At 42.8% G+C, this 138,680-nt stretch overlaps 2 protein-coding genes across 3 annotated transcripts; both read left to right on the forward strand.

Annotated features, from left to right (window-relative positions):
- The first annotated feature begins 305 nt into the window (after positions 1–305).
- On the forward strand, positions 306–17,779 carry RAB29 (RAB29, member RAS oncogene family). The gene is made up of 6 exons (XM_060231304.1): positions 306–379; positions 765–1,115; positions 6,726–6,797; positions 9,857–10,038; positions 13,166–13,287; positions 14,504–17,779. The coding sequence occupies exons 2-6, from the start codon at positions 992–994 to the stop codon at positions 14,619–14,621; spliced, it is 618 nt and encodes a 205-aa protein (XP_060087287.1). The 5' UTR covers positions 306–379; positions 765–991; the 3' UTR covers positions 14,622–17,779.
- A 1,996-nt stretch (positions 17,780–19,775) lies between these two features.
- On the forward strand, positions 19,776–66,648 carry NUCKS1 (nuclear casein kinase and cyclin dependent kinase substrate 1). 2 transcript variants are annotated; one of them, XM_060231305.1, is made up of 8 exons: positions 19,776–20,072; positions 28,507–28,556; positions 30,395–30,500; positions 52,182–52,234; positions 52,512–52,661; positions 59,172–59,324; positions 60,388–60,537; positions 61,602–66,648. In XM_060231305.1, the coding sequence occupies exons 1-8, from the start codon at positions 20,056–20,058 to the stop codon at positions 61,799–61,801; spliced, it is 879 nt and encodes a 292-aa protein (XP_060087288.1). In that variant the 5' UTR covers positions 19,776–20,055; the 3' UTR covers positions 61,802–66,648. The 2 variants fall into 2 exon arrangements, with proteins under 2 accessions (XP_060087288.1, XP_060087289.1); XM_060231306.1 differs by lacking the exon at positions 60,388–60,537.
- Positions 66,649–138,680: the final 72,032 nt, after the last annotated feature.

Genomic DNA, 138,680 nt, shown 5'->3' on the forward strand with positions numbered 1-138,680 from the left:
CCAGGGGTCTCAAAGAATCGGACTTGACTGTGCGACTGAACAACAACTATCTAAGCTGTGATCATTGCTACTAAGAATATTCCTGACCTTCCAACCCCAAAAGAGAGCATTTTCATCAGTTTTTTTTAATACAGAGTCCAAAAGAGGACATCTGTTAACTCTAGTAACAAATCATACAGTAAAAGCACACGCTTTCCTGAGTAAAACACTACATTTCCCATAAAACAGAGCGATCCTTATTTAAAATCACCATATGCATGCCGGGTAATGTAGTTTATTTAATAGGCACTGAAGCGCAAGACCTCACATGATAGTCTGGAGAATGCGGAAAGGAGTGGCAGGCAGCAAAAGTGGCTGAAAGAAACATGCTTTGGGAAGGGTAGTGCGTTTCCCATTCTAAAAAAAAAAGGAACCGGCGGTTAAAATTTCACTTCACCTAGTGGTCTATAAGGGTGTTCCTCTCTAGCTACAGGATTCGTTTGGCAGGGCTCGGTACATTTCTTCCACGGCACAGCTGTGTGAAAGTTGGTTGCTTCCCAGCAAAACTTATTCATCGGGTATAGAACGCTTGGGATGCATTTATATGGAGTTTTTTGGGGGAGGGGGAGGTTTTGAGAAGTATGATGGTATGGTCATATCTTCTCCCGGTTAACAGTAGTTTTAAAAGCTGCAGCGTGCCGGCTCTCTGAATTCCCGGCAAGAACTTTGTAATAGGAAGTTAAACGCGGAAGCTGCATACCACTTTTTGTCCCCCTTCCTCTAAGAGCTTCGGGGCACACGGAAGAAAGATGTCCTTTTCTCTGTGGGAAATGATGCTTGCAGACGGAAAGAGTTGTTAAAGGCTGGCTTGCTTGTGGTTCGAAGGCTACGTTGAATGCACGGATCTTGCTTCTCTGTAGAGGAAAGTTAAGTGCTCGTTTTCACACGTGGCGGAGTGTTCTGAAGAAGAGGCAGAGCGTGTTTCTGTCAGTCTCCTTAAGTGTATCAGAACATGGGGCATCACGACCATATGTTTAAAGTCCTAATTATTGGGGATGCCACAGTTGGGAAGACCTCGCTGGTTCAGCGGTATGCAAACGATAGTTTCAACAAGCATTATAAATCCACTGTGGGAGGTGAGTGATTTTTCTGCTTACACACTAAAAGACATATTTGCAATGAATGAGGTGTTCTAATGAACTATTTAAAATACTGATTGACTCTAAAAGTGTGCTGCCTTTTGACTAATAGCTGTGTGTTTGTGTGCCTTTTGTTTCCATACACCAAGCACTGTATTGGGGTTGACTGACTTCAGCCTTGCATTGGCTACTTTCATGCTATCCTGGTGGTCTGTGCCATGTATTAAATTTATCAAGTGAAGTGCACTTTTAGGCTATCTGAGCAATTAAGGTAGAGCTAATTGCATAGAGTGACTTGGGCCTGCTGTTATGCCTAAGTGTTCCAAGAGAAATTGATCAGTGGTCCACTAACAGTTCTAATCTATTTTATGTACACTTTTGTTCTATTTGCAGGTTAAAGTAATGGTTGCAGTCCTGCAACCACATCCTGAGGAGTTTCCTTTCTCCTTAAAATGTTTTTTTCATAGCTTCCAGACAAATTGAGGGTTCTAGTGCACTTGAAATCTGGCACACAGTTACATGTCATTTGGCTGGTCCCTACTAAAGGCTATATAGGCAAATTAATATGAGAGTGAAAGAGAGAAGGTTTAGTGGGGAATGATACTTTCTCGTTTCTACATTTAATCAGTCGAGTCTATTGGTTAGCTACCAACATGTGTGTGATGTAATAAAGACAGGGTGTGAGTGAGAGAGCGCAAGCAAGTTTCACAAGGGCAATGATTTCTTAAGTTACTTCCTACATCTTGATGATATCAGTATTGGTGTTTCTCCTTGCTACAAGAACACACAGCATGTGCAGTGTTCTAGCCCAACAGTGTGGCTTTAGTGATGTGTCCATCCTCTGTGAACAGTCATGCAGGTTTTGTATTCAGACTGTTCCTCACACACACACACCCCTTCTTGTGTGTGAAGTCCATGGTGAAACGACAACCTCTCTATGTTTGCTTTGCTTGGACCACCACCCTTTCCAAGGCACTTCTTTATAATTTTGTCGTAGCCTGAATCTCATAATCAGTAATCACAATTATTCTATGTTTATCTTTCACTAGGAAAATTACACTTAATAAGTGCTTTACTGAATTAGACCAGTGGTCCATAGTTTAAGTATTCTTTTTTGGACAGTGGCCAGAGAAAAACATTTCCAGAATAAATATTCTTCAGAGAGTGAACCTTCAAGTCACTGTCAGTCATTTACAGTTTCCTTATAATCAACTTAGATTTGCTGTGAATTTCTGGCCTAGTATCCACAACTGCCTCTTACTTAGCATTTATTTATTTATTTGCTTCATTTATACCCCACTTTTCTCCCCTATGGGATCCCAAAGCAGCTTACACCTTTCTAATTCACTCAATTTTATCTTCACAACCCTGTGAGGTAGGTTACACTAAGAGTAAGGGACTGGCCCAGCATCACCCAGCAAGCTTCCATGGTACAAGTTGGGATTTGAACCTGGATCTCCCAGAGTCTGACACTCTACCCACTATACCACACTGTCTCCAAGTGTGTGCTCTATTTATGTAGAGTTTATATCCTGCTTCTCTCCAGTGGGGACCCAAAGTAACCTTACAGCATTGTTCTTGCTCTGTTCTATCATCACAACGTCCCTCTGAGGTAGGCTAGGCTGAAAAGAATAACTAAGATCACCCAGTGAGATTGTGTGGCAAAGTGGGGATTGGAACTTGGTTTTCTTGGCTCCTAGCTTGTTTAATCTGCCTTGAATCCAAGTGATAAAAGCACCCTATAAATAATGTAAATAAATAAATAAACTCTGCCCACAAATAAATAAAAGTCTGCTCACTGGCTCTACCTACAATGTTTTATTTTAAATCTCATTTATAATATTGATCTTTGGCTCTTGGAGGTTTTCATATGTGATTTGATTTTGGGAATACTCCTTTTTGTTTCAAACTGGGCATAAATATTTTGCTGTTGTTGAAGAATAGATAGCCATGTTGTGAGAGATGGTGCAGTTGTAGATCAGTCAGGCTGACATCTATTGATCAGGAGATATACCAGAAAGGCATACCTTGCTATGCTGAGACTGCAGATGGTTTGCTAACAGAAAAGAGTGTTAGCAAGTTTGATGGTACAATCTTGATGTAGTGTATTCTTTTTTTATTTCAGAAAAAAATTGACTGCCCCTATTGCTTATTGGGTCTTAAGTTATTACTCTGTTTACAGTGATGTTCAGTGACTCTAAGCGCTCATTTGCCAAATGAGGAAAGATTATAAAAATGAATGTTCATAGCAGGGTGCTTTGGTGATGATGGCTTCTTTGCTTCCTTAGGTTGAAATCCTAAACATTCCAATGTGGAAGTAATTCCATTTGAAGCACTGGAACTCTTCCAACACAAATATTTGGCTTAATAGATGTATTTTTAAAAAATGTTTATGCTCCCTGAATGTATGTAACTGTTATTCCCAGGGGGAATGCCTGAGTTATCAAACAACTCTGAAGGCTTGAGTTGTCTTTACCTGCCCTTAGTTGGTGCCGAAAACAATACATCTGGTTGAAGGGAAGGGCTAGCCATACTTTTAACCTCAAATTAAAGAGGAAGGGGTAGGAAGGAAGACTTAAGAGGATGAGTTCAGTTGGCAGGCAGATACACATATGGAAACAAGCAGTCCTCTGTACCTTGTTCCCAAACCCAGTTTCTCTGGACTTTGATGTGAAGTGTCAGTATAGTGAGCCTGTCTCCTTTTGCTATAAAAATTGTGAGTTTTCTTAACTGTTTCTGTTATGAATAGGTGTTTTGGCATATTGAATTAAAACATCAACGAGCATTATAAATGTTGAAGTTACGGTATGAACAGTGAAAGTAACACCTCTTCCCATTCTGCTTCTAAACTCTTGAAAACAAACAAATGCTGGAGAGTTCTAACTGTGAAGGCCTGGATATTTATTTGTTTATTTATTTTTATCCTGTCCTCCTTCCAGTGAGACCAAGGTGGCATACATCATTCTCCACTCCTCCAGTTAATCTTCAGAATCACCCTGCCTGATAGTTTAGGCTGAGAGGCAGAGACTGACCTAGATTGCTAACCTGCCTCATGAGGTTATTGTGCAGATCAAGAGGAGAGGAGAATGATGTAAAGCTGCTTTGGTCCCCACTGCGGAGAAAGACTGTACTTTTCCTATGTAGAGGCTGCAGAGAGGGGGGAGGAGTTGAAAGCAATCTACCTCATCTATTTTGCCCCCCCATCCCTTCTTTCTCAATCAATGCCCCTCCTCTAATAACCTACCCCACATTCCCACATTTTCTCCATTTCTCTTCCCAAAAGCTTCCTTCTCAACATACCTTCCCTCTATCTTTCCTGTCCCTCCTCAGCCCCACCCCCTGACAATGCCATGACACTCACCCACAGCAAATTTCTAGTGCCCATTGTATTTCTCCTCACAACAGGCCTTACTACTAGTAAATATACTAATTCGCCTAAACTAGAGCTTGTAAAGCAGCCACTGTCATTTATAGTACATTGGTAGAGATGGAAGATAAGTAATTTGCAAGTAATTTAATGGCAGATCCGACAGTTGCTTGTTCATAATATAGTGTGTGTTGTGTGTCGTCACTTCTAACTTATGGTGACCCCATGAATTAATGACTTCCAAAATGTTCTATCATTAACAGTCTTACTCAGGTCTTTCAAACTGAGGGCCATGGCATTCTTGATTGAGTCAATCCATCTCATATCGTGTCTTCCTCTTTTTTTTCTTCTTTAAACATTTCCTAGCATTTTTTTAAAATTTAGAGTGCTGAGTTGCAGTACTGCAGTCCAAGCTCTGCTCACAATCTGAGTTTGATCCCAGCGGAAACTGGGCTCAGGTAGCTGGCTCAAGGTTGACTCAGCCTTCCATCCTTCCAAGGTCGGTAAAATGAGTACCTAGCTTGCTGGGGGTAAAGTGTAGATTACTGGGGAAGGCAATGGCACACCACCCCCTAAAAAGTCTGCCAGGAAAACGTCATGATGTGATGTCACCGCATGGGTCAGTAACGACTCGGTGCTTGCGCAGAGGGCTACCTTTACCTTTTTTTACGTTACATACATATCACCCCACAAAAAAAAATGGAAATTTACTGGGATGTGGAGTAAAATTTAAAAGTAAGGATTGTAAGAACAGGGATGTATACAATCAAGAGAAAGATCAACACACAATGAGGGCAAGAAAGGTCAGGTGTGCTCAGAAAATGGCCCCCACCAAATGGTTTGGAATCCATCCCATACCACATGAGAGGGACCTCTTCCACACCCTCCTTCCCTGAAATACCTGGGACCTGCCAGCAAGAGTAAAAAACCTCAAAATTAACAGATAAACTAAGGGAGGAAAAGGAAGATGCCAAAGCTGTGGGCTCACCATCCCAAATTCATATACAGACTTGGGGGGGGGAGGGGGAGGAAAAAGCCAAGGCAAAGGGCTTACCTTCCCAAAGACACTTCACATATTAAAATGACAGTTTTATTGCTAACTATATAATAACATTTCTATTGCTAACTATATAATATCATTTCTGTTAACTGACTGTATTCATGGCTGGCACCTTTTTGATTTGATTTTTTCCCCTTAACAACCACAAATCTGGATACAGAGCTTGAATATTTCCACTAAAACATTACTATCTACTCTTATCTTCTGTGTCTTTGTATTCCCGAGTCAATTTCTGCTTTGTTTAGTTCTTAATATGTTCCAATTCCTATTCTTCTAATGCTTCCCCAGAAGGGTTATGCTGGATTTTATTGTTTCTTACCCATTCTTCCTGCCATGCTATAATCTTCATAGCCTCCCTGCACCTCTCAGCCTTCAATTTTCTCTTCATTGTGTCATGACTTTCCAGACTAAGCTGTTGTTCAAGAACCACAGGTATCTCTTCTGAGATCTGTGTCGGCCCCTTAGCTTCCAGATTCTCTTGCAGTTCGTCCACCTCTGAAGATATTGCAGGAGTCACCAAACTCCCATCAGGTTGCTCCTTCAGCTCCTCTTCCATGCTAGATTCTTCCTTGTTCTGAGCTATGGCCCTAGCCATTGTCTGCTCATCTGAGGCTCTACCAGACCTGCCTGGAGAAATCACCAACTCAGAAAAATGGAGTGGTTTTGAGGATCTTTTTTAGCATTAGAGGACGAATACTCCAATATTGTAAATATTCTGTGAGCTGTAATTCCAAAAAGTCAAGGCAACTTTCCATTCTCAATAGCATCAAGGGAACTGTTGGGCAAGCAACTTTGCCCTTTCATCACACCCTCTCCAGCCTAGAAACAGCAGCTCTCCAGCAGCCCTGGCCCCACTCAATGCACAGCAGCCAAGAAGGTCAGAGCGCCTGCTCCGGCTGCAACACCACTGAGGATGTTCTCCGCAGCTGAGAACGAAACGTCTGGAAGGAAAACTTTCTCCAGTAGAACACGGCACTTGAACCTGAAAGATTCTACAAACCCTAATGATGTTACCAGCCGTGAAAACCTGAAATCTTTGATTACTTAGGATAGCAGGAGAAAATGATTTTTAGGCTTAGATCTACTGGAGTGGGAACTAAATTTGGACAGTGATTTTTGGCAAACTCCTATTCAGCCGTTTCCTCAGCCCTTTTCTTTCTTCCCTTCCATGGCTCCCCAGTGGACTTTGCTCTGAAGGTGGTACAGTGGTCAGAGTCTGAGACCGTGAGGCTACAGCTATGGGATATTGCAGGTGAGCTGCATGAAATTTCCTGGATCTTTATAGCATTGTACTGTAATGTACTATAATTATACTGCTTATTTGTCTTTTCCCTTCAGAAAAGCATAACTCTCAAGTGCTATTTCTATTGCTTTAAAAAAAGTCTGACATATTTAGCATTTACTCCTGCAAAAATAGGAGCTTTGGAAACCAAAGATTTGGTTAGAACATAATTTAGCATTTTGGTTAGCAGTAAAGATACATCAGCTAAAAGATCAGAGCTTATTTATGATTTTTAGTGACCTGTTGTGTTGTCTACTTTTATTTCTATCTGTCTGTCACACCCACGGAACAAACTGGTGAATTTTGGCCAGACAGCAGTTGAAGCTTCTGGCATTCCCTATTTACAGTTTCATCTATTACTAACTGGAAGTGGCTTGTCTCTAGTATAATTGATAGCATGACTAATGCATTGGTGATTTTGGTTGTCTTCCTGCCACCTTCACTAACAAGGACACAAGCCTGTCTCACAGGGTTTTCACAGTCCTGCCTCTGAGACTGACCATGTGAGAAGGGATAGGAATAGGTAATTATTGCTGAAGGATGAACTCCTCTAGTCTTGAATTGCAAACAGTTTTGTCACCCTTATGCATTTCTTCCAGCATATTTGATTTAAAGAAGGGGATGTACTAGTGCTCATCTATGATAATAAAAGCATTAGGGTTTGTAGAATCTTTCAGGATCAAGTGCCGTGTTCTACCGTGTTCCAGTAGAACACGGCACTTGATCCCGAAAGATTCTACAAACCCTAATGATGTTACCAGCTGTGAAAACCTGAAATCTTTGATAATAAAAGCATTGTTAAAATTGCTTCATTTTGATGAAAAAATTGCCATTTCTTTACGCTTTTCCAATACAAATAAGTGCAATTTAAAAACTGCTCATAATATATTTGATATAAATTATGAGATGATTTTTACCAGCAAAGGAGCTCACTGAGCCAAGTGTCAAAACTTGCATATTGAGCCCAATGTTCAAATTTTGATCCCATCACTCACAGTCACTTTGGTAACTGTTTGGTGTAGTAGATAAGAGTGCAGACTCTAATCTGGGAGAGCTGGGTTTGATTCCCCTTCCTCTACATGCATCTGTTGAGTGACCTTGAAAGAGCTGTTTCTCAAGAGCAGTTTTAAAAAGAGCTCTCTCAGCCCTACCTACCTCACAGAGTGTCTGTTGTGGAGAGAGGGAGGGAGACTCCAAGTGAAGAGCAGGGTATAAATCCAATCTCTTATTCTTTTCTGTAATCCTGACCATCTGGACTTGCAAAAGGGAAGCAGAGGAAATCAGTCCCTCTGTCTGATAGATTCTGTCTGCTGCTTCTTGATGGCTGGATGAGTCATATTGAATTGGAGCACTCCAGAACACATTGCCAGTGCCTTGTTGACATGATCTGAAGCAACAAAAGATACACTCACTCTACCTATTTGCAAGGCATGCTGTTCCCATTTTAGCCAGGTAACGTAGGTAAAATTTTGCCTTGCCATTTATGTCTGCTCGTGTTCTCTTAAATAAACTGGCTTGTTCACCCAAAAGGAAAACCTTTTTTCCACATATGCCATTAAGAAAGATCTTAAAATGGCATGCAAGTTACAGTTATGTACAATAATAAAACCGTTGTGTATAAAAACTTTTTTTAGGGAGATCATCTTACTTTCAGGGTTGTCTCCCTGTTAGGTAAATGCAGTACCTTAAGCAGTGGTGATTTAGATCTCATGTTGGGACAGGTAGGTGTGGAGCCTGGGTCTTAAAATAGTTAATTCCATCGTTGTGTTTATTTTGGTGTGTCTTCATTGTCCCTAACAAGTTTGGTGATGGCAGTTGTTAAATATAAGTCCTTGGTGTGAGTATTTTAGTGCTGGGAAATGAAAAGAAGGGAAAGGGGGAGAGGAAACACTCATCTCTATGACATAATTTTTGTGAACTTACTTTGTCCTACCTGTAGTGCATTTTATGCAATCTCTGGTGTAAATCCTGGAAAAGAACATTCCTGGAACACCCTGAAGATTGCTGCTGGTAATGGGTGTTGCAGTTAATGCTTATTAAGGGGTGTATGTGTGTTCTCTCATTGCACAGCCAAACCTTTGTTTGCTGGTTAAACCTTAACGATTTTTAATGCCAAAGAGAGAATCTGCTTGACTTGTTTCTTCAGCAGTTGGGAGTCAGAGGTGAAAACAGCAAGTGAAAACTTTGGCTACATGGGGATTTCTCTTCCTCTCATCCACATCTCTCTTGCTTCTCAGTGAGAATGACTGATACTCAAAGCCCTGTATTCAACGTGACTTTCAGACTATGAGTCTGGCTTCCCTAGCAAAAGCACCAATAGTGTCCAGGGAGGCATATGCAGCTTTCTGAATCAGATGGACCAGTTCAGAAAATCTCCAACCTGTGTGGGTTAACTTTTGTGTTTGGAGTGAGCAGGGCAATGTTAGTGACAAGATTTATTTCTGCTTTATTTCACCTTTGATTATTTATTAAGGTATCCATACCCTGCATTTCTCTCACATGTGACACAAAGCAATTTCCAACATTATTATCCCTGCCTCCATTTTATCCTCATAACAGACCTGTGAGGTTGTTCGTGTTCTCTTTTGTAACTGCCAGTGACTATACACAATAAATTTTTGACTGACTGACCTGTGAGGTAGGCTAGGCTGAGAGTGTGTGGCTGGCCCAAAGTCACCCAGCAAGCTTCTGTGACAGAGTTAAGGTTTCAACCTGGGACTCCCAGAGCCTGGTTTGTCACTCGAACCACCATTGTATGCTGGCTCTATCACAGGCACTTCAAATGTTAAGGCTTGAAGCATACCATAAGGCCATTTTAAGCCACCCTTTTTCCTCCTTTTTCTTCATTTTCCTTGCCACCAAGCAGCAAATAGGAATGAAGCCACTGGCATTATAAGGCTGTGTATGTTTTGTCTTGTCTTGGTTCTCATTTTTGTATTTGTGGAGGCTATGAAGACTACCTGAATTATATGGGCCACTAGGGATGGAGTTTGAGAAGATAACAATAAACCTCCACTTTCCACTTCCAGGTCAAGAGCGCTTCACGTCCATGACTCGGCTGTACTACAGAGAGGCATCAGCCTGCATTATCATGTTTGACGTCACCAGCATTAACACCTTCACCAGCTGCCAGAAATGGAAGCAGGATTTGGACAGCAAGCTGAAGCTGCCAGATGGAAACCCTGTCCCTTGCTTGCTACTGGCTAATAAAGTGAGGGAGTGCAGACTGGGTAGCTCCATCCTTTCTGCTAGGCAACTATAAGTGGCTAACAAGGGCAACTGAGGGTGGAGGGCAGGGGAAAATGCCACAATGCTTTTGTTCCAGCAGCAAATGTAAGGGATTTAATTTTCGTAGTGACTTTTTTGTGCATTTATTTTTTGCTGCTCAGAAACAGAAAACAGACAAAGAGGTGATGGTGGCCCCATTTAACTAAACAAGCAGTGAGTTTCCATGGCCAAGAAACTTGGTTTGTTGTTTTGTGAGAAACAACAGCATCTTCTAGGGCTTATCGGGAAATGCAGAGTTTGTTGGCAGGGGTGGTCTGTAGGAAAAGGTGGGGGGTGAGCAAAACAGAGTCTGCTGCAAAGGCAAGGATGAACTTATAAAAGATGGCTTACAATTGCCTAGTCTAGTTCCTCCATTTTAGCCCACTGGTGTTAGGGTGAATATTTGCTCTATACAGTCTTCTCTTCCTTTCCCCATCTTGTCCTGGAGCATCAAGTAGTACCATACCTAGAGGTAAAATGTTGAGAAGATGGATTTACATCTTGGTCCAAAGTAATTTCTTTACTGTAACCTTTTGGGAAGGCTTGATAAACAGGCTTTCCCTATGCTGAAGGTTTCACTGCCACATTAGGTTGAAAAGGAGCTTTCCTGCTTGACCTGACTGGTTGACAACCTGGAGCAAAAGTGGCTTTTCCCTGGCTCGCTGGCTTGACTCACTGGCTTAGGTGGTATTTGTGCGAAAGGGGCATGCTGCAGCAGTTATTGTATCTCCACCTAGATGCTAGCTCCTCTTTCCTATGTGTGGGCAATCAGTGACAGCAAAGAGCCCCAGCTTCTGGATGATGGGTGAACATTTGTTCCCCCCTCCCATCCAGGACACCTCCTTTTCCTGAGGGGTGGAACTGTTGCTCCCCATTCCAGTGGCAGTAAGAATGGACAAGCACTGATGGCATGCTCACTTGTCTAGGTGAGCAAGGTAGTGATTGGCGGCAGCAGCCTGCTCCTGACCTGAGGGAGAAGGGAGGTAACCAGTTGCTTACTTTTCCCCTGTGGGTGGCAGGATAATTATCACCACTACATATTTGAGCTTACAGGGTCATGGACATCACGTGGTCCTAACAGGGCCAATCCCTCCACTGCTGTACAATAAAAAGGGGCAGATACCCATGGTGCCACAGAAGGCCAATAGGCTGGCAGGGGCTCTTGGGCTTTGAGGCTGCCTGTCAGTGCTAACCCCAGTTACCAGTGGGGGTGTCCCTGGTATTTTGCAGCCCTTGAACTAGTTTGACTGGAGGTAAGATCTGTTCTTTTTGTAACTATTGCTTGCTGTTCCTTCCCTGTGATTTGTGGCTGAGATGTGTGCTGGGGGATCCCTAGCTCATTGCTTATATGCATAGCCAGCATGGTACTGCTGCAGATTTGAAAAGGGGATTATGATTCCCACTCCTTAATCTAGTGGAGATAAATGGGGCTCAACTCCACTAGTTGGGTCTGGAATGCTGAGCAAATTCACTTCATATCAAAGGTTTTTTTTTTTTTTTAAGGCTGCCTTCATACTCCTGGATTTCCTGCAGGGCACTGCAGCAGTATGAAGTGTCCTACAAATCTTTTCTTAGTTTATTTAGAAACAAAGAAAGAAATGAGCTCCAGAAAACAGGTTTCTTTTAATGGTTTACATTGCGTGATGCAAATGTATGCTATTTTGAAGTTCCGCTTGATTAGGGTTATCTGTCTGCTTCAACATAATTGGCTCTTATTAGGAGAATGGCAAAGGAGGGAGAGGGAATGATACCCCTTCCATTTCCTTTTCAGAATGCGGGGGAAGCACTTTATAGCGGCATTTAACAAAATTACACCAAGAAAATTGGATCAGAATGTAAGCAGCAAGTCCCTGTATATTGCTATTGCAAGGTGGTGTTTTAGGAAGTAAATTTCTATATGATATGATGATGCAGACAGCAAAGGATGACAAAACATCTAGTGAAATAAGTTTTTATCAACAAACATGGCTTAAAAGCACCAAAAAATTAATTAAAGATTGTTAAATGTCTACAGCTACATTGATTTTAGTTTCCCTCATGAAACCACCTCTCTTTGACATGTGTGGTAATATTCTTCCCTGTTGTTTATTCTGCCATACTTTTTTGCTAAGCCAAACCAGTCTATTTAGTTCTGTTTTGGCTTTTGTTATTATGGGGAAAAGTTTTGTACTTTTATTAGTATTCTTCAAAATTTAATCTTTTTTGTTTGTTCAAACCTGTAAAGTAATAACTGCTCAGATTGTGAGCTGTGCAAAATCCTCAAAAGGCTGGTTGTACTTTAAAATCCCCAGGGAATTGTGCAGTACCCAGACTAGTTCCAGAAGCTCCCAAGGCCTGGGAGTAAGAAAGCTACATAGTCCTGGAGTTTGCCTGATCAATAATGAGGAATCAGTTGATCTAAAACTAAAGGAACATCCTTTCTAAGACCTCTCCCTCAAGCCATGTGACTGCAGGGAAGGGTGGGCTAGTGCCATCACCCCCAAGATTCTTCCTGAAAACATGGCATTCTCTGATGTCATGGAGGAAATAGAGATCTCCAGATGGGTGCAGGCACTTGTACTATCCCCAAAGGACTAAAATTGAGACACTGAATTGGCAATGAAGCACATTATCCAAATCTGTCTTGACCTCAGTGAAATTCCTTTTGAACTGTGAAAACTTGACTGTAGACTGCGGCAGTGATATGTTCTGACCAGTGTTCCCTCTAAACTTAGTTAGTTTGAGCTAGCTCACAAATTTTTAGCCTCCGGCTCACACATTTTTGTCTTAGCTCAGGAAGAATGACCCCAGAGCACACTAATTTATGCAGTAACTCACAACTTTCATGCCAGTACCTCACAAAGTAGAATTTTTGCTCACAAGACTTTGCAGCTTTGAGGAAACATTGGTTCTGACCCACCACTTACCTTGCCAGTTTAAGCTGCAGCTGCCTTGTTTTATAATCAGAATGCGAGGGGTTGATGCCTTGCTGTATGTAGCCTTGTGACTATGACTATGACAGGAAAAAGACATATTGTTGCTTGTTAGCAGTTTTAAAGATAAGTTGAGTGTTCCTGAATTTTCTTTTCCAGTGTGACCTTTCTCCATGGGGTGTGTCAAGAGAAGAAATTGATCGCTTCAGTAAAGAGAATGCTTTTACCGGGTGGACTGAAACATCTGTCAAGGAAAACAAAAATGTAAATGAATCTATGAGGTAGGAAAAGGAGATTTTAAAGAGTATTCTTTAAGCCACTGAGAAGCTACTTCTTATGCGTAACAAAGCCTGTACTTATTTGACAAGGGATATTTTCACTCTAATGTGATGATGGCCTGGGGTTAGAGCAAGACTGATAATTGTATTATCAGAGTGATGCTTTGTAATGAGATGGCTGTCTTTGAGGTAATGGCCATGGTTTAGGGTGTAACAGTGGCTCTAGAAATTTGAGCTGTGGTGAGTAGTGACTGTAGATGAAGTCTGGAACAAACCTTCATCCCTTGTAGGCCCGAGAATGCAAGTGTGATTTTTGTTCAGTTTGCTATGGGTGCCATGTTAGCTTTGTGAGAACAGCTATCTTTAGATTTTTGTTTGGGACTTGATATGAGGAGCAAATTTCAGTTAATTGAGGCAGATGACCTCTCAGATCTTTGCTGCTTAAATATTTAGTAGGTCATACCAGGCATTTAAAGCAAAATCCATTGAGCATTTGTGGAAAATTAGTGTGAGACTTAAAAGGAAACTAGTTAGTAGCAGGGAGGATTGAGAAGGTGAAGCTGCAAAGCCAATGACAATTTTCAAGGTATAAACTATACCCACCAGCAGGATGCTCCTGGTTTTAAACTTGCAAAGGTGCAGCATAAATAGTGCTGGAGTTCCATAATTACACAGTTATAGGTCTAAAGATATTCCTCTCCATTATGGAGAGGTTAAAGTGGCTTTGATGGTGCCAAGCCTCAGATTCAGCAGGCACTCACAGGAGCACAGCTCCTGAACCTCCCTCCCTACCTTTTCCAGCTGCATAACAATCCCTGGATTAGGAAAGCAGGCAGCCAGCCAACCCCCAGGGGCTTTGCCAACTCCCAGCAGCCCTCATTAACCCCTGGAGAAGCCCATGCCATCCTTTCTCCACTTATGTGATTTTGGGCAGTAGGTGGCTTGCTGGCCTTTTGACCTGGGGGGGGCAGCCCAGGAGAGCCCCAGGCAAGCGAGGCCTGCTTGGGCTGGCTGGATCTCTAGCCAGCACAAGCAGGTCTTGCTTGCCTGGGGTGCTTCTTTCTTGCATTGGGTTGCTTTTGGCTGGTGGGGGGGCGGTACATGCTAATGAGTTATGCTAATGAGCTCTGCTACCTATTTTTCTACAAAACAACCCCTAGTTGGTGCCAAATGAATGCTGTCAATTCTTGCTCTGTAACTGAATTCTGTTGCTTCCTAGAGTTCTTATTGAGAAGATGATGACTATGTCATTGAATGATGGAGACTCCTCTGTTCCTGGCCATGGAGACTACATTAACCTGAAGGATGCATCCACACCCAACTGGGGATGCTGCTAATTGCACATTTAACAGCAACAGATCAGAAGACAATACTGTCTTTCAACACATATTGACTTGTTAAGAATGGTAGTGAATAATCTTCCTCTTCCAGCATTGCTGTAAGCAAAAGCAGGGAAGGGAGTCATTCAACCCAGCAGGGTGACACACTTTTTTTAATGCTGGGAGCCACATGGTGTTGATTTTTGCCATTCCATTGATCGTTGAAGCTTGGATTCACTCTGGAATGAAGACTCTTCTACCCACTGCAGGTCAGGGGAAATCCTCACCTTAGCTGAACAAAGATGCTTGTCTAGGAAAAGTGGCAATAGAGCCTTAGCTAGGAAAGGGAAACTAAAGCAACCTAGTTGTGTCTATCTCATATGTATGGTCTGTCTGGCTTTGCTCTCCCTTTGGAACAGATTGTCTCATTTATAGAAACATACTTTGGACTGTGATTATCCTTCTGACACAGCTGTAGAATGGTCTTCTTACAGCAGCTCTTGTGGCACATTGTTTGTCTTGAGAAGCTCATTGCTGCTTTTGTGTAATTTGGCCAACAGCAGCATTTAAGTAGAAGAAAAATTACAGTGAACTCAGTGGCCTTTTTTGTCCCTGTTTTTATGTGGGACAGAATTGTTAAAGTCCTTTAGTGACCTGATGTCATTTTATTAGAGCAGCTAGCAATGAATTGAGGCTGAAGCTGTAAATGGTTCCGCATTGATGCCTTATTAGTGTACCAGCAGTATTCTTTGTTTTTATTGTCCTTTCCCTTCCAGGATCTCACTTGCCTTTTCAGATTCTGATGAATTACTTCCCCCTAGCCATCCTACTTTGGGGGGGTATAGACAGCTACAGCTTTCTGAAAGCCCACCTACCGTTCTTGGGTTTTGTGATCTGAGGAGACAAAAGCAACAGAACAAGAAAGAGTTAAATCTTCACTGTGCCTTTTTGGCACCTGATAATTCCCTCACCTTTTAAAATAATTATAGGTGATATTTATTGTATAAAATTATAACTTTAAAGCTTTTTTATTGGCCAATTTGATCATTTAGGAAGGTTGAGGTTTAAAAAAAAAGTTAAAATACATTGAAATATGTGTGAGTGAATGTTTAGTCTTGCCACCTGGTACTTTTTGGTTTTTAAAGGTTGTTAGAGCTGTCAGTAGGTTGCTGGGCAGGATCTGCAAAATGTTGTAAAAGTGCTAAGTGAAACAGTGTTCCAGAGCTTTGTTGTTGTTCAATGCATTCCAATGTGTGCTTATCAGGAGCACAGCAGAACTAGCCTCAGCCGGGTATAATATGTATTGCAAGGATTTTGGATTTTTTTATAATTTTCTACGGGTTATATGAAGGAAGGTGGTAGAATATGAATGTCTTGAAAGTGTCACTTGGTCAAACAATGCAGTTTTGAATGACTGCTAGCATACCTTTTACCTGGTTTATTCCATTAATTCTTTTCTGCTATACTAGCTATGAAAGGCAGTAGATTAAGCATAATTTAATATAAAGGAAAAGTTACAGTGTGGGAAAACAAAGCATGTTTTTTGCATAAATAGGAGTGACAGTTGAATGAATAAATTATTCTGGCAAGTAACTGGTACAGATATCCTGTGAAGAACTTACCCAATTTTGGTTCAGACAGCATTTCTGACATCACTGATCCATATTGGAGGAACAAGAATGATTGACCATATTGCATAATCTGGTTGTGCTCACAGTCTAAGCTGTATTTTTAATTGCCTATATTAATACATTTGGGGAAAACTATCTAAAAAGATGCTTGATTTGATATTATAGTACTTGGGGTTGTTCAAGTCACCACAACATAGATTTTCTAGAGCTGGTACCTGAGAATGTGTTCACAAAACGTAGCACTTGATAATATGTGTTTTACATCAGATCCTCTTTTGTGTCTGTTGGATTTCTAATGAATGAGCTTCAAACAAAAACAGCCACTACCAGCTCAAATCAGTATCATGTGAAGCCTGCTGTCTTGGCTTGCACAGACTGAATAGACTAGGAGAATAGCTGGTTCCAAGTAGTTTTTTTTTTTTTTAAGGGTCTCTTGGAATGAAACACAAGCCCAAAACCTCAGAATTTTCTGTCTTGGAAAGAATACTTTTTAAAACAAATGGTGGCTCATTGTCTAAATCTAGTATCAGTCAATGCTGTTTTACAAAACAGTTTCTGCTACTGCACTTTTCATATTTTGAGGGTTCTTAAATACACGTTTCTTAAAAATGCATGTGCACACACACAGCTGTTTACAAGTTATGCCACACTGCCTCTGATATAAAACTTTTATTCTATTTTCCTGTGTTTTATAAGTAAATTGCAAATGATTACAGAAATGGAATCAAGGTGCAGCTGCTGTTTTCTTTTCTATTAGGAAGATCTGCATTTCTTCTTGGAGATTGTTTTAAACTTTCCATTCGTTTGCAAGAAAAGGGTGCCTGGTGTCCAATAAAGTAGGGTTTTTAAAGATACTATTCTGAGCTCATACATTTATTGTGCTTTATATATGTTTAAATGAACAACACATTTATATGCTCAAAACAGTTTCTTTTGGAATTTGCACTTTTTCCTGCTGTCAGATTCCTTGTAAGCCAGACATGGCAGGGTTTTCGTTATGCCTACATGGTATCCTCCTGCCCACGTAGTCTAAATAGGAAATGCAATAGGTCTAAAAAGGAAATGCAATAGACACCCCCCCCCATTTTATAGTATAGGATTTCCACAATGACATCTTTCATTCTTTCAGCACAATACCCTTGCATCTCTGCAGCAACACTCAGTTGGATCACATTAAGTGAAATGTAGCCAATAAAATTTTAGAGGTCTTATGTAGCCAATAAAATTTTAGAGGTCTTGGATGTGGCTAATATCCAATTGATAAAATGGTCTTTAATACACAGCTCTTCAGTTAGATATATTTTCTCTTGTGTAGTAATGACACTTAAACAACTAGAACCTTTACTGCATGTGTCTTATTGATTGAAAATTTCCCCTAAGCAACTAGTGGTATTTCAGCTCAGTAATTCTCATATTAATAGTATTTTTGAATGTGAAAGTATTTGTTTTAATGTCTCTGACAACAGAGCTTTTAGTTGTATCAATCAACAACCAATACAGTATTGAAAAAACTGAATTAAATCTTAAATAAAATGTATGACATTGGTTTCTTGTTTCAATCATTTTAACAGCAACTAGACTAAGAGCTGGATTTTTGGGTTTTTTAAAAATAATGATTTGCTCTCCTCGTAACTTATGATGCAATCGTAAGAACACTTAACCTGCTTATAATTGCTCCTTTAGAGTAGATTCAGGTGAGTAGCCATATTTGTCTTAAGCAGCAGAACAAAGCTTGAGTCCAGTGATACCTTTAAGACCTACAAAAGTTTATTCAAGGTATAAGCTTTCTTATGCATACACGCTTCAGATACTTCCATTAGAGTGTTTGAGTGATTGCAACTGTTTGCAGTAGCTTATTCCATGTAATAAGGGACACTGATCTGTACTTCCACATATGTAGCTAAAGCATATTTGCATCCGTGTTTCTACTGAAATATCTATCTGGATGTCACTGAACTGGCTGGAACTACCCTTTCACAGAGAGATCAATATAAATGCTGATATGCTTCTCATGGTTGGTTACACCATGCTCAGGCTAGCAGGATGAATTTGGGCAGGTATTTGTTGTGTTGTTCCTCACTGACTGTGTTGAGCTCAGGTTCACACAGGGTGAAACTGGAACCAATTCTGCACTTAGCACTTTCCTCTTCTGTGCAGGGCTCCTCCCAGATTCTGCATTGGTATCTTTGGAGCAGAATTGTATGTCCCCTGCTTGCTCCCTGCCCCACACAAACCTCAAGAGCCAAGAACAAGACTAGGACAAAGACTAATCTGGAATGTGTCTGGGTGTAGCTGTACTCCTTATTGATCCCACTGTAGGAGTGGATGGGGCTCATAGCAGCAGACCACCCAGTAAAGTTAATTGTCAATCAGAACAAAGCTGGGAACAGCAGGATTAAAATGAAAACAAATAAGGTTTAAACCCTTCCTGCTATTGAAGTTAGCATATATATGCTGAACACACCCACAATATACTACTTTAATATACCTTAAAATGGCTGTATGATTTTTGCAAGATGCGTTCAAGGACACTGTTGAAAGTTTAGAGTAAACTTGTACTATAAATCTGCTGCTGGAAAGTGCTGTCAATTACTTGCTGTTGAGTTATAGCAACCCCATAGGGTTTTCAATGCAAGAGACCTTCACCATAGCCTCAACCTGCCATCCCGCCTTTTGTCGGAACAAGGTATCAGACCTGATGTACTAAAACAAATGCCCATAGAAAACAACGAGAGGCCTATAATGAATGCTATAATGCTCATTAACTTGCATGGGCCCCGAAATTACGGAACACAAAAGCTGCAATGAAAAATCACAGATTTGAAGAAACCTGCCATGGGCCTGGCAGCCCCCCCAAGAGAGAGACGTTCCCTCGCTGGGCCTGGAATCAGGGCTTTGGGACCAGAATGACAGGAGTGGGGAGCTCTGTGAGATAGCGGTAGGGTACGACTCTGCGAGGAAACTCCAGTTAGCAACGAGTAGGAGCAGTGGGTCGTGGAAGGGAAGATTGCTGACAGAATCTTGCGAAAAAGGAGAGCTGTTTCATCTATATATTTTCTGCGACCTGGCAGACGCTCGCCAGCAAATACAGGTCTGACCAAAACGACAGACGCAGAAACATGAAATATCGCGATATGTGTCACAGACGCGTGGGGTGGGGTTGAACCTGATTCTCTTTTCCCTCCAAAAACCTAGTCTGGACGTTGTTGTCGAATCTGCTGTTTGAAGGGGAAACTATTAGTTCATTTAAAATCAACAGCAAATATCTCGGCTAATTCTCTCGGGCAAAAAACGATCGGTTATTGAGTGGTAGGACATAAATACTAAACCAAACAAGCAAGTATATAGCGAATCTGCCATTGTCAAATCTTGCCAGTTTTTTCTGGCTGTTGTTGGCTGTCCCCTCTCATAGTAGCTTTAGTGAGCGGGCTCCCCTCCATCTCCTTCACTCCTCCCGCTCGCAGGAAAAGAGGCGGGGCATCGCTTCCGTGATGGTTCGAACAAGCCAATGGGCAATTGCAATGTCGCGAGCTAGCCAATGAGAAGAAGGGATAGGAGATGCCAGCTGAGTAGGTTGCACCGCCCTCTCAGCACGGCGCATCCCTTCTGCTGGACGAAGTGCGACCATTTTGCAGGGGGGAGAGGCGAGTGGTGGCGATTGACGGTGTAAGAAGGCCTGGTCTGTTGCGCGGGGCGGCCGCCTGAGTCGCTGGACCCGGGGACCAACGGCCCCGCGGGAAGTCGAGCGAGGCCTGCTCAGACTGATCTCGGCTATTTCCTCTTCTTAGTTGTTAGCGCCCGCCTCGATTTAATCAACCAAGATGTCTAGGCCCGTCAGGTGAGCCTTTCGCAAATGGAGAAGGGCCTCGGGCCACCCGCGTCCGTTCAGACGAGGAGTCAGGGATCCGGGCCCTGTCCCATGCAGGGAAGAAAAGGGAGGCCAGAAGTGCGATATGGCGGGAGATGAGAGGGGAGGGGCGTGTGTAGGCATGCAGCATGCTTCTTGGAGGTGGGGGGGGGATTTCACGCCCTCCGCCCTGCAGGTTCTTTTCCACTGGATGCAGTGCTGCTTTGGCACAGACAAAGGTCCACGTTTGTTTGAGGGAAGAAGGAACGGTCTGAGGGTTTCACTGTGCGTATGTCGACTGTAGGGAGAGAAGGAAGGCATGCCACATGCGCATTGTGCGGATGTGTCGCATGCATTTATTGTTCCTGAGAAATAGGAGAAGCATTGTTAGCTTGGACCCGTGTTTCGAATTTTGTCGCCGAGAGGCGATATGCATTTAATTGGGACTTTTCCTAAGGAGTTGTTCTATATCTGCGTGGGGAGGTTCTTGCTTGCGAAAAGGAAGAGTTCGTAGCAGAAGAGTGCACCCTGGTGGGAAAGAGCGCATGCACATTTACAATGCACGTTGTGGGGAACTGCGCTTTTTGCAGCAGTGTAGATTTAATCAGAGTTTCATGCATTAAGGAGGGGGATCTCGTGTTGTTGCGATCTCATTGGGCGGTAGGAAGCAATCAGAGAATCCAGAAAACATTAGTCGACTGGGTTCAACTAGCGATGGTTTATTGGGGGAGGGGATCTAAAGGATACTTAAGGAATATTTACTGTACCATTTTAGTCTTGGGTGACATCTTTGATCACTTGCTCAACTTTTACACTGTTCTGTAAGTTTGTGGCTGAGGGCCAGATGAACTAGACAGTGACCTGGAATGATCTGATCTTTTTAAATTATATTGCCACAAGTTTGTATCCTTATGTGGCCATGGATTCAGTCAGCACAAAAAACAGAGTCGAGATACTGTGCATTTTAGTTATTTCTAACTTGCATTCAAGTGAATGTTGTCACATTTATATCCCTGCTCCAAGGAACTAAGTGGTTTATTTGTTTGTTTATATTATTTATAATGCACCATTCTCACTTGGACTCAAGGCGGATTACACAAAGTCAGTGTAATTAATAGGAAAGGGCATTCAGTAAGCAGTACATTAGGGCATGGGTTGTAGAACCAATGAGAAATCTAAAAACAGAACTAAAGCATAAGTATTAACATTACACATTAATAATATTAAGATTACACTGTAGTTTCAGGAAGCTAAACGGGGGGAGAGGTGGTTTTGCAGATGTGAGGATCCAGAGTCCTAAAGGGCTTTGTGTGTGATAGTCAGTAACTTAAATAGAGCCCAATAACTGATGGGCAGCTAGTGGAATGACTGTAGCATGGGAGTAGTATGCGTGGCTCCACCTTGCTTCTGATAATAACTAAACTAGCTTTCTGCACCAGCTGTAGTTTTCAGGTTGACTTTGCAGTGAGACCAATGTACAGTGCATTAAATTAGTCTAGTCTCAGTGTTACTGTGGATTAAGGTGGCCAGAACAGCTGTATCAAGGTAAGAGGCCATATTTTGAGCTATGCTGAGTTGGAATAAAGCGTTTTTTGCATCTGCATTAGCTTGTTTTCCCAGCAGCAGCATTGGGTCCTGTATAATCCAAAGGCTCTTAACCATGTCAGTAAGGGTCAGCTAAACACCATCAGAAGTGGGGAACATAATGTCCTTCAAGATCTCCACCTTTCCAACTAGCGTTATTTCCATCTTGTCAGAGCTTGGTTTCAATTTATTCACTCAGCCAATTTACCACATCAGCAGGGCAGCAATTCAGGACCTCTGCTGCATCACCAGGAACCTTGGATAAGATTATGTAGAACTCACATTGTATACGTATTGATGACAGTCAACCCCAAAGCTATGAATGATTTGTCATATGAGCATTACGTAGAGACTGAAAAGAAAGCATGGGAGATAGAATTGGGTCCTGTGGAACTCGACAGTTAGGTCCCATGGTGATGTTAGATCCATTTCCTTTTTCCTGAGGACTGCATAAGAGTGTGAACTTCATGTCTGATAGATTATTTGAATTTAAAATGCTCCAGTCAAAGTCTAGCTCTCCATTCTATATCTCATAGGTGGGAGCCAATATAGGTGTAATCAGAGCTTTTTTTTGAGCAGGAATGCAGTTCCGGCTGGCTCAGTGTCAGGGGGTGTGGCCTAATATGCAAATAGATTCCTGCTGGGCTTTTTCTACAAAAAGCCCTATGTGAAACAATGGTGACATCAGGGGGTGTGGCCTAATATGCAAATGAGTTCCTGCTGGGCTCTTCATACCAAAAAAGCTTGGGTGTAATGGTTAGAAGCTGGACTAGACCTGTCCTTCCTTGTCTTGAAATGTTGGGACAGTTATGCTCTCTTAGAATAGCCACAGAGTTGTTGTGAGAGTACAACAGAGAAAAACTATGCATGGTGAAGTGGGACTGTGGGCCACCAGAAAAATAAAAATGTGTTCATTGTTACACTTATAAACACTAAAATATGAGCTTTTTTCAGATTAACTAATAACTGCTAACATTAAGGGATCATTCTGCTAGAGACAATCCACTTTGCAAAGGACTTATGGTGTCTAAAGCTGCTGAAGTTTAAATGTCCAATATGAAATAAATGTCTTCTCCCACTTAAATTTTTAGTTAATATGTACACTTTAATCAACATCCAAACTGGAAGGCAAATGTATGTGTATGAATACCAAAAAATTGTTTTTGAGGGAATCACGTGTTAATTGGATTTATACTTAAATACTTAAACTCAATGAATTATGATCTGACAGGAGGTGAGACTATGTGTCCCTACTGGGAGTTCAGCTTCCCTGATTATCACTTAAGTGTTTTGCTTTTGGGTACAACTGGGCAGAGTTGCTTTTCATCATTTGTATTTAATGTCATGACCTAGTAGCTCTGGATGAGTAGTTACAGTGAGCTTCAAATTTACAATAGTTTTGCTGTTAGTTATGAGGATAGGATGTTGTATATAAACTTAAAATTGAATTTGGGAGCTAACCAGGCTTGCCTGTAACTTCTAAATCTCTTAAGGCGAAATTCCACAAGTAATTATTCCATTCAAGAACAATAATTTTTTTTAAATTTTACTATAAAATCATGCCTGAATCATCCAAAAATTTTCTAAACATAGCAGACTTTATTTTGTAAAGTCATAACACTTGCTATTAGTCTAAATCTGATTATCTGCAGAGGAGGAATCTGCCTCACCACAGAGTAGAACTGTTGTGGCCCAGAGCTGCCTTGCATGTTTGGCCTGTTAATTCTTTTGAGTCCAGCTGGACAGGATATTGACAGACTATGGATGGGCACAAACGGGGAAAATGCAGGTTCGTGTTTTGATTTGTACCCATTCCTATGACAGACTCATCCTGTGCCCTTTCCACATTTTAAAAAAGTGTATTGTAACCATATACAACTTCAGTTTGGATCAAGAGCACACAAAGAAGTGGAGTATATTGCAGTTTCAGAACCTCTCATGCTGTTAGTAGCCTTGGAAGGAAAAACGTGTCATCTTTTTTTCTGTTCCAGATTTGCTTAATAGCTGTGGTCATGGGGAAGCAGTTTTGATTTGTAGTCTGATACAGGTGCATAGACCATAATGGTATATTCCTTTGGTTTATTCTGGTTTAGAAACAGATAAAACCTTGAATTGTATTTTAAAATCTGAATATGTATTCAAGTGGGAGTCTCCAATTATGCTGTACCTGTAAGGAGAGGAGGGATGGAGCATGCCAAAATCAGATTTGTGCTTATCCTGCTCAGACCTCTGTTTGTTCATGATTTTAATGGGAAGACTATAGATAGTAGCCTACCTCAGGGGTGACCAACGGTAGCTCTCCAGATGTTTTTTTTTGCCTACAACTCCCATCAGCCCCAACCAGCATGGCTAATGGCTGGGGCTGATGGAAGATGTAGGCAAAAAACATCTGGAGAGCTACCGTTGGCCACCCCTGGCCTACTTTTTTATTTTGTTAGGGTGTTCTTTAATTTCATTGGTATGGGCTCCTTGCCCACTAGTCAAGCAGAATTTTTCCTCACCCCATAACTTCAGACATCTTCACTTTATGTTAAATTGTTTCACAGTTCATTTGTGCACTCAACATAAGTATTAAACAGGTTGCTGATTAAAATATCTTTCATTCTAATAAAGTTTTAAAATGCATGACTGTTACTTGGCAGTTTTTGACTGTTGAAGCTGTGAAAGGGCAGTGTCTCAAACAGGATCCTAGAACTATGAAATTAGAGTCAGGGAATATGTTTCCACCCCATCAGCTCTATCTTACAGCCAGAGAACAAAATTGGAGTCCAGTGGTACCTTTAAGATGAACAAAGTTTTATTCAATGTGTAAGCTTTTGTGTGCACACACACTTTTTCTGATATATTGAAATGAAGTTACCAGCCCATGCATATAGGTAGAGGGTAAGCAGCAAATTAGCATAAAGCATAATGAAGATGCCAGAATCAAACAGGAATAACAAGCTTAGTTTATATGGTCACCATTTGTTTGGATTTCGGGCGAAACATAGTGCAGCAAATAAATATATCAAAATTGAAGAGTGATGGGCAGATGTACCCTTCTTAATTGTGGAATGTTGAGACTAATTAACTGAGACCCTGTTATTATACTCCATCCATCTCCTCTCAAACATGGAGGTAACTAACAGCATCCTTTTCTTTAACGTGGTGTGATTGGTTGTGCAGTGTTATGTCTCTTCTGTTACCAAATCAGAGGATCCAATCTATTATTCCAAATTAGAAATGCAATAAAATAATGAGGACGTATGGCCTTTCTCAGTGAGATTACATATGTAAGGACTGAATGAGATTAGCATATGTAGTGACATAAGAAACCAATATCCCTGTTAATTCCCGGGATTTTTTGTTCAAGGGGTTGTAAAGCAATTTCCCTTTCCAGTCTGTTCCTGAAGTTCCTTTGCAATAAAATAGCTGCTTTGAGGTCACCCACTGAATGTCCTGGAAGGCTTAAGTGTTCTCCTACAGGTTTCTCAGTCTTGTGATTCTTAATGTCAGATTTGTGTCCATTTATCTTTTGGTGTAGGGTTTGACCTGTTTGCCCTGTGTAGAGAACAGACGGGCATTGTTGGCATTGAATAGAATATACAGTGTTAGAAGATAAGTGAATGAGCCTGAGATGGCATATTTCATGTTGTTAGGTCCAGTGATTGCACTGCCTGGGTGTGTGTGACAGCAAAGTTGGCATCTGGGTTTATTGCAAGCTCTGGTACCAGTGTCCATGTTCAAGCTATATGTTGTATTATTTTGTGTTTGATGTTGTATTATTTTTACAGCCAGAGAGTTGGATTTGAGGCTAGATGAGCAGCTTTCTGCTCAGTAGTTAGAATTACAGAGCATGTATTCAGTGCCATTTTATCTCACTCTTCCTCCAAGGAGTTTAAGTTCTTTCTATTTTATCCTCACAGCACCCATTTGAGATAGGTTAGACTGGGGAAATGATTGGCCGAAAGTCATGCATTAAGCTTCATTGCAAACAGGGATTTGAACTTGGATGTCCCTGGTTCTAATTTAACACTACATCACAGGGTAGCCATGACACTTCCAGTCATGGAGCTTGGCAGTCTCATGCTATTCAACAGAGGAAAAATTCTGAACAGTTATTACTTTTGCTTATCCTAGCAAGTTCTTTAGAAATCTAGAACTCATTCTGAACTTTTAAAAAATGCTTCCATAGAATGGAAACTTATATCCTTGGTTGCTTATTAATCCTTCTCACATTAGATGGCAAACTGTTCTTTATTCTGCTGTACAAATTTACTTGAAGGAGTGCCGTGCTGATACTTAAGGATCAATGTTCCTTTTCTCAAGTGAAAGGAGAAATAGTAGATGTTGGACAATGATGATTGAGTTATTTGGGGATTGACATTTACTAGAGAAGAGGGTGATAGTAAGTATACAGTTTGAAGAGTAGGTAGGACAACTCTGTGCCCCCTTATCTCCAGTATTTGTTTTTGTAGGTAGAATAAGAAGAAAAGATTGACCTCTGAGTGTGCTGCTGGGTGAATGTTGCTCAAGATATGAATAGGAAGTCAGGGAAGTTTAAATCTTTTGTTGCGGAAACTGTTGTCCTTGCCACCAGATTAACTAAGAGCCACTGTAGTGGTTAGAGTGCTGAATAAGAATGCAGGAGCCCCAGGTTCAGACACATAGTCTGCTTTGGAAGCTGACTGGGTGATATTGGACCAGTCAGACACTCTAAGCCTCTGCTACTACACAGGTTAGTTATTAGGGTAAAATGGAAGAAGCCTAATACATTACCTTGGACCAGTCATTTCCCCAGCCTAACCTACCTGAAATGGGTGCTGTGAGGATAAAACGACTCCTTAGTATTAGAAAAGCATTGGATGCAGCTTGAGTGGGAAACTTGTGGAAATTATGGACTCTCCTTGTATGAACAGACGTGCCTTCCATTCTCACAAGGGTACCCTTGGATCCAACCCAGGGGTCTTACAGTGTACAGTAGGTGGGCAAGGAGAGAGTTAGACTCGATTAGTGAGTAGCAGGACTGGGGATATGGGAAGGTTAGAACAGGTCCAGAACAACATTTGAAAATATTCAGCATGCAGAATTGGGATGCCTGGTAATCTTTAATAATCACAAAGTTGCAAAAATCAATACATTTGTTTGAACTCCATCAAATCCCACAGGGCATAGATATTAGTTGTTTGGAGGGAGTTTTACCAGATTCAAGTCGGCAGAAATCACCCTGACCCTCGTCAAAGACATTTGGATATCCTTCAGGCTGGGAACCACTAGTAAGTTCTGATCTACAGAGCACAATGCTCGTCTGGGAGTATACTGGGAGAGGTGGTCCCGAAGATATGTGAGTCCCTGACTGTTAAGGGCCTTAAAAGATCAACACCAGAACCTTGAACTTCAGTCTGGTATTCCACCAGAAGCCTGTGCAGCTTTTGCCGCACAGGATGGATGTGTGCTGTATGTGGGGAGCACGTAAGGATATGTGCCACTGCATTCTGTACCAGTTTGTGTTTCTGGTTAGGCCCACATAGAGCAAGTTACAGTAGTCTAATCTGGAGGTGACCATTGGGTGGATTACTGTGGCTAGAACAGGACGAGACAGGTAGGAAGCCAGTTGCCTAACCTGGTGCAGTTGGAAAGATGCCAGTTTGGCAATATTTCTGACCTAAGCCTCCTAACAGTATAAATTACGGTAACTCTCTTTCACTGAAGGCCAGTTCTCATTTAGTATCTTACTCCCACCCTATGAGCTGTCCCTGGAAATTACTACCATGAAAATCTGTCAGCAGTTCATTTTCAGAGGGGAGGGTTGCTCCTGTTCTGGCCTGCAGATGTAAGCACAGCTCTGCAGCAACTCAAAGCAACAGAAGGGATGATGCTAGAAGGAAAGAGGTGAGATGAACACAGTTTTTACCACACCCCAAGAATTCAGGCTACTAGTAATGGGTCTTAAAACCACCAATGGCCCACTGGCAGTAAAACCTCTTCCCCAGAAGCGGCTGTCAGGAGAAACAGAGGATATAGTAAATAGGAATACTTGGAGTCACAGGTCTTACTTGTTGCCCCTGGCTGTTGTCTTCTTCCTCTCTGCAGTGGGATATATGTACATGTATGCATAATGGCTGTGACCCAGATCTTTGTGGGACTTTGAGTTGAGTTCTTCAGTACCGGAGATTCCTATACATGTTGCACTCAAAAGAATGGAGGCATGTCTTCCTTGTGTCTAGTTAAGGGTGTATACTGGAATTTCTGGGCATTACTTGTTTTGTATTTACAAATGCTACCTTTCTGTGCTTCCACTCATGGGTCATTCAAGATATAAAACAATAAAACAACAGCATTAACTAGCAGCTTTTAAAACCAGGGTTAGTTAGTGAAACAAAACAAAGGAGCATGCACAGAGACACAAAGACTTTATTGGCTAACTAAAGATTGGGAAGGATTTTTTAAAAAAAAATTCAGGGTGCATTCACTGAAATGCCCCCATTTCTAGTATACATCTGCTTTAGTTCCAAAGGCGGAAGCACCCAGGAAAGAGCTTTTAGGGACTATTTTACCTGCCTTTAGTTACCTTGGTCACAAATCTTGAATTATACCTGGAAACAACTGGGAGTGAAGATGTTTAAGCACTGGATGTTGTGTTAATTGTCACAGGTCCCTGTTAACAGCTTGGCTGCTATGTTTAGGACCAGTTGAAGTTTCCAAAGAGCTTTGAAATGCAGCCCATTATATTTTAAAGGGTACTGCATAAGGGCAGTTATATTTAAAATATCTAATTAAATTATATACTTGGTTAGTAAAACTCACCACAGCCATCAAAATTTCATTCAGATTTAACTACTATGCTTTTTTGCTTTTTCAGGAACAGAAAGGTGGTGGACTATTCACAGTTTCAGGAATCAGATGATGCAGGTAACTATTGATCTTGATGGGAAAATATTGAGACTCTTTGTAGCTATTCAGTATAGTTTTGAAATACTCTTCTTTGTTGTGCTGCTCCTTGCAGATTTTTTTGTTGGAAAACAGACATGGTGCTGTCTAGTAGATGAAGTTGTGATAATTAGTGAAAACAAAATATGGTGCAGTCTTGTGTGCAATTTGAATGCAGGCTTATTAGCCAAGTTGTTTGTTTATAATGCATGCAAGGCAAATGCCAATTTGTTAGAAACAAAAGAACTTGGTGGGACATCTAAAGCTAATTAGCTACAACTAGTAGTTAACGTTATGAATTACCATATTTATGTTTTAAAAAATAGACAAAGTATAGCAAAACAGCCTTTTTGACAGGAAAGATATTGCAGAGAGAAGGCTTTTGAAATGGAGGGATACAAATCACTAGGTATGTGCTGCCCAGTAGGAAGAACTGGAAGTTGGTTGCCCTGTTCATGCATATATTCTTCTGTGAAACTGATCTTAATGACTATGTCTGCCCAGCTTTGTCTGACTCCTCAAAGACCATCTCTTTGTTCATTCATAAGCAAAGGTTGGCTTTCAGGCTAAATATGGCGTGACACAAACCCCCCACCTCCACAGCACTGCCAAGTGGGCTAAACTCCAGAAGAGTGGTTGGTTTGGCAGGGGCAAACAAACAGTAGGTTGAAATGTGAGTCCATGCACCTCAGGATATCACTGCCACCAGCCCTTTTTAAAAGCTACCTGGAAAGCCAGAGACCAAAAGATAAATCTTCTAGCCCTTATCAGGTCTAAACAAGAAACAAATCCTTTAAGATTGTACACTTACAAAGTGAGTCCCCAAAACAAATCATTTTAGCAGCTGTTAGCCAGTTTGGGCCAAAATACTGGATTTAGATTGAGGCCTCCTGAGTTCATGAATAAACCAAAATGTTATTAAGGTGATTTACTAAAAAGATGTACAAGAATATACAACAAAAATCTGGGAATAATACAATGAAGTTAGATAGCCAACCTAGATACTTAAAAACAAAGGTCCTCTAATCTATAGGTTACATAGCAGAAGTCCAAAATCAGCAAGTGTCCAGCCATCATGGCCTGCCCCAATCAAAAATATCCCAAGCAAGGAAGTAAAACTAGAATGAATAATCTTTCCTTTATGCCTCATGGCACACACTGGTATTATTTAGGCTAACCAATCAGACGTAGGATTACCCAGTGATGTAATCCAACTGAACATTTGTCTTATTGATCAGGCGATGCGACCAATCAGGTAAGCTGCCAATTAGTATCTGGTGTTCTGCAGTTACATCAGATCCAATTAACAAGCTCCCATAAATCATTGAGTTAAGAAGATGGAGTTTGTAGGCCTGCTTAGGGCAGCAGAGATAACCTGCACCTATGAATGCCTCCTATCCTCCCTCTGAGTCACTGTGAGCTTGGCCCTGGTGCTCAGAGAGCAAAATATTTCCATGTTCTGTACGCCTTTGTGCCTGAACCAAAGTTTAGTTTGAGCAAGAGACTATGAAAACATCTATCTCTTATGAAACCCATCTCAAGCATTAATTTCCCCCTTTCATTTGCTTCTTTGCAAAGTTCTCCAAAACAATTTAGAAAATTTTAAAACATTTTACAGAGGGCAGTTAAAATCAATAAAGTAAACTAGTTCATCAAATCCTATGAAAGTGTTTTATGTATTTCCAACATTTCAGCTACAAGAAGTACTTCATGAAGGTCGGATGCCATTGGTGCTAATTTTTAAAGGTTGCGCAACTTAATGTTACTGACTGGCACAGTTGTAATTGTCCAATTAAGTCTGCCTTATCATTACTATATAGATGAAGAATATGGAAGAGATTCAGCTCCTCCAACCAAAAAAATCCGCTCATCACCGCGGGAAGCAAAAAATAAGAGGCGGCCTGGAAAGAATTCTCAGGAGGACAGGTGAGTTGTGGTTAAGTTATCTTTTAGTGAAGTATGCCAGCTTTCAGAGATGATTAAAATAATTGTTTAAAATCAGAAATTTTTAAATTGGGTGTTTAAATGTTAAATTTCTCATTTTAAAGATTAAACTTGATCACTAGCATGTGAAATCTAGAATTAAGAAATATTAACAACGAATCAGTGGCTGGCTCTGTTACACACTCAGGCTGCTTTTCTGCATAAAGAACGAATTTACTTAGTTCTTAAAGTATTTACTCTTTACCTATCAATCAGGCATGAACATTTCCTTTTTCATATCATAAAAATCAAACCACTTATGATTAATAGATCTGATTATTAATAGATATATGATTAATTCCAGATCTATTAATAAGACTCATACTCTACATGATTACATCATAGAGCAACAGATTGATCTGGCATGTGTGACCAAGACCTGGGTGCGAGAGGGCAAAACTTGTCCTAAATAAGCTTACCCCATGTGGATTCTCAGTCCTCCACCAATCTCGGATGACTGGGATTGGGGAGGGGGGGGAGGGTTGCAGTGTTCATTCATGATTTTTCTTTCAGGGCACTCCGTACTCCAAATATACCCGGCATTGAGTGTGTTGGCCTGGTGTGGGAGGCTGAGGAGAGTTTGGCTATTTGAGCAGTATACTGACCGCCCAGTACCACTCCCAGAGAGCCTGCCTGCTCCTGGATGCGCTATCGGCCTGGGCATTGGACTGTTGGTCCATTGGACTGTTGGTCCTGCGGGATTTCAGTGTCTGCATTGATGATGCACCATCCTCACAGGCCCAGGACCTAGTGTCATCCATGGAGACACTAGGACTCATCCAGATTGTTATAGCCACCACTCACCAGGCTGGTCACATGCTGGATTTGGCCTTTGGGGTTGGGACAACATCGGATCTGATAGCTGTTGATACAGTTCCATGGTTAGATCACTATGCCCTGAAAGTCTGATTGGATCTGCAGCCCTCCCCCTGTTTGGGCGGCAAGCGAATTTATGCTCACCTGTGGAGCCAACTGGACCCTGAGTGGCTTCAGGAAGCTCTGCAGGATCCAATGCCCCCTGGCGGGTCGCTAGATGAGCAAGTGGAGGACTAATATTCCTAGTTCTCTACAGCCATCAATGACATCGCCCCCTGACACCCTCTTCAGCCCTGTGCCAAAGCAGCTCCATAGTATACCCTGGAGCTGCAGAGGATGAAGTGGAAACTTAGACAAGTGTGGCGACGTTCTTTTGACAAGTCAAGAACTTCTAATAGAATGTTTATGAAGGTCTATGAGAAGGCAGTGAAATTTGCTAAGAGGGAATTCTATGCGGCCTCCATTGCATCTGCGAAATTGCACCCAGCCCAATTATTTAGGACAATATGATTATTAACTACAGTGCCGACAGGCAACCAAAAGGTTAGGGATTTGGACATTGGCTGCAAGGCTTTTGCAACTTATTTCGCAGATAAAGTCCTGACTCTCTGCCAGGATCTCCCAGCCACAGTTGTCTTATCTTCTGGCCCTTTCTCTGTCAGCTTTCTCTGGAAGATGTGGACAAGATCTTGGCTGCAGTGAAGCCTACCACCTGTCCTCTGGACCCGTGCCCATCCTGGCTTCTTAAAGCAGGTGGTGCTGATGTCTGGAGTCCTCTGGTTCAGGGGTCCCCAAGCCCCGGGCTGTAGTCTGTTAGCAACTGGGCTGCCACTCCCTGTTCTCTGCCCCCCCCCCCCACTTGCCAGTTGCGGCGCCACTTTGCTCCCTCCCCTGCGCACAACGAGGCACCACAGCCCTCCCCCTCCATTCCTTGAGCAGAGGAGTGAGGAGGCTTGGAGTCAGCCCTACCCACTTTGGCAGGAACCGGGCTGATTGTAAGTCGTTTGAAGAGGAGACTGGAGGAGCAGTTTCACCCCCTCCCTCACTTCTGGAAGTGAGAGGGGGAGAAGCCTCCTTCAGGATGCTATTGAAATAGCTTAGAAAGAGCCTGGGCCCTGCCGAAGCTGCCCAAGTCTCATCGCAGCATTGTTCGGTGGCGGGGTGGGGGGACACGAGGCTCGGCTCTACTGCTTCGGCAGGGTCCAGGCTAATTCTAAGTTATTTCAATAGCATGCTGAAGGAGGCTTCTCCCTCCTTCCTGAAGGAGGCTTCTCAGCCTAAAGCATGGAGTGAAACTCCTCCTCCAGCCTCCTCTTCAAATGACTTACAGTCAGCCCAGTTCCTGCCAAAGTGGGTAGGGCTGACTCCTCGCTCCTCTGCTCACAGGAGATGGGGGGGACACAGCGTGGCATTGGGGAGGGGAGGGAGCGGGCTAGGGTTGCCAACCCCCAGGTGGAGGCAGGGAATCCCCTGGATTGGAAGCCCTCCCCTGCTTCAGGGTCATCAGAAAGGGGGGGAGGGAAATGTCTGCTGGGAAATATTATTTCCTATGGAGACTTATTCCCATAGGGATTAATGGAGAATTGATCCGTGGGTATCTGGAGCTCTGGAGGGGCTGAATTTTGAGGTAGAGGCACCACAATAGCAGCATAGCATGCAGTACCTCTTCCCAAAATACCCCCCAAGTTTCAAAATGATAATAATAATAAATTTTTTATTTGGACCAGGGGGTCGAATTCTATGAGCCGCAAAAGAAGGTGCCCCTATCCTTCATTATTTTCCTATGGAAAGAAGGCATTTAAAATGGTGTGCGGTCCCTTTAAATGTGTCCGGAACTCCCTTTGGAGTTTAATTATGCTTGTCACACCCTTGCTCCTGGCTCCGCCCCCAAAGTCCCCAGATACTTCTTGAATTGGACTTGGCAGCCCTGGGACTGTGATGGCACCTGTGGTGGCAAAACTGGTCCCTGGTGCCAAAAAGGTTGGGGACCACTGCTCTGGTTGACATTATTAATCTGTCCCTGGGATGTTCCCAATTAGGCTCAGAGGCAGTGGTGCATCCGCTTTTAAAGAAGCCATCTTTGGACCATGTGGTTCTGGCCAATTACTGCCCAGTCTCGAATTTTCAATTTCTGGGCAAGGTAATTGAGAAAGCAGTGGCAGAGCAGTTTCAAGTTTTCCTGGAGGATACTTCTATCCTCGATCCTTTCTAGTCCAGCTTTTGCCCTGGTCATGGGATGGAAACTGTTTTGGTTGCTCTCACAGATTACCTCAGAAGGCATCTGGATCAAGGCAGGTCAGCGCTGCTGTTACTGTTAGATCTTTCAGCATCATTTGACACAGTTGATTATGATCTAATGACCCACCACTTTGCGGACATTGGAGTTCAGGGGCCTTACACTGGTTTTCCTCCTGTCTCTATGATCGGGGACAAAGGGTGGCTCTTAGCAAGCAGACAGGGTGGATAAAAATCAATGCTTTTAAAAAAAATTTAAAAATCGGATTTTTTAAATTTAAATCAGATTTTTTAAAATTTAAATTGGATTTTTAAAAAATAAAATGCTTTTTGAGGAAAATATATTATCATCCAAAGGTTATTCCATCATGAAATAAGGATTAGTTTTTAATTCTGAAGCATAAGGCTGTATATTCATGCAATGTTTACATTTTTTGGTAATAAATTCTTTTAATCCATTCACAGTGTCATGTTCTTCCAGAGGTTTCTGTAAGATTACTGGGCAGTTTCTCTGTCTACAAGATATTATCACAGATCACAGGTGCTTGGTTTTGCAGTTTTCAAAACTGTAATTTGTGTCTGCAGAGATCACATGCCTCGTCTACACATCAAAAATGTTATAAAATGAACAGAGTTGAGAAAAAGACCTTAATCTCATTGTTCTACAAACCTATGTACACAGAATCAGCCCCTTAAGTGCTAAGTTTCAAAAAGTTCAATGAATAGAAAAAGATTGCTTGGAGTGGAATAGATCTGCACTAGAAGAAACTTAAGTGTGAGGAGGGAGGGGCAAGTAGTAAAAATGAAAGTGAGACTTTTTGAGCAGGATACTCCACAAGATTTCGGATCTTCTGTGTGTATAACCCAAGGTTTATCATTATTCTTTCCCTGGAGGAGAAAACCTATAATGGCAGCAGGCCGTAAAAAAGAGACCCAGTTTGAGAATATTTTAATGAAGTTCCTCTACCTATTGGTAAGGCAGGCATGCGTGCAGAATACAAACACTGCAACAAAGAAATAGGCCTGGTGGTCCGAATGAGGCAACATCATGAGAAGTGCTATGATGAAGATGGCAGCAGAAACATGTTTGAACAGGCAGGATCTTCAGGTTGGTAAACATTTTTATTTAATCATATTTCTTAAAGAGTGCCTTGAATTGTCATGTTGGAGCAAAATTATATTTCTTATTATTACTGCATGTTACTGTCATTTTGATACAGTTATGAAGAAAAGCAGATATTCCTTTTTGGGGAGTGCTGCATGGCAATGAATACAATAAGCAGAAATTGTATAAATAATAAAATAACAGCATTGATTTTTTTTGTTTGTTTAGGGGAATTCATCATCAACACTAAGGATTCTGGAAACTCCACCTTCAAGATCACCATCCTCCTGTTCTACAGTTTCAGAGCTATCTATCCAGGATAGTGTTTCAGTTGCACTATATACATCATCATCAGACACCCGTAGTATATCACCTAAAAGAAAGAAAAAACCCTTCCCTCCTGGAACCACCATAGATAAGTTTTTGATAAAACCCAGCAGATTAGAAAAAGAGTTAATTGACAAAAAAAATGCCCAGTTTGTTTATGCAACAAACTCTTCTTTCCGTCTGACTGAGAACCCACACTTCATTAATATGGTTCAATCACTGAGACCAGGATACAGTCCACCCAGCAGAGCAGATGTTGCAGGGAAACTGCTGGATAAATTGTATGATAGAGAAATGGAGCAATGTGCAACAGCTCTGGAGGGTAAAATTGTTAACCTAAGTCTTGATGGGTGGAGTGATGTCCACAATGATCCAGTTGTATGTGCTTGTATAACAACAGAAGAAGGGAAAGTCTTCCTTGCACAAACAATTGATACGTCAGGAAATGCACAACCAGCAGAATACTTAGAAGAAGTGGCAGCAAAAGCTATGATAACTTGAACAAAAATTCAAATGTCTAGTATGCAGTTTGATCACAGACAATGCTGCAAATGTATCCAAAGTGAGCAGAAATTTAGAAGTGCAGGAAGGGAATACAAAACTAATAACATATTGTTACAGTGCTCATTTGCTGCACCTCCTAGCCAAAGACTTGAGTGCTCCAGAAATAAAGACTTACCGTATGTTGTTGATATTGCTAAATACTTCCATAACAATCATTTTGCTGTAGCAGCTCTGAAAAAGAACGGATGGAACCAAGCTAATGCTCCCACAAGATGTTAGATTGAACTCTGTGGTGGACTGTTTTGAGACAGTTATTGAGAACTGGCCTATTCTGATGACAATTTGTGAACAAAATCGAGATAAAATAGATGACACTGTCATGGCCAAAATCCTCAATGTTGGGCTTAAGAGAAATGTTGAACATAATGCTGAGCATCCTGAAACCCATTTCTGAAGCTTTGAACAAAATACAGAAAAATAGGTGTTTTATTGCTGATGCTGTTGACATTTGGAAGGAACTGAGTGAGCATTTAAAAACAGAACTACACTTTGACAGAATTAAATTACAGACTTTAAAAAAATGAATTGGACAAGCACTGTCTCCCCAGCTCATTTTCTGGCAGATATTTTCAATATCCTTTACCAGGGTCAAAACTTAAGTGCTGCAGAAGAGAAGTTAGCTATGACATGGGTATCCAGCAATCATCCATCTGTAATGCCAACTTTAATAAACTTCAGTGCTAAAGGGGAACCATTGAAGAAATATATGTTTGCTGAAGATGTTTTAAAGAAAGTCACACCAGTGAACTAGTGGAAGTCACTTAAGCACTTGGGTTTAGAGACTATTCAAATAATGATTTCACTTTAAACAGCAGTAGCTTCTTCTGCAGGTGTAGAAAGAATATTCTCTTCTTTTGGACTCATTCATTCTAAATTGAGAAATTGTTTGGAACCCGACAAAGCAGGAAAGCTTGTTTTTCTTTTCCAGATTATGAACAAAGAAGATGAAGATGACGAGTGAGCTAAAGAGGACAGTATTTAAGTTTTTCATGTGTAGGCTGGACTAACAGTTTAAGTTTTTTAATAGTTTAACCACATCAGTTAACAAACATGGATGTTTAAGCAAACATATGCTGTAATGTTATTTTTTAGTTGAATAAAACTATTTGAATTATTATTATTAAGGTAATGATTATTTTTCTCCTTCCAATACAGCAGAAAAGTTGTGCAAATATGAATTATTAATCTATTAAACTGGAGATAATTCACCTCACAATAATTTCATAATTACCTTTCTATAATGTGTTTCTAATAGTATTAAAAATCAGTATTGTAAAACTAATATGAACAGTTGTTATTCTAAAAATGAAATCTTCATCTGTGAATATTAAGGTTATACCAGCAAAAATGAGTCTTTATGTAGAAAACTATGATTTAAATCAAGTCTTACTGACTAGTGATTTAATTAAATCCACCCTGCAAGCAGACCTCCATGCGTCACCAGCTTGAATGTGGTGTACTGCAGGGAGCAGTTCTCTCGCCAATGATGTTTAATATCTATATGTGCTCCCTTGCCCAGATTACTTGAGGTTTTGGCTGAGTTGTCACCAATATGTGGGTAACACCCAGCCCAAATCATCTGCCTATGGCTCTAGACGCTGTGGCTGGATGGTTGCAACAAAGCTGACTGAAGCTCAATCTAGCTAAGATGGAGGTCATGTACCTGAACCAAGGGGGATTGGAGTTAGGCCCCCACCTCCCAACCTTGAACGGTGCATCTCTTGTGCCAGCTCAGAAGGTGAAGAGTCTGGGAGTGATACTGTATGCCTCACTTACCATGGAGGCCCAGGTCACAGCAGTTGCACGATCTGCCGTCTGTCATCTTCAGCAGGTCAGGCAGCTGGTGCCCTATCTGTCCCCCCAGGATTTAGCTACAGTGATCCATGCAACAGTCACTTCCAGGCTGGATTACTGTAATTCGCTCTACGCATACTTGCCCTTGGGGCTGATACAGAAACTTTAGCTGGCAGAATGGCTATTAACTGCATTGCCTTTACAGGCAAGCATTCGGCCGGTGCTGCGCCAATTGAACTGGTTACCGATTGAATACCGGATCTGCTTCAAGGTTTTGGTACTTGAGGAACCACCTTTCCCTATATATGCCCTGGAGGTCGTTGTAGTCTGTTACATAACACCTCCTGACCACCCCTGGCCCAAAGGACGTCTATTTTGCCTTGACCAGAGACAGGGTTTTCTTGGCTCTGGCCCCTGCCTGGTGGAATCAGCTCCCTATGGAGATCCAGGCCCTACCTGAATTACTATAATTTCATGGGGCCTGTAAGACGGAGCTATTCCACCGGGCCTTTGGTTGAGGCAGCGAGTGCCCTATTCCAGCATATTCCATCAGTTGGCCTCCCTTGTTGGGACCTCACGCTTTACAGAAGGGGTGGCCAACGGTAGCTCTCCAGATGTTTTTTCCCCCTACAACTCCCATCAACCCCAGCCAGCATGGCCAATGGCTGGGGCTGATGGGAGTTGTAGGCAAAAAACATCTGGAGAGCTACCGTTAGCCACCCCTGTTTTATAAACTTTGGTGTTATCCTATTTATTATCACCATCAATTCGTCTTGAGCTGGAAACTGCTGTATTCTGTGAAATGTGTCTTTCCCACCTGATGATGCACCTTATTTGTTTTATTCTGTTGCTTTGATTTGCTAATTTTATTGTATTGTTTTTAAATTTAAATGGTAGGTTTTTTTATAGTTGTTCAATTCATATTGTGATCTGCCCTGAGCCCATTATGGGAAAGGGTGGAATATAAGCCAAATAAACGGCTTTTTAGTCTACCTGGTAACTATCTGCTCTTGTTTCAGGAAAATTTCAGACCATTAGTAGCTCATTCTAGGTTTATATATAAAGATACAGAGCTTTAATGAGCAAAAATGTTGGTTTCTGTGTTTGTAAGATGTGGGTAGGTAGACTAAAGCAGACAAGTTAATTTCTACAGTATAGGAAAGGATCAGAAAAGCACACTGGAAGGAAATTTAGTACACAATTTCCTGTATTCCTCTTCTTTGCCACTAAAAATTGTTAGGCTTCTGGGTGCAAGAAAGATCCCATTGGGGAATATCTTGCAAAAAATCTTTTCTCTGGGTAAAAAACTAAGCCAAATATCAGCTATGCAACAAAAAATGCAGAGCATTGGAAGAAAGTGAATTGGAAGACAAGTGGCTTTATGGTTAGATTCATTGAACAGTCTGGTTAGTTTACTTCATTTTTTCTATATCTGTAGAGATATTACAAGCTATTTGCTATGTTGGTAGAAAAAAGGACCCAATCTTTATAATTCGTTTTTCCTTCTAAAACCATGTTTAGAACTCGCATCACAAAAGTACAGAAAACTGCAGTAAGAGAACTAAGGTTGCCACTTAGTGTCTGTGATGGATGGGCAAAGGTCCTGTCCTTTTCTGTCACTTATCAGATTTTTCTGCCTGATCGGTGTGTGTGCAGAATGGCCAATAGCCAAATAGAATCCATGGAATGCTTGAGGAGCCAGGGGGAATAGAGATAGAAATGGGTAAACTTCCAGTTCTAGTCAGATAGGAGTTGAGTTGGGGAGGTGGGGGATGGAGATATTATTTCTCAGGAGAGTGTGCCTGGTTTGTGGTGAAAACAGATATAGTGAATGCTTTAGAAGATAGACTCTGAGCTTCCAAAGGGTGAGCTTAAATAAATCCTTTCTCAGTAGACTTTGTATGTTTCAGATCCTAGCTTTTGAAGAAAGCTGGCTTAAGAGTTGGAAGTTGCTAGGAGGTCACCTATGGGTTTTTGTAAGGCTGAGTACATGTCAGTGGTTTATCTAAAACTTTTAAAAGCTTAGCTGTTAACTGCTCTGTGCCCTAAGAAAGTGTTTGTAACTGTATTACTGAGTGAACTGAGCTAATGCCGTGCATTTTAAATTCAAATAGTTTCAAGATACTGAACATCCTTGTTCCCACTAAACCAGGAAATAAATAATAGTTAATTCAATGAAATTGCTGAGCAGTCGGGTTAAAATGGATAAAAGGAAGTACTTCTTCACCCAAAGGGTGATTAACACGTGACATTCACTGCCACGGGAGGTGGCGGCGGCTACAAGCATAGCCAGCTTCAAGAGGGGGTTAGATAAAAATATGGAGCAGAGGTCCATCAGTGGCTGTTAGCCACAGTTTGCGTGTATGTATGTATATATATATATAGGCCACTGTGTGACACAGAGTGTTGGACTGGATGGGCCATTGGCCTGATCCAACATGGCTTCTCTTACGTTCTTATGTTTATCCTGTTTCTCTCCATGTCTCCTATGAAGTTCAGGTGGGGCAGAGGGGCATGGCATTTCTCAAACATAACACAAGCAGTAAAGCAGAGAAGAACTTGGAATAGCATCAAAACTGTAATTGTCTATAGCAACATTAATTTCAGCTGTGGTAAATTTCCTCATATGTACTGAAATGACTAAAGTTAGGAGATACTGGGCATCTGTTTATCAGGTGGAGGTTGGGAAAGAGACCACACAGGAAAGACTTCACATCATGCTACTTATACTCTGATGTTATCTAAAACTGTGAACTCCATGTTGTCATTCTATATGCTGTTATTTTGGAACATAATGTGCCTATATTTGTAGATACTTTATTTTTTAATAATTTCTATCCTGGTTTTCTTCTAGCTGGTGAGTCTGATATCCCAACTCACTCATGGCCATGGGCTTTGGCTGTGTCCAGACTTAAATATCCCACATGTCATTCAGCTAGCAGAGATGTTCCCAAGATTCTATTTCCCTGCTAAAAGAGCTTCTGGTCACACCCAGACAAAATACCTGAGAAGGGGGAGAGAAGTTAAGCCTTGATCTCATATTCCCCTCCCCTGTTAGTACACTTGTGTAGCCATTAAGTTGTTTCATATTTTTAACGTGTATCTCATTCTTGTAGAACAAACGCATGCAGCCCCATGCTAGGCTTATTCTAAGTAAATAATTCACTTCTAATTGGTATTGAGTTCAGTGGGACTTACTTCAAGTAAGTATGCATAAGAATGTAGTCTTGAATTTAGCATCCTTATTGTTTTGCTGTTAATGAAAAGAGTTCATTGGATAACAGAGTGAGAATGTACTTCACACAATAAATTATCAGTAGAAAACAGGTATGTGGGTTTTTAGAAAATTCATCCAGTAGAACTTATGTAGATGGGTTTGTTCTAAGTGCCAGCATGTACCAGCACGGTATCATAGATGAAAAGATCGCTTGATTCATTTCTACCACAAATTTTCTTTTCATATTGTTAAAGATAAACACATTGACATGGTTGAATCATTATGGCTAGGTTACATTATACCTGCTAAAAGATTGATATATGAGAAGGAACTTGGACAGCAATTAAGAAAAAGTAGCAGGAAGTTCGCCAACGCTTGGAGCAGTACACACACATTGATCTACTAATATGTAGTTATGTGACAACAGAAGGTGGAGTTGTATATCTTTCAGAAATGTTAGATTCATCAGGGAATGTCTGCACATCAGTGGCTATAAAAACCAATGAACTGTGAACAAAAAATTAAGTCACACGTGCAAACAAAATAACTGCCATAATAGGTGATTTTAACTACCCACACATTGATTGAGTCAAGTGTGTCAGGAGAAAAAGATTGGGTTTGTAGACACTTAGCCATGAAGCAGATGGTCACAGAACTTACTAGGGGGGAAACAATCCTGGACTTGGTCCTAAGTAATGCTCAAGAACTGATGTGAGATGTAAACATGATAGCACCAATTGGGAACAGTGACCATAATACTGTTAAGTTTAACATTTATGTAAATAGGGAGTTGTCCCAAATCTACAATATTGGAAGCTCAGATAAAATGTTTACAGATAGGTATAAAAGATAGAAATAGGTATAAAAAGTGTCTGCATGGTTAACGAACAAAGTAATTGAAGCAATAAAAGGTAAGGATTCCTTTCATCAGTGGAAGGCTGAATAAATAAAAAGGAGTGCAGGCAGCGGCAAATAAAATGTAGGTCGGTGATCAGACGGGAAAAAAGGACTATGAGCAACTTACTGCAAAAAAAAAAAGTCAAAATTTCTTCAAGTACGTTAGTAGCAGAAAACCAAGGAAATGGCAGAGAAGCTGAATGCTCCCCCCCCCCCCTCTGTCTTCACTGTGGGAGATGGGAGGTGTTTTGTCAACACCAAAACTGTTGATTTCAGGAGGAGTGTTGGTAGACCTGAGTCAACTGAGGTGTTGAGAGAAGGTACTATAACAGATGGACAAATCCAGGGCATTTTTTGAGCAAGAACACAGTTCTGGGTGGCTTGGTTCAGGGTGTATGATCTAATATGCAAATGAATTCCTGCTGGGCTTTTTCTACAAAAACCCTTGACAAATCAATGCCTGACAACTTGCCAGGCCTAGATGGCATACATCCAAGAGTCTAAAAGAACTCCAATGTGAACTTGAAGGTCTCCTGACAAAAATACGCTATCTATCACTAAAATTTGTCTCCTGTTTATAGTACTTATCCCTTTATTAAACTATCTATCTGAACCATTTGGTTATTGTAAAGCTCTATTACCTGTGTAAAAATGTCCACCTGCATAGTTCAGTTTGCAGAATAGAAGGAGAGTTGGGAGCTATGACAATCTTGGCCTCTTCTCTCCTTCACATGCAGGATTTTCCCTCCGTTTTCTCTTCCTTTCTGACTGAGCAGCTGCTTTTATCTGTTTTCTTCTTAGGTGAAGGTTTATTATATTTTGATGCTAGTTCAGCCTAGGGACTTGAGAGAAGAGACAAGATCTTTTTAAACTTCCGAAAATGGCACCCAAGAGGCTTTGGAAAGTTCAAAAATAAATTAAATATTTTATTCAACATAGAGGGGAAAAGGTCAGATGGAATCAGGGGTAAAAGGTCTGAGGTGAATTAGTAAGTCAGAGGCAACTTAGTAATTTCACAAACTTGTTAATATGTTTCCAACAACTAAAAGTTTTAAACTTTTCACAAGGTCTTAGAGTCTTTTAAATAAGAGGCTTTAGTTTCAGTGCCTGTTAGACACTCCAGTATAAGTTCTTGCATTTAACTGACTCTTCAAGGTTCAGAAGACTCTTCAAGGTTCACTTCAAAGTACCTAAAATCCTTCTCTCTAAACAAATCAGAGATCACTCAACTTTTTAGAGCTATTTCCCTTTTCAACTAGGCAGGAAATTACTTCTCTAAACTAGAAGCTCTGCCCCTTTTTCAGGGCTGAATGAGGGTTATTCAGCAATCATCCCACTGCTCCTTGCCACCTTCCCAGTCTTCAATCAGTGCTAAACTGAGTTCTCTTAACGAGTCAGATCTTCTTCATGGTCTCTGTGCTTCACACTCATGGGATAGAGCGCATGCGTGATCCCTGAATCGGTATCTGAAAAGCCTGGGATTTTTCCGCGCTCGGTGCCAATGGGCATAAGAACATAAGAGAAGAGGACCAGGCCAATGGCCCATCCAGTCCAACACTCTGTGTCACACAGTGGCAAAAAATTTTATATATACACACACACTGTGGCTAATAGCCACCGATGGACATGTGCTCCATATTTTTATCTAAACCCCTCTTGAAGGTGGCTATACTTGTGGCTGCCACCACCTCCTGTGGCAGTTAATTCCACATGTTAATCACCCTTTGGGTGAAGGAAGTACTTCCTTTTATCCGTTTTAACCAGTCTGCTCAGCAATTTCATCGAATGCCCACGAGTTCTTGTATCGTGAGAAAGGGAGAAAAGTACCTCTTTCTCTACTTTCTCCATCCCATGCATTATCTTGTAAACCTCTATCATGTCACCCCGCAGTCGACGTTTCTTCAAGCTAAAGAGTCCCAAGCGTTTCAACCTTTCTTCATAGGGAAAGTGCTCCAGCCCTTTAATCATTCTAGTTGCCCTTCTCTGGACTTTCTCCAATGCTATAATATCCTTTTTGAGGTGTGGCGACCAGAACTGCACACAGTACTCCAAATGAGACCGCACCATCGATTTATACAGGGGCATTATGATACTGGCTGATTTGTTTTCAATTCCCTTCCTAATAATTCCCAGCATGGCGTTGGCCTTTTTTATTGCAAACGCACACTGTCTTGACATTTTCAGTGAGTTATCTACCACGACCCCAAGATCTCTCTCTTGGTCAGTCTCTGCCAGTTCACACCCCATCAACTTGTATTTGTAGCTGGGATTCTTGGCCCCAATGTGCATTACTTTGCACTTGGCCACATTGAACCGCATCTGCCACGTTGACGCCCACTCACCCAGCCTCAACAGATCCCTTTGGAGTTCCTCACAATCCTCTCTGGTTCTCACCACCCTGAACAATTTAGTGTCATCCGCAAACTTGGCCACTTCACTGCTCACTCCCAACTCTAAATCATTTATGAACAAGTTAAAGAGCATGGGACCCAGTACCGAGCCCTGCGGCACCCCACTGCTTACCGTCCTCCACTGCGAAGACTGCCCATTTATACTCACTCTCTGCTTCCTATTACTCAGCCAGTTTTTGATCCACAAGAGGACCTGTCCTTTTACTCCATGACTCTCAAGCTTTCTAAGGAGCCTTTGATGAGGAACTTTATCAAAAGCTTTCTGGAAGTCAAGGTAAACAACATCTATCGGGTCTCCTTTGTCCACATGTTTGTTCACCCCCTCAAAGAAATGTAACAGGTTAGTGAGGCAAGATCTTCCCTTGCAGAACCCATGCTGAGTCTTCCTCAATAACCCGTGTTCATCAATGTGCCTACTCATTCTGTCCTTCATAATGGTTTCTACCAACTTTCCCAGTATTGAAGTCAGACTGACTGGCCTGTAATTTCCCAGATCTCCTCTGGAACCCTTTTTAAAGATGGCGATGACATTTGCTACCTTCCAGTCTTCAGGAACGGAGGCAGATTTCAATGAAAGATTACAGATTTTTGTTAGAAGATCCACAAGTTCAACTTTGAGTTCTTTCAGAACTCTCGGATGTATGCCATCCGGACCCAGTGACTTATTAGTTTTTAATTTGTCTATCAGTTGTAGGACCTCCTCTCTTGTCACCATAATCTGACTCAGGTCTTTCAACACCCCTTCCAAAATTAGTGGACATGCACAGGCGTCCCATTGTGCATGCTCACCGGCGCCAACGCGGGGATCCCGCCAGTACCTTTCTGCCCGCTGCGCGGAGAGGATTCCCTTTCGTGTCCCCAGTCGGTAAGGTAGTTGGTGGATTACCTTTATTGTTGTAAATAGCCTGTTTGTTGTTTTTCTTAGTGTAGATAGTTATTAGTTTTAAAAAAATATTGTTGTTGTTGGACTTGCCCCTCGGGGCCCTCCCCCCGTTTCCCCCCTCCCCAATTTTTCCCCCTCAGAGGACTGAGTGGGTTTTTTTGTGTATGGAAAGACGTTGGGGGTTTTTTCAAACGCTGCTGCACTTGTGGGAAGATTGCCCCCCCCAGACGGCCATTCCCTGTGCCTTCTCTGCTTGGGTGAAGCGCATCGTGTAGATTCGTGGTCGCATTGCCTCCGCTTCTCCAAGCAAACCAGGAAGAATCGGGCAGTGCGGCTTTCGGCTGCTTTGACTGAGTCGGCACTTCGACCTTAAAAATCGGCATCGGGCCTGTCGGTACGACGATGGCAGACACTGCGGCCCTGACGGTCACATCGGCCAATGTGGCGCCTCCACAAAACGATCCCACAAAGGATCAGTGGATACGCCTGCCAAGAAGCGTTGGGATGACTCGGGGATCCGAGCATCCGTACCGAAGAAGGTGAAGTGCAAGGAGAAGCGGAAGAGGTCATCCTGCACTCCTTCACCCTCACACGCTTCGGCACCGATTACTTCTGCTCTGCCGAGGAAGATCCTGGCATCCCTGTGTCGTAGCCCGTCGGCATTGAGAGGCAGCGTTCCTCAATCCTGTCTCTCGACGTCCGAACACGAGATCAACCTCACTCAACGATCCTCTTCCGGGTCGAGGCGACGTAGTGGGAGTGATTGATCTCCAAAATAGAGGCATCGGCGCCGATGGAACCGTCGACCCCGATGGAGCCTAGAAGCAGACGAGACCTGGAGCCTTCCATGGTACCGCGTCGCTTCCCACCATTACCACCGTGGGAGCAGCGTCAGTGGCCGCCCACTTATCCGTACCCTTATCCACCGTATCAGTGGTTTCCACCTAAGGAGTGTGCAGAGTGGGATCAGCAATCGGAGGCATCCTACATGTCGAGGCTCTCTCATTCCAGAAAGGCATCGGCATCGATCCCACCAGAGAGGCGTACTGCGCTAGCGGCAGAGACCCATCGGCGTGCATCGGCATCGACCCGCTCACCCATCCGGGAGTCGACACCAATACTTTCAGAGCATTCGATCCATAGAGAATCTTCGTCGTCGGACTCTGAAAGCAGTGCCGACAATCAAGAAAGAGCCTTGGAACCTTCCCCAGTGTCCCATACGGCCGAGGATCTTCCCATCTCGCCATCGGGAGATCTGGTCGTATGGCGAGCTGGTGAAGAGGATGGCAACCTCTCTCTCTCTTCCTGTGACACAGCAGTAACCCATTGTGGATGACAATGTTTTTGACATTATGCAGTGGGATACATCTACTGCGGTCACCCTGCCTGTTACCAAAGTGATTCTTCAGGCAGTTAAGGAGCCCTGGAAGAAGCCATCATTGACGCCGGTGTCCTCACGGAGGTTGGATCATATGTATAGGGTCCAAGAGGCGGGCGCTGAGTTCCTCTTCGCTCACCCAAAGTCGAACTCCGTGGTCGTCTCATCTTCCTCCAAGGCGCGTAAGGTTCATTCTTCTGCACCTGACAAGGAGGGGAAGAAACTGGACAACATGGGAAGAAAGGTTTACTCCGCAGGGGCTCTGGGAGTAAAGGCATCTAACTATGCTGCGTGCATGGCTAGATACCAATACTCGGTATGGGAACAGCTTACCCCCCTCCTCTCTTCCCTGAGTGAAGATAAAGCTGCTGCAAGGAAGCTGCAAAAAGAAGGCTTTGCTGTGGCCAAGCAACAATTGGCTGCAGCAAAGCATATGGTGGATGTGTTTGCAAAGACAATCACGTTGTAGCAGGAAACGCCTGCTCTGTCAATTAAAGCAGGTGCTATGACAAAGAGGCTTGAGGCGAAATCAGGAAAACAGCCAAGCTTTATTTGATACACACGTGCGGGCCCATTTGATACACACGTGCGGTCCCAGACCAGGATGGGCATCTGAGCAAGCAACATTGGGGCACGCAGGCCCTATATACTTTCTACATTTGCATAGGCATTATATTTTAAGGAACTGAGGAAATTGATGACATTAAAATAGAACTCTGCTGATATTACATTATTGAAGACCTTCAATACATCCTTCAGTGTGCAACCCTAACCACAAACCAGCACCATCTGTGCTTCACCCGCGTTTCACTGCAACCCGTTGCTGGTTTCGTTTGTATTAACTTCCCTGTTCCTGTTGATTCTTCTTTTGCATTAAGATTATTTTTGCACCTATTTCCCAGCTTCTGCCTAAAGCCCAAGCTGAAATATTTCATTATAGCAAGCTATAATGAGCCAATAACTAGGCAAATCCAGACATGTCTTTATAGGCCTATCTTCATTGATCCTTGATTCCTAATACCTTCTTTTCCATACATCTAAATACTCTTCCCAATATTTCCTTCTTGGCTCCTGCCTCAACGTCAGCCGTGTGCCTCCGTGGTAATTCTTGGCTTAGGTCAACAGCTCTTCATCAGGATACTAGAGCTTTTGTGGAGGACTTGCCCTTTGAGGGAGACAGCCTCTTCAGCACCACCACAGACAGTGCCTTTCAGGAGATCAACAAAAGCATAAAGACTTGGAGGAACTTGGGCGTTCAAGCCACCTCTACAGCTCCCAAGGCAAAACAGTGGCACAAACCTTTGGCCAAAAAGACCTACCAGAAGTTCTCACCTGAGCAACAATGGAGGCCTCGCTCTGCCAAACCGAACAGCAGGTCCCCATATTCAGGGAATAACAGGAACCGTTAAGGCTCCCAGACCACTAGCAAGCCTAAGGGCACTTGCCCTCAAAAGCAGGGCCTTTGACTTTCTCGTAGCACGCGTCGTCATCCCCACTTGCTCTGTGTCTACCCGCCTCCGCCCTTTCCTACCTGCCTGGGAGTTGATCTCTACAGACAGGTGGGTGCTGTCCATCATAGAAGAGGGCTACAAAATAGAGTTTGTTCAGATTCCGAACCAGTCCGTGGTAATCACCACTCCCCCTTCCCCACCTCTGCTGGCAGAGGTGAACAACCTCCTACAGAAACAAGCCATAGAGAGAGTTCTGATGGAGGCCAGGACGGGAGGTTTCTACTCTCGGTACTTCCTGATCCCCAAGCGGGACGGGGGTTTAAGACCAATTATGGATCTTCTGAATCTGAACAAATTTATTCTGTACCTGAAGTTCAGAATGTCCACTCTGCAAACAATCCTACTCCTCATCAACCAAGGGGACTGGATGGCGACCTTGGACCTCAAAGATGCCTACTTCCTTGTCAGCATCCATCTGGCATTCAGGTGTTTCCTTCGGTTTGCAGTGGTTTCTCAACACTTCCAGTTCAAGGCTCCTCCGTTCGGCCTGTCCACTGCACCTCGGGTGTTTACGAAGATGATGAGCGTTGTGGCTGCCCATCTCCATCTTCAAGAGGTAGTCGTTTTCCCATACATCGATGACTGGCTCCTTGTGGTGGAGTCGAAGGAAAGTTTGTCAGCCCATATTGCCATCACTCTATGTCTTCTCGACACCTTGGGGTTGCAGGTCAATTTGGAGAAATCACACCTTACTCCGTCAAGGACAGTGCAGTTCATAGGGGCCTTGCTGGATACAAACCTGCATCGTGCATACCTGCCTCAGTAGAGAGCGAGGGACATCATCAGCCTTGTGCAACTTCTGCAAAGGCGAAAGTGGGGCGCAGCAACTGCAGTGGATGCTGGGGCTGATGGCGGCGACGACAAGCGTGCAACTTTTTGCGAAGCTGAGGATGAGAGACCTGCAACTTTGGTTTCTTCGCCACATAAATGATCTAGAACTGCTGGCAGTCCATTTTGCCCTGCGCTCTTTCCGCCCCTTGGTGGCAGGGAAGATCGTCGCACTACTAACGGACAATACTACTGCTGTGTGCTACATTAACAGGCAGGGAGGGACAGTCTCTCGTCGGCTCTGTGCCTTGGCGATGGATCTCTGGTCGGAGTGTCTGCAATACATTTTTGTGAAGGCTGCGCATCTTCCAAGGGTCCTCAACATGCAGGTAGACTCCCTCAGCAGGGGTGCAGCTTCTCCACACGAGTGGGAACTGCAGTGGCGCTTTCTCAAGCCTGTATTCCAGCTGTGGGGGTACCCGCAGCTGGATGTCTTCGTCATGGCTGAGAACAAGAAGTGTCCTCTGTTCTGCTCAAGAGGGGGAGCGGATCCAGAGTCATTGGGAGACGGTCTTCTGTTTCCTTGGGAAGGTTGGTTTCTCTACATGTTCCCACCACTGCCGTTGTTGACGAAGGTGGCCAACAAGATAGCAAAAGAGAGACCATGCTGGATCCTGGTGACTCCCTGATGGCCTCGCCAGAACTGGTTCTCGATCCTGCTCCAACTGTCAAGGGGGATCTTCTACCAGTTTCCGGCAGAACCGGACCTCCTGTCAGCCCAGGGGGGTCATGTACTCCATCACAACGTGCCCCACTTGAAGCTGACAGCGTGGCTCATCGACCCTTGGGGTTTTCTAACAAGAGTCCAGCAAGTCCTCTTGAACAGTAGGAAACCTTCCCCCAATCTCAATCTCTCCATCACTGCAAACATAAAGTCCCAATGCACATTATCAAATGCTTTCTCTGCATCTGCAAAAAAACAGTGCTACTTCTTTTTCAGGATGCTTCTCATAATATTCAATAATATTTATCACCGTTCTGATATTATCTCTAATTTGCCTCCTGGGAAGAAATCCTGCTTGCTCTTCTTTGATAAGATTATTCAAATGCTGCTTCAGGCATTCTGTTAATATTCTAGCATATATTTTGTAATCATTGTTAAGTAATGAAATTGGTCTGTAATTTTTTACATTCTTGGCGTCTCTATCTTCTTTCAGTATCAACGAAATTACTACTTCTTTCCAAGTGTTAGGTATTTTCCCATCTTTTCTTATAGTATTCATCAACTTCTGAAGTTTTGGTAGTAGAGCCCCCATGAGGACTTTATAAAATTTTGCTGTGAAACTATCAGGTTCGGGTGCTTTCCCTACTTTCATTGATATAATTGCCGCCTCAACTTCCTCCTTTCCAATTGGTTCATTTAATACCTTCTCCATATTTTCAGTTATGGGATTTACCTTAGTTTTCTGCAAGTATGTTTCAATCTCTTCCTTCACCACATGACCTTTAAACAACTTGGCATAATATTTTTAAAATTCTCTTTTGATTCCTTCCTGGTCAACAATTTCCTTGCCTCCCGAAATAATTTTATTAATAATTTTATTCTCCCTTTTTCTTTTCATTTGCCAGGCCAGGTATTTTCCAGGCTTATTCGCTCCTTCAAAAGATTTTTGTTGAAGCCTTTTTAAATTCCATTCCACTTCTTTATTTAACAAATGTCTTAATTGACCTTGTAGTATTGTAATCTCCCTTATAATTTCCTTTTCCCCAGGCCTCTTTTTAAGCTCCTTCTCCTTCTTTCCAATCTCTTTTTGTAAGTCTATCATTTGTTTCTCTTTGGCTTTTTTATCTTTATTGTTCAGTGTAATTAGGATGCCCCTCATTACTGCTTTATATTTACCGTTTGAAATTGAATGTCCTCATTTACATTTATTTGAAAGAAAGCTTTAGTCTCCTTTTCCAGAGACTCTACTACTACCTTTTTCTGCAGCAAATCTTCATTTATCTGCCATCTTAATGTCTTTTTTATGGATTTTGCAGACCACATTAATGGATTGTGGTCTGCCCCTATTTTAGGAAGAATCTCTATTTTTTTCGTTATAAATCCCAAATTTTGTGTAGTCCATAACATCAATTCTTGAGAAAGAATTACGTCTTGCTGAAAAGAAAGTGTAATCCCGTTCTTTAGGGTTGAATTTCCTCCATACGTCCTCCAGACTTTCTTGTTTAACTAGTTAAAAAACCACTTTGGAAGTTTCCCTTCATTATTTTTTCCCCCAGATCTATCCAAAATATTCTTAACCGTTCCATTAAAATCTCCCATTAACATAATTTGCTCATATGTCACTTGATCTAATTGTTGCATAATGTCCTTTAAAAAAAGAATCTTTTGCTCCATTTGGGGCATACAATCCTAATAACAGAGTTCTTTTGTAATTCAACATCACTTCCACTGCAATAAATCTGCCATCATCATCTTTAAAAATCAACTTTGGGTCTAGTTCTTGCTTCACATAAAAAACCATACTCCTTTTTTTCTCCTTAGCCAATGAGCAGAATTCCACAACAAGTTGTTTATTCCATAAAAATTCATCATCCATTTGTTTGATGTGTACTTCTTGTAGGCAGATTATATTACATTTTTGCTTCCCAATCCAATGAAAAATTGCCCTTTTTTACGGTGAATTAAGTCTGTTTACATTCCAAGATATTTGTAATCCATCATATTTTTCTGATTTTAATCTGTACCCCCAAATTCTTTATGCTCCTCCAAAAACCTTGTCTTGTTTCGCGTACTTGTTATGGTAAATCTCTTCCCTTTGTGTTCAAAACCCAAGCCCTCTAGAAGTATCCATCTGTATCTCATTTCACTTTCTCTCAACTTGTCAGTCAGTTTTTTATACAGTCACAATTTACTCACATCCTTATAGCTTCCATGTTTGACTTTTTAAAATGTATTTATGTGAAAAGATTCAAAATACATTTCTTAGGCTGTTAATTGGAGCAGGCTGGTTGAGCATATTATTCTAGTTTTGAACAATTACAAGGTTCTTGTTTATTTTCTGGGCCCAGTTCAAGGTGCCACATTAGAAATTTAAAGCCCAAAATTGTCTGGAATCAAGGGGCATTAAAACACCATCCTGAGTCTTTTTTTTTCTATGACCTTCCTATGGATGCTTCCACCATTTGAGATTTGGTGAATGGTAATATAAGACAGTTGGTTAAATCCAGTTGTCCATAAGTGAAGACCAGTGTTCATGAAACTTTCCTGCCTCCCAGCAGTCCTTTGTGGCCCTGGGAAAGCTTAGTCTTGGGATCATGAGAACTGCATTGTGACCTCTGTTGACTAATACATGCTTTTTTGGAATTGGAAAGGATTGCTAGGATGACAGGAATGCGAGGAAAATTCTTGCATCCATGGATCATTGGATCCAAGCATTGTTTTTTCAGTGGTGGTGCCAAAGCTGTGGAATACCCTCCAAAGGGAAACCAGCATGGTCTTTTTTCACTAACGTAACAAGTAAGAACTGTTCTGCTTCCGTGGATGTTTAGATTTCATTGAAATTGTGTTTTTACCAGATAACAGTTTTTTGTGTGTCTTGGTGCAATTTTTGTGTTTTATGATTTGCATTTAGATTTTATATGATTTTTGTATATTTGCCATGAAAATAGTCTTTCTGTTGGTACTTAGAAGTCAAAACTGTTTTCCTTTTTACAGTGAGGACTCTGAAAAAGACATGAAGACAAAGAGAGACGATTCACATTCAGCAGGTAGCTATGCTTTTGTTATAGCATAGATAACCAACAAAAAGGGGGATTGGTGATGTCTAGAATATCATCTGTGATATTGTTCTATGATTGCTGTTCTCTAAAAACCTAATGTGTCCAGCCCTAAATAATTTATAACTGTACCACATTCATTTTTCTTGTGTTCATGATTTGCCCATTAGTCCGGACTATTGAAGGCTGAAACAGCTTACTTTTTCTTATTGTGCTTCTCTGCAGAAGAGAATTATGTTAAGTATCATTTATCACTGTTTTCTCTCAGATGAAGATTTTGGCAGTGAAGATGATTTAGGAGCAGATGATGGCAAAGCTGATAGCGATTATGAGAGTTCTCAAAAGAACAAAAAAGGGAAAAAAGCCAAACCTGACAAGAACAAACGAGCAACTTCCAAATCCAGGAAAAGAGCTGCAGGTAAAAATTGTGTATCAAAGCTACTGTTGCAATAATTTCAGTATTTTACTGCTGTGTATACACAGTTCAATTAACACATATTAATTATTCAGGGGTGTCAAATATATGGCCTGGGTGTCGGAACCGCCCATCCAGGTCAATTATCTGGCCCTTGAGCAAGGAAGAGGAGAGTGGTGGTGGCGGCAGCAGCAAGTGCAGTGAAAAGACCCACATCACATTGACTGGTTGGAGGGTCCATCCCCTGCCCCTTCCTCTCTCACTTGGTTGGACCAGGCTATGTAGCGCATCTACTTGCCCCTTCTCCTCCTGTCAGAGGCAGGGGTCAGTGTCTTCCCATCAGTGTGCAAGCGTGCAGAAGCCACTTCCTTTATCACTGTTGCTTCCATCTTCTCCTCCCCTGCCTGCCTTTCTCGCTCTTTCTCTGCTGAAATGCTGGAGAAGTGGCATTTTGGGAGAAGAGAACATGGAAAAAAGAAGGTGGCGGTGGTTGAGCTGCTGATGGAAACAGCGCTCAAGGAATGAAGTTCAGGGAATGCTGGGGTGTATCTGGGGGGAGGGGTATAAGGGACTGGAGGGAAAGGCAAGGAAGGGAAAGATTGCAGTGCTTGCAGTGAGGTATGTGGTGGGAAGTCTACTTGAAAAGCCATGGGAGGGAGGAAAATCAGTTGTTGGGGTGAGGGAAGGTGATGAGTATTTGTGTTGGAGGGGGTGGCCTGCAAGAGCAGGGAAGTAGTTGGAGGCTAAGATAAAAACAGGAATCTTGAGCCACCTTAAAAACTTAATGTTATGTTGTTGCATCATTCTTACTTTCTGGGCATCTGTACCTAGCTTTTCTCCTCAAATGGGAACCCAAAGCAATTTACAAGTATCATTCTCCCTATCTGTGTCTTTGTTCTCACAACAACTGTGCAGGGTGTGCTGGTGTGCTAGACTGTGAGAGTGACTGGCCCAAAGTCACCCAGCAACTTCCATGGAATGAGGTGGCTTATGAACCTGAGTCTCCCAGATGTTATTCCCCATGCTTGTACCTCCCCACCTTGGGGTATATGTGTGTCTTTGTGGAAGGTCAGGTCTCTTAAGTAGGACTTGAAGCACAAGAAAGGAGTGGTCAGTGGGAGCAGACTTGGGATTTGGAGAAGAGTGGATTGGTGTGGATGAATCACACAAGTGATGGGGGAAAAGGGGCTGATTTTGGAGTTTGGGTCATTGACAGGTGGCTGGTGAATCTGTGGAGGGGTCATGATTTTTGCAGTGCATTGAGCAAGTTTTGAGGGTGGTGACTTCAGTTCCTTGCAGAGTTTATATGTGTATGTTTTGGGGTGGACCTCTCTTAGTGTGTGTGGGGGGGAGATACCCTGTTTCACACACACAAATGCTTTGAGGTCCCTGACCTAGATAGCCCAGGCAAGCCTGATCTCATCAGCTCTTGGAAGCTAAGCAGGGTCAGCTCTGGCAATTATTTGGATGGGAGACTTCCTTGAAATACCAGCAGTCAGGAGGACAGGGTTAGGTTTTATTCAGACATTTCTCTGAATATCTTCCTTACCCCCATTAGTGATCAGTCGCCAGAGGTTGGCATTACTTCCAGGGTCCAGACACACACACACACACACACACACACAGAAAATGCTTCCAGGATTGCATTAAAAATGTGCTGATCTAGTGTAGTGGGGGGGTGTATTTTTAGGGAGGGAAGAGAACCCCTGGAATTACTTGTGCCGGAATTTGGGGGTGGGGGGAAGTTTCTCTAAGGTGGGAGGCATACTCATGGTGGTTCACACATAGTGTGCCAGTATAATTGACAAAATGGGACATTCACACTGCTCCGCACCTATCAATAAAAGGATGCCAAAAATTGCAGATAAGTAGGGAAGCAGTGTGGGAGGATGGTGGCTCAGTGGTAGAGCATCTGCTTGGTAAGCAGAAAGTCCTAGGTTCAATCCCCGGCATCTCCAACTAAAAAGGGTCCAGACAAATAGGTGTGAAAAACCTCAGCTTGAGACCCTGGAGAGCCATTGCCAGTCTGAGTAGGCAATACTGACTTTGATGGACCGAGGGTCTGATTCAGTAAAAGGCAGCTTCATATGCTGTATTGAAGGATAAGCAGCAAATTTTATCAGTTTCTAGGTCTAAATTACTTCAGCTTAAAACTTCTGCTCCTAAAATTCTGTCTATGTGTGGGACAATGTACATCTGTGAACAGCTCTTTTCTGTAATAAATGTCAATAAATCAAAAGTACATTCTCAGTTTACTGAGTATGCTAAGCAGCACACTCAAATTTCCTACAGCAGGGGTCCTCAACCCCTGGGTTGTGGACAGGTACCAGGCCATGACCTGTTAGTATTCGGGCTGCCAAGCCTCGCCTTTCCCCCATGGCAACTCCTCCTCCTGCCTCCGTTTTTACAATGTTAAGGTTGGGGAAGGGGCCTTAAAGTGCCTTCCAGGTTCTGTAAAGGCTGACCCCACCCCCCTGCCAATCAGCTGATTGGCTGGGAAACTGCAGCGGCAGCCAGTGGCCTGCTGAAAAAGCAGCGCTGCCCTCGCCTCCTTTCCTCTTCCTTCCTGGGCAGGGGAAGGAAGTGAGAAGGAGGCAAGGGCAGTGTGGCTCTTTCAGCGGGCCACTGGCTGCTGCTGCCGCAGTTTCACCGAGGTTTCCCAGCCAATCAGCAGGGGGCGGGTCAGCCTTTACAGAGCCCGGAAGGCACTTTACGGTCCCTTCCCCAGCCTTAACATTGTAAAAATGGAGGGAGGAGGCACCAAGTGGGGGGGGGGGGCAGCAAGGTTTTGTAGCACTGCAGGGGACAGGCAGGGCGGCCAAATTCTGTTCCCCCACCCTGCCGGCCCTGAGGCCGTGGTGGGCTGGCCAGCCCTGGGGCTAGTACCTGTTGCCAAAAATATTGGGGACCACTGTCCTACAGCACAGACGTTGACTCCAGATTTTGATGCAGTAATTCAAAGCAAGTGATGTCAATTATCAAAGACTTTGAAATATTATGCATGTTTGTGTTCTGAATAAAGAAATAATATTGTTGATTGGGCTTGTCTGTATCCTTTATAACATTTATCTCCCTGATATCTGGCATTACATTTTATGGCACACAGCCCAGCCTGACAAAGTAACATTTATATCAAATCTAGCACTTGTAATGAGTTCAACACTTCTGATCAAGATAAAATGCTTTGTCACAGGACCGTAGCCAGAAAATATTGATCGGAGGGGCCCAAGCAATAAAAGTTCAGGTGAGGGGGCTGCTGAAGCGGGGAGGGAAGGAGGGACCACCGCAAGAAATACTCAGACGTTATTTGTGGCCACCCACCTCCAGCCGGCTCCCCTGCTGCTCCTTCTTGTCTCTTGCCTTGAAAACCCAAGGGGGGGGGCTCCTCTGCAACTGCAGCCCTTTCTACCCTGAATGCCCTTTTACGCCACTGTCGAGGTGTGCGGAGCTGCTGGAAGCTGTCTGGCTTGGAGAGGCGGAGCTGGGGAGGCAGGAATGTGTGGGACATGAAGGAGGCCCTCGCAGCGCCACTGCTACCAGGTAGCTCGGCCAGGGCTGAGCTGGGCACGCTGCTTGCCATCAAGGGTTCCAGAGCCTCCCCAGCACCATATGCTGCCCAACCCAGCCAGGCGCACCTCCTCGCCTGCGCCGCTGCGCCTGTCCACCCTGTCAAGGCCCATGATTCAAGGGAGGAAAAGCAGAGGTGAGGGGCTGCTGCAGCCAGCAGGCAGAGGAAGGGGCACTGCGAGGGAAAGGCACTGCTGCTGCTGCAGGCGGAGGGATGACCCAGCCCGTCAGAGAGGAGAGGGCTCGCCTTGGTGGGGCTGCACACCAGCATTGCCCTCAGGAAAGCGCTTCCAGGAAGCGGCTTCCTTGGCACAGGCAGGCCAACTTGCGTCCCCGCAGCCCTCTACAGCCTGCTTTTTCCTGCGGGTCCTGGAGGCCCTCCAATGGAGGGGCCCTACATAGGGAAGGGTTTTTTTAATAGAGCGGCTAGCCCCCCTGACCCTGCTCCCCGTAGGTACAGGCCTGCTTTGCCAATACTTTCAGATAATATATTTCCAGGAAAACTGACAAGTTCCATATCTCTTAATTATCCAGGTTTCTACCTACTCACTACATACTGTATGTGTGAATGGAAGACAAGTAAAAATCAAAGGTTCAGCTAGTTGAATAACAGATTGTCTCAGTGCTTGAGATGCTTTGAGCTTAAATAAATTTACTTGTGTGATTTCTGTTGAATTGACAATTGAAACTTTTTTGTGTCCTTTTCTGTTTCCCTCTCTCCTTATCCTGATTCTGTGTTGAAACATCTAATAGAGAGTATTCTAACGTTTCTATGACAACTAGTACATAATATCTGGTTTTGTTCAGATATTCTCTTCTGAAAACAAAGAATTAAGTTTTCTCAAAAACCTTTGCTTAGGTCAGGGGTGGCCAAGCTTGCTTAACGTAAGAGCCACATGGAATAAATATGAGATGCTTGAGAGCCGCAAGACGTGAACATCACATGTTTGAGAGCAGGGTCGGAGGAAGGAAAGCAAATAGATGAGTGGAGGGAACAGTCAAAAGAAAGCAGCTTTAACTTTAAGTGCATTGTCCTAGCCACATGCTGGCTTGGCTTGGAGAACTAATTTAAAGAGACAAATGCTTTCTCCAGTCTGGCTGATGTGGTGGTGGAGGCTCTGAGAGCCATGCAATACGTGTGAAAAAGCCACTTGTGGCTCCTGAGCCACAATTTGGCCACCCCGGCTTAAGTAAATGAAACAGAAAGAATGGAAATTGCACTCTGCAAAAGCAGGGAACATTAGTTAGCCCTTCTTTTGACTTGCAGCAGTGTCCAAACAGCAGCACTCTGTTCCACTATCAACCATAACTCAAGCACAAACACTATAGTATGAAAAAATCCCTTTGGTAATTGCTTCAGTTACCTATTGATATATTCTAGTGCAGGTGGATCCTGACCTCTGGTCTCATGAACTGGCTGAAGTATTACCAGATATGCCCAACTGACTACTGGAAAAGAAAAAGAAATGCCTGGGAATAACAATTGAGATGATTAAGAATACCAAAACTAAAGACATTATATGACAAAAAGTGTGTAAGGAACGTGAATGTTATAAATATGTCTTTTAGGGTGTGCAGTGTATGTTCATCACTCCATTTGAGAATTGCCTTCCCGATGCAACTGCCAAAATATTTTTATGAATTGATGGTCCCAAATCTAAGAATAGCTTTTATTTTGGCAAGAATTAACACTCTTAGTCCTTCAGTGGTTTTGGACGCCAGATATATAGAGTCTCATATTCTAATAGAACATGCAGATGCTCACATGATAAAATTGAAACTATCGAACATATGATTATGGAGTGCCCTATATTTAACAAGTTGAGGGCTAATTTGGCCACCCTTTTACTTAAAAATATGGAATTGCTGAGTGTGCAAGCCATGGCTGTCATGGCTGCTGTCGGATACAAATGATTGTGTCCCCTTTCAGTGGCAAAATTCATAGCTGCAATAATCAAATACAAAAGAAATAATACTGAGTATGGCCTTTTAAAATAATTTTTGATTCTAACTTCTGCTTAAGGCAATAGCAGTATAAGGATGGGTGGATAGATACCAGATAGATCCTCATCTTTTTGGTACACTTTCCTATTTATTATTCTCTTTTAACATTTTCTCTGATCCTTAAAAAATATTTTATTTAAAAACGTTCTAGTGGGCAAAACTTCATAATGAACCAGTAAAGCCATTTGGATATGTACATTGTAATAGGCAAATTGTTGATCAAATAAAGATGGTAAAATTGTTTATTAAATATTTTTATAAATTTGAAATGTGACTGTGTCATATATTTGTGCAATGGCTTGACTGATATTCAGTAAATTTTGGCACATCAGACAAAAGCAAGTGACTCTTCCATGCTTTCCCTCAGCAGCAGCTTGTGCGTTCCCAGAAGCCATTGCTAAACAAAATTCCATGTGACATGGAGATGTGGGAAAAAGGGATAGCTGGGAGATATCTCCCCCCTTTCCCCCAAAAAAATCCCCCTACCATGCTTTTGTATGGGCAGAACAAGTGAAAAACATTGCCCTATACCATCTTTTCCTGTCCCAGGTTCTGTAGCTGAGGCTTTCAGGAGAAAAGCGCAGGAAGCTGTTATAGGAAGGAGAAACTGTTAAGAAACTGCTTTCATAAATTCCTTCTGTTTGCAGGATGAATAACTTTTTTAAAAAAGGCCAATCACATAACAGCAACTAGAGAATAAAACATTGTAAAATATTGTAGCAGCAACATTTGAAAGACTACAAGGTTGGGCAATCAGAGCTAAGATTATGAAGGTTAGATGGATATTGTGCACTGAGATGTCTCTAGAATGACTGTCAATCTGATATGTTTGGTGTCCAGCAAATCTCACTATTATTAGAGAAACATTTTGTTGCAGCTCAGTCTTTTTTCCTACCCCAAATTAGTATTGTCCTTCAGTGGTCTTTGGTGATTTTTTTACAGATGACAGTGAAGATGAAAAAGAAGACCACAAAAACGTGCGTCAGCAGCGACAGGCAGCATCCAAAGCTGCTTCCAAGCAACGGGAAATGCTCATGGATGATGTGGGCAGTGAAGAGGAAGATGAAGAGGAGGAGGAGGCAGCATTCCAGGAAAGTAAGTGGGGCTGACTGGCACACAAGCACACTGAGTATAGGAATGGTATCGACAAACTGTTGCTGTATTTGATGTGGTGTCCAGGGTAAGCTAGACAAACATGTTACTTTAATTCTTGAGTACTAAATGCAGGTTATTGGCAGTTGGCAACAGAGAGGAAAAATCTGAACCCTCCGTTCAGGGCACCATATCTTTTCAGGCATGTCAAAAAACTTTTAAAAAATTTTTGTGACAGTATTTCCATTAGTAAATTCACAATGAAGTCAAGGTTGCCATATTCATCACTGTTTTACCTTCAGCACTGGACAACTAACTGAACAGGCCATTTGATTATAAATACCATCCTGTTTGGCTTCATGATTCTCCAAAGGGTAAAATCCCCTCTTGCGTTCATCATTAGAATTTACTGGCGATTTCAAAAACAGAATGTTAAAGTACTTAACTTTTGCTTTCTAATTTGTCTGTTGTGAATTAACAGACATCTGCTCTAAAAGGAGAAAGTTTGGGGCCAACTATGAAATTTGCAGTGAATGTGTACTAATAAACACAGAAACCCAGTGAATCAGTGAACTGATGAACTGGATGAATTATGGACACCTGGAATCAAAACATGGAAGCTGTATAGTACTCCTGTGTATCCATATGTAATAAGATACTGGTATTGGCTTCAGAGGGCACTTCTGCAACTTGCTACAAGATGGAAGATCATATTGAACAAGAAAACAGGCTGGTAAGGGCATTGATGTAAAATCTACAGCAGCTAGTACAGGAAATGTTCTCTGAATCTACATGTAGTTCTTGAGGAATGGAGAAATTTACTTCTGCCACTAATTAAAGTAAGTGCTGCATAGCACTAGTCATAAAGCAGATTTACATGAGAAAAAAATGAGGCAAAGAAGTCGTGATTTCTCCAAGTTCTAGCAAGTATATTACAGGATATAGAAGCCAAGAATACTGACTCCTATCCCTTGATCAATCTACCAGATTCTCTCCCTCATTCTGTCTCCCAAGTGATCAAGGACAGCCCTTCTTAGAGACATTTCATTCCTCTCTCTCTGCACAGAAGATTCTGGCAGCGATGAAGACTTCCTTGTAGAAGATGATGATGATAGTGACTATGGCAGTTCAAAAAAGAAGAACAAAAAAGTGGCTAAGAAATCCAAACCAGAAAGGAAAGAAAAGAAAATGCCTAGGCCCAGGCTAAAGGCTACAGGTGAGCTCAGCTTGCTTCAAGTTCTTATTTTGCCCTGTTGGCAATCACATAATGGAGTTTTGCTTGCGAGGTCAGTCTCAAATACTTGTTCTACTAGCATTCTGTTCAGGTGAACATACCTGGCAATCTCTGTAATAAGACAGAACTGATGTACAGTAAAGTCCATGTGTGGATTACTCCTATTTTCAGAGATTCAAAAGACTTAGTGGCTGAATCAGGATGGGATTCTTAGACTTCCTAGCTGCCAATATTGTGTTCAGACCATTTGCCAGTGCTGATTAAAACAGGTGATGTTTTGAGTTTACCAATCCCAGTGATTGTCTCCTTTTATTCTAATAGGAATGAAAATGATGGTCTCATTTTCATTAAGTATTGCCTTTAGAAGTATGCAATGATCTCCTTCATTTGGTGTCTTGGATTAAATGATGTCTTAAATAGGTAGTTGGATCACTGTTATGCCAACTGTACATTTATGCTTGTGGGACAAACAAGGGTGATAGTATTCTTCTCTCACATGGTCAAGGTGAATTCAAGAACCAGTGTCTGTAAAGCAGCTGTGTTCAGGGAGCCTAAAATAAAATAAGATTTGAAAAACTAAACTGCTCATTATAAAGGTGTGCAGGGCCTCATTCCGTCTCCAGAGAGGCTGTGTGGCCTTCATTTTTTGGTGGGTCAATCTGTATTGGGACTCCTGCTTTCATCACTGTAAGCTCTTGGAACTGATGCTTGACTTGCAGCTTTTCCCAGAAATGATTATTGCTTCAGTGCCTATTCCATGGAGCAGAGCAGAAATGCTGATGTTTCTTTGAATCTAAAGTTAGAGGGAAAGCCTGCTTTGAATCTAAAATGCGAGGGGAAAGCCTAGTTTAAAATGGCATATTTTGCAGCTGAAACAAGATATCAGAGTCTCATATTAATTATAGACTTTGGATTTAAAAATAATAGTTCTTACTCGATTAATAATAATTCTTATCCGCTGTGACTTGATAGCACTTTCCACCACAGATTGAATAGGGCAAATTTACTTGTAAGATGCATTACATTTTGGTGCTTTCCCCCCCCAGTTACGCCAAGTCCAGTGAAAGGCAAAGGGAAGATAGGCCGTCCCTCAGCTTCAAAGACATCAAAAGAAAAAACCCCATCTCCAAAAGATGAGGATGAAGAGCCTGAAAGTCCTCCAGGAAAGAAGAAATCAATTAGTCCTCCTCCAGAGAAATCTGGGGATGAAGGGTCTGAAGATGAAGTCCCCTCTGGTGAAGATTAAATGGTGGTGTGGGAAAGAAACTTTTTTTGAATGAGGAAGGAAAAGAGGATATACTTAGGGGTAGAACATGGTTTTGGTTGTGGCTTGACTCATGGGCTGTGAATGCCACCTTTACTTTAGCTGTTTGAATAGTACAGTATTTTCTTTTCTTTTTTTTAAAGAGAATCTTTACACAATAATGTTTTGATGTCACAGTCTCTACAGGCCATTCCATTCTCCCCAACCAAATCTGAAAGCCATTTAGACTTAATTTAACAGCTTACTAAAGATTATATTTTTGGAGGCTTACTGCAGTTGTAAAGCAATAAGATTGATGCCGTCACTTAGAGATCATAGCTAACAAAATAGAATAGGTGTTCAAAAGCTGGGAAAGTTCTTCTAAGGCAACTATTGCTTAGTTGAATCCAAAATACATATTATTGCTTATAGAATTTCTGATAAAGAAATTTCATCCTTAAAGAATAACTTTTTTATTTTAAATTCCTTCAAAGGTTTTTGAAGTTCCAATATTCTGAATGTTGGGTTCCACAATCCTATTTTTAATAACCAAGATAATTTGAATGACTATGTGGCCCGTAAAGTATTTAAATCTTTCGAAAAGAGCCTACCTGTTCACACTGTAGTATCCTTTTTTCTTCGTTAGATTAGTATTCTGTCTGGCCAAATAACATTCATTTTCTTCTGACACGTTAATTTTGAAACTTTTTTTATGCTTTTAAACATATTTTCATAAATTTTAAAGCTTGGATTTGGTGAGATTTATAAAACAACCATCCTATGAGTCATGGCTTAAATGTTTCCTTTCCTTTTTATCCTCCATAGGCAGACTACACAGTTTCCACCAAGAGATGATATAATTTGCCCTTACCCATTGTTTAGCTTAGTTTCTGCTCCTTACAGCATGGATTGCAATTCATGCTTCTCCATTGCCAGGTCTTACATTCCTAGGCTAAGTAAGGAACAGGGTGAAACTGGATGAGATAAGAAATGAAAAGACCTTAACAGTATATTAAAATTGTGGTACATAACAAAACTAGGATATCCTGCCAATGTACAGTACATTTCAAAGTGGGCAAATGCTGTCATTTAGATGACCTCTAGCTGGCGTGTTGGTACTGCCAATTTAAACACAAGTTGAATTTTGCCCTTCTGTCCTAGAAAAAGGGATTGCAGTATTTAGTATAAGTTGGAGTGCCACCAGCTTTGTTTTTCATCTTGTACAATCATAATATATGCTCTCAACCAGTCACAATTTAAAACATTGAAATTGAGTGATAGTGTTATGAATGCAGATTCTTCGACTTTTCCTACATATTCTCTGTGATTAAAAATCTAGTAGATTCTGTTCACCAATGTAGTCTTTAGAGACCATGCCTGGGTAGTATTGGAAAGCCAAAGCAAAGAATGCAAAAGAATGAATTGCCATGACTGTGTTTTCACAGTGGTGGCATTGGTATGTTTTTAGCAGCTCTGTTCATGTATCCATGATTTCCTCTGTAAATCTGTCTGGAAGTTTAGCTAAGCAGTGCAGGTTCAATCTGCTTGAAGTGTCCATTGTGATCAACACATTGTCTTGCATATTTTCAAACAATTCTTTAAAAGTGGAAATACCCTGTTCTTTCTTGGGGTGAAACTAAGTCAAATAGTAAATCTGGGCAATTTATCCAAAGTTCAAAATATCTGTCAGGATACTCTGAGCATGAAAACTATAGTACTCTATTCAGAGTGTTCGGTCCTTAATGATAGTTGTATCACACATAACTCTTTATGATCTCATTTTATTTGGGTGCTCAAAAAGTACAAGTTTTTGAGTGAACATAAGTTTTTGAGTGATTATTCATGGAATCTGAACATAGCTGATTTAACCGGTGATTTATAAATTGTTCCAAAGAATGTGCTGCTTTTTGTTCTTTAACAGATACAACTATGTATAGCATTCAGACTAATAAGCATTTGGAAAGCCATTGAGATTTCCCCATATTTCTCACTTCACTTAAGTATTTGAACCAGTGAAACAGTATATGTGCCTGATACCATGTACAGGTTACTTGTACACTGAATCTCAGAACATAAACTTTCTTCCCATTTTTTAAAAATTGCCTTTATGTGTGTCCCCATAGAAACAACTCTTAGGAACCTCTGCAAATTCTAAATTTTTATATAGTTAATAAATGATTGTTCTCCTCCACTAGTCAATCACTTCTGTATTTTTCAGAGCCTGAAGGAAAGTATCTTTTCTGCAGTTAATATAACAGTAATGAAACAATGTCAATATTTTAAAATATTTTACTGTGTTACAGAAATTCAGTTCTTCATTGTCTGTCTGTGTGTGTATATATATATATATATCTTCATTTTGTATGCATTACAATTATTTCATCTCTAAAGTATCAGTTCAGTTTTGTTCATGTAAGCACCAGTGAAACAAAGCAATCTACTCCAATATGTATTAATCACTCTACTTCAGTTGTTTCCTCAGAATGATGGATTAATAATGCCCTAATTTAGCTTATTTAATGCCAATTTGCCGAAAAACCAAAAGCAAATGTGTTTAGTATATCTAGTAGTAGTTTTGTAAGCAGTTGAGAAAGCAACAGGGATAGAAATGAAATTTCAGTAAGGCTTTCGAAGGGTGCTTGCAGTTTTCCTTTTGGATTTGACCAGGTAATGGTTGCCATGGTGCTGAAGAAACAGTCTGCACACCTTAACAATGAATATCCAAATACCATCTTTATGGTGGCTTTTCTCTTCAGTATAATTTTTAGAGGCAGATCAAAGAAACTTAAATGCAGGAGCTTAGAGTGATTGGTTTGATCTAATATGGAAATTAAATATTGGGAGCAGTGGGGGAAATTACATACATTCAGGTGGTCTATAAACCCTTCTGGGTTGATGTAGAAATTGAATATACTCAGTCATAATACGACTTCATCAAGTAGTGAAACTGTTAAATTATGGTGATTGAAGAGATTTTTAAAAAATGATTTAAAAATCTATTGCCCCAAGTACACTAAACAGCTAAACTAAAGTGGAGTTGAGAAGGGGAGAGAGTTATAACATGCTGGAAGCTTATGAGCTGTAGAAATTGGTGCTTTGCTTTATGTAATTTTTCTGTGGAGTGTTTATTTTTTATAACAAATCATAATGTTGGCACATGATTTTATAAAATAAAAGGAAATCAATTTCCATGATTTTAGGTATTTGGGAAGTGATATTAGTACTTGTGGGGTGACTTTTTCTTAAAGTAGTTTCATTGAATTAGACCCTGTCTGTGTGGCTTGAATCCAGCTGTAGCTGAAATCTGATGACCTTCGCCCCCATTGCATTTGGAACAACTACTTGTGGAATTTGGAGCCTAAATGGGAATTGTGAAACTGGATAGTGAATCCCTGTTGTGCGTGTGAGATAACTGGTCATGAGTGATATGCGCAAGGCAGATGTTAGAAAGGTTCTTAAAACATGGGTGCTCTAAGAATTATTTGGGGGCCCATAGTTTAACACAACCCAGGTAACTTGGGGGTTCTTTGTCTCCCCCCACTCTCATATAGATTTTCTGCTTCACTGGGTGGTTCACATTTTCTTACTCTGTACTGCTTTCTTTTGTAACTCTGAAACAGATGCTTCTCTTCAAGTCTGTTAAAGAATTCACTACATGATCTTGATTGTTGACCACTGTTAAAAACATCCATTGCTCCACCTGCCCCTGTACAAAACTGTAGAGAATGGAATGGCTCCATCAATTTGAGCATGTTTGGTGTGACTGCAAGATCCCATTCTGCACATGCTTTGTATAACTGGGGAGGGGATTTTTTATAGGGGTTTCAGGCAGAACTGTACACAAACTTGCTTAAGCCACAGTAATATGACAACCCCTTCAAGTATTTGTGTGTGCGTTTGTGAGAGAGAGAGAGATCATGTCTGTACGGATGTCTGACAACTTAAATGTGTTTTAGAAATTTGTGAATTTTACTTTTCCTGCAGAAACACTTATTACAAAAGTTGTATATAAGAGAATTACATAATTTGTTTACCAGGAACATGTCACAATTAAACCCTGAACTAATTCTCAGATATAAACATACTCCCAATTGGGGCAAGTACCCTTAGCCTCAGCTAGGAGTTGCTGAAACGGAATGCAGTAGATATTTGTCTTGGGTGTTAAGTACCCTGTTGGGCCTATGTCTTCTCTTGATGTTTTCATGAGTGGCCATGGAAGGAGGCTGCTGACTACAATACTTGGCTTCTGCGAGTCACTTATCTGAAGGAATATTGCTAAACAAGGTACCATGGTCACCAGTCATAATGATAACCAGTAGGGTTGTTAGTCCCTTGACAATGAAATCTGCAGCATGGTACTGGGAATTTAGTTTGAATGTAACATTAATGCTTTATTTAAAAATGCATTTTTAAAGGGGGGGTGAAGTGAACATGACGTTGTTGACCATGTTCGTGAATTATAGATGCAACATGCATTGGTAGAATTGTGTGATGGTCTTTTGTGCTACTTAATTTTACATATTCCAGTCTCTGTATGTACTTGCAATTAAAAAAAAATTAACAATCCCTGCTTTGCTTTTTATTGAAGGGTTCCCAGGAGTGTGTATCTGCTCCTGAGCTCTGTTTTAAGTATGTGTATCCTTGGCTTGTATTTTGTATTAAAAGAACATGGAAAGAACCCCTTATTGTTCAGCATGTTGGAATTGTGTCCCTCTCGTTTTTTTCTCTTCATCTTTTTTTGTTTTGTTTTGAATATATTAAACAACTTATTCTTCTGTATCTTATTTTCTTTTGTAAACTTTTTGGTTTTGTTTAAAAATGGCTTTATAAAAGGGCTTTTATAACCCATACATATGCCTTCTGTGGTTTTTCCACTCCTTAATGCCTAGTAGCAATTTTGCATTTGCTTTGTTAAAACACTAATAGTCTGCAAAGAATTTCACATTCTCTTTTAAGACAGTTTGTGTTTTGAAGGTCTGCATTCAGGATTTATCTGTTCTTTACATGTACTTTGCACATTTTTGAGAGAACAGAATTAGAGACTCTTGGAATTGGTGATGGAAATATCATGTTTTATGGCAATCCCATGGGGTTTTCGAGGCAAGAGACATTCAGAGGTGGTTTGCTGTTTCCTGCCTCCTTGACATGAACCTGGTATTCCTTGGAGGTCTCCCATCCAAATACTAGCCAGGGCCAACCCTGCTTAGCTTCCAAGATCTGTCTAGCCAGATTGTATAAATTCACTTTTCCACATTTTGATGATGGGGGCAGCTCCATATTCTAAATAGATTTAGTATTCATTTGAAAGGTGACACCTCATATTTAAATTTTATACTTATTAGAATGGTACAAAAAGTAAATCAGTACTTAACAGGTGCTCTGTGATACATGATTGAATTCTGTGCATGGCTGACATATAAAGGACTTGCCTTCTCTGTGAGCTCTGAAAAGGTGCTGCTGGATTATGGGCACATAAAGTCATGGGTGAAATCTTTCCCTCCTGCCTCTTGTACCAATAGAAGGTCTGTTGGCAGAAGAAGTAGGGATGATTTCCATCCACTTCTCTCTCCCTTCTAGCCAGGGATTGTTTTGTAGAAAAATAGATAGTGGAGCTCATTAGCATATGCCCTCCCCCACCAGCCAAAAGCAACCTGCCACAAGAAAGGAAAACCCCAGGCGAGCAAAGCCTGCTTGGGCTGGCTAGCCTAAGCAGACCTTGCTCTCCTGAGCCACACACACACACCCCTGTCAAAAGGCCAGCAAGCCATCTGCTGCCCAAAATCCATCAGTGGCTATTAGCCACAGTGTGTGTGTATATATAAATTTTTTTGCCACTGTGTGACACAGAGTGTTGGACTCGATGGGCCGTTGGCCTGATCCAACATGGCTTCTCTTATGTTCTTAATCACATCAGAAGTGGAGAAAAGGTGGCATAGGCTTCTCCAGGGATTAATGAGAGTTGCGGGGGACATGGCTGGCTGCCCACTCTCCTAATCCGGATATTGTTATGCAGCTGCATCTACTATTCAGTTGACAAGGGTAGATGGGGAGAGGAGGAGGGGGACCCTCAAAAAAGTTCAGAAGCTGCATTCCTGTGAGCTCCTGCTGAATTCAAGGCCTGCTTTATAGCTGTCTGATCTTCTCTGTGCAGTCCCACACATGGGTTTTCCCGCTGGAACAAACCCGACCTCGGAGAATTTAAAGCTAGCCTAGGCGTTTATTTTGGCGTGCATTCCCTCCCACTCTGGGGAACAGGCATCCACTGCGCATGCCTGGAGCGAGGGGAAGGTGCTCCACCCACCCAGTTTCTTTCTAACCGCCGCCCGGGATAGTCCTTCCTCGTTGCGTCTCCTCAACTTTGCTAGCCTTCTTACCTTTTACCATCCTTCCTCGTTTGTCTTCACCTTTGTCTTACTCTTCGTTCTTCTATTGGTATCGTAATACATATACCAACCCCAAATCAGACTTTTCCCTGCAGCCTCTGTGGCCGGACCTGCCTGTCCCGCATTGGTCTTGTCAGCCACCAGCGAGCCTGCAACAGACGTGGACTACTGCACCTTTCTTAAATCTTCATTCGCGAAGTCAATCTGAGAGAGAGAGAGATATTACCCGCTTTACTGTCGCCTCACCTTCTTTCCCTCTACCCCCCCCCCCCGGCATATGGAAGGAAAGGATCCAAAACCCACTTTTAAAAAGTGTACTTGCTGCGGGACAAAAATCCCCTCGACAGACGGTCACTCTCAGTGCTTGTTTTGTTTGAGGGAGGCCCACAGAACCGACGCCTGTATCCATTTCAGCCAGTTCGGCAAACAGGTAAGAAAAAACGGTGCCGAGAGGCTGAAGAGTCACCTTTTAGACTCTTCATTGCGGCCTGTGATGTCCCATGCTTCTGGGTCCCAAAGTTCGCCGCCTTCCCTGACCCCACAAAGGGATGCGGTGAAACCAGCAGCTTCAGTGGCATCGGTTTGCAGTAAGCTTAAGTCCGGCAAGCATACTAAAAAGTCGGACGACTCCAAGAAAAAGCATCACTTGGAACCATCGTCAAAGCGATAGCAGGAGTCAAAAACATCGAAGCCGACTTCGAGGACCCAGCCAGATCCTAGAGCTTCTGACACCATGACTACAACCTCGGTATCGAAATCTACGGCACCAATTATTCCACCAGAACTTTCAATGCCCACTGATGTGATTGCTGATGAGATCATACGCATTCAATCCCGGTCACCATCCATTCACGAGTCCCTGCCTGAAGATATCTTAGCCACGGAGTCTATGGAACCATCACCTCGAATCCAACAAAGAGCCAAACTTCTCAAGCTGCATTCATTCCGTGAGGTGTCGGCGCCAAGAGCATTTAAGGATTCTGCTGTCTCCCCACTCCATTGGGAATCTCCGGCCTGTCGGTACCGAGAAAGGTCTCTGAGTCGACGTAGAGATCGATACTACTATTACAGCCAGTCCAGATCTCGGTCACCATCTCCATACCAGCATCACTATTACAGGCCTTCTAGATCTCCATCCATTGAATACCAACATAGGTACCGTGACCAACCTCGGTACTGTGAAGATGACCGTGACCAACCTCGGTACCATGAGGAATCTTATCAACCTCGCCATCAAGAAGAAGCTCATTGTTACAAACACGTTGGAGACCCTCATCACCGGTACCAGGACGAAGCCTACTATCAACACCGACAGGAACCAAAACAGACGTTGCCGGCTCCCTCGACATCCAAACATATCATACAAGCTACCGTGGTGGCAAAACCTCTAACTGTGACAACACCGGTACTTGACAGACCCTCGACTCCAGTAGAAGTCCAAGAGGACTCCGAAGCTGAAAACTCTGAGTCATCACATTCACTCTCGTCTCCAACATCAGCGGCATCTGACATTACAAAACCAATTGACCTATCTCCATCTGAGGGATCCAAGGCTTATCTGGATCTACTCACCAACATGGCAAACACACTCAACATAAAACTAACCACAGACTTGCCGAGGGTAACGGACGTGGTCCATGACCTGGTCCATGCTGACTTGCCTGCAGGATCCTTCTTACCGATGCTACCTGTCCATTTAGAAGCATTGAAGGAAGCTTGGGATAAGCTGGCATCAGTTCCACCAACGTCTAAACGTATTGAGTCTTTATACAAAATACATGCACCAGATTCGAAATTTTTGTTTAGTCACCCTGCTCCAAATTCGATGATTGTCCATTCCTCTTCAAAGTCAAAGTAGACACGTCACCCTGTTCCACCAGAGAAAGAAGGAAAGAAGTTGGATACATTGAGCAGAAAGCACTACTTCCTTTCCACTGCTACATCCAAAATTCATAATTATTTAGTCTATTTTGCTGCCTATTCTTTCAATTTATCATCTCAATTGAATGCACTAGTTCCATCCTTACCTGAAACCTCACAAAAGCAAGCTTCAAAGATACTGCAAGAACTTAACCGTGTGAGTAAGCAACAAATCAACTCAGTACGGCATGCGGTGGCTTGTTCTTCAAGAACCATGGCTACTTCCATTGCCTTATGCAGACATGCTTGGCTTCATTCATCTTCACTTTAACCTGATATAAAGTTTAAAATAGAAGATTTGCCTTTTGATGGCCAAGGTTTATTTAACGCAACCACTGATGACATCTTAACCACAGTAGATGACAGCAGAAAGAGAGCCAAGAGTTTAGGCGTTAACCAGCAACAACCTCAAACTAACAGGCAAAGAGGATGGAAAACACCTTTCTATAAGCATCCCCGTTCCCCCAGGCAAGCTGATTATTGGAAATGAAAAGCTCCTCTGGCCAAGCAACCATTCCATCAGCGTCCATGACCACAGTCGACCCAAAAAGCAGCTACGGCCACAAAACAGTCTCTTTGACTTGCTGATGCCACCACCACCACCACCGATACATCATCTTCATTCCCGTACAACAAGGCTGCTTCCCTTTTACCCCATGTGGGAATCCATAACAACGGATTCATAAGTCCTGGCGATCATCCACAGGGGTTACACCATAGAGTTCGCTTTGCCCCCGAAGCACCATCGCTTCATACCTTCCCTTCCTTCTCTACCTCTTCAGGAAGAGATCGCTACCTTGCTGGCGAAGGAAGCCATAGAACCAGTACCACCTCAATACCATCGCACAGGGTTTTACTCCCGATACTTTCTGGTCCCAAAGAAGGATGGAGGGCAACGTCCAATACTGGACCTTCGCGAATTCAACCATCACATCCGATACAAAAAATTCCGCATGATCACCCTGCAGTTTATTCTCCCTCTAATTCCCAGAAACGCTTGGATGGCACTCATAGACCTCCAAGACGCCTATTTCCATCTTACCATCACCCATTGCCACAGATTTCTAAGGTTTGCTGTTGGGAACAATCACTATCAGTTCCGGGCTCTTCCCTTCGGCCTATCAGCAGCACCAAGGGTCTTCACCAAGTGCACGATGGTGGTGGCGGCGTCACTATGTCAACGGAAAATTTCCGTATACCCGTACATAGACGACTGGCTCATTGTGGCTCAATCCCAAGAGCAGCTTCAACAGGACAGGGAGGGACGGTGGCTCAGTGGTAGAGCATCTGCTTGGGAAGCAGAAGGTCCCAGGTTCAATTCCTGGCATCTCCAAAAAAAAGGGTCCAGGCAAATAGGTGTGAAAAGCCTCAGCTTGAAACCCTGGAGAGCCACTGCCAGTCTGAGAAGACAATACTGACTTTGATGGACCGAGGGTCTGATTCAGTATAAGGCAGCTTCATATGTTCATATGACATTTTGACCACGCTTACACTATCTTCTCTAGGCCTACAAGTCAACCTCCAAAAATCCAATCTTGTCCCGACACAGGACATCCAATTTATAGGCTCACGCCTATCAACGATAACGCTCAAAGCCTTTCTGCCAGCAGACAGAGTTCACAATATTCAGACCTTAGCCAATGCCATCATATCTCACCCAACCCAGACAGCTCTTACCTTCCAACGCATGCTGGGTTTTATGGCGGCTACGACTTCTGTCCTCTGTCACGTAAGGCTTCGCATGAGACCCCTACAATTGTGGTTCGTTCGGTCGTTCCATCCACATCGTCAAAGTCAGCGAACCCTACTAACAGTTCCTTATCACATTCTTCCGGCAATGGAATGGTGGACAATAGAAGATCACCTTCTGGCAGGAATGCCATTCCTGAGATCACCTCCATCAGCCATTGTCACGACAGACGCTTCGAGATGGGGCTGGGGAGCCCATTTTGACACCCTAACAGTGCAGGGACAGTGGGCAGCCTACGAGAAATCCCTCCATATCAACTGTCTGGAACTCCTGGCGGTCTGCAGAGCAATCAAATCTTTCCTGCCATCTCTTCACGGTCTACACATTCAAGTCACATCAAACAATGTTGCGACTGTGTTCTATATCAACTGACAAGGAGGTACTGCATCTACCCGTCTGTGCAAGAGAGCTCTAGCTCTTTGGCATTGGAGCATTGCCCACAACATACATCTGACAGCTGTACATCTACCTGGGATCCAAAATATCCAAGCAGATACTCTAAGTCGCCAACTCGTGAACGATCACGAATGGACACTCAAATGATCTTATCTCCAACCAGTCTTCAAAATGTTCAGAGTTCCAGTCATAGATGTATTTGCTTCAGCGGACAATGCCCAATGCACACATTTTTATATGCGAGGTCCCTCTTCCACTCAGTCTGCGAGAGATGCTTTTCTCCACCAATGGAAAGGACCTCTTCATTACCTCTTTCTACCCATTCCACTAATAACGAGAACGCTCCAAAAAATTCAATTAGATCAGACCAGTTGCATACTAATAACACCCTGGTGGCCCCGTCAACTTTGGTTCACCGCACTTCTCCTTCTAACAGCATATTTCATTGCTTCCCTCAAACTCGGGACCTTCTTTCTCAACAGAATGGCAAGGTCCTACATCATGATCCAGGACTCCTGCAACTAACTGCTTGGAGGATCAGTTTTTAGATTTTCCTTCGGAAGTCCGACACGTTCTATTGAATGCCAGAAAACCATCCACCAGAAGGTCTTATTCTCTGAAATGGAAACGGTTTACTCAATATGCTGCCCAGCACAATTTCTTACCTACATCATCTTCTATAGCTCAAATTTTGTCATACACCTTATCTCTCCAACTCCGGCCTCGCTTACTCCTCTTTGAAAGTTCATTTGGCCGCCATTTCAGCCTTCCATCCACATATTGAAGGACGCACAGTGTTTTCTCATCCTGCTGCAAAATCATTCCTCAAGGGCATTCTGCACCTAAGACTCCCAATTCACCAACTTCAACCAACATGGAGTTTATCTCTTGTCTTAAGTCAACTAATGAAACCTCCCTTCGAGCCAATGGCATCTATACCACTGCATCTTTTGTCATGGAAAACAGCACTGTTGGTGGCACTTACATCTGGCAAAAGAGCAAGCAATGTTTGTGCTTTCTGGACAGACCCACCTTACACTGTCTTTCACCATGACAGAGTGGTTCTGCGTCCCAATCCAACCTTTCTCCCAAAGGTCGTTTCACCTTACCATCTAGAAAAACCGACCACTTTACCTTCCTTTTTCCAGAATCCTAGTGACATGGGCCAACGAACTTTAAACAATCTTGACGTACGTCGGGCACTTGCTTACTAGATTGATAGAACAAGCCCTTTTCATAAGGATTCGAGACTTTTCGTAGCCTATGGGACTCATAAACAAGGGCAAAGAATTTCTACCCAGAGACTCTCGAAATGGCTTGTGGCTGCTATTAAGTTATGCTATCAACTAGCTAAACAGCCTATACCTGAACATTTACGAGCACATTCCACTAGAGCGCTCTCTACAACCTCGGCTTTCTCCAGGGGCGTATCAATTGAAGACATCTGTGCTGCTGCAGTCTGGTCTTCTACATCGACATTCGCCACGCACTACACCTTAGATGTCCGTGCACGGCGAGACGTGTCCTTTAGACAAGCTGTACTTCGTTCTATCTTTGATTGAAACCTGAAGTCTCTTCTCCTGTAAGTACAATAATTTTGGGGGTGTCTATATGCATATTTAATCTATGCCGTTCTTTTACAGAACCAGCACCCACCTGCGTGCACTTCAGCTTACCAGTCACCCATGTGTGGGACTGCACAGAGACCACGATGAAGATAAACAGGTTGCTTACCTGTAACTGATGATCTTCGAGTGGTCATCTGTGCAGTCACACATGCCCACACAGCCTTCCCCGCTGCTGGTTTTTCTGCTATGTTTTACATTTAAGATTCCTCTATGTAGCGGCTAGAAGAAACTGGGTGGGTGGAGCGCCTTCCCCTCGCTCCAGGCATGCGCAGTCTAGGCTAGCTTTAAATTCTCCGAGGTTGGGTTTGTTCCAGAGGGAAAACCCATGTGTGTGACTGCACAGATGACCACTTGAAGATCATCAGTTACAGGTAAGCAACCTGGGTTTTTTTGTGTAGTCCCCCCCCCCCCAATGCAGGCCCCATCAGTCCTCAGCATTTCTTTTGCAGCAGCTTATGTTATTGGTGCATAGGATCCAACCTTGCATGTTTTTGAGTTTAAAATGGTAATACTCCCCTGTGCAAGCATCAGTCGTTTCAACTCTGGGGTGAGATTGCTTTCACAATGTTTTCACGGCAGACTTTTTTTTTACAGGGTTGTTTGCCATTGCCTTCCCCAGTCATCTACACTTTTTTGAGTTACAAATAAGATAACTTTGGGAATTAGCAGCTCATCTGTTGCAAGTATTGGACACAGATTTTGGTATATGTTGATTTTCCTATTTATTTCAAAGCATATCAATGTGTTAATAGCTAATTTTTAGTTCCTATTAAGTGAACTCACAATATGTAGATAAGTATTGTTATAAATTTCCCTGCTAATGTTAACATACAGGCTTATATGCTAGAAGATAGGGAGTGCAAGTGGCTCTCAACCTTAGCCATGCATTTGTTCCTCTGAACAGCAGAGGGTGCAATTCAACCAGCTGCCAATGACGTGGATCATGGTTCTGAGCTTATTTGGTAATTTTGTAATTATATTGTTTAGCTTGAATGTGGTTTATTTAATCTTGCTGTAAAGTTTTTAATCTTGTAAACTGCCCTGAGCCTGCTTATGGGATAGGGCAGGATATAAATCGAAAAATTAAATTAATTTGCGCTTCATACTGGAAAGAATCTTGAATTGTGTATTTCATTTTATTTTGTTTCCCTCTAGCCTGGATTGTGCTGGCAGCTGTTGAAAGTTCTTTTTCTATTAACTGTTTTAGTCACATATCAGTACCTTTGCATTGATTTGCGTTTTGGTTCATGTTTTGAGCATGCAAGATTAGCATCCTCAAATATAAGCTGATAAAATGGTTAATGCCTAGTAGCAATTTTGCATTTGCTTTGTTAAAATACTAATAGTCTGCAAATAATTTCACATTCTCTGTTAAGACAGTTTGTGTTTTGAAGGTCAGCATTCAGAATTTATCTGTTTTTTACATTTCTAACACATGTACTTTGCACATTTTTGAGGGAACAGAATTCACAAAAGTTGTGTGGAAGACACAAAATTGGTAACAACATATGACTTATTATCGACAACTAAACATTGGGATAGCTTCAGACTATAAGAGGAAGAAAACCTTAAATGTGTTTAATATGATTTAAGGAAACAGTTCGAGATATTTGAATTTCTGAACCTAATTTCATTGATGTATCACTTGGTGGAAGCCATTGTTTTGTGCTCAGAGCTTACAGTGTAATTCTAAAAACAGTTTCCTGGAAGTAAGCCCTGTTGAATAACTCAAGTCGGATTCTGAGTAGATCTGCTTTAGGTTGAACTGTAGGTTAACTATGCAAGCACTGTACATTCTGTAAGCTTTTATTATATTACTGATTCTTTAAGAATTGTTAAAACAGCACTGTGGTGGCCATCTATGAAGTTGATACTATATCCTGGTAGAATAAGAAATCATAAAATAGTTCCTGGTTTTCTAACTTACATAATGTCATCTACAGTATAAAGTGTGATCCACTTTCGCATTTAAGATGTGACCCATACTACTTCTGGCTGTCCTTAGAATCAGAGTTGGAAGGGACTTCTAGGGTCATCTAGTCCAACCCCCTGCACAATGCAGGAAATTCACAAATATCTCCCCTAAGTTCACAGGATCAGCATTGCTGTCAGGTGGCTATCTAGCCTCTAAAAAGCTCCAAAAAAAGGAGAGCCCACCACCTCCTGAGGAAGCCGGTTCCACTGAGGAACTGCTCTGTCAGGAAGTTCTTCCTCATGTTTAATTGAAAACTGTTCTGATTTAATTTAAACCCATTGGTTCTGATCCAAAGAAAACAACTCAGCACCTCTATATGACAGCCCTTCAAGTACTTGAAGATCATGATTATAACACCTCTCAGTCATTTCCTTTCCAGGCTGAATGTACCCAGCTCTTTTAGCCTTTTCTCATAGGACTTGGTCTTCAGACTCCTCACTATCTTCATTGCTCTCCTCTGGACATGTTCCAGCTTGTCTATATCCTTAAATTGTGTCCAAAACTGAACGCAATATTCTAGGTGTGATCTAACCAGAGCAAAGTGATAACAATCGCTTCACGTGATCAGTACACTACTGTTGATAAAGCCCAGGTGGAATCTTTGGGGGCTCATGGTAGCTCTCAGCAGCCCTGTTAGGCGAAAGTGAAGGGCCCCCTTCACAAGTTCTTGAGGGTTCCCTACTATTTTATTTATTTATGTTATATTTATATCCCACCCATTCCAGACAGACTCAAGGCGGCTAGCAGCATAAAATAGTAAACAAAACTATTAAAACAAATAATAATGGTGCTACTTCAGGCAGATTATATAATATTTTCTTTCTCATGCGCACAGATCCTAGGCAGTAATAAAAGCGTGATGGATCCAGATGCGGTGGCAGCGCTCTCCCATAAGATGTTATATGCCATCCGAAACAGTTCAGTCATGGAGGCCCTGCAGAACTGAAAGTGGACCTGAAAATGAGACAGTGTGACTGCAATAAAAAAGGCCAACACTATGCCGGGAATTATTAGGAAGGGAATGGTAAACAAATCAGCCAGTATCATAATGCCCCTGTATAAATCAATGGGGTGGCCTCATTTGGAATACTGTGTACAATTCTGGTCACCACACCTCAAAAAAGAGATGATAACATTGGAAAAAGTCCAGAAAAGGGCAACTAGAATGATTAAAGCGTTGGAACACTTTCCCTATGAAGAAAGGTTAAAACCCTTGGGGCTCTTTAGCTTGGAGAAATGTCGACTGAGGGGTGACAGGATAGAGGTTTACAAGATTATGCATGGGATAGAGAAGGTAGAGAAAAGTACTTTTCTCCCTTTCTTCCAATACAAGAACTCATGGGCACTCAATGAAATTGCTGAGCTAGAATGGAAGGAAGTACTTCTAGTTCACCCAAAAGGTGATTAACACATGGAATTCACTGCCACAGGAGGCGGTGGCATCTACAAGCATAGGCAGCTTCAAGAGGGGATTGGCTAAACATGGAGCAGAGGTCCATCAGTGGCTATTAGCCACAGGATATAGATAGAACTCTGGCTGGGGCAGTGATGCTCTGTATGCTTGGTGGGGGGGGGGAACAGTGGGAGGGCTTCTAGTGCCCTGGTCCCACTGATGGACCTCCTAATGGTGCCTGGTTTTTTTGGCTACTGTGTGACACAGAGTGTTGGACTGGATGGCCCTTGGCCTGATCCAACATGGCTTCTCTTATGTTCCAGGAGCCAGCTCCACACCAGTGGACCATAGTTTTCCTGAGTAGAGGCTGCTGGTGCAGGGAGAGGGACAGCTGAAGACAGGGGGGCAGATAATGGTAGGTTAGCTGTTGGGTGGGAAGGAGAGGAGGAGGCAGGAAAAGGGGAGGGTCTATGGGGTTCTTCAGGAAAGGGGATGGAAAGTCCTTGTGGGTTCTCACTTGTCTAGTCTTAAACTCTGGTGCACTCAGTTTCTTCAACTCTGCTGAACATATTCTGTTTTTCTTCCCCCTTTCCTCTTGATCATTTGCAGCTAATTTGTCCATGGCTGCTGATTGTGCTTTGGTCTTGCACAAGCTGTGCCATGCAGTATTATAAACACATTCCCATTGTTTTTGATGAATTGGAGTGCCTATTATTTATGCATGGGTTGGGTGCTTGTAACAAAGGGCATGTTGTCACCTGTAGCTGGAAAGAATCGAACAGGTGCTTGAATGGGGTAATAGCTTCTCTGATGCCAAACCATGATTTATGAAGAACTTATCTCTAATCTAAAAATAGATGGAGCCCTTCTGGATGGTGTGGCTGCCTGGCTGTTGGATCCTATATAAATTTGTCTCAGGAATACTTGGAGAGTAGGAGCAGAATGCAGTGCACAGGAAAGGTTAAGGGGTTTTTCCCCATATCTTAAAGTAGGTCTCTACCTCCTATGTTTACAATGCTTAACTTGAAAGTGTGGGCAATGTCTGATGAAGCCTTCAGAATTTGGGAGACGGCGCATTAGTATCTTGTATAATTTAATACCCATCCCCAGAATTAGCAGAATAAATTAAGGACATTTTAAAGTAACTGTGCATAATTTATACAAGTAGCCAAATTCTACTTTTCTTGACCTGACTGCTTTGTTTTAAGCTCAGAAGTACAGCTACCTGAAAAAGTAAATATTCTTCTCAACTGGACTCTTTAAAAAGTAAAGGCATACACTTTTAATAAAGACATACACTTTCTAAATCTCCAGGACACCAGCTGAAGTGGTGACTTGTATTTGTGTTATTGCTGCCTTGATCATTCTGCACACTCTTCAATTTATGGCAGATTCTGAAAGCCTTGTAGAAGATATGTAGATCTTCTTGGCATTCTAGTGCTGGTTTGTAGTGGCATAATGCCACTTTACAGAGGACCATCAATGCAGGATGGTAAGAGCTGTAAGATCCAAAACCTGGTCACATTAACACAACTGAGCAACTCCTTTAGAATCATAGTACAGTTACTAATATTTAGTGTATGGTCTTCGTATCTACATTCATTCATCTGTCAATTTCCAGTCACTAATCTAGGGGAGTGTATATGTTCAGGAGGCTATTCAAGTTGCATCCACCACAACAACCATAATTTACCTCTTGGTACTTGTGATAGTGCCCAGACTTGGATGGCCCAGATAAGCCCAATCTCACCACAATTTGGCAGCTAATCAGAGTAGACCCTGGTTAGTATTGGATGGGAGACCACCAAGGAAGTCCAGGGTCACTACGCGGAGGCAGGCAATGGCAGACTGCCTCTGAAATCTTTTGGCTTGAAAACTCTATGGGGTTGCCATAAGTCAGCTAGAATTTGAGGGTGGTTTCTGTGACCACCTGTGATAGTGCCAAGCATCAGCAGCATTCTTAGCCGCATGAGGAAATATACATACATATTAAACCTCCTGCCATTTTGCTTGAAGTGTAGTTTCTCTTAAATTGTGTGACTCTGATGGTAGACAAAATGCTGGACTACTTACTGTAAGTTAAGCAATTGAGCCCTGCATAGGAGTACTGAAGACTGGTACAAAATGTAAGTGGATTTTCAGTCACAGTTCACTTTTCTGGATCATCTGGAACTGTTCATTTCTGAAACAATAGTAACAGGACTGGACTGAATAGACTGAATTGCATCCAAGGGTTCTAAAAGAGCTTGCGGATGTAATTTCTGAGCCTCTGGCTATTATTTTTGAAAATTTTTGGAGAACAGGAGAGGTGCAGGAAGATTGGAGGCGGGTGAATGTTGTCCCCATCTTCAAGAAGGGGAAAAAAGATGATCCTGGTAACTACCGACCCGTCAGCTTGATGTCTATACCTGGAAAAGTTTTAGAACAAAACATTAGTAAATCAGTCCTGGAACATTTAGAAAGAATGGATGTGATTAATAAAAGAGCCAGCATGGGTTTCTCAAGAACAAGTCATGTCAGACTAACCTGATCTCTTTTTTTGAGAAAGTGACTACCTTGCTGGATCAGCGGAATGCTGTAGACATCGTTTATCTTGATTTCAGTAAGGCTTTTGATAAAGTTCCACATACTATCCTTGTTGACAAGTTGGTAAAATGTGGTTTGGATCCTGTTACCATTAGGTGGATCTGTAACTGGTTGACAGATCACACTCAAAGAGTGCTTGTGAATGGTTCCTTATCCTCTTGGAGAGGAGTGACAAGTGGAGTGCCTGAAGGATCTGTTTTGTTCAACATCTTTATCAATGATTTGGATGAAGGAATAGAGGGAACGCTGATTAAATTTGCAGATGATACTAAATTGGGAGGGGTTGCAAACACAGAAGACAGAAACAGGATACAGGATGACTTTGCAATAAAATGAATTTTAACAGGGATAAATGTAAAGTTCTGTATTTAGGTAGGAAAAATCCAATGCATGGTTATAGGGTGGGGGAGACTTGTCTTAGCAGTAGTATGTGCGAAAAGGATCTAGAGGTCTTAGTGGATCATATGCTGAACATGAGTCAACAGTGTGATGCGGTGGCTAAAAAGGCAAATGCAATTTTGGGCTGTATCAACAGAAGTATAGTGTCCAGATCACGTGATGTGATGGTATCGCTTTACTCTGCACTGGTAAGACCTCACCTGGAGTATTGTGTTCAGTTTTGGGCACCACATTTTAAGAAGGATATAGACAAGCTGGAACAAGTCCAGAGGAGGGCGACAAAGATGGTGAGGGGTCTGGAGACCAAGTCCTATGAGGAAAGGCTGAAGGAGCTGGGGATGTTTAGCCTGGAGAGGCGGCGGCTGAGAGGTGATATGATCACCATCTTCAAGTACTTGAAGGGCTGTCATCTAGAGGATGGTGTGGAATTGTTTTCTGCGGCCCCGGAAGGTAGGACAAGAACCAATGGATTGAAATTAAATCGAAAGAGTTTCCGGCTCAACATTAGGAAGAACTTCCTGACCATTAGAGCGATTCCTCAGTGGAACAGGCTTCCTTGGGAGGTGGTGGGTTCTCCTTCCTTGGAGGTTTTTAAACAGAGGCTAGATGACCATCTGACAGCAATGAAGATCCTGTGAATTTAGGGGGAAGTGTTTGTGAGTTTCCTGCATTGTGCAGGGGGTTGGACTAGATGACCCTAGAGGTCCCTTCCAACTCTATGATTAGATAGAGCTGTTGTCTGTACAGCTTAGTAGTGGAAAAAATTACAAGAATCTGCATTGTATCTTTTTACACAAAAACTATAAATGTGTTCCATTGCAAAAGAATAGCAGACAGGCTGAGACTAAACTTCTTTCATCCCAGCTGCAGCAGAGATCCTTTGGGACCAGCCACTGAACCCATGAACAGCTGACCCAGCATCCATGTTTCCAACATGCTCAACTTCCTTTGATTACAAATAGTAGAGGAAGGCCTAGGATACTGAATCTAGTATATTCTGAGTAATCTTGTCTGCTGTTGCTAGCTATTGTCATACCCAGGATAAACTTCCCTGGAATTGCAGGTCTCTGATAAAGACAATTTGGTCCTGGAAGGTGCTTTTGTAAATGGGACTTCGAACTATACCACTGTTTGTAGTATGTATTATCTGATTTGCTGCCTGAATATATTTTCCTACTCTCAGTACATAGTTATATTTACATAGCACTATTTTCTGCACTGTTTAACATGTCATGTCTCATCGTTTTTGCTTTGTTTCAAATTTCTGTGATTCTGCTCTGACTGCATTATTAATTGGATGTCACTTGCTATTCATTGCTTTGACTTGGCTGTGTAATCCGCCTGGAGTTTCAATGAGAAAGGTGGAGTATAAATATAAAATAACCCATGGAATAAGCAATAGGAAAAGAATGGGAAATCCCAATATCAAAACTAGTCCTAAGGAATGTCACCTGTTTTTCATGGCTTCGAAAGGGTTATAATTTTAGAACATATATTGTCTATGAGGCAAACAGTGCAGTGGTCTTCAGTTTCTGCTACAAATAGCTCTGTGATTGTTTTCAAACCTGATCTGGTCACACATCAAAAGGGGCGGGAGGGGAGCAAATGCAAGAAAAGCAGGGAATACTGCAGAAATGAGGCAGCAAGAGCTTGTTTTGCCCCATATAGAACCTACAGACAAATGTGAGAGGGGAGTTCGAACCCCAGATTAATCTGTCTGGAATACTCTAGATACTCCAGAAAAGGGGATCACTTAAGAAGAAGGGTAGGCCTGCGACCTGGTCTCATCCTACCACCCAGATTGTGAGCAATTTTATCCAAGATAAAATATTCCCAGCACTTAGTGGTATTTTGGGACAGGGCGCATCTAATTCTAGTCTACTGGTTTGGCATTAATAAGTACCAATTATTTTTATATCTTAACATGTAACAAACTATTTGTAAACTGTCAGTTTTGGCTTTGTATATTTGTTATCTTGTATATGATTTCTGAAATAAAATTATTCTGAACAAAAAACAAAGCAAAAAAACAAGGTACTCCAAAAAGGCAAAAATTATGGACAGTACCAGAGAATATTAATTGACCCAGAAAAACAAGGTCAGTTGGTTATGCATGTAGATACTTCACAGAGTGAATTTAATCACTAAGATTGTTATAACTCCTTTGTCCAGTCCTCATGAGTATATTTAAATGTGTATTTACACTCTGAACAGGATGATGCTTTTCGACCCCCACCCCCCTTCTGGGGTCTGCTGTTCAAATGTAGTCAGAGTGAAACTGATCAATACTCTTTAAACCCCCAGGCGCCTGAATTCAAAACTAAATTCTGTGCTCTGTGTGTGTCCTTGCTTGCTTCCTGCTGAGGGTAATTTGTTCCTCTGCCTGCATTTGATTTCTAGAGACTTTAACTGGAAGGAAACCCAGGACTACATGGTTTCTTACACCAATTAACACTTTTTTTACTTAAATGCAAAGGTTTGTCTAAAAGCCACTTTCAGACTGGTACCAGATAATCCCCTTGTCTTTCAGGTTGAATAACATCATTTGTGTTTACAGTAGATCAGGGGTGGCCAAGGGTACCTCTCCAGATGTTTTTTGCCTACAACTCCCATCAGCCCCAGCCAGCATGGCCAATGGCTGGGGCTGATGGGAGTTGTTGGCAAAAAAACATCTGGAGAGCTACGGTTGACCACCCCTGCAGTAGATAATATGCCTTTCACAGCAGTGATTTATTTCCTTTGTCATGCTAGCAAACTTTTGCCCCTAAGCCGTTTGGACTGGCCTTGGCTGGAGACATAGTGAGTGTTTTTTCTTAAAGGATTCTGCCAGCACTATATATTGTGCATAACTCACCCACCCACCCCCTTCGTTATTTTTGATGAATGAGAACATTGTGGGTCGTGAGAACTACTCTGATGAATTTTTGTGGGATAGCACTGAACGTGTTGGCTTGTCCTTTCTGCTTCTGCAATCCAAGATCCCAAAATACTTGGTTGCCTTTGTCCTAGTTTAATGAGAACTTCACTTTGTGGATGAAAGCAACTAAACTGCATCTAAAATGAGACATTTGTTCTAATGTACATACTTATATTATGGCTAAGTATATATGTATGTATCATATGTTCTTGAAGGTAATAATACCTAAAATGCCGTAGTATGCATGTGAGCAATAGCTAGAGGTGGGAATAGAGATGTATTGCTGGGAAAATACGGTGAGAAAAGCCATGCCGCTGTGAGAGATGAAAAATCTGTTTTGTTTTTTTAATATGGTGAGCTTAATCATATATCTGCCAAGGAGTTGGACTTTCAGCAGTTCTTGTGACGTTGATACAGATTTCTTTAAAATACTGCCATAGTGAGAAATGAGTAAAAGTTCTTTGAAAAGCTCAGTCTAAAGTGTGAATTACTCAAAGATTAGCTTGACCACAAAGTGTCAATGAGATCCCCATCATCTGCAAACCTTTACAAAACCTACTTCTTACTGGCAAGAGACTATTTGTTCTGACATGTATCAAAGTAGTATCAAAGTAGTCAGTTTTAGACTTGGAGTTATTTTTACCCCCAAATTATTTGTCTTGATCGGAATCAGTGCTTAAACATAATGCAGCCATTTTCTGCTTGACTGGTTATCTAGGACTGACTTCATATGGACAGAGCCTTAGATACATCCACAATATTAACATATACTTTATGTACAAAAGTACATCTGTTGTGTTTTCCCCCATCACAAAGAACATAATGAACATTAAAGTCATATGAGAATGTCCCAGAATTCTGTCCTGTTTGGTAGAGAAAATAGCCCTTTTCTATAGGATGAACACCAGCACCTTAAAGTATGGTTAGAGTTTATTTGAAAAAAAAATACGTAAGTTTATTTGGCAAAACAGTTCAGAAACCCAGTTCTGTGGTGGGAAGTTAAAACACTTCAATAGTTTGGCTTAAGCAGGGCCGTAACTAAACGGGGCTGTGGGGGGTGGTGCCCCCTCCCATATCTGCCAGACACATCCTCTTCTGTTCCCTCAACACCCCCTATTGTTTATGCCTCACTAATTAAATTAGTGTCCTCCATCAGCCCCTCCAGAAAAAAATCCTAGATAACGGGCCTGGGCTTAAGTAAATGTGTGAACAAAACCATACTTTTACCAGTGAGAATGAAATCTTTGTTAGAGAGTTGCAGCAACAGTTTGTTTCCAGTTTAGCACCCTTCATGAACTATTTCCTGAAGTTCCACAACTGTAAGACACTTGGTAACAGAAGGCACTATGGTGTGTAACTGCTGGAATTCTGTTTCTGGCTTTACTAAAATGCAAGCTTCGGTGGGTTAGGGCGGGATATAAATCAAATCAAATAAATAAATAAAATACTATACTTTTACATGGCAAGTTGCTTCATATCGCAGTGTTTCAGATCCAAAGATAATATATGAATTTATTTTATGAAGCACATTAAAAATTGCTGCTGAAAAGCAGCATATGGAAGTTAGGTGGTTATGAAATAACACAAATCTTGGTGCTACCCGTTCTCACCATCTGACTTGCTGGTAGTTATGTCTGACTCAGTCACACTGTTTTACATCTGGTAGACAATGAGGTTTGTATTCAAGGTTTAAGATGCATTCTTACATAATGAAAAGGTCCAAACTAACTAAGGATTGATTAAATGCTTTGGTACATGACAGCACCCTGGGCATAGGTTATAGTATTTGCTCAGTAATCCACACATATCTACCAGTTATATATAAAATGCAAGATCACAAACCCTAAAACATGGATCACAGCACCAGCTGACAGCTCAGCATTTTCCCTCAAGATCAAGTGTCAGTTGTTTCCGCAGGGCCGGAACTAGGGGGGGCAGAGGGAGGTGCTTGCCCCGGGCGCCACTGGAGGGGGAGCACCAAATTGTACCCCGGAGAGCACTGAGGTCTGGTTCTCAGAACTTATTAACAATCCCTGGGCCAAGAGAAGTTAGGTTGAAGGCCACTAGGGAGCAGGCCTTCTCGGTGATAGCCCCTCGCTGGTGGAACGACCTCCCAGAGATGGTGCGAGCCCTACGGGACCTGAACCAATTCCGCAGGGCTTGCAAAACATTTCTTTTTCAGTTAGCATTTGAGTCACCATGTGGCAACTAAGACGGAACCTGATTAATGAATGAATAGACACTTAGCCATCTTAAATACATCATTTTAGCACCTATTTTTATATCTTATATGTTTATATGTTTTATGTATTTTAAATAATTTATTGTAATTAATGTTTAAGTTGTTATGTTTTATGAATCACGGGACTCCCATGTCTATTATTGTTTAATGTGAATCATGAGACTCCCGTGTCTGTTAGCCGCCCTGAGCCCGCCTAGCGGGGAGGGCGGGATATAAAAATAAAAAATAAAAAAAAAAAATTGGGTATGGAGTCCATTCTATTCTGTGGGCCCATAAGGTAGAATGGGCCCATAAGGGGGCGCAATTTTTTAATTTTGCCCCCCCCTCAAAAAAACATGTAGATCTGGTCCTATGTATCCTCAGCTGTCAAGGAAAAAATGTCTGATGAGGACTTGCTGTTATTAAACCTTGTGATCTGTTGCTTACTGAAGGGGATCAGCCATTATTCCCAGGCAAGTCCCTGATTGGCGAGCTGTACCCTCCCCTCATCAAGTGCTCTTTTCATAAAAAGCCATACGCCACTCTTTAAGGAGCAAGATCTCTGCCTTCATCTTACCTCACTGCAGCCTCTGCCACAAGCAAAGCAAACAGCTGCAGCTGGGAGATGACAGCCCAGAAATAGGTTGGTGGAGGTGGACAGAATTAAAGCTATAAGAGGCAGAGACTGGGTCCCTGTAGTGAGACTGTTTTGTTATCTAAACCAAGTTCTGAATGGGATTCTGCAGAATCATGATAAATTTTGCATCATGGGAACACTTTCAGAAGTAATCTTGTTTCTGAAAAATGTAAATCACCTCTGAATATTATCCTGTTGACAAAATAGCTCATACATGTGGCCAAGACCTCTCCTGCCTCAGCTCTTTGGGGGTCTTTACCAGCTGCTTGACCCATTCCATTACACATAAGCATTTATTGTTTTATCTACTAATTGGTGGATTCTCATCCTGTCAGAGAAACGCAGGATAGGTAATAAATGACATACATTTTGGGGGCCAACATTTAAAAAGTCATTCACTGCCAAAAATTAAGACAGAGGTCCCCAACCACCAGGCTGCGGACCGGGACCAGTCCATGGCCTGCTAGCAACTGGGATGCAGAGCAAGGCAAAAGCACCACACTGCCCCCACCCGCCTGGGACCCGGGCAGATGAAAGAGGCAGTGCAGCCTCAGGCGAGGATCTTTAAATAGGAGGGCCTTCCACCTGGCCACCTAGTGAGGAGGCGGCAGAAACAGCCCCAGTCTCTCCCCTCATTTAAGGACAGGGCGGGGGGGGGGCAGCTTGGGGTGGCAAAAAAACCAGTGCTGCCCCCCCGACGGTCCATGGAAAAATTGTCTTCCACAAAATTGGTCCCTGGTGCCAAAAAGGTTGGGAGCCACTGCATTAAGAGATGGTTCTTGAATTTTACGTATAATCAAAGGAAGGGGAAATTGGAAACAATTCTAGTAGGTCCTGACTCCTGATGTGAGGTTATATCCAACCAATTGCCAATGGAAGGTGCTGACAGATGTAGATTTTCTCCTTGTTCACTTTCCTCCAGTAGTCCTTTTTGGCATCTGGAAAGTTGATGTCTAGAGTTGCAGGACCCATATGGGCAAAAAAACCAATCACACTGCATGGACTTTTCTCCACATGAGTCCTACAGCAATAGGCACATTTTTTCAGGAGTCACTATAATAGCATAGCCTGAGCAGGAAAGCAGAGAGAATCTTATGCTTGCAGACTGCAGCGTAGCTGCTAGGCTGCATGAGCAGAGTTTGCTTCCCTGGATGGGAAGAGTCAGGGGGCGCCCGTTTTGGCGCGCAGAGAAAAAGGCCGTCTGCGCTCCTCGTTGGCTCCTTCGTCTTGGCAGACGATCGGCTGAGTCTGAGGCTTTTCTTTTGTTTTTGGTTGGACGTCGGCTTTTGTTTGGGCAGTCGACTGAGCAGCAGCGGGTGAAGCATTGGCTGGAGTGTCGGCGTTGGCTGGAGCATCGGCTGCAATTCTGCGGGCTGGTGGCAGCATCGGAGGCGGTGGAGGATGTGGCGTTGTCCTTCTTGTTGGCTGAGTCTGCCTAGGGTTTGGGGTCTGCTGGGGCAGGGGTTGTGGAGCCCAGGGATTGGTCTTTCCCCTTTTAATTTTTGAGGGTGTGGGCCTGTGGGGCAACCTGGGTTTTTTATTATTGCCCTTGAGGTTGGCACGTGACCATTTTGGAGAGCCTCCCTCCCCCATTTTTCTCCTACTGGGGACATTGGTGTGCAGCAGAGGCTTTTGTGGCCATTTTGAGTTCCCTTTCCTCTTTCAGGGGGAAGCCATTTTAGAGTGGAGCTGCAGGAGGCCATTTTGTGGTCTTGTGCTTGCTATTTAGATGGCTGGTGGAAAAGGGTCGGGCAAGCCCAAAGGAAAAAAGCCAGCGCCTAAGGCGCCCAAGGCTCCTGTGAAAAGGCCACCACCGCCATTATCCTCTTCTGATGAGGAGGGTGATATGGTGGTTGATTCCAATATTGCTTGTAGATTGAGAGCATTGGAACAGGCAGCGGGCATCCTTTCTCCAGGTGGGGAGGATGGTGTGAGGCAATCTAAGAAGGGTAAGCAGGCGAGTATTCTCACCAGGCTGTCTATTCATGAGGGCAGGTCTGGTGCAGTCGTGCCTGGCAGGGACGCTGGCCTTTGCGGTCTGGAGGTGGGTTTGATGGCGGCGGCTGGAGCATCAGGGGTCGGTTTGCCATTGGTTCCTGCTGGATTCGGAGGTAGGTCAGGTGATAATTTACAGGTGGGGCCTGGGCAGGTTTGGCCATGGGGAGCATGGGGCCTGCTTCGGTGGCCGGGCAGGGCGCTTCCATGTCAAGCGCGGGGGCGCCTGCCTCCTCTGCATTGGGCGCGTTTCAGAATTGGGCTTGGCCATGTGGGCAAGGCATTCCTAGTGTGTACCCAGGCACAGGGCATCCTGGCATGGCTGGTTCCTTTATGGGGGCACCCTCAACATATGGGATGGTGCCTTTTGCTGCTTTGCCATTCGGGGAGGTTGCCTTTCCGCTGGGGGACCACTTGCTTCCCGCTACTAGGGAAAAAATATTAAAGGGGAGTACATGGTTATTTTTTTCCCTTCTCTTTTGGGAGGTTGAGAAAAAAGACAAGGAAGAATTGGATGAGAAAGAGAAGGAAAAATTGAAAAAATGGAAGGTGGACAGGACCTGGGCTAATTGGCTTCCTGGGTTCTGTATTTATGCCAGGGTGATTGTGAGAGCGCAGCTGTGGCGGGCAGCATCCCTGTTCCAGTATTTGGACATAATTTATAAAGGCTATACAGCCTTTAGTGGACCAGCCTGGTTACAATATGACCAGGAATTTAGGATGAGGGCTGCCCTGTATCCGTCCCTTCAGTGGGATCGGATCCATCAGCAGCTTTGGCTGCAGGTTATGTCCCCGGCTAGGCCTAATCTGGGTGATCGCTCTGATAGTGGTCACTTGGTGAGTAGGTCATCCACATCCGCTGCTGGTTCATCAGGCTCTCCCCGCGGTGCAGCGGGGCAGGCGGTTCAACCCCGCATGCTCTGCTGGGAATTTGGATCCCTTGGGGTATGTAATAGGAAGGCGTGCCAGTTCAAGCACGAGTGCCCCATGTGTGGTGGTTCCCACTCATTTGACAACTGCCCTAGAGCCCGTGGGCGTAAAAATACGAAGAAGCCTGGCAGGAGTGGAGGTGCCTTTCCAGCTAAGAAAGGGGCCCAGCCCGATAAGGCTGGGACCTCTTGAGCAGTGGCTGTCGAGGTACCCTCGAAGGGTTGATAGTTTGTATTTGTTAGAAGGTTTTAAAGTTGGGTTTAGGATCTCTTTTCAGGGAGTCCCGTTTATGTCAGGAAACCTTAAGTCAGTTCAGGGCTTGGAGCAGGTCGTTAGGGATAAGATTGCAAATGAGCTGGCTGAGGGAAGGATACTGGGTCCTTTTTCACATCCTCCAGTGAGTACTCTTAGAGTCTCACCTTTGGGTGTGGTGCCTAAAAAGGCGCCTGGTGAATTTCGTTTGATTCACCATTTGTCTTTTCCTAAGGGGAAGTCCGTGAATGATGGGATCCCGGAGCGCTTATGCTCTGTTAGGTACACCAGCTCTGTTAGGTATGCTCTGTTAGGTACACCAGCTCTGTTAGGTACACCAGGCTATTGCCGTGGTGAGGCGTTGCGGGGTGGGGGCAGAATTGGCAAAATGCAACATTAAGTCTGCGTTTCGCCTTTTACCTGTTCATCCCAATGATTTTGAACTTCTAGGGTTTTCTTTTGAGGGTCAATTTTACATGGATAGAGCATTGCCAGTGGGCTGCTCTGTGTCATGTTTGGCTTTCGAGCATTTCAGCACATTTTTGGAATGGGCTGTGTGGAAGAAAGTGGGTCTGCAGGATGTCATTCATTATTTGGATGACTATCTTTTTGTGGGTCCTGAGGGGACTGGGCATTGTGGGCAGTTGCTGTTTGGCTTTGTTGAGCTGGCGGCGGAGCTTGGGGTTCCTTTAGCGCCTGAGAAAACTGAAGATCCGACCCAGAAGTTGACCTTTTTGGTGATTGAGATTGACACTATTGCGCAGTTGTCTAGGGTGCCTCTTCAGAAAATAGTGGAGCTGAAGGCTAGGATTTCTACCTTTCTTCTTAAAAGAGAAGATATTGAAGATATTGGATTTATATCCTGCCCTCCACTCCGAAGAGTCTCAGAGCGGCTCACAATCTTCTTTACCTTCCTCCCCCACAACAGTCACCTTGTGAGGTGGGTGGGGCTGGAGAGGGCTCTCACAGCAGCTGCCCTTTCAAGGACAACCTTTGCCAGAGCTATGGCTGACCCAAGGCCATGCTAGCAGGTGCAAGTGGAGGAGTGGGAAATCAAACCCGGTTCTCCCAGATAAGAGTCCGCATACTTAACCACTGTTAGTGCAGCAGTTAGTTGGGCACCTCAACTTTGCTTGCAAAGTGGTTGCTCCTGGGAGGGCTTTTCTTAGAAGGCTATGTGATGCTATGGCAGGGTTACGCTTGCCTCAGCATAGAACTAGGGTCACCTGCAGCATGAGGGATGATTTGAGGGTTTGGCAGGAATTTTTGGAGTCCTTTAATGGAGTCTCTTTTTGGAGGGACGACATGAGGCTAGAAGCTGAGCTCCAGGTCATGTCTGATGCTGCTGGATCATTGGGTTTTGGAGTCTATTTCTGGGGACATTGGTGCGCGGTTAGTTGGCCTGACTCCTGGGCACAGGTAGGAGTGAACCGAGATCGTATGTGTCTCGTGTTCTTTCCCATTTTAGTCGCGGTTTGGCTGTGGGGAAGGTTATGGCCAATCACACCATTCATTTTTGGTGTGATAATATGGCGGTGGTCCATGTCATTAATTCCCTTTCATCCAAATCTGGCCGGATTATGAGATTGGTGAGGGCCTTCACTCTGCGCTGCTTGCGGCTTAACATTTTGTTTTTAGCCAAGCATGTTCCTGGGGTGAGTAACGGGGTGGCTGACGCTCTATCTCATAAACAGGTGGAGAGGTTTCGTCAGCTGGCCCCAGGTGCCAACAGAGAGCTGGTGCCAATGCCCCAGGAGCTATGGCTGATTGGAGAGCCGAGGCCTGCAGAGCGATAGGTCTAGCCATTGCGCCCAGCACCAAGAAGTCTTACGAACGGGCTGTGCGGCAGTTTGAAGACTTTAGGGCTGAGGTAGGGTATTGCAGGGTTTGGTCCCTCCCGGAGGAGCATTTGTTCCATTACTGTGTTTCGCTGCGAGGTAAGGGGTTGGCCGTGCGATCCATTAGGGGGCGCCTGTCTGCATTGGCTTTTGTCAGTAAGGTGCTGGGTTATAGGGAAGAAACAGCTGGCTTTCGTATTCGAAAGATGCTGGAGGGGTGGGCCAGAGAGGCCGGTCCCAGGGTTGATACGTGGAATCCTGTGTCTCCTTTGATTCTGCAGGGTTTGAAGAGGATTTGGGACGTGGTGTGTGCTTCGTCATTTGAAGCATGTTTGTTTCACGCTGCGTCTTTGTTAGCTTTTGGGGGGGCTCTTAGAGTAAGTGAGCTGGTGGTCTAGAAACGATGTTTCTGGTAAGGCTCTGTTGTTAAGGGATCTGCAGCTATTTGCAGGTAAGGCAGTCATCACTGTCCGTCGCTCTAAGACGGATCAGTTGCAGAAGGGTACGGTGCTCGAGTTGGGTAGTTGTTCAGAGCTTGAGCTGTGTCCAGTTACTGCGTTGGCTGCTTATTTGGCAGTTAGGGGGCCCAATGGAGGGGGTTTTGTTTATACATTCAAATGGTAGCCCGTTGACGAAGCATCAGTTTTGGGCAGTAACGTCACGGGCTTTGGGTGAGTTGGGGTTGTCTGGGGTGCGGTTTGGGACCCACTCCTTTAGAATTGGGGCAGCCTCAACAGCAGCTGTCATGGGGTATCCTTCCACTTCCATTCAGAGATTGGGCAGGTGGCGTTCCTCGGCCTATAAGGCTTACGTGCGACCTTTTGTTAGGCCCTGAGTGACTTGGTGTCTGTTTATTGTTGGTTCTGTTCTTGTTTAACTGTTTTTTTCTCTTTAGATGCTGTTGTTCCTGGCCAGAGGAGCTGAGTTCTTGTATGTGGCCATAGCCACGTGTTTTGGGCCACTCATCAGGCTCAGAGAACTGCGGTTGGCTCTCAGCTGGGACTCAGTCAGTATGTGTGTATTGAATGGCGGGGGGGGGGGGCTTCAGTGGCCGGGCCTGCTGCCTTTGTTGTTTAAAGATTGTGTGGGTCCTCCTCCTCAGGTTTTAATTGTTCACCTGGGAGGGAATGACCTGGGACTCTTAAAGGGCACGGCCTTAGTTTGGCAGGCCCGGGATGATTTCCAGCACATTTGGGAGCGATGGCCTGGGACCACCATAATTTGGTCAGCCATGCTGCCCCGCCTGGTGTGGCGTTGTGCTTGGGACCCTGTAGCTATAGAAAGGGCCCAGTATAAGGCTAATAAGGACATTAGGAAGGTGCTGGAAAAGGGGTTGGGCCACTATTTGCCCCATCCGGACATTTTGTTGAAATTTCCTGACCTCTACAGAGGGGATGGGGTCCATTTCTCGGAAAAGGGTAATATGCTTTTCCTGAGAGATTTGCAGCAAGGGTTGCTGGTGGCTTTGGGCCTCCCGGTGGGCGCTAAGCCCTAAGTAGAGACTTGGCCTTAGTAGTGGCAGGTTTTTGGGGTTTAGGGCACTATGCGGCTAGGGGAGGACTGTGAAGCATCCCCCTTTTGGGGAATTTGGGATCTGGCATGATCAGCCTTCAGGTTTGAAGACCCGGGTTTGGAGAAAGCAGACTGTCCGGGAGGCTCGGCTAGAGGATGCCTTTCTGGCGAGACGTGGGTCTGGGTTTGGGCCCTCTGTTGTGTGCCTCCCTGCTGGGCCTGCCGGCTGGGGGGCAGGGTCTCTTGCCCATTAATGGCAGGGGAGCAGTCGCAGTGACCCCTAGCCCTGGCCAGGCCGCTGGTGGGGTACCCTTGCTGTTTATTAGAATATTGAATAAAGTGGCCCAATTTTATACCAATACTCTGTGTCTGACTCTTTATTCCGTCCTTGGGGAGCAATACCTCTTGTGAATGTAGAGACAGGAAAATGGCTTCAGGGTAATTGTAGAAAGGGCTGGTTTTGATGTTGCAAATCCCTATGAAAGCATGTATAGGATAAGGGTGTACATTTGTAATGTTAGAAGATTCAGTCACAATCCTGTGTCTTGTGAACCCCTGTGGGCCACCAGTTGCCTTGTACACGTTAATAATGCAAGTATGGGGATTGAAAGGTTGGAAGTGGTGTAATTTTACATTGTCTTTCATATATTCTTATTCACACCCTAGGGTCTGTATCAGATCTTGACTATCCAGCTTCCAGCTGTGATCAGTGAGATCTAAGGTTCAAGGGTGGTCTAGCCACAGGCACCCAGGGCAGTTGCTGAGCTCCTTGCTAGACAGAGAGCTGATTCTCCATGACCCCTCTTCCCCCAGTGGAGGGGATAAGAACATGGAGAGCAGTCTCCTGCGGCCAGACATGCACCGAACTCTCAGCAACTGTTGAGGGGCCATTCTTTGCTTGGGCCTGAGATGGCTGTAGCAGGAGGTGGGGGTGAGGATTCTGGGGCCCCATCCTGGATTTTTGCCCAGGGCTTCAGGCCACACCTGCTAAGATCCAAGGGGCTTTAAGAAGGCATCAAAGATTCATTTTGAAATGGCTAACAGCCTGAATAATTCTGGCCAGCCTGATCTTGTCAGGACTTGGAAGCTATGCAGGGTTGGCTACAATTTGTACTTGGATGGGAAACCATCAAGGAAGATTAGAGTTGCTGTGCAGAAGAAGGCAAAGGCAAACCACCTCTGTTCATCTCTTGCCTTGAAAACCCCATGGTCCTGTAGTCATTGTAAGCGGATTGCAACTTGATGGCCCACAGTTGTTATTATTGAGTTGGATCTAGCATAGTGCTACTGCAGTCTGTAGGTGCAAAGACTCCCTCTTGCAGAACACAACTTTTGTGGCTCTCCCTCCCACAGCAGCCTGGGGACCCCCAGGAACAGGATTTCAGGGCCATTACAGACTGCCACAGGAAGGGGCAGCCAACAAAGTTGCATTCTGCAGGTGCGAGCCTTTACATCTGTAGAACTGTGCAGCATTGGATCTGACCCTTTTATAGTTAAACAATGAGTTTGGATTTGAATTATAGACCTCTCATGGTTTATTGCTTTGTTTAATTTTGACTGTTTGTTTTATTAGTTGTGATATGGCTTTGTGGGTTTTTTACTATTAATTGTTCACTGGTCCGAAAGTGTATTCTCTTTCTTTTGGTATTTTTTGTATAGTTTAAAAATGTGTGTGTGCACTTGGAAGTCATGACAACCTCTGGTGACTGACCCCTGCTGGGGGCCTGGAGGATATTCAGGAAGGTGGCTGAATAAGACCTGCCCCTGCCTCCTGACTGCTGATATTCCTTGGAGTTCTCCCATCCAACTATTTGCCAGAGTCAACTCTACTTAGTTTCACGAGATCTCACGAGCTTGAGCTTACCTGGGTTACCAGGTCAGAGCTTAAAAGTGTATTCTCATTGGAAACCAAATTATAAATACCTCCATGAAACAAACCTGTTTTAAATGGAAAAGCAAACCACTCCTTTTTTCTGAAATAATCCAGTGGTACTTCTCAAAACAGTAAATCTACCCATGGCAGATTTAAAATAGTTCTGGACAGCTTCTTTTTTTATGTAATTCTGTTCTTGATGTAGGCTACACTTATTGTTCACTCCTGAAACCACTGATGATTGCTCTGTTACATGACTAGCAGAACCATCCTTAGCAAAGTTACACCCTTCCAAGCCCATTGACCTCAATGGACTTTGATGAGTATAACTCTGCTTAGGATGGCACTGTAGGATGTTCATCAGCTGGAGTTGGCAGGTTATAGGAGTGATTCTGCCCCAAGCAGTGTTCTCTGTTCTGATAAACTAGAGGTATTCATTCAGAAGTTGTGATTTCTGTGATAAGGCAGGAGTATCTTCAGCCTGTTTAGATTATGTTAACAATGTAGTTAAATACTGCAGTATACATTTTAGCATGTCATGACAGGGTTTAATTTGAATATGGATTCAGCCTTGGGAATCTGTTTTGACTGCCAATGTTTAACCCTGGAATATGTGAATTAATAGAAGAGCTGCTGAGATTTCCTGTCCAGTAAGTCACTTCAGATAGATTCTGTACAGCTAGGATTAAGGTAGGTTCCTGGATGCATGACTGTCTTTGGTGCTTAATTTATTAGAACACTTCAGAATTGCCTTGCACAGAAGTTTCATAGTGATCTACATAAAATCATAAATACATAAAACCAGGGGGTTTTGTAGGAAAAGCTCAGCATGAACTCATTTCAAATTAGGCCACATCCCCAATGCCAAGCCAGCTGGATTTGTGTTCCTGTGCATTCCTGCTGAAAAAAAGCCCTGCATAAAACCAATTTTCAAAACTAAAACAAAACAAAAGGAAAACCAAGCACCAAAATCCAGAAGTTCCAATAGCTCTTTAAGGAGCTACCTCAGCAGCAGAAATCTTTCTTCTTGATGTACTTGTTTATTGCATTCAGATATGTTATTTTTACATACATGCAGCAGAACCATCAAAATATTTTTCTTGCAGTAAACCAGTAAAAAATGAGATTAGAGTAGGAGGAGAGTTGGTTTTATACCCCACCCATCACTACCTGAGGGAGTCTTGGAGCAGCTTACAATCACCTTCCCTTCCCCTCCCCACAACAGACACTGGGGCTGAGAGAGCTCTGAGAGAGCTGTGACTGACCCAAGGTCACCCAGCTGACCTTATGTGGAGAACTGGGGAATCAAGCCCAGTTCTCCAGAATAGAGTCTGCCACTCTTAACCACTACACCAAACTGGCATAGCCCTAAGAACTGTGCTGTCTTTAGGAAGTGTTAAACATTAATGTCACAGCTGGAATTACTAATGAAGTTCTGGATTTGTCATTTAGGGTGCATCTAACTGATTAAGAAGGTGTTGCAGAGCTGAAAGAGGAAGAGCCAGGCAAGTTTAATTGAGTCAACATAACAGTGAGTTCTGCTGTAGGAAGTTAGTTAATGCTGGGTCAATATTTTACTTAGCATTTGTCAAAGGAAGCTGTCTTGACCTGCTGTAAAGCACTTAAACATCCCCCCAGCACCAGGCTCCCACCCACACTGTTCCAACAGAGGTGCAGGTAATTATGTTATTAGCTCCTAAAGTTAATTTTGCCATGCAGTCTTTAGTTTTGGCTTCCACCACCCACTGAACTAAGACAGGGGTGTAATTTCCTTACAGGCAAAGTGCAAGCAAATTATCTGAAATACTTCCCTGAAACCTTTTTCAATATTGTCAGATCACATGATATGAACAGTTACTGCATAACTACTATGCCTCAACCCTGTGTTTGCCTCTTAACACTACCATGTGCTTGAGGGAGTATTTGTATGAGAAAATCAGGCAGGGATGTGTTTACATCTCCACTACCAGCCAGTTTCTTCCCTGAAAATGCCCTCCTCAGGCTTTTAAATCCCCCTGCCACTGGACTCCAAGACTGAATAGCTATACAAGTAATTATCAATGTGGTCCCATCTGTAGATACTTAAATCAGGAGATTGGAGCCACAAACAGACAGGACAGGTCTTTGTACAGACCTGAGAAAAGTTCCAGGCTTGCAGAAAAATCTGATATCAAGAAAAAATACACTGGAGGGGTTTTTAAGCCCCCCAAACAATAGAGTCAGTCCCTTTAAGAAAAGTGATATCAGAGGCTACTGTTGGGACTGCAAGGCAACTGCAACAATATGGACAGCCGTCAAACCTTGGTTTCTTTCAGTAAAAGGCAGGGAGAGGGGCAAGATCCTTTCCAGGGCTATTTTGACCTCTCAGTATATCCCTGCTGCCCTCCCTCATGCTCTTGAGGGAGAACTTATTAGGGCCAGGCCCAACAGCAACCATTGGGCCACTTAATACCATGGGGTGGGGTGGCTATGACCTGATGCTACACAACTTGCCTGGGTCCAACAGCAGCTTCCACACAACTTGGCCAGGCCCAGCACACACCTGAGCAACTTGTAACTTAGCTAGTTTAGGGTTGCCAGCCACCAGGTAGGACCTGGAGATCTCCCTTAATTAAAACTGATCTTACGTTAACAGAGATCAGTTCCCCTGGAGAAAATGGCTGCTTTGGAGGGTGGGCTGTATGACATTATATGCCAGTGAGGTCCCTTCCCTCCCCAAGCCCTACCTTCTCCAGGCTCTACCCCCAAATCTCCAGAAATTTCCCAACCCAGAGTTGGTAACCCTAGGCCAGTCTTTTCTCAAGTTGAAGCTGCCAGGAGGAGGAAATGAGGGAAAGCTGAAAGGCAGTGTTGCTTCAGGTAAACACCACAGGACTGTTTGTTGACTACTGTGTAAATAATTCCCAGCATGTTTATTCTGAAACTAAGAATAAGGCCTGTTGTGAGAATAAATACAATGGGCTCTAGAAAGAGGCTCTGGGTGAATGTCCTGGGCTTGGGCTCTCAACATCAATTTACTATGGTACATTGCATGATGACAATCATGCAGGTACTGAAGCTCAACATTCCTTTTGTCTGCAGTGTGTTGTCACCTTTTCCTGTTGTATTTAACTTTGCAGTGCTTAGCATCAGTGTGTGCTTGCAGTGTGATCTGGATTTTTTTGGCCTGGCATGGTTGTATTGTGGTATATCATAGAGTATGCACCTCAAGGCAGCCATTTTCTGTAGCGGAATTGATCTGACTTCATCTTTCCATCTCCTCCCCCCTCTCTGCAACCTCTTCCTAGGAAAAGTACAGTATTTCTCTACAGTGTGGATGAAAGCAGGAGAGAAGTGACCTCAGTAGGGTATCACAACGCAGAGTCCACCCTGAAAAGCAGCCATTTTCTCCAGGGGAAGTGATCTCTGCCATATGGAGAGTAGTTGTAATTCTGAGTGATCTCCATCCCTCATCTGGAGATTGACAACAGTGGTTCCCTATGAGGAACTGGCTGCTTTGGAGGGTGGAGTCTATGGCATTGCACCTGTCTGGGGTCCCTCACTTCTTCAAACCCCACAATCTCCAGGCTCCACCCCTCAAATCTCCAGGAATGCCACAACCTGGAGTTGGCAACCCTATCTCCTTCCCAGCCAACCATCAATCTACCTTTGTCTGCCCCTCTGACTTCAGCTTTCCATCTCCTCCCCCATCCCTGCAGCCTCTACTTAGCAAAAGTACAGTATTTCTCCATAGCAGCTTACATCATTCTCCTTTCCGCCCTTTTGATCTGCACAACAATTCTGTGAGGTAGGTTAGGCTGAAAGTATGTGGGCGGTCTGAAATCACCCTGTCAGCTTCCGCAGCAAGAACCTGGGTCTGGCAGACCCTGCTGTGAAGTGCTAACTGCTACATCACACTGGCTGTTATAGGGGTGCAAACAGCCAGACCTAGGGTAGCTTACCTCCAGGTGAAGCCTGAAGATCTCCTGTTATCACAACTGAACTCCAGACAATAGATCTCTCTCCCCCTGGAGAAAATAACTGCTTTGGAGTGTGGACTGTGTGGGATTATATTCAGCTGAGACCTCTCCCCTTCCCAAACTCTGGCTTCTGTAGGCTCCACCACAAAATCTCCAGGAATTTCCCAACCTGAAGCTGGCAACTGCAGTCAGAACTGGCCCCAATTAATTCTCCCTCAAAGGCCAAAATAGGCCAGGAAAGAGCTGTTCCTCCAACCTTTTACTGACAGAAACAAGCTTGGTTGCCTAGCAACAGCTACTGCCTAGCAGCTTCTCCAGTGGCTCACTCCTCATCTGTCCTGGCACTAGAGGATGGGGTTGCTCTTTGAGCGACATGTGGCTCAGCCAAAGGGAGGGTAGGTAAATTGTCCCCAATATGGTTAGGTTTTTATGTCTATAGGATGTAGGTGGCTAGAGTGTAAGACTAGGATCAGTGTCAGACTGAGATGGATCTGGGAGAGCAGGTTATAAATCCAAATGAATAAATAAAAATAAAGGATCTGAGAGATCCAGGTTCAAATCCACATTCTGCCATGGAAGCTTGAGTATTTCCACGACCAGAAATACCACCTTTGATTTTTAGTCAAATAAATGGATCAGTGGAGCTTCTACTGGAGGTAGAAAGAAAAGGTTGAAGGATGGCACATCTGTTCTTTAACTAAACTCATGTGGTTTGCATTTATCAACACAAACATTTGGATCATTTATCCCTGGTGATATTTGTCTTCTAATAACTGGAGTTATTCCTAGTCTTGCTTGGGATCTGAGGTAATTGCTAATAGATCACTAAGTAATAAATATCCAGGGATTTTCGATCCTAAGCCAGAAGTCACGAGTATCCTCACATTCTTAATCATTAGACATGACAGCAATGTTGGTGGTTGACTAGTATTAACTCAGAGGCCTCTGCTGCTTGTGAAACTTAACAGTTCTCTTTGTCCTCAGAAAGAAACTTTTAAATTTCTTTTCAGCTAAGGATTAAACATAACGGCTTGAGCCAAATGTTGATAAAGAGCACTGCTGATCAGCTTTCCCTTCGGCAGTCACTTCCTGCTTATGTGGTGGAACCATTTCAGAATAAACATGCTGGGAACTATTTGCACTGTAGTCAACAAACAGTCCTGTGATGTTTACCTGAAGCAAACATCTTATCTTTGCCTTCTTAGACCCTCTGTAACCAGGCTAATGGAATAGGTGGGTCCAAGTCAGAATGCCGATCACCTGGTCTAACCACAAGATTTTGTTGTTGCTTCTTCTTGTGCTTCTGGCCCTGCAATACCAGGGACAACTAGCATATCATGATTCTTAAGGAGAGGCAAACCAGGAGGTGAAGCATTTATTTGCTAAATTGCTGAATTTATGTTCACTTTTCAATTAGCTCACATCAGTAGAGACTGAGAGGCCCTGTTCTCAGGATTACACCCCTTCCCCTTTTATCTGAGGAGGAAAGCAGATTACAAATGGTCTTGTAAATCAATACAAGAGAAAATATATGAGAAAAAGAGTGAAAATAAAAGGTACAGGAGGGAGATTGATTTGAAGGTATTAGAATGTACAGGAAGAGGACCCATGGGAGCTCATGGGGGCACATCTTCTCTCTGTATTCCCATCCCCACACTATAAGATATTGGATTTATATCCCGCCCTCCACTCCGAAGAGTCTCAGAGCAGTTCACAATCTCCTTTACCTTCCTCCCCCACAACAGACACCCTGTGAGGTGGGTGGGGCTGGAGAGGGCTCTCTCAGCAGCTGCCCTTTCAAGGACAACCTCTGCCAGGGCTATGGCTGACCCAAGGCCATTCCAGCAGGTGCAAGTGGAGGAGTGGGGAATCAAACCCGGTTCTCCCAGATAAGAGTCCGCACACTTAACCACTACACCAAACTGGCTATACCTTCCTTGATCAGGCAGCCCCTAGATCCTCTCCCCTGTCCCTGCTGGCTTTACTTTCTCTCACTCACCAAACAACCTACCTTTATCTGCTTCCCCGGTCTTTAGTTTTCCCTCTTTCTCTCCTGCTGCTAATTTTTTTGTTGTTGTTTCTTTTTCCTCACATTTCTCTTGCATGGAAGTTGTGCAATGGTCCTTAGTGCTCTGGCTGGAGACAGAAGTTAGAGTCCCTTTCTCCTCATTTTTGAATACTTGAGGCAACTGCTAGATTGAGCAGAGCAGTAGGGATTGAAGAGGCAAGTTCCCTTATGGCTGTGCATTCTGTAGCTAAGGGCTGGAACCAGGGCTTTTTTTGTAGAAATAGCCCAGCATGAACTCATTTGCATATTATGCCGCACACCCTGATGCCAAGCCTGCCTGAACTGCATTCCTGTGCATTCCTGCTAAAAAAAGGGGGGGGCGGGGAGAAGCCCTGGCTGGAACTAGTCTGGTCTTCTTCATGCTCATGAAGAAATGCTGCTCCTGTACCAATATTGCACCAGCTAAATTGCATTTGTCTCACTTTTTAAGGTATTTTTCCTTTTTTTATGGTCAAGTCCAACAGAACCAACAGACCAACAAGAGTTTCAGGAGATAAGCTTTCAAGAGTCAAAGCTTGCTTAATCAAAAACATTTATTGATATTTGTTGACTCCAAAGTCAGAGTTCCCAAATTCACAGGAATTGGTTATTAGTTGTGATTTTTTCGTGTGCTATTCAGCTCTCTCCTTGATCTGCTCTGTCTTGGATTCTGGTAATGGGTAAGTGGATGTGTCTAGTACACCATTTGATCTATTTTGCAGATTGCTTTGGCTTGGTTTTCCTGAGCAATGTTGACAGGATTTTAGGAGTTGTGAAAGCCACCACTTGTAGTCTTGATCCTTGCCCATCCTGGCTGGTAAAATCTTGCTAGGAAGCAGTGAGAGATGATATGTATCATTAACACCCCAGTGGTACATGTTATTCTGCCTTCCCCCCCAAGAGCATTAAGGGAGGCAGCCATTCATCATTTATTGATAAAGAAACTTTCTTCAGATAAAAAGATGTGGCTAATTATATATCTGTCTCAAATCTACCCTTTCTGGTTAAGATGATTGAAAGAGTGGTGATAGAGCACTTCCAGAGTTCTATGGATGACTCATCTGCCCTTCACCTATTTTTATTCAAGTTCAGACCTGGCTACAGGACGGAAATTGCTTTAGCAGCTTTTATGCATGATCTCTATTTGCACATGAATAAAGTATGTGTTGGTTTCTATTGACAGCCCTTGATAAGCTGACCACACAATACTATTAAATTGCTTGAAGCTGGGAGTAGGGATTAGAATGAACTATTGGAATAATTTAAATCTTTTTTACTGACCATGTCTAGAAGGTCGCTATTGAGGATTCGAAATTCTCAGAATCAGGTTTGCCCTGTAGAGTTTAATAAAGATCTATCTTATCCTCAATGCTTTTACATCTGTGTAAAATATTTAGGGAGATTCATCTGTAGTTTGGGGACTGGGCATCCACAACATGTTGACGACTGCAGACTCAACATCTTTGTCTAAGTCACAAGAGGTTGTCTGTAGTACAAACATTGTAGTACAAACAAAATATTACCTTTTGTAACCAGCTGGGTCTGGATTTCTTATATCTGATTCACTTTCTCTGTAGGGAACTATTTTTTTTAAAGTGATGCAGGGGCCTGATTTAGTTTGTGGCTACAGGGGGGTGAGGGGCTCTTGCTCTCCCCCGTGCAATTTTTCTGGGCCAAACAGCCTGGGGGAAGAGCTTTGCCCCATTTTTGGAACTGTCAGCCAGCTGTAGTGAAATGGAATCCAGACAAGACAGAGGTGATGCTGATCAGGAAGGCTGAGTGAGGACCCAGAGGGAGTTGCACTTCCCACATTTGACAGAGTACAGCTGTCTTTTGCTGACTCAGTTCGGAGTCTGGGAATGCACCACAAGTTAAGTCCAAGGCATGAGACAATGTCATTTTAATGAAGCTGCAGTACATACCTTGTCCCCAATACATTAGATTGGTTTTGTGATCTCTGTTGAGCCGGGAAGTAAGTAGAAGAACAATATAAAAGAGGCAGGCAAGAATTTAGGCCTCTCTGCTATAGCCAGCCTCCCAGGTCCTCCTGTTCCGATCCTGGTTTTGCTGGCCTGTAGTGAGTCCCCCACCCCTGCTCTCCTTGAGCATTCTGCAGAATAGCCAGTCCTGCCTCCAAACACTGGAATGCAAAGAAAACCTCTTTACTCTTTTTTGAGTGCTAGAGCAGCTGGCAAAGCAGGGGTGGGGCTTTCATTTAGTCAATGTCACCCTCTCTGGTGGTCCTGTGTATAGTAGCTGCTGTTTTTGCCACACTCAGCCTCTTAGCTGTTTGCTTGGTGGTGGTGGTGAAACAAGAAGCACTATGCAGAGTAATCCACAGTCTCTGTTGTCCGTGTGTGTCTCCCCCCTCAGAGCCTCTGCATTTGTCCCCTGCTGTGCACAGCTGCTATAGGGAGGGGGCAGAACTGTCCAGTACAAAAACCTCTGTGAAATAGGATTGGCCCCATGCCCAGGCTGGTGCAAAGGAGCTAGAGGCCACCATGACCTCCTCTCTACAGTCTCACAAGGACTCCCAAAACACATAGGAGAATGGATAGGCACAGAGCCATAAATCTTCTTAAAGGAAAGATATCTGTCTTTGCTACCTTGCCCTTTTCTCATAGCTACCATAATACACAGCTGGTCAGCCAGTGGGAAGAGGTGGGATTTTCTTTTATAAAATGTGAGGAAGACTGAGTAGGCAATTATGTTTTTGGAATATTCGTTTCTCTCACACATTTTTATGCTGTTGTTTCCCTAAGGAACTTAGGGCAGCATATATGGTTCTCCCCTATTTCACAATAAATCTATAAAATCTTAGACCAAGAAAAGGTAATTGCATCCAAGGTCACCTGGTGAAATTTGTGGCTGAGTGAGGATTTGAACTCACATCCCTCCTAGTTTTAGTGTAACCAGGGCTTTTTTTGTAGAATGGAACTCATTAGTATGTGAGACTACACCTCTGGCATCACCATAATTTGCATAGATATTCTAGCATAGGAAAAAGTCCACAAATATATAGCCATACACATTTAGCCATACATAGCCATCCCCCCGCCCCCCCCCCCCCAAATCAAATTCCAACACACTACTCGATCACAAGAGCCAGCATGGTGTAGTGCTTAAAGAAAAAAAGAAATAAAGCAAATAGGGAAAAAGACTTGAATGACAGAAAGAGGGAGGGAGGGAGGGAGGGAGGGAGGAAGGAAGGAAGGAAGGAAGGAAGGAAGGAAGGAAGGAAGGAAGGAAGGAAGGAAGGAAGGAAGGAAGGAAGGAAGGAAGGAAGGAAGGAGAGAGGGGGTGGGAAATAAGGCAAACAGTGAAAAAGAAATATTGACAGAAAGCCTGACAGAGGAAGAGTGTGGGAGTGGAAAATAAAGCAAATAGAACAAAGAAAGACTGACAGAAAGAAAAAATGAATGAATGAAAGGGGGGAGAGAGTTGGGAAGGAAGGGAGGGAGGGAAGAAAGAGGAGGAAGAAAGAGGGGAAAGAGAGGGGATGGAAGCAACTTACTTGAACTCAGTGCAGCTTGGCCTCCTGAACCCCAGCATCATCCAGAGGCTGCCACACTAGTGCGGCTGGGTCTCCTGAGTCCTGCTGGACAGTGCGAGAGCGGGAGGCTGCCATGCATGCACAGCTGAACCCCTTGAAGCTTCCTGTGCTTTGCCGGAATGCTGGCCAAGGCAGCCGGAATGCTGCCGATGCCAGTCGGAACGGTGTTCCAGTGCGTTCCAGCTCAAAAAAAAAAGCCCTGAGTGTAACACTCAATGATACTCAGTCTGCAGCTTGCAGAGAGCCACATTTGCAGTTACAGTAGACCAAAATAGTCACATTTACTTCCAACCCTATCATGAAGACTGAGCCTAGAGAGACTCAAAACTTACTTGTTCCTCTGGCAGCAGTTATTTCACCAATCAGCCAGAAGCCTCACCAGGCAAGAACCTTGCCTTCTTACTCTGCCCCATGTTTCAAGAGCCATGTTGGGGAAAGTGATTTGTTTTGTGCGCGAAAGTGCTCAGAAGAGCCACAGGTGACAAGTCAAAGAGTGACATGTGGTCTCTGAGCTGTCTATCACTGCTCCTACTGCTGCCACTCATTGACTCTTACGGTTTCAACAAGTTAAGAATTTCTAGAAATTCACATAGATACCATAAAATATCCTGGCTAGATAGGGTTGCCAGCTCCATACTGAAAAATTCCTGGAGATCTGAGGGTGAATGCTGGAGAGTGTTGGAAGAGAAGGACCAGACACTGTCTCTTAGCTTCAGTCTCCAGAGGGAGGTTACAAGAGAGTCAGATAGATAGGCAAACTGTGAGTTTCTTTCCTTTTTACTCTTCTGCCCCTGTCCCTTTGATGTGTAGTCTGTTACCCTCAGGGAATTGCTTCCATCCTTCCATTCTCACTCTCTCTTTCCCACACACACAAAGAAGGAGCACATTGTTCTCTATCTTTAGCTCCATGGATGCAATCTCCATCTGCATCCATCCAGGTAGTTAGAATAGATTCTATTCCTATCTCTCACCTGTCCTATCTAGAATGTCTATTAATTTGAAACTGACAAGTGGCTCTGTGTAACTCTGTAACTTTGCTAGCACATACAGAACAAAAAATCTCTGTTCAGGGTAGGAAAGGGCAAATTTTTGCCTTCTACTTTTCTCAGTGAGAGATTAGTCCAAGATATGCACAGGAAACTTTGAGGTGATTTACCTTGGCTAAAAGGGAGTCCTGGGGGGGGGGCTCCTTTGAGGCTTTGAGGGATCCCCGGAGAAGAGTTGCATATTCATCATCTGCAGAAGCTTACAGAATCATTTATTTTACATAAGCTTGACAAGATCCTAATCTTCTTTGAGACTGCTAAACATCTGATGCTGTACGAGACTAGTGTTCATCTGGATAACCTTAGAAAAAGGTACTGATTGTTATCTACCATTCTGGGACTATTTTAAAGCAAACAAAATAATATTAGAAGGTGGGAAAGAGAAAGTTTGAAAGCTTGGAAGAAGAAGAGGAGAAGGGGTGAATTTTGGACTTTGTTAAATTAAGGACAGTGTTAAAAATTGGAAAGGAATTTATTGTTTTGTCTACTTGCGGTCGTGGAGTGAAAGCACCATCGTCAGAGATCTGCAGTTTCTACAGTCAACACAGGAAATACGTCAAGTATTGTGAGACTTTGTTACCAGTGAGAACGTGACTTGGGGCAAGCAAAGCAGGAAGTAACTATTGAAGAAGTGGACCTACTCTAGGATTGTATTACCATAGAAAAACATCGGCGGCCATTACTGGGAGGCTAAATTTTTAAAAAATTAATATCTGAGCCTGGGGAGGTTGGAGGATGGCAAAATTAGGCTCATTTGAAAGGGCAAGTTCTAATCTATCAAACCTGATAGTTGAAATTTAATTTGGTGATATCAAATTTTTCGCTGTTTTTTTAATGTCAGAGTCAAAGGTAACCCATGCAAGAGCTGCCTCATTGGAGAAGATGCAAGATCAGTTGGAAGCAGTGGAAACTAGGATGATGAAAGGGGTGGAAAAGATGATAAATGCTTGCAAAAAAAACTTTTAAAAGATATTGAGGACTTTAAAAAAGAAATGGAAGAACTTAGAAATGAAACAGTGGTGGTGTCAAAAAATGTGCAGGAGGTAGAAGGGAAAGTTAAACTCCAGGATTCCACCTCATTAAAAATGCAAGAAAAATTAACAACCCATGACTGTAAATTTATGGAGACACAAATACGTCTGAGAGGAGTACCCGAAGAAGAAGGGATAGACTTAAAAGAACATGTAATAAAAATAATTGCTGATTTCTTGGAGGAAGATCCTGAAGGGACTAGAAATATGTATGATTATATGTATAGAGTGAATTCATCATATGCCAAGAAAAATAACTTACCAAGAGATGTGGTTATAAGATATATGACAAAAGAAATGGTGGGGAAAATCTTGAATAAAAATTTTGAAAAGACATTGATAGTGGGAGGAAGCAGAGTAAGAATAATGAAAGAATTGCCAAGACAAGTGATAAATGACAGGAGAACATATAAGAAATTAACAGAAAAACTACATGACAATGGAATGAGGTATAGATGGAGAATACCTGAAGGTCTGAGCTTTGAGCTACAAGGAAGAAGGATTACAATTACAAATACACAGGAGCTGCGTAAATTTTATGAAGAGAATAAAGAATTTGCACCATGATGGATTATAAATTATGATCTTGGAATGTAAATGGACTAAATACACCACACAAGAAAAGACAATATTTCATTGGATTAAAAAACAAAACTAATATAATTTGCTTACAAAAAGTTCATATTAAACAAAAGAATTATAAATTTTTATGGAATAAACAATTGGAACTGGAATTTTTTTCATTGGCTGAACAGAAGGGGTGTGATTTTTTATATTAAACAAGAATTGGACCCAAAAATAATATTTAAAGATAAAGATGGAAGATTTGTGGCAGTTGAAGTAATAATAAATGCAAAAAAACCCTTATTATTGGGACTGTATGCACCAAATGGTGCAAAAGATGTTTTTTTAAAGACATTATAAAACAACTTGATGAAGTGACATATGACCAGGTCATGATTATGGGAGACTTTAACGGAACAATTCAGAATACATTGGACAGATCTGGGGGGAAAAATAACTATAAAGAAGAAAAATTGCCAAAATCCTTCTTTGAACTAGTTAAACAAGAAAACCTGGAAGATATATGGAGAAAATTTAATCATGAAGTACAAGATTATTTTTTTCAGCAAGACATAATACTTTTTCCAGAATTGACATGTTATGGGGTACAAAGGATTTAGGCCTTATAACTAAGAAAATAGAGATCTTACCGAAGATAGGTGCAGATCATAACCCAATATTATGGATTACAAAATTGTCTAAAAAAAGTGAGAAGATGGAGATTAAATGAAGATTTACTACAAAATAAAGAATTAGTGACATCTCTAGAAAATGAAACTAAAGCTTTCTTCCAAATAAATGATAATAATGATATAGAATTTCAGATGGTGTGGGATGCTTATAAAGCCGTAATGAGAGGAATATTGATTACATTAAACAATAAGGACAAAAGGGCAAAAGAAAAACAGATGTTGGACATTCATAAGAACATAAGAGAAGCCATGTTGGATCAGGCCAATGGCACATCCAGTCCAACACTCTGTATCATACAGTGGCCAAAAATGTGTGTGTGTGTGTGTATATATATATATATATATATATATATATATATATATATATATATATATACACATACACACACACACACACACACACACACACACATATATATATATATATATATATATATATATATATATATATATATATATATATATATATACACACAAACACTGTGGCTAATAGCGACTGTACCTCTGCTCCATATTGTTATCTAACCCCCTCTTGAAGCTGGCTATACTTGTAGCCGCCACCACCTCCTGTGGCAATGAATTCCACATGTTAATCACCCTTTGGGTGAAGAAGTACCTCCTTTTATCCGTTCTAACCCGACTGCTCAGCAATTTCATTGAATGCCCACGAGTTCTTGTATTGTGAGAAAGCGAGAAAAGGACTTCTTTCTCTACCTTATCCATCCCTTGTAAACCTCTATCATGTCACCCTGCAGTCGACGTTTCTCCAAGCTAAAGAGCCCCAAGTGTTTTAACCTTTCTTCATAGGGAAAGTGTTCCAAACCTGTAATCATTCTAGTTCCCCTTTTCTGCACTTTTTCCAATGTTATAATATCCTTTTTGAGGTGTGGTGACCAGAATTGCACACAGTATTCCAAATGAGACCACACCATCGATTTATACAGGGGCATTATGATACTGGCTGATTTGTTTTCAATTCCCTTCCTAATAATACCCAGCATGGCGTTGGCCTTTTTTATTGCAATCGCACACTGTCTTGACATTTTCAGTGAGTTATCTATTACGACCCCAATATCTCTCTCTTGGTCAGTCTCTGCCAGTTCACACTCCATCAACTTGTATTTGCAGCTGAGATTCTTGGCCCCAATGTGCATAACTTTGCACTTGGCCACATTGAACCTCATCTGCCACATTGATGCCCACTCACCCAGCCTCAACAGATCCCTTTGGAGTTCCTCACAATCCTCTCTGGTTCTTACCACCCTGAACAATTTAGTGTCATCCGCAAACTTGGCCACTTCACTGCTTACTCTCAACTCCAAATTATTTCAAAATGAAATAAAGAAAAAAGAAGGGGAACTGAGGAAAAAGCCAGGGAAAAAGAAAATTATAAGGGAGATTACAATACTACAAGCACAAATGATACATTTGTTAAATAAGGAATTGGAATGGAATTTGAAAAAATTACAACAGAAGTCCCTTGAGGGAGCGAATAAACCTGGAAAGTATTTAGCCTGGCAACTGAAGAAAAAGAGAGGAAGTAAAATCATTAATAAAATTGTGGTTGATGGAAGAGAGATGGTATATCAAGAAGGAATAAAGAGAGAATTTTTCAAGTACTATGCTAAATTATTTAAAGGTGTTAAAGTAAAGAAGGAAAGGATGGAAGCGTATTTACAAAAGATTAAAATAGCACCCTTAACTGAATATATGAAAAAAAATTGAATGATCCAATTGAAAAAATAAAAATTGAAGCAGCGATTAATCCAATTGGATTGGAAAAGCACTTGGGCCAGACTGATATACGGCAAAAATTTTAAAATTTTTTAAAGAAGAATTAGTACAGCAAAGGTGGGTCATCTTCCTTCCCTGGCAGGGAGACAGCAAAGGTGGGCGATCTGCCTCCCCCCCCCCCCCATTTAGGAAAGGTCCCCTGTGCAAGCACCAGTCGTTTTCGACTCTGGGGTGACGCTGCTTTCACAAAGTTTTCATGGCAGACCTTTTATGGGGTGGTTTGCCATTGCCTTCCCCAGTCATCTATACTTTCCCCCCCAGCAAGCTGGGTACATATTTTACCGACCTCGGAAGGTTGGAAGGCTGAGTCAACAATTGCTGGCACAATGATATCATTTGGAGTGGGCTCTCGCAGGGATATGGATGTGCGCTTGCGACGAGTTGGCTACAATGGAGCGTTCAAACATAGAAAGTACGCGCGGGAGTCGTCGGAAGCGTTCTTATTCCGGATTTAATGTACTATCAAAAAAGTCCGCGTCTCAGTCGTGGCAGTTCGGGACACGAATGAGCCAACGACCATTGCCAGATGCTGATGTTTGGACAACCGCATAAAATCTGACATGCATCTGGCTTTCATCCATGCCCACCTCATCAGTTTATGTGCGTCTGACCTTGGCCCTGGTGGCTTATGTAGCTACTACGGTACCTATTTTGAATGTGGATGACCCCGTTGTGAGGCTTTCATTATTCACAAAGAGACCAGACATTTAATTACTAGGTACAGTGAAATCATGGGTGAGGTTCAGTTTGGAATCCTTTCCAATCTCTCCCCAAGGACTTTGCAAATTCTCCAGGCTTGAACAGTCTGCATTTCCCCCTTTCTATTCAGCTGCTCTCAAACCTTATTGTGCCCTCATCAGATTAGTTCTGGGGGTTTTGTAGGGTGGTTTTGTGTGTGTTTTGCTTTTTTGTTAATATTTCACATATTTGGAAAATCTGCCCCCCACTGTGGGGGGGGGTGTAGAAACCCCTGCTTTATTATCTGTGAGTGGGTGGTTTTTGTTGCTTTTACTAACACTGTTCACACTACAGTAAATGTTCATATGACCTGCATGTATGTGCATATAACTGTAAGAAAGAACCAGCACACGGTCACTTTATGAATGAAACCAGGGACCAGTCCTTGGATAAATTTCAGTCAAATATGGTGATTGTGTCAGTTTATCTTCCATCTTCAGTGCAGCCCCACATTGGGACTGCGCTTGCATGGATCTGCCCCGGAAAGATTTTTTTGTCTAGCTTAAGACAATCAAAGGGGGGGGGAACCCTCCCCCTCAGAGCAAACATGGCAGCGTTTTTGTGCCCATACTATCATGTGTTCGGGGGGGAGGGGTGCCTCTACTCTTCCTCAGTTCCTTTCTGCCACTGTGTAGATAGGTTCTTCTAGCAATTGCTCTACTGCTACATTACACCAAACTGCTTCCTGCTTCTTTTTTCCAACCGGATGTCTTTTGCTTCTTTTTGCATTTCTTGGTTTTTATCCTGTTTGGATCATCAAGGGATGTGTTCTTTTTGGTGGCTCTCACTGACCTACCCAGCTTCTTTTTTAATTGACTGGATGATGTCTCCCCTTCGAGTCTTCTACACCTTTACAGCGAACAAATGCTAACGTTGGCCAAGGTTCTAGATATAGATGTCATGTCTGATAACAGGCCAAAAGACAAAATCTTGAGCTTTCTCTATCCAGATTATCCAAGCATTGTGACTCTTCCTGTCCTAGAAGGCCTGGCAGATCTTATGTGTCAGGTTTGAATGAAGATGTACAGCTGGTCTTGGAGTAGGGTTGCCAAGTCCCTGGCTTCCCATAGCAGAGGACTTTTGTGATGACATCACCCAGAAGTGACGTCATCAAAATGGTGGCACCTGTGCGGGGCTACTCTAGGCGTTTCTGGGAAAACTCTATGGTTTTCCCAGATGCTCTAGCCATTTGGGAGGTATAAACTCTATGGTACACCAGTTTGGTGTAGAGGTTAAGTGTGTGGATTCTTATCTGGGAGAACCGAGTTTGATTCCCCACTCCTCCATTTGCAGCTGCTGGAATGGCCTTGGGTTAGCCATCGCTTTCGCAGGAGTTGTCCTTGAAAGGGCAGTTGCTGCGAGAGCCCTCTCAGCCCCCCCCACCTCGCAGGGTGTTTGTTGTGGGGGGAGAAGATATAGGAGATTGTAAGCCACTCTTTGATTCAGAGAGAAGGGCAGGGTATAAATCTGCATTCTTATTCTTCTTCAAACTCTATTTGTCCATTTGTTGTCTGTGAAGTATACATGCTGCTTCTTGAGTCATAAGTGAAGCTGCTTTCCTGGCATAGTTACCAACCTGGTAACATTAGACAGTTAACACAACAATTTCTAGCATTCTTTAGGAAATTAGCAAAAAATAGTCAGAATAGATCTAGAAAGAAACACTGTCAGCCTCAGTGCTGGAAATGTCTTATCTATAAAAACAAAGACAAGGCAGAGGGTACACTTAAAACCTATTATTAAAAAGCAGACTTTTTGCATACCTGGTAAGATTTCTGTAATTCGTTGTCAGCTGTCATCTTTTAAATCTGTTTGGTAGATTGGGAGCCAATGGACATTGGGGCCAAGAATCCCAGCTACAAATACAAGTTGATGGAGTGTGAACTGGCAGAGACTGACCAAGAGAGAGATCTTGGGGTCGTGGTAGATAACTCACTGAAAATGTCAAGACAGTGTGCGTTTGCAATAAAAAAGGCCAACGCCATGCTGGGAATTATTAGGAAGGGAATTAAAAACAAATCAGCCAGTATCATAATGCCCCTGTATAAATCGATGGTGCAGTCTCATTTGGAGTACTGTGTGCAGTTCTGGTCGCCGCACCTCAAAAAGGATATTATAGCATTGGGGAAAGTCCAGAAAAGGGCAACTAGAATGATTAAAGGGCTGGAACACTTTCCCTATGAAGAAAGGTTGAAACGCTTGGGGCTCTTTAGCTTGGAGAATCGTCGACTGGGGGGGTGACATGATAGAGGTTTACAAGATAATGCATGCGATGGAGAAAGTAGAGAAAGAAGTACTTTTCTCCCTTTCTCACAATACAAGAACTTGTGGGCATTCGATGAAATTGCTGAGCAGACAGGTTAAAACGGATAAAAGGAAGTACTTCTTCACCCAAAGGGTGATTAACATGTGGAATTCACTGCCACAGGAGGTGGTGGCAACCACAAGCATAGCCACCTTCAAGAGGGGGTTAGATAAAAATATGGAGCAGAGGTTCATCAGTGGCTATTAGCCACAGTGTGTATATGTGTATATATATTTTGGCCACTGTGTGACACAGAGTGTTGGACTGGATGGGCCATTGGCCTGATCTAACATGGCTTCTCTTATGTTCTTATGGGAGGGAAAAGTCAGTGAGAGTATGCTAGTTAAAAACAACAACTATTGCTGCGATACTCAAAAAGTTCATGTGGCAAATTCATTGCACAAGGCTGGAGGAAACCAGTTTGCTGCAGATCAAGAGTAGGAAGAAACCACAGCTTGCGTTTCCACAGTCATTTAGGCATTACATGGTTTACATTAACAGTTTATTCTAATAATCTAATTAACTCAATTTTTTCATTCATCGACTGAGAGCCACAAATTGCTGTCTTACATATGGGAAGCCACAAATTAGCTCCACTTCAGACCTCCCACATTGTGCAAATGAAGCACAACACCAAATTAAAATATGGTCTCTTTGTTCCAGACTTGTTTGTCTTTCATACAATACATTTACAGTTGTTACCCCACTTAGTTGTTGGACTTTGTGTTGGGGGGGGGCGGTATTTACAGGAAGATGCCCCTTTCCCAGAATAGTATGGAATGATGCTCCATTGTAAAAAACTGTAATCACGCTAGCACCAGATAAGTGTAGATGTTATTGTCCAGAAAATCAGGGCCTCTGAAGTTGTCAGGTACACCTGTGCTTAAATTGGGAGCCTTGTTGACACTGGTTCCCTGTGCCACTGGGAAAGCTGATCAGTGGGAACTTGGGAAGAAATACAGATTATTCTACTTAGAGCACTCATAAAAAGGTAAAGGTAGTCCCCTGTGCAAGCACCAGTCGTTTTCGACTCTGGGGTAACATTGCTTTCATAACGTTTTCACAGCAGACTTTTTACAGGGTAGTTTGCCATTGCCTTCCCCATCTACACTTTCCCCCCAGCAAACTGGGTACTCATTTTACCGACCTCAGAAGGATGGAAGGCTGAGTCAACCTGGAGCTGGCTACCTGAACCAGCTTCCGCTGGGATCGAACTCAGGTCATGAGCAGAGGGCTCCGACTGCAGTACTGCAGCTTTATCACTGTGCCATGGGGCTCCTTAGAGCATTCATACCACAGCCTATACTCTCCCTGATTTCTGGTGTAACTGGTTTTACCAGTCCAATCAGATATTTTTAAAGAGGAAAATTCTTAAATAAAAATCAAACAATATACTGAGTAGAAATACTTCTTTATCCTTACTGATGTGAAAGAGCTGTTCTCTCAGTTTTGGCGATCAACTCATGAGATATAGAATCAGGATGCCACTATTTGCATTCTTAAAAACCATCTGGCTAAATCTCTGCTTGGAATGGTCTGGGGACTAGTTAATACTACTTGCCTGAGTGCAGAAGATAGATGACTTTCAAATTTAACCCGCTCCCAATTTTAAAATTTAGCATTTAATCTGTGTTTAATCCATCAGCAGCATAAAACAGGATCAAGCAGTATATGGTAGACAAAGTTTGTACCCTGTAGCACTGTGGGTAGCTAAAGAAGTGGCTATACGTGATGCAAAGTGTGTTGTTGTTCTCTGTTTCCTTAATAATAAAAAGACAGAGGAGGCAGAGGGAGACTGGGGGGCTGAACGCTGAAGTCTTGATCTCTTTGAGGAGAATAAGTCCCACAAGCAGTTTATCATTCTTCAAAAAAGGTACTGCGCACCTTTACAATCAATAAGATGCTAGCCAAAGCAGCAAGTCTATTTGGTTGGTTGATAAAGACCTAGTAAACACAGTGCCACTTCCCTAATGAGGTTGCAGGGGATGTACTGAAGAAGGAAGATCACTTGTCCTGAGACCAATGCTCCCTCTAAGCTGTGGAGTCTTGTGAGCAACAATTGTACTTTGTGAACTACTGGCATTAAAGTTGTGAGCAAGTGATTTAGCTGCTGCACAAGTTAGTTTGCTCTGGGGCCATCCTTCCGGAGTTAAGACAAAAATGTCTGGGGCCGTCCTTCCAGAGTTAAGACAAAAATGCCTGGGGCCAACCTTCCGAAGTTAAGACAAAAATGTGTCAGTCAGAGGTTAAAAAACTGTGAGCTAGCTCACACTAACTCAGCTTAGAGGGAACACTGTCTGAGACTACAGAGGTCAGTGGTTGACTTTTTTTTCCAAATCTCCTCCATTGCCTCAAAGGGCCATTCAGCCTAGTACTCTTGAACAAAGCTCCTTCCTGGTGCATGGCCTGCATGACTCTATTTTTGTTATATGCTGGTGTTTAGTTGCCCTGTGTCCTGTGGGAGACTGGTGTTTAGCCTCTTCCAAGGGAACTTTCCTTTCTCTCATTAAGAGCCCTTATCTTCAAAGCCTGGGTTGTGTCTTCCACCCACTGGATGCCAGGTACAGGATGACCTAGCTAATCCAAGTGTTTGGGATAGCTTAATTAATTATTATTTGACTGGAAGCTAGTATTTAAGTTATAAGATGCCTAGTTTTAGTTGTGCATGTGGTCTTGGATTCTGGAAAGCTTCACTTTGTATGTGTGCACTTGAGGTATAGCTGATGGAAGCTGAGCCTGCATTTTCTGTAAATTGGATGCTTTATTAAAAAATCTCTTTGTAAGCAAACCTGGATTTTACATATTGGGATTTCTTTGAACCTGGAACACCTGGCTGATGAGAAGTCTGCTGAGTTCTCTAGACAACTGGTGTTCAGTATTTTGTGAAAGGCTATTAGAAGTTTAAAATGCTCCTTCACGTTGTGGCTGCCACTTGACCAGCCCTAGGTGAGCTGTTTTTCTGTCTCTATTATCTGGAGCTACATGCTGAGTCTGGGCAGAGCTAAGAAAAAATGTGCACTGACCAAGATGTAACACAAATGGTGCCCATACACTCATGACTTGGTCATGCATCCAGTGATAGAAACTGGTATCTCCAAGATGAAAATATTTATTTACTCTAATGAATGCCTTCCTGCCTGTCTTGAGGTTGTATTACACAACGGAATTGTGAACTGCACCTATCCAAGTCATCTTTGATCTTGTTTATGTATTGGTGACATTGGGATAAAGGAATCTTTGATTCTTGGTGGAGCTTGTTGACTTCAGCCTCTGAATCACTCTTATAATAGTGCAAATGTTTACAGAACAATTATCCATTGTCTTCAAGCATTCCCAGTCTCACCTTGCCCCATCCACCTCCTCAGTGATGCTCATGTGCTGCTATGGCTCCTCCCCCATAAAATATTTTGTTTGTCCATTGTTCTTGTATAGGCTAGGTCTATTCAGGGCCAATGCTAGGGGTTCTGGTGCCCTAGGCCTCACTCCTGCCAGATCTGGGAGGGTGAGAGTGCACATGTGCCCTGCCCTGTTGCTTTTGTCTTTGGGAAGGTGAAAGCAGCAGCATGGCACATGCACTCAGAGTGAGCACAGACTTGGGGACAGGGCACCCGGTGCCCAATAGGCCAGGTGGCATCCTAGGCGGCCACCTACCTGGCCTACTCCTATGTGCCGACCTTGTGTTCACTGCAGCAGAATAAGGTCTTAGAATGCTAAATTTATAGCATGGGCTGTGCGGCTTTTGATTGTCCTCCAATATCAAAGGTTCCAAGACTTGGACACTTCAGGAATTTTAAGAACATTGAGTAGGCACCACCACAAAATGGCTGCTACAGTAAAAAGTACAGTGAAACTATAGGATCTTAGTGTACACCTATGTAAATAAAAAAACTAAGAGACACCATAAATTTTAAACAGCAAAACAGTGTAATGTAGAGGTCAATGGTGTTTTGACAAAGCTTGCACGTAGAACTTCAAATAGACAAGAGCATGTAGCAAAAAGACATTCACAGAAGACAGTTCAAAAACAGTCTTTCCAAGGAGTAACTATTCCAGTATTTAGTTTGTGGAACTAAAAGAAGACCTTCCAAAGACGTCTGTTTTAGATATCAAGATGTTTCATCCGTCTTTCTTCAGTCTGGAGGCTTATTTATCACTGGAACCCAATCTTTGCAATACATTCACAGGAGACCAACAAGGTTCAGAACATGTCTGTTAGATTTCCAGTAAAAAGTACAGTCAGCCATGAAATGACTACCCTGGGAGTTGGAGCCCATTACAGAATATTGTGCAGTTCTGAGCCAAGCATTCTCCTCTAACCAGTTTGAGAGCCAGTTTGGCGTAGTGGTTAAGTGTGCAGACTCTTATCTGAGAGAACCGGGTTTGATTCCCTACTCCTCCACTTACAGCTGCTGGAATGGCCTTGGGTTAGCCATAGCTATTGCAGGAGTTGTCCTTGAAAGAGCAGCTGCTGTGAGAGCCCTCTCAGCCCCACCCACCTCACAGAGTATCTGTTGTGGGGAGAGAAGATATAGGAGATTGAAAGCCTCTCTGATTCAGAGAGAAGGGCAGGGTATAAATCTGCAGTCTTCTTCTTCTTCTGGAGGCAGCTGTTCCTGAATGGGACAGCAGTGCAGACACAAAGATGACATCTCCTGGACTCTTCTGAAGCACTTGGAATTATGACAGATCACTAGATGACAGATGTAGTTTCCCTGGAGGAAATTGAATCTCTGGAGGGCAGCCTTTATGGAATCACATCCCCACTGAGTTCCACTGTCACATCTCCAGGAATGTCACAAACCAGAGTTACCAACCTTAGTGAGCACTGGAGTTCCCCTGGAATTACAACTGCTCTCCAAACAACACAAAGGATAATTCCTCCTCAGAACAAATCAAGATGGCTATTGTTGTTGAAAAACTGCAATGCCCATGCTCAGCACAGAGCTCTACCATCCAAGAGATAAATAAAGCTAGAGAGTCTAATTAAACACTATAATTTGCTTTAAGGCACATGGAAAGAAAGCCATAAGTGTTGATGTTTTATTCATTTGTTCAGACTCTGCTTTTTCAGCCTGGCTGTGCTCCAGCAGCAGTTATCTAAATTATTAGGGAAAGTCCAGCTCAAGGTTTTTCCATGAAATAAATAACAGAATTTGCATTATTGGGGTTCACGAGTTCTTCTGGCTTGGTACCATTATAGGACTTAAAGGCACAAGCTTTTGGCAAGAGTCAAAGGGCTGTTGGCCTGGGGATCAGGCCTGGGGATCCTGCATCACTCTAGATGCCTTTAAAAGCACCAATCTGTTATGAAGGTAAAAAGTCAGCAGAGGAGCAGGGGCTATCCAGTGTTTTGCAGAGAGTGCCACATGTACATCTCTTTGGAGGTTTTTAAACAGAGGCTAGATGGCCATCTGACAGCAATGCAGATCCTGTGAATTTAGGGGGAGGTATTTGTGAATTTCTTTCATTGTGCAAGGGGTTAGATTAGATGACCCTGGAGGCCCCTTCCAACTCTATTATTCTATGATTCTACAATTATTTACCCACTGGATGGAAATTGTGGATGTGTGCTTGCTGGATGGAGTTCATGGCTCTCAGGGAGCGGGTTCATTCCCTTGAGGCTAGGGTGAGAGATTTGGGGAAGAACACCCTTGAGGTCAGAGGTCATCAGTCTGAGGAGGAGGGATGTGATCCCTAAGAAGGGGCACCTTCCTTGGGTGATGAACCGATATATCCTCTCATACTGAGGATACTCCTGGGCGGCTGGGAGGGGGTGGGCTTCCAGTAGTGGGTGATTTGATCAATAAAAATAAAGAGAGTGGTGTCTGTGACAGGCGTTTTGACCACATGGTGACTTGCCTGCCTGGTGCGAAGGTTGCAGACATCACACATTGTCTAGCTAGATTGATAGATAGTGCTGGAGATGAGTCAGCAGTCATGGTGCATGTTCACACCAATGCCAGTGGGAAATGTAGTCATGTAGTCCTGAAAGAAAAAGTTAGGTTACTAGCCAGAAAGTTAAAGGCCAGGATCTCAAAGGTAGCATTTAGTCTTTAGGCCAACATAGTAGAGAAGCAGTTGAGAAGACATATTCAGAGAGATGGGAAGCAACACAACAGAATTATATCCCACCCTGTGAGGTGGGTGGGGCTGAGAGGGCTTTCACAGCAGCTGCCCTTTCAAGGACAACTCCTGCGAGAGCTATGGCTGACCCAAGACTATTCCAGCAGCTGCAAGTGAAGGAGTGGGGGATCAAACCCAGTTCTCCCAGATAAGACTCCCTGCACTTAACCACTACACCAAATTGGCTGTCTGGTTTTAACATGTGCTACACCAAACTGCCTTGTGATTTTAACATGTGCTTCTGTACATCTTGAAGTTATGTCTCTTTACATTGCAGTTAAACCTGGTGCAAAACGGATCATATATGAGTGGAACACTCCAGAATAAACCAGGGCATGTGTGAGTAACGACCACCTGTCAGGGAGCTGAAGTCTTAGTGGGACCAGGAGGTGTAGAAGACCTGTGCTGGACAGGCCTGTGGACTCTGCAGTTCTCCCAAGTAGCCAGCCCCATGCTTTTTCTCTGGCTAGTGACAGGATTTCTCTGTGACTAGCAAAGTGGCCTGATTCCCCACAATATAAACACAGGTTCAAGGAACGATTTCTCTTTTTCTTCTCTTGAACAGCCCTCAGTCAGGCAGCCCCCAAGTGCATAGGTTCCCCTGCCTTTTGTGTAAGTGTTCCAGGAGTCTAGACTGGCAGAGAGACAATGGGAGGCCACCATCCTGCCAGGTTACACAAGCCCTTATACAGGCCTGTCTTTGGTCCTCTGGCCATCCATCAATATGCATGCAGAGATGGATCAGGCAGTTAGAGCTGTGACTTGTTCCTCTTGGGCTACCTTGTCTAAGACCTTCAGAGAGTCCTTCCAGGCAGTGGTTAATCAAAGCAGCCTCATTCCAGCCCTTGGGCCAACAGCTGAAACTCTGTGGTGTAGTCAGCCACTGAACCTCTTCCCAGCTGTCATGTCAAATATGACAGTTCACAAGTTCAGCTTTCTGGGGATCAGCAAATATGGTGCTCTCACTATGGTGATCATGATCAACAAACCTGGTATAATACTATGAAGTTCACCCTCCAAAGCAGTATTTTCTCCAGGAGAATTGATTTCTGTAGTATGGAAATCAGTTTTACTTCTGGGAGATCTCCAGACCACACCTAGAGGTTGGCAACCATAAGTTAAATTTCTGTATATGGGGCTTCTGGATCTGGCAGTCCTTCCCCAAACAGTGAAATAACCTTATGTGCCCAAGTGATTCACAGCAGTTGATTCTTAAAAGATAGGGTAAAACAGATATAAATAGATGTTGTGTGGCTAGTTTTAGTGTCTAACAGACCTTTTAAAAACTTCTTCACCCAGACCATACATTTAAATGGCTTATGTGCAAATTATGAGTAGGTGTGTTTTTCCTTGTCCTCTGCTGCCTTGTGGGTGTCTCTGCATTCCTTTCCTTGAGATGTTAAGGACCAACAGATGACAGGTGTTTCACTTCTGAGGCTGGCATGACAAGGAGGTTGGTATGCAATACCATCCTTTCATTGGTCACTTGAGATTAGCATTTTTCTTAATGTGCATTTTCATGTGTAGGCTGACTTGATTGGTGAGAGGCCTTGTGAAACTCCAATAATGGAATTTGTTCTGTAGCTTCTTGTCACAACCTGAGGTAGTTCTGAGGTATAAAAATATAAACATTTGTTTTTATTTTCCATGGGTATTTACGGATCACAGCTCTGCCACCAATTGTGAGGGAGCCCGGTCAAAGCTTACTCGGGAGGGCGACCACTTTAAATTTCTCCCCTGTCACTTTCCCTCAGTCACACTCACAGAAATCCTGTCAGACCTCTCAAAAATTGGCACCAGACGGTTTTAAAGTCAAAAACCACAATAATATTTATTAGGTAACAAAAGGCAAGAGAGAGGGATAAAATAATATTGATTATAACTGTTCAATATTTAAAAAGTAAATCAGTTGGTAGCTGGTTGGCAGAATAAATCAATTACTATTCACAGAGATGTATCAAGCTGAGGTAAAATATCACAATTACTTGGTAGAAGATCTTTAAAATAACCATAAACAGGCAGGCTTCAGAATTCTACTGAATTCTTCTCCAGGCAGTCTGTGCCTTTTGGGCACTCACAATACTGTTACTTCGGATGTTTATCCCTAACTTTGGCAGTGCCGAATCATAAAAATAACAAACCACAATCACTCCTCACACACACATATAGAACTCCTGACTGGTGCCAGTACATTCTCCCTCACAGACTCTCTCACACTAGCTGTCTTCCAGGACTCGCACCCCTCAATACCGATGCGTCTCAGCCCCATAGCTAGTCTTCCGGTCTGAGACTTTGGGTAACCCTGCTTTGGGTAACCACCTGAGTCTTTGGGTAACCACCAGAATCCAGTTCTCCCCTCAGTGTGTCTTTGTGTGATCTAGTTTGTACACGGAGATTGCCTGATGTGCTGGCAAAATTCCCCTCAGAGAGTTTCACACTGCCTTAAAACTCTCTTCTTCAGACAGAGACTACACCGCGCTGTCTCCCACAAGGAGCCCAGCCTCTCTGGCTGCTCTCAGCCCCTCATCCAATTGGTTTTACAACTGCCCGGCCTAAGCCCACTGTCTTCACTTCAAACTGGTTCTCTGAAGACTTCTCTCGACTCCCTGGCTAAGACTAAAATCCTAAGGTGTTTTTCTCCTAAGCAAACCTCATATGGATACATTTTCATTTCTCAGGCAATGTTCCAGCCAATCACTGCAAGCCTGTTTCCCAGCCCTCAGGCTAAGTTCCTGAGTCCATCACAGCAGGTATAGAAACCTGGGGATTGGAGGCACATAGAAAGAAAAAAGATACTTCTGCAAACATGGAGGGGTAGGTTTGTGGAAAAAATAAAATTAAAATAAATAATTTGGGGGAGGGGGTTGAATCCCCTCCAAAACAAGACCACAAGCACAGGCAACACACAGCAATGGCATTTTGGACTGGAGAGCAGGCAGGAGCATGATGGGAAGGAGGACCTGCTGCCAGAAGCCAGCCCCATCACAGGAATTGTCCCCAGCTTGGCCTGTCTATTGCTGAGGCACCATGCTGGCACCATGCAGGTGACTGTGAGTGCTCACTGATTAAGTGCAGAAAGAGACAGCCAAGCACTGTGCCAATAAGTGCAGTTGAAAGGCAGCAGAGCACCATGTTGACAATGGGGGAAGGGAGGCAGCTGGATGCTGTGCTGCTGATGGCTAGAGACACCAAACGTGGAGAACATGTAGAGGAGCATCTGGGGGAAGTCTGCTACAAGTTTGATGTTTCTAGCTTGCACAGAAGTGCCACTGACCTGTGCACTTCCCACTTCTCCAAGGGGCAAGAAGTCCTAGGGGCAGTGCTACTTAGGCTTGATTTCCTTTGGAGAAGAGAGTACTGAAGGGGCTCTTTGTAATGTTTACTTTATTTACAATTATATAAATATAGCAATAGTAAAGGTAGAGGCACTCTTACAGGCAATTCAATCTACTACCGTACCTTGGATCCTGAAAGAGAGAGAGAGAGATCCTGTAACCTCCACCCCCACCCCAGCACTTCAGCCAACTCACTGCTGTCTCTGTCTGTTTCTGGCTCTGTTCCAAACTCAGCTTGCTATTTCTTGCTCATACTCTCACATATGCCCTCTCCTCATCGCCTCCACATGGGTACCTAAACAAAGTTGGCAAGGGACCATCTCCTACCAATAAGGCGCATTAAATTCTTTTGTCATAAATAGACTCTAGTTCCTTCATGCACATCACTTGATGCCAAGGCCAGTTGGTAACCAGACAGCAAGTACATTATCCCCCCCCCCCCCCACACACACACCTCCTCCCTACAGTGACTGCATAGTGAGGATCCACTCTTAGAAGCAGAAGAAAGGGGCTATAGTCCATGAAAGTTTATGCTGGAATCAAATTTGAAGTGCCACAAGACTCCTGAGATTATTATCTCTGCCAATTATCAGTTGTTTGGGGGACAGGAAGGGAAAGATACTTTCCCCCTGTCCCTCAAGAAGATGAAGAAGATATTGGATTTATATCCCGCCCTCCACTCCGAAGAGTCTCAGAGCAGCTCACAATCTCCTTTACCTTCCTCCCCCACAGCAGACACCCTGTGAAGTGGGTGGGGCTAAGAGAGCTCTTACAGCAGCTGCCCTTTCAAGGACAACCTCTGCCAGGGCTATGACTAACCCAAGGCCATTCCAGCAGGTGCAAGTGGAGGAGTGGGGAATCAAACCCAGTTCTCCCAGATAAGAGTCCACACAACCACTACACCAAACTGGCTCAGTTCCCACCACCCCTCTCACAACCTTTCCCCTCCAAAAGAACTTATTTCCACTTCTGAACCCAGTCAGAGTGTGTCAGTGGTGTGTGTTGTGGGTAGTTGGACTAGTATCTGGGAGATCCAGATTCCATGGAAGCTCACTGGGCCAGCTATACACTCTCAGTCTAGCCAACCTCACAGGTTTGTTGTGAGGATAAAATGGAGGAGAGGAGAACACTGTAAGCCTCTTTGAATCTCCATTGACAAGAAAGGTGGGGAATAAATGAAGTAAACATAAATAAATAATCTAGAAGAAGAATTTTAAGGGCACATTGAGGGAAGGAGTATGAATTAACCACCCCTCTCATCCACTCATTATCCCCTGTAAATACTGGCTAATTAAATGCATCACTCGTTATTTTGCTCTTCTTCCATTCATGCATCAGATTTGTTGTTTTTAATAAGGCATATGTGCTCTAGGCATTGAGGTGGTGGTGGATTGGGATAAAGAAGGTAGAGAAAGAAGTACTTTTTCTCCCTTTTTCACAATACAAGAACTCATGGGCACTCTATGAAGTTTCTGAGCAGTTGGGTTAGAATGGATAAACGGAAGCACTCTTCAATCATCCAAAGAGGGATTAATATATGGAATTCACTGCCAGGAGGTGGTGGCAGCATAGACAGCTTCAAGAGGGGATTGGATAAACATATGGAGCAGAAGTCCATCAATGGCTATTAGCCACAAGCCACAAACTGTCTGGGGCAGTGATGCTCTGTATTCTTGATGCTTGGGGGGGAGCAACAGTGGGAGGACTTCTAGTGTCCTGGCCCCACTGCTGGACCTCCTGATGGCACCTGTTTTTTTGACCACTGCATGACACAGAGTGTTAGACTGGATGTGCCATTGGCCTGTTCCAACATGACTTCTCTTTTGTTTTTATGAGTGCACTGGTGACACCACAGGCATGGCACATGGCAGCCATCCTATCCTAATGTAATCAGCATTGGAACAATTCCCCATGTCAGATTGATTCTGAAACCATGCATATAACTGCTTTCTTTTGTGTGTTTTGCTCGTGGCAATCAGACCATCTCTAGCTCTTAAAATGCTTTATCTGTGTTCATTTCCTCAGCATTATTCCTTGAAATATGTTGTATTGTTTATTGAAATTATGTTGTTTATTGTACTGTTTTTATTGGATTGTTTTTATATTTTGTAATCAACCTTAAGACTCTGTGAGAAAGGTGGGCTATAAAATGAGTAATTAAATAAATACAGGGCAAAGATGTTCTTGCTATTCGCCCACTTTATGATCTCCCCCCACCCACCAGATTTTTCTGTCCTCATGGACGATATTTGTGTAGCAAACTGGTACCCATAGCAGTGGACAGTATTTAGGCAAAGCAGAACTCCTGGGCACAGCAATTAAAGATCAGGACTGACTTTTGAATGCTTAGCACCCACAGTAAATCTGGGTGTTTCCTAGCATCACAATATTGTAAACTTGGCTATTACCTTTAATGCTGAACTTCAAATGGCTAACAATAGACTTTCAAAAATATCCTTAGGCGCCTCAACCAGTCCCCTCAGTGTCCAAAGCTCCAGAACAAACACCCAGCCATTTCTGTTAGTGTAACAGCTTCTTGGTTTTGCTACTGACTGATGAGGCAGGACTCATCAGGACCCCTTGAGTTTTGGAATTCTTTGCATCTGAGTTCTCCTTTTGAGAGAGAGAAATGTGCAAGTGGGATACATTTCCTGTTTAGAGAAAAAGGGAAGATAAACTGGAAAGTACTGATGCCTCTGCCAAATCTAGACAGCCTATACAGCAAGACTTGACTGCCAGTGTTTGGAGACTTTTTGTCAAAGTTTACATCTGTATCATCCTTTAAGACTTTACAATGAAAAGCAATTTGAAATTATCATCATTCTAGAAACAAACTGGGGATCTAGGATGGATGCAAGACAGGACTGTGCACTTGTTCTCAAGCAGCTATATGAATGTAGCCCAGGCAACCATTGGCCCATGGGTATATATGATCTAATCCTGGCAACTTGTTCCTGGTGAGGACTGGGATCAAGTGATCAGTACAACCTAATTGACTCCAAATCCATGCAAGACAGCTACATCTAGACCACATTGCCAAAATGCAGAGCACTGCACTCAAAGCTCCAAACATTTTTCTAAAGTATTTCCTAGCCTGGTCTAGTTTCTTCATTTCTGCCCAGTACTTGAGTGCAGCAGCATCCATCTGAGTATTTATGTGTATTAATAACTAGGGTTTTATCTGTTTTATCTGTTTTATCTGTTTTAAATATGGATCCCTTTATATGTGTAATTTTGATGGATCTACTATTGGAAGCCGCCCTGAGCCACTTGTGGGAAGGGCGGGGTATAAATCTTAAATAAATAAATAAAAATAAATAAATAAATAAACTCACTTCCAGAGGTTGAGGCTGTTCAAACAACTGGGTTATAGTTGAAGGTACCAAGTGCAATCACAAGTGACTCATGCTTTCCCTTATTCTGCTTCTTCTGTAAAATAGGGTGTAGAACTCATTCAGTTTACCATGTGATAATGGAAACCGTAAAAAGATGAAACCCTTCCCTTGCCGCACCAAGCTTCATAATATTTGAACTGGCATTTTGACATAAGAATCCAATGCCGATGTGAAAAGAGGACCAGTGGACTATCTAGAGGCAGTAAACCTTTGAATGCCAGTACTAGGAAGCAATATCAGGGGGAAGACCTTGACCTTTGTGCCCATTTGGAGAGCCAGTTTGGTGTAGTGGTTAAGTGTGCGGACTCTTATCTGGGAGAACCGGGTTTGATTCCCTACTCCTCCACTTGCACCTGCTGGAATGGCCTTGGGTCAGCCATAGCTCTTGTAGGAGTTGTTCTTGAAAGGGCAGCTGCTGTGAGAGCCCTCTCCAGCCCCACCCACCTAAAGGGTGTCTGTTGTGGGGGAGGAAGGTAAAGGAGATTGTGAGCCGCTCTGAGACTCTTCGGAGTGGAGGGCGGGATATAAATCCAATATCTTCTTCTTCTTCTTCTTCTTCTTCTTCTTCTTCTTCTTCATTTGCTGGCCCTTGGAGGCCATTGGTTGACTGCTGTGTGAAGCAGGATGCTGTATTAGATGGACTGCTGGTATGATCCAGCAGGGCTCTGTGTATGCTCTTTTGCCACTTTTATGAATTCAGTGAAGACAGCTTCTTGCAGCTTGCAAAAACCCTGGCGTGTTTACCCATAGCCAACCTATACAGATTATCTTTGGGGGTGAAAAAGTTTGCTTGTTTTAGTGCACTAAAGGCTAAGAGAATAACAGTGCAATCCTATGCAGAGATACTCTGGTTTAGGTTTACTCAGTGGGTTTAGGCTGGAGTAACTCTACATAGGATTGCACCATAAATCAACATGTTTCTCCCAGTCGCAAAGTAAAGCTGGATGGGTAGCAAAATTACTTGGAGTGGTTACACCCACATAGTATATGGTTTGTAAAACTCTTACTTTGTGTGTATCACATGCAATATCACACATTTATGAGTGTTAAGGCTACCATACAGGAGCTATCAGCTACCCAAGGAGGGCTCTCCACCAGTGTTACCTCTAAGCTGAGCTAGCGTGAGCTAACTCACAGATTTCTAGCCTCCAGCTCACACATTTTTGTCTTGGCTCAGGAAGGATGATCCCATAGCACAATAATTTAGGCAGTAGCTCACAACTTTAATACCAGTAACTCACAGCTTTAATGTCAGCAGCTCACAAAGTAGAATTTTTGCTCACAGGACTCTGCAGCTTAGAGGGAACATTGCTCTCCACCCAAGTTGCCAGAGGTGCTACTTTGCCATACCCTTTACTGTCCCAGTTGAACAGTCCAGTGACTGAACATTATTATTAGTGAGACCAGCTTGAGACCAGTTTACCACAAAGGCAGTCATGATAGTGACTTTGATGTGTTTGGTGACAGCAGCTTGCTAGGCATGTTAAGCTTTAGATAACAGGGTAAATCTATGAAGGTATCTAATCAGCAACAGCAGCAGACTTAGCAGTTATCCTTCTACTTCCTTAACTTTTCAGGCAATGCAAGTTATCACAGTATGACTTCTAACTACCAAAACAGTATTTTCCATGTAAGTTTGCTAAAAAATCTGAAAGTAAATAGTGAAATATAACAGATGACTGAAAATTGGTTCCTGGATTTATTTATTCCTTGATGGAAGAATACTTTGGGCTGGCTGAGCTGGGAAATCTGGCCTCAATCCACAGTATAGTGTCAGAAGGCTACATTTAGTTGATTTCAATAGGGTTTGCATACATGTAACTATTGATTGGGCTGGATCCCGTAGACCTAGGACCAGTGCCTCAAATGTCTGCCAGACTACTGTACAGAAACATAATGGCTGATTTCAATGTGTGATATCAACATCACACTTTATACATATTTTTGCACAGGTGGGTGACGCTAAAATGGCCTCTGGATTCTTTTTAGAACTCTCTTGTAACTAGTGTAGTAATCAGTTAAAAGCAATACAAGTAACCCTTTAAGGCATACATTCCACACATTCTGATTTATCCTGTCTTGCTGACTCTTTTTCACCTTTGTGAGGATGACCTTGTGTCAAGTTTTTGCTGCAGGTGAGCATTTTTGGATTTGGCTCAATGAAAAAGATGTGCTTTTCCTGGAATGTGGAGCACAATGAAAGCTGCTAACATTAACATTTATGCAGTTTCTTTCCTCCAGTGCTGAATAAATGACAAGTTTCCTGGCTAAAAACCTCTCCATACAGGTTTTTAGAAAAGTACATAGAATCCAACTCTTTACCCTTGCAGAGTGGACTGGAAAAGCAGGGTGCTTCCATAGGAAACAGCCCTAGCATTTTCCACCCTTCAGTTGCCTCCAAGAGCCATGTCAATGGATTCGTTTCCACTGGTTCAAGTGACTCTAAATCCAGGTGTTCCATGTGCTTTTTCCCAGGCAAGAATGAGTTCTAGTCTGCAAGCAATTTGGAAGGAACAGCTGCTCCTGCATGGAAAACAAGGTGGCTCTTGTGCAATAACTCCAGAATCAAATGAGAAAAGAAAGGGATGAAATGTAATTGTAGTGGATGGAGCAGCAATATTTAACATCCAGAGTGCCTAACTGCATCTAAGGAAGTAGGGGCCTGTGGCTGAAATACCGTCCCAGTCATGAGCTGCTATAAATTGGCTTAGCTCCATAGAACTGTATTATTGTCTAACTGGAGAACAGATGTTTTCCTCCCCTCCTTCAACATTTGCGCAAACACTGATTTGGTCACACAGATGTTTGGAGAATGTCCATGCTCATGTATGGATGCCACAAACTCATGTACCATGAAAAGCAGAGGGCTCTAAATGGCCCAGTGTGAAATTAATTTACATGCAGTATTGCGGGAGCTGAAACAAACTGCCCATTTAACATATGCAAACAGCACTTGGGTGTCAGGAGACATAGACCTCAAACTTGTGAGGTCTTTCCAGCAGTTGCCCAGCCTACCCAACATCAGACATGAAGACCAAAATTGAACAGAACCCTCTTCAGGCTGCAAAGAACAGAAGACAACCAACAAAGCCCCTAGTGCACAAGGCTTCTTTGTGTCTCCAAAAGAGTGCTGGAAGCGGTTGAACTGGCTGTTCCCTTGAAGATCTTTGGGGTGTCCAGTGTTATGATCTCCAAAGGCAAACTCAGTCCTGGCAGAACTTGACCAGTGTTAGCCTAGCCAAATCTACTTGAATTGCATCATAACTTCTGTATGTTTTAGTTCTGTCCTCCTGGGGTAGAAGTTAGGGCTGCAATTCTAGGTACTTTTACTCCTAATCAAGCCCTACTGAAACTAGCAGGAAACATACTTCTGAGGAAAGATGCATAGGCTCTCCCAGCTGCAAAATTTTTTTTATTTGTCTTTGCACCAATGACACAAAACATGGACAGATATCAAATACATAGGAAGAATCTTGTCACCATTTGGCAGTGCTTTCTGCCCTTTAAAAGCCTTCCCCCTGCCCCTTGAACCTTTAAAAATAAGATACGTGCATGAGTATTTTTGTAGTAAGGGACAACCTGAAGAATTATACCATGACACCTTCTGGACTTCTCATGAGAAACGGGTAGGCAGGAGAGAGTGGTGGGGCAGTGAGCCAGTTCCCCATTTTCTCAAACAGGCCATCCTTTCTTGGGGCAAGTCTTGATCACATATAATACTGTACCTAATACCAAACTGAGTAAGCAACCTGTATCAGTAAACTGAGGTCTTTTAAAATATGCTTTGAATATTAATATTCCAGTATGGAGAATATAATGTAAGCAGCAAACTTCTGTTGAACATCTCATCTCATCTGGTATCTGCTCTGTTCCTTCTGATAATGAACAGATCAGTCTGTACTGTGAATGATGCTACAATTAGAAAGTAAAAAATAAGTTTCCAGAGCCTGCTGAAGATGATTAAAAAGAAAACGGTCATGTTAATAGTGATAACAACAATGACACAGAATAAACCCCAAAACAGATTAAGGTCGTGATAGGGCATAATTAAAAAACAATATTTGCAAAAACAGATAAGAACACAAGATAAACTATGTTGGATCAGGCCAATGGCCCATCCACTCCAACACTGTGTCATATAGTGACCAAAACCCAGGTGCCATCAGGAGGTCCACCTGTGGGGCCAGAACTCCAGAAGTCCTCCTACTGTTGCCCCCCTCAAACACCAAGAATACAGAGCATCACTGCCCCAGATATAATATTCCATTTTGTGGTTAATAGCCACTGATGGACCTCTGCTGATGAACCTCTGATCAGTCTTGCTGTGACACTTCTAGAAGCTTCCCTTAAAATATTAAAAGCTTCCCTTTTAATATTCTGTATGTGATTTTGCACATTGAATTTAATAACATTCTGATGTGACTGGCATCATCTTTCCATTACTTATCATAATTTCAGGTGGTAGCCACATTCATATATTGCAACAAAAATTAATAGAAGTCCTATGGCACCTGAAGGTTAACAATTTTTAAATTCTAGTATAAGCTTTTGGGGAGAATAGTTCCATCATTTTCCAGAAAGTGGAGAAGGAAACAAGGGAATCTACTATCTTGGACTTGAGTCTTACCAACAGGGAAGAAATGGTTGATGAGGTGGAAGTAGTGGAAGTAGTGGGCACCTTGGGTTGTAGTGACCATGTGATTTTGGAATTTACGATCTTGGGAAAAAGAAAAGCTGTGCATAGTCAGACATATAGGCTGGACATCAGGAAAGCAATTTTTTACAAATTTGGACTGATGCTGGGTAAAATCCCATGGTCAGAAATACTTAAGGAGAAGGGAGTTCAAAATAGGTGGAAGTTTCTGAAAAGCAAAATATTGCACAATCACAAACAATTCCTAGGAGAAGGGAAAATAGGAGGAGCCTAAAAAAGATAAAGTGGTTCCATAAACAGCTCTCTAAAGACTTAAGAAATTAAAAAGAGACTCATTTAGGAAACAGGAGGGTCTTATAACCAAGGATGAATATGAACAAATAACCAGTACTTGCAGAGAGAAAGTAAGGAAAGCTAAAGCCCGTTGTCATGTTGCTAGCATCAACTTGCACAGTAAACCCTTTGGCCTCATTAGGTGTAACAGGACAGTTCCTTTAGCTTTTGGAATGCCTGGTGGTATTCTTGCAACCATACTAGCTTAGCTCCTGGCATTTTCCCTTCTGCCCCCTTCCCCTTAGTCTTTAGGTCTGTGAGTGGCAGGGCCATCTGGGTAGTTTTTTATGAGGGGCGATAAAAGCTGGTGAATTCAAGGAAAGACTATAACTGGCATTGAGTCTTATGGGCCTCCCAACCCACCACGTCTCAAATCTTGGCAGGGTCCATTCCCAGTCCAGCCTGCGACCCCTATAGCCCAAAAGATCTAATTCTTCCCAATGCAACTGATACTTAGTTTTGCAAACAGCTTGTGCCTGTACAGTGTCTTTAGGACCTCGTGGACCAATGCCACATGGAAGGGCAGGTCATCCAAGTAAATCAGCAAGTCATCCAAATACACAATCACCCCCTTGTTTAAAAAGTCATGTAATGCCTCATTAATTAAATTAATGAACACTCCTGGAGAGCCCTGTAGTCCAAACAGCATGAACAAATACTCATACTGTCTAGGGGGAGTGTTGAACGCTGTCCTCCACTTGTCCCCCTCTCTAATACGGACTCTGAAATACATATCCTGCAGATCCAATTTGGTGAAACATTTCCCTTTGGTAATGGTTCTCTCAGTATTAGCTCTATAGCAGGGTTTCCCAAACTTTTGTTTCCCATGACCCGGTTATTTTTACACTTCTCCTTCATGACCCACTAAAATTTGGGAGGTGGAGCCAGGATATTTTGGGGGTGGAGCTGGGAGACAGGAATTATGTCATTCCCTGTGGTGTCAAGGACCAAGTGATGTCACTTCTGGGGCACACTGAACCAAAACTCCACCTTTTCTGTGATGTCACTTCCAGGGCACTCCCCCAAATCTGCCTCTTCTTTGGAAGTAAATTCATTTTCAGAAAAATCTCTCTGAAACTCATGCTGAGCCAAAATAGAGGTGGAAAGTGGGCAGTCCTCTCTTTTCACCCCTACATCTGCATGCACCTATCTGTTTGTGTATTCTTCTTCAGCTTGCAAGCACTCCTAATGCCCATGTTCAATTGCCTGCACCACCTACACACCGCTTCCTCAATAGCACTGGCCAGTGTATGCAGTTGGGAGTGCTGTTGCCATTGCCATCAGGAATGCCAGCACTGTGTACCACCCACACTGGGCCCTGGCAGTTGCTCTACCTCAAAATATGCTGACACATTTAGTAGGCCCTTCCTTCAGCTGTTACTACTGGAACCCTGCCTCAAGCTACAACCAAGCTTGCTTGGTTTCAAGAAAATCTTTCAACAGCTATTTTTCATACTTTTCTTTGGTTGAAACACTGGGAATTGCTGTGAAAAGTAGCAGAGAATTGTACTGCAATTAATGAATTAATTTCAAGTTATATGAAGTTCATACAAGCTTTTCTGCAGTTATCCGAAAAAGGATATTTATGAGGGGCTTGCAGCTTTTTACTGGCTGTGTTTCCCATGCCTTTAAAAGCAACCTGTGGTGCAGATACTTAGCCAGTGAACTACTCTCATCCTTTTTAATATCTACAGGAGGAGTTTAATTTTGGTGTCAGACAGCTGTTAAAAGCAGGACCAGTAAAATGGTGCCAAATTCATAGTACCATCTCTTCCAGTGCTGTTGAGATATACCGCAGTAATCTCTAATAATCTCTTTCTGCCCCACACCTCTTACTCTCACTCACTCACACAGAAATCTCACCGAAGGCCACCTGGCTACAACTGAGGGTGCCAACTTTTCATTGGCAGAGCTCCTATGTCTGCAACAACAGTATGATGAACACAAAAGTTTCATCCAGCAAAAATGGAAGGAAAGAAGGAAAGAGAAAGGGAAAGAATGAAATGGAAGGAAAGGAAAGGAAAAGAAAGACATGGAAAGAGAGAACATAAACATAATAGGAGCCATGTTGGATCAGGCCAGTGGACTATCCAGTCCAAAATTCCCTCATACAATGCCCAAAAAGCACCAGAATGTCCACCAGTGGGGCCAGGGCACTAGAAGTCCTCCCATTGTTGCTTCCCCCCTCCGGCACCAAGAAAACAGACAGAGCATCACTTGCAGGGAAAGAGAGAAAGAAGAGGGGGGCAAAGAAAAAAAAAGCCTTCCTCACCATCAGATGACCTCAGCCAGCAAAAATTCTGCCCAGGGGTCGTTTGGTAAAAAAAAAAAAAAAGCTACTGGAATGCCTACTCCCTGCCCCTCCCAACTGAAAAAAAAAATACCCACACTCTTCTTTGCCGCCCAGGCCTCCTGGGGAAATCTCCCCAAAAGAACATACTGCAAGGCACATGAAAGCTCATACCTTGAAGAACACTTCATGGGTCTAAATTGCCAATGGATGCCAGCTTTTCTCTCAAACACTGGGAGCGGAGGAGAAGGAAGGAGAGGCAGCCCAGCTCCTCTCTGCAGAACACAGAGATGGGGCGGGGCTAGCTTTGCTGGGGGCAGGGCTAGGCTTGGCTTTTCTTGTGACCCGGTAGTGAAGATTCAGTGGCCTGGTACCGGGTCACAACCCTGCAAATGGGAAACACTGCTCTATAGCATAGTCAGTCACCCTATGCTATAGAGTGGGGTGGCAGCTCATCCACCTCCCTCTTATAAAATGTAAGGTTCTGCCCGTTATTGACTCCACAAGTCCGTGCTAACATAAATATGGTTAGGATTTATTAAAGTCAGATACAAGAGTTAACCTTCTGCTAGAAAGCTGTTGCCAGGAATGACCCAACAGGCCAAGTGATTACAGTTATACACAGTGAAAAGCTCAGGCTAACATTCTCCCCACCCCTTTGGTCCATTGGTTCCCACAGAGGTTGGTACTTCAAGGTGCAAGGCATCTTTTGAGGCTTCCCACCTCCAAGGTCACAGTTGCATTCGCCAGCCAAATGGGCCTGTTGCTATAACAACTAGATAAACAAACTCCTTAACACAATTATAAGGTCTCTGTCCTCCATCCCCCTCCTGCACCTACTTCACAATGTATGATTAACATGTAAGCATTAGAGCAGAGGTGTTGAATTCATCTGTTATGAGGGCTGAATCTGACATAAATGAGGCCTTGTCGGGCCGGGCTGGGCCATGTCAGGCCGGGCCATGTGTGCACCTATTTAAAATTAGGTAGCAGAGATATAAACTTTTTAAAGGACACAGAAATACATGACTTAAGATTTTTTTAAAAAAACAACTTAAAACATGCTTAAAACATTAGCACTTGTTGGTCTTAAAGATGCTTTATTTGTATTTCTCCCATGGGATCCAGGGAACTGGGCAGAGGAAGCTCTGGCTCTTTCCCTCCCTCTTCAGGGGACCAGGAGGGGGAGGAGCCTCAACCAATGGAGAAAATCACTGTTTCACTCTGTAGCGCCTGGGCGATTGAGCAAGCCTTGTAAAGCAAGCTGAGATGCAGAAGGAAGTAAGAGAGAGGGAGGAGGAAGCAGACAGAGCTAGTTGTTTGGGGGCCTGATTGGAGTCCTCCAGGGGCCTGATTTGGCTCCCGGGCTGCATGTTTGACATCCCTGCATTAGAGAAACAAAACTTAGCATAGTTCATAAGAAAAAAAGCACGGCAGGCTTTACCTGACAAGTATGTTCTTAGACTAGCGAGAGATAAGAACAACAACAACAACAAAAGGTTCTTTTGTTATGTTCAAAATAAGACAAAAAGTGAGGACATGGTAGGCTCATTGCGAGAACAGGAAAGTGAAATTGTAACAGGTGATGAAGAAAGGGCAGAACTGCTCAATTCCTACTTTCCTCAGTCTTCTCTTGCGAGGGAAACAGTGCTCAACATAGCAAAAACAACATATGATGAGGGAAGGGAGTTATAGCCTAAAATCAGCATAGGAGTAGTACATAAACACCTTGTTTCTTTAAATGAAACTAAGTCCCTGGGGCCAGATGAACTGCATCCAAGGGTACTAAAAGAACTTTCAGACATGATTTCTGAGCCTCAGGCCATTATTTTTTAGAATTCTTGGAGAACAGATGAGATGCCAAAAGAGTGGAGGCGGGTAAATGTTGTCCCCATCTTCAAGAAGGGGGAAAAGAAGGATCCAGGTAATTATCGACACATCAGCTTGGTATCTATACCTGGAAAAGTTTTAGAACAAATCATCAAACAATCCTGGAACATTTAGAAAAGATGGCTGTGATTACTAAGATCCAGCATGGGTTTCTCAAGAACAAGTCACGTCAGACTAACCTGATCTCTTTTTTTATGAAAGTCACTACCTTGCTGGATCAGGGGAATGCTGTAGACATAGTTTATCTTGATTTCAGCAAGGATTTTGACAAGGTTCCACATAATATCCCTGTTGACAAGTTGGTAAAATGTGGCTTGGATCCTGTTACTGCTAAGTGGATCTGTAACTGGTTGACAGATCGCACCCAAAGAGTGCTTGTGAATGGTTCCTCATCCTCTTGGAGAGGAGAAACAAGTGGAGTGCCTCAAGGATCTATCCTGGGGCCTGTTTTTTTCAACACCTTCATAAATGATTTGAATGAAGGAATAGAGGGAATGCTTATTAAATCTGCAGATGATACTAAATAGGGAGGGGTTGCAAATTCAGTAGAAGATAAAGTCAGGATACTGAATGATCTTGACAGGCTGGAAAACTGGGCTAAAACAAACAAAAATGAATTTTAACAGGGATAAATGTAAAGTTCTGAATTTAGGTAGGAAAAATCCAATGCATAAATATAGGATGGGGGAGACTTGTCTTGGCAGCAGTATGTGCAAAAAGGATCTAGGGATCTTAGTGGACTGTACACTGAACATGAGTCAGCAGTGTGATGTTGTGGCTAAAAAGGCAAATTCTGCTTTGGGCTGTATCAGCAGAAGTATAGTGTCCAGACCACTTTGCTCTGGACACTTTGCTCTGGTTAAACTTCACCTAGAGTATTGTGTTCAATTTTGGCCACCACAATTTAAGAAGAATATATACATGCTGGAATGAGGACGGCAATGAAAATGGTGAGGGATTTGGAGGCCAAGTCCTATAAGGAAAGGTTGAAGGAGCTGGGTATGTTTAGCCTGGAGAGGAGATGACTGAGAGGCGATATGATCATCATCTTCAAGTACCTGAAGGGCTGTCATATATGGGATGATGCAGAATTGTTTTCTGTCAGACCAGAAAGTCAGACCAGCACCAACGGGTTGAAATTAAATCAAAATAGTTTCTGGCTAAACAGTAGGAATAACTTCCTGATGGTTAGAGTGGTTCCTCAGTGGGATTCCTTGGGGGGAGGCTCTCCTCCTTTGGCGATTTTAAAGCAGAGGTTAGATGGTGATTCTGTGAATTAGGCAGATCATGAGAAGGAGGGCAGGAAGAGTTCTATCAGTGCTTAGTTCTTGAAGGCCTTTCTTACACATCCAGGGAAATACTGATTGCCACTTTGGGGTTAGTCAATAATTTTTCTCCAGGCCAGATTGGCAAGGAATCCTGGAGGTTTTGCCATCTTCTGGGTATGGAGCAGGTGTCACTGGGGATGTATGTGTGTGGGGGTATTTGTGAATTTTCTGCATTGTGCAGAGGGTTGGACTAGATGATCTTGGAGATCCCTTCCAACTCTATGATTCTATGATCAAACGCATGTTAGTGTTTGTTTATTATTTGTATTAAGTTTATAAAACATCACACAAAGGGGGAAGATCAGTCTCTGAGAAAGTATACTGCTGAATTAAATTATGAAAGTTTTAAGAAATTAATTTGGGTTCTTTGATTCTTTTTCTGACATCTGAGCAGTCAGGCTTCATATGTTGGAGATCACTTTATTGGTAATCTAGCCTATTTGTGACTACACTTTGAAAACATTGCACACCAGAATATGTTACTACTTAAATTAGTTTTCAGTTCAGTTGTTGGTCTAGTTATTAAGGAATGAAGACAACAATGTTGGCTGTAGCCTTTATGGGAGAGGGAGTCAGAATGGAGTTAAATGCTTGTGGCACAACTCTTTCTTATCTTTGCCTTCTAACACCTGACCATCCAAAGAAACAGATTTTAGGGATGAGCAAGAAATACATAATGGATCACTGTTCCAATACTGGAGGCATTTGGAACTAATATGATAAAGATGAGTTAAAGTCAACCAGCTCTCGTTAATGTGGGCCATTTATAATCTAATTTTTTATTTAGATTATAAATTTTATTTATTTATTTATTTATTTATACATACATACATTTATATTCTAGCCTACTTTTATCCTGGGGCTAAAAACAATACAAAACTATAAAATATATAATATGAACATATGAAGCTGCCTTCTACTGAATCAGACCTTTGGTCCATCAAAGTCAGTATTGTCTTCTCAGACTGGCAGCAGCTCTCCAGGGTCTCAAGCTGAGGTTTTTTACGCCTGGACCCTTCTTTGGAGATGCCAGGGATTGAACCTGGGACCTTCTGCTTCCCAAGCAGATGCTCTACCATTGAGCCACTGTCCCTCCCCAGGATATGAATCTAAAAACAATAACTTCTTATTTACAAAATAAAAACAAGAAATACAATTAAGATTTTGAAAATTAAGGATTTACAACCTCTATAGCAGCGGTCCCCAACCTTTTTGGCACCAAGGATCGGTTTTGTGGAAGACAGTTTTTCCACGAACCGGGGTGTGTGTGTGATGGTTTCGGGATGATACAATTGTGCACTTTATTTTGGTGTAGTTAAGTATGTGGGCACTTATCTAGGAGAATTGGGTTTGATTTCTCACTCCTCTACTTGCAGCTGCTGGAATGGCCTTGGGTCAGTCATAGCTCTCGCAGAGTTGTCCTTGAATGGGCGGCTTCTGGGGAAAGCTCTCTCAGCCCCACCCACCTCACAGGGTGTCTGTTGTGGGGGAGGAAGATAAAGGAGATTGTGAGCCATTCTGAGATTTTGAGTGCAGGACAGGATATGAATCTAATGTCTTATTATTATTATTATTATTACTACTACATTATAATATATAATGAAATTATTATACAACTCACGGCCCAGTTCCTAACAGGCCACAGACTGGTACTGGTCCACAGACCGGGGGTTGGGGACCCCTGCTCTATAGGGATTCATGAAATATGTTGCTTTCCTTCTCTTTATAGTTCTGCACTGTAGTCCTGCTCACATTATAGTGAATACATGTACAATCCATGTTCAGTATAAATTTGATTTTTTTACATGCGTATTGAGTAATTCTCATGTTAAATTCAGTGCATGTACAGCTGAGTGTGATTGAAACCACAGATTTATCTAGGTACTAGTCCCTGATTCCACTGGACCTTTCTTACAAACTGATATATACACACTAGCGATGGACATGAACCGGGGAAAATGGTTTATTTTGTTTTGTGATTTGTTTGATTTCTGACCCAGTTCATGTTTTGTTGGTACATTTGGTTCACAAAGTGTAAAACTCACTGGAAGTCTTCAGCAGGCTTTCCTCATCTGCCCTCCGAGTTTGGCAAAGATTGGATTTGGAATGTCTGAGTTATAGCCCCTCAATGCAGGTTCCCCCAGGAAAGCTTAGCTTCAGCTCTCAAGACAACTCTTTGTACCGCAGAATGGGAGCTCTATGATTGGCTCCTGGAGCTGGCAATCAAGCTATGGACAACTGCTATGGGTGTTTCTAGGGCTCCCAGAAATCTATCCCAGCATTGCCTAGGAATTGATTGCATCAGCACCAGGCTGTTTGGAAAAATGAACTGCAAAAACAAAACAAATGAAGCACCAAGGTCTAGGCTGGTTTGGAATGAACCATGAATCAGCTCAATTTGTGCACAAATTGTTTCGCATTCAGTTCATACCCATCCCACATATGCTGGATGTATATACGCTGTAATGTACGAACAGCGTTTCTGAGTGCAGCCTATAAAAACATCCTGTCCTTGCCTAATATAATACAATAGTGAGAAAAAGAAGCCACTGATAATGCTTACTGATGTGACCTCAATAACCAGGCTTATATGAAGAGAGGCAGCCCTTCAGGTATATGAGCTGGTCCTATGTGTGAAAGACTTTAAAGGTCAACACTAGTATCTTGATTTTAATCTGGAAACAAATTGGTAGCCAGTGCAGGCACTATAATATTAATTCAGATGACCTCAGCTTTCCACCCCAGATGGCAGGCACCTGTATTCCATTCTAGCTGGAGCATCTTCAAGGACAGTCTCAGATATAGTTCATTTCAGTAGTCAAGCCTGAAGGTTACTGATGCATAGATTAGCATAGGAAACTTGACCCTGTCCAAGAAGGGAGAATCTTCACATGAGATTGTGTTTAAGTCAAAATGTCCCTTCCAATATCCAAGAACAAGCCTGGATCTAAAATGATCCGCACAAGGACACCATTACTTTAAGCAGTATCCGACTTTTTGGGGGGGTGGGGTGGGGTATGAAAACAAAATTGCAAATTTTTCATCTCCAAGTACTATTTCTTTTATGGAAAACTGGAAATCTCTAGAATTGGCCACAGTACAAAGGCATGAAACAAACTCTCAAAACAAAAATGAAACAGCATATTTATCAGATTCCAAATGAAGGACCAACAGTTGTAGAGATAAAGCATTTGTGCTAG

Source organism: Heteronotia binoei, chromosome 2 (genome assembly GCF_032191835.1).
Source record: "Heteronotia binoei isolate CCM8104 ecotype False Entrance Well chromosome 2, APGP_CSIRO_Hbin_v1, whole genome shotgun sequence".
In the NCBI taxonomy this organism is placed as follows: Eukaryota; Metazoa; Chordata; class Lepidosauria; order Squamata; family Gekkonidae; genus Heteronotia; species Heteronotia binoei.

Coding starts and splice junctions, on each gene's coding strand:
- RAB29 (XM_060231304.1), top strand. CDS start 992: ATGGGGCATCACGACCATATGTTTAAAGTCCTAATTATTGGGGATGCC. Junction 1,116..6,725: donor TTATAAATCCACTGTGGGAG/GTGAGTGATTTT, acceptor ATGGCTCCCCAG/TGGACTTTGCTCTGAAGGTG. Junction 6,798..9,856: donor ACAGCTATGGGATATTGCAG/GTGAGCTGCATG, acceptor TTCCACTTCCAG/GTCAAGAGCGCTTCACGTCC.
- NUCKS1 (XM_060231305.1), top strand. Junction 28,557..30,394: donor TCAGGAATCAGATGATGCAG/GTAACTATTGAT, acceptor ATTACTATATAG/ATGAAGAATATGGAAGAGAT. Junction 60,538..61,601: donor GCCCAGGCTAAAGGCTACAG/GTGAGCTCAGCT, acceptor TTCCCCCCCCAG/TTACGCCAAGTCCAGTGAAA.